Raw genomic sequence first — 144,179 nt, 5'->3', positions numbered from 1 at the left:
CACTGTTACTACTGGTTGAAAAGTTTTTCACATGTAAGAAGAATTTGATAGATAAACAGTGTTATAAAATGATGGAATGATGGACAGGCAGATTTTGAAGTGTCCACAAAGTAAAATAAACTTTAGTCCATGTAATGTTTTGATGAAAAATCTATACGTTGGGAAAATTTTAATATTTAGACACCATATTTCTCAAACAGTAAATGGGATGTTATAAAAGAGAAATCTTAAAAAAAAAAAAAATCACCCTGATATACTTTCTACCCATTGGCTTACGAGTTTGAGGGGCCAAGGCAAAAACATTTGCCTGGACATTTGCTTACCTTTTAAAATATTTTTAAAGATGGAGATGAAGATGATGAAGAGGAAGAGGAAGATGAAGCTGGTCCACCTGAAGGATATGAGGAAGAGGAAGAGGAGGAGGAGGACGAGGATGAGGATGAGGATGAAGATGAAGCAGGCTCAGAACTGGGAGAGGGAGAAGAGGAAGTGGGCCTCTCATACTTAATGAAAGAAGAAATTCAGGTGAATAGACCTTCTTATGTGCACTGAAAATTAACTGTTTAGGCATAGGGTTAAGTAATATAAAAAGTAAGCTGTGTAGAAATCTGAGAGTTGTTTCTAACTTGTGTGTGTGCCTATCTTTTTTCCCACTGCCCCTCAGTTCATATTATATCCAGATAATCATAAACCCTATGATTTTACCTCCTAGATAGCTTTCAAATCGGTTCTTCCCTCAGCAGCATGGGACAGGGGAAACATTTTACAAATGTTTCTGAGCCTCAGTTTCTGCATTTATAAAACTGAGATTATACCAACTTCATAGGGTCGTTAAGGATTTAACAAACTAATATGTGTAAAGTATCTAGTTGCTGGCACGTTATAGGCACTCATGAAAACTTTCCCCTAATTATTTCTTGCTTATGCTTTTCTAGTAGTTTTCTGAATGGTCTCTTTGAGAACAGCATCACCACTTTGTTGTATCCTCCATAGTGCTTGCCTGTGTAGTCTGCATGCAAATGTGATCATATCACTGGCCTGCTTGAAACCCTTTAATGTTTCCCTGTTGCCACCAAGACATACAAGGCCCTTCATTATCTAGCCTCTGCTACCTTCTCTAGCTTCATCTCCCTCAATACCACATTAAATCATCACACGAAGCTATTATTGCCTTTCTGTCTGTATACACATTGTTTACTCTATCTGAAATGACTTTCTACCCATGCCTTCTGATGAACTTTACTTTCTTTTTTCTCAGGTAAACATAAATATACTAAAGCATGTAAAGTGGACTGATTTTATGTACAACTCCGTGAAATTTTATATATGTACATACTTGTGTAACTACCACTCAAATCATGCCTCGTGATTCTTATCTTTAAACACTCAACTCTGGCGTTGCCTCATTATTGAAGCTTTCTGTAATTTTTAAGAGACAGTCACTCCTTCCTCTGTTACCTTTGAACCTTGATTAGGTGTCTGTTGCCTGTAGACACTTCTGTAAAAACTTGTTTATTTGGCCACTTTCTACTAGATAGCTCCTTCAGGGGAGGGCTGTTCATTTTTCTATCTCAGCATCCAGTACATTGAATGGGACATAGTAGGTTCACAGGAAATCAGTTGACTTGAACAAATGATCTTTAGTCCCTGGGAGTTTAGATAAGTTATTTTCTCCTAATGTTAAATTATTGAGTTTTGTTTTCATAATTCATAATTTAAAGTAATATTTATTATTAAAAATAACATTTCTTATTTACACTAGAAATTGTATTTTTATTTGTTCTCCTAATGACTTTTACACTAGTTAGATAGACAGTATCACTAATTAATGATGATGTTTCTCTGATACCATTTTTTAAAAAAATTTTATTATTTATTTTATTTATTTATTTTTGGCAGTGTTGGGTCTTTGCTGTGCGCAGGCTTTCTCTAGTTGTGGTGAGCGGGGGCTGCTCTTTGTTGCTGTGCACGGGCTTCTCACTGTGGTGGCTTCTCTCGTTGTGGAGCACGGGTTCTAGGCGTGTGGGCTTCAGAAGTTGCGGCATGCGGGCTCAGTAGTTGCGGCTCACGGGCTCTAGAGCACAGGCTCAGTAGTTGTGGCGCACCGGCTTAGTTGCTCCACGGCATGTGGGATCTTCCCAGACCAGGGATTGAACCCATGTCCCTGCATTGGCAGGCGGATTCTCAACCACTGCGCCACCAGGGAAGCCTTCTGATACCATTTTAAATATGAAACTAGGGTAGAAAAAAAGGGACTTAAACTTGTTTGGGGCTTTCGTGAGTTAGCTTTACAATAATGAAGAACAGAACTTTTTAAGTATTTTAAGTATTCAGGGAGAAAGGCAACCTATTCAGTTTACATCAGCATACAACTTGAATATTTTTCCCCTAAGTTTTAATTTACTTAGTAAAATAATGGACTTGTTATTTTGCAGTTTGACTTTGTTTTGTTTTGTTTGTTTGTTTGGCTGTGCTGTACTGCTTGCGGGATCTTAGTTCCCTGACCGGGGATCGAACCCATGCCCCCTGCAGTGGAAGCACGGAGTCCTAACCACTGGACCACCAGGGAATTCCCTGCAATTGACTTTTTATTTTCTCTGCCAGTAATTCTTCTTTAAATAGTATTAAGTCATTTAAAAATGACCTTCAGCTAACTGCAAATGTTTATGTTTATCATTCCATTGAGTACTGGGAAATATTAACTAAAAATGATGTGGAGTATAGAGCAAACATCTCTAAGATAATACATACAACATTAAGTCAATGTGGTAGCTGGGGCCAGAAGTTTTCAATCATGAGGAGATAATTTGGATGTTTTTTAAAATGAAGTCTTGTTTTTATTTTTAAAAATAAATTTATTTATTTTATTTTTATGTATTCTGGCTGCACTGGGTCTTTGTTGCTGCACACCGACTTTCTCTAGTTGCGGCGAGCAGGGGCTACTCTTCGTTGCGGAGCACAGGCTCAAGAGTGCAGGCTCAGTAGTTGTGGCACATGGGCTTAGTTGCTCCGTGGCATGTGGGATCTTCCCGGACCAGGGCTCAAACCTGTGTCCCCTGCATTAGCAGGTGGATTCTTAACCACTGCGCCACCAGGGAAGCCCGAAGCCTTGTTTTTAGAAACTAAGAGCCAGAGAAACTTCAGAGACTATAAGATTTAAAAAAGAAATTAGAAGGAAATAGAAATGGTATTTGATTAGCTCTGTTTTGTTTGAGTCTTGTTTCTATTTCAGCTGCTCTTCAGAGGTAAGGAATTAGTATGTATAAAGAAGGACTTATGTATGTGTAGTATACTTCATTAAAAATGGAGATGGGGGCTTTAGAAGAATTGGGAATTATGGTGTTCTTGCACTATTCATAGTACAAATGAGGAAACATTTTATTACCCACTAGTTAGGAACTAAGACCATAATCTTTACAGAGCAAGTCTCTGGTAATCTAATAGATGATATATTTTTTAAAAAGGCATAAAAACATGAATTGATTAATCATGTTTTGTTTAAAACAAAATCCAGAGAAGTAATTTGCTTTTTAGACTTGGGCTTTTCTAAATTATCATGAATAAATGTGATTAGTATTTCAAGTGGCTTTTTAAAAATTATAAATATTTAAATACCCTCATTTATCATTCCTTGCAGATTTGAAATGTTTAAAATGTCCTTTTCTTTCTCCTTCTTTTCCTCTCTCTTTCCCCACTCTTCCATCCCCTCTCTCCTCTACCCCCCTTCTCTTCCATCCCCTCTCTCCTCTACCCCCCTTCTCTTCCTTTCTTTTCTTCTTTAAATGTAAGCCCACACATTCTCCTGATTTTTACTATAGTTCCTTAGTTTATTTGCTACCCCATCTATTGCTTATGCTCCTGGCAGCTTGGGTGTTCTGGTATGGAATGTTTTCATGTTTGAATTGACTGTATAAGAATGATTTCTAATATAAGTGTCATGCAGTTTAGTTTCTCAGGGGCTTTAAGCTAAATGCTGGAAAAATAGGTTCTGTTTAATATTTCTAGACACAAATAGAGCTGTGGATACTTTGAAAAGTGTGGGTTGTCCAAGTTTTTCCTAACTACCCAGCAGTTCTTAACATTTGCCATTTAAACTATTTTTAAGGAGGGGTAAACTATTTTGAGGTTGGAGGGGGGACCCTCCAATCAACCCCTAGCTTGATTCCATTTTTCAAACATATATTAGAACTTAACCATTTGGAACACAACCAAGCACAAGGCGGTAACTGTAAAAGGTATACGTAACAAAAGACATTTTCTTTGTAGGAGAGTATTCAAGCCATTATTCTAATCCTGTTTTCTCTTTTATATTCAGTTCTGGTAAGCTTGTTGATCTATTTCCTGAATCCATAGCAGATTAAAATTGAAATAGTAACTAACTGCAAAAGAGAAGGCATAAAAACTAGGGAAAGATACAACTCAAAGTAGAGGCCAGGGTCATTTTACAAAGGAGAAAACCATCTTATATATATTAATAGGCTTTGAGAGAATTGGCATATACTAATTAGTGTACTGCTCATGGTCACAACGGTGACTATGACAATTCAAGAAAAAGATTTGTTACGTTTAGCATAAAATGGTAGAAGTGTGCAATGTACTTTAGAGATTTTATCCCAGTTGGCTAAATTAAAAAATAAATGGTTATGATGTTTCAAGGCTATGTTTAAATCTTAGCTATCCAGAACAACTCATTCCACAGGGGTTGTAGATCAAGTTTTATTGTGATATTTATTGACATTTGCTATTTTGATGTGTAGATTTTTAGATGTAGAAGGAACTTAGAGATCTTTCTAGATGAATACTTTCTTCATTGATTGGAAAACTAAGGTCCAGGGAGATTAAGTGACTTATTCAACACGTGTAGCTATGTTCAGGCTAAGATTCAGGTGATCCTTCCTCAGTCTATAAAACAGAAGACTGTGTCTTTGAAATAGTCAAAAGTTACTCTGTCCATTAGCCACCGGGCACATTTGTTTATTTAGTTAAAGTAAAATAAAATTAAAACTCAGTTCCTCATTTGCACTGGTCACATTTCAAATGCTCAGGAGCCACCTGTGGCTAGTGGTTACTGTATTGGACAGCACAGGTACAGAACATTTCCATTGTTGCAGAAAGTTCTTTTGAACATTGCTGGTCTCAAACATAACTTGTTTTCATGAAGAAACTAGATTTAGTTGGGTTTTTAAAAAAGACCTCTGTAAGTGAGGCAGAGGTTGTCAGAACACAGGATGACCATAGTTTTTGCTCCTATTGGAATGTATTATTATCAAACAGTGAATAGCCCATGTCATGGCTTATTTATTCTCAAACTGAATTTTTTTCTTTTAACTGAAGTATAGTTGATTTACAGTGTTGTGTTAGTTTCTGGTATATAGCAAAGTGATTCAGTTATACATATATATGTATACATATACATATTCTTTTTCATTGTGGTTTATTGCGGGATATTGAATATAGTTTCCTGTGCTATACAGTAAGACCTTGTTGTTTATCTATTTTATATATAGTAGTTTGTACCTGCTAATCCCAAACTCCTCATTTATCCCTCCTCCACCCCCTCTCCCCTTTGGTAACCGTAAGTTTGTTTTCTATGTCTGTGAGTCTATTTCTGTTTCGAAAATAAGTTCATTTGCATCATATTCAAACTGAATATTTGAATCTCAAGGATGAAGAAGATGATGATGACTATGTTGAAGAAGGGGAAGAAGAAGAAGAAGAGGGTGAGTTACATTAGCCATTCAAAGGTCCTAAAAAGTTATTATTCATGGATTTTAAAGAATGAGTCTATAATTCAAATTATCACTGATCTCTTTGATGTTGGTAACATATAATAGAATTCCTTGAAAGGTGTAAAACCTTTTTTTTTTTTTTTTTGGTGTAAAACCTTTTTTAAAGAGGAGTTTTCTCAGGGTATTCATTAATTCCATTTAAAAGAAAAAAAACAGCTTGTAACATTTATTTTCTAAACAGGAATGAAGAGATAATGGAACCATAAGCTCAATTTATTATTTTCTTAGGGCCTTTCATTTTGGAGGGGGTGAAACCTTATTTATAAGAGAAGAACAGTTGAACTCCAGATAATGCCCGTTTTAGATTTGCTCTCTGCCTCTCTTTACCTAGGCCTTTCAAGAAATTTAAAAATTCACTAACAATTCCAATGATGTCAAGCCCTTGGTTTCTTGATCTGTACTTCATGATTCGGCCACAAGGGTGCATAGCAAGCTGTCATTATTTATGGATTTCTAAGTCTATTAAGGCTGTTTCAATACTGAAATTGAAAGTAATGCAGAGGAGAAACTTAACCTGTAATTTTCATATGCCATTAACTTTTCACTAAGATTCAAAATTCTGTAGCTTAACAAATATTCATTTGTTAAAATTAAGTATTTTACAGTTTTCCTTTTACTCTTTCAGAAGAAGAAGGTCTTCGAGGGGAAAAGAGGAAACGAGATGCTGAAGATGATGGAGAGGAAGAAGATGACTAGATCATTCTAAGACCAGATTCCCTAATGTTCCTGGGTGTGCAATAGAGTGATCACATCTTCTTTGTTTCTTCATGTACGATAGCTATCCCTACAGAAGATAATGTGTAACTTTTTATAGGAAAAGTGTGGTTTTACTATTTTTGCCTTACCATTCCAAATAAGATTAACTAGTCTGTTAATGATCATATTGTATGTAGAGACAAATTTTCATTGACCCCATTGTGAAATTCCCTAGCAATTTATTTAGAATCTTAATTTTTCTAATTAAAGTTCACTGTATTAGTCATTTTTAGTATAATTAAAACATGATTGCTTTTACACAGGCATAATATGGTGCATTTCATTCATAGGATTTTAAAGTTATTTATAAATTAACTGAAATCACAGTTGGCTGGAATCTGGAATGAAAATAGTCTCTTGAATTATAAGTTGGTTATTTTTTTAGAGGCAACCCAGAGATCTTTAGTTTGAAGGCAGTGACTTTTTTTTTTTTGGTTGAGGGTATTTGGGTGCTTTTTTGTCACATGAGTAGCTTGGAAAGTAGGAGCAGAATAGTAAAGGTTCTATTCAACAATATAGTTCATGGCTTTTGTGAAGGCTTCTAAAACCTTTTAAGCCAGGTGACTAAGAAGATTTTAGTTTCCAAGGAAAAATTGCTTATACTGATTTCAGAGACATGTAGGAGAGCCCTTTCTTCAAGTCGAAGATCATGACCTGCCAACGGTTGTTATTTGGTTTTAAGTGTGCATTCTTTGTTTTCCTCTCAGTGATTCTTTTATGATCACCTTCCTTTCTTGTTTCACTCCCCTCTTCTCAAAAGAGAGTTGGGAAACTTATGGATACCCAAGATGACTTTGTCTTATACCTCAACCACCTTTTCAGACCTGTCTTAGCTTTAAACAAGCTAAGTGAAAGAAATTGAGTATTTTCTGAAATAGGAATATTATTATCAATACAGTTTTATGCAACAGACTCTGCTTACTGTAAATCTCTTTCTTGACAAGATGTACAGACTGTATTAGGAGGATGAAGAAAGAAAAGAAGCAGAGGAGGCTCTTGGAAGCAGCATGTGTGTTCCTCAAAAGTCAGAACAATTGCCTGTTGATGATTAATGAGACATTCAAATCAGATTAGCTTCCCAAGTGATTTAGATACCACTCTGCAAAGTATTTCTAATTTTCCTGAGTAGAAACTTTAATTATTCTTTCTATAGTTTTAAAGCATTACCAGACATAGCATTTAATTGAAATATACTGGACAGTTGGAAAAATATTTGAAACTAAATCAATATTAAAATTAAGATTTGGTTTCAGGTGGATGTCCTTTAAAAATAGAAAAATATTTGGGATAACTGTGAGTGTGTGTTTCCTTATACAGCTACTAAATATAATATTATGAGTAGGCAAGTACATCTCCTTTTTTTGTTGTGGAGGCTCCATGTTCAAGGCAATTGCTGTCTTAATCTTGGCTATCTAAAAATTTTTTCCCCTTTGTTTTGAATATTTGTAAGTTTTTAAAAAGTTACTAGCAGCAAATTAATTGAAGTTACACTTTCGTACTGGGACACATTTAAATTACCGAATATAGTATTGCTTCTTTTTTGGTTTAAAATGTATGACTTGGGGATTTAAAGTAAAAAATGATGAAGTTATTTGTGGATAAACTAAAAAATTTGCATAACTGACTGAAATAAAACTGTTGGGATAAGTTTAGTGGGGGGATTGGAATCTCCAAAAGGCTAACATTTTACTCCTTTTTAACAATTATAATGTCCTGTTTTAGTCCGTTAAGGGTTCTCATTGCATAGTATGCCAGATTATAAAATACTTATTTTAAAAGTTAAATCTATATATTGACTTTCTTATCAATCATCTTATTGTGCAATCAACATGAGAGTTCTTTGGTTTGAAAACAACACTTAGAGCCTCCAAAAAACTTTTTAAGACTTACTTAGCTTTGTGGGTGGTATTTTCATGCAAATAAGTAAGGGTGGGTTTTATATTTTGTAGAAGTTTTTGGTCCTATTTTAATGCTCTTTGTATGGCAGTATGTATATAGTGTGTTGAATTCCTCAAAACCCTCCTTAAAAACTTTGAAGTTAATACTTTTGTGCAACTGTGTTTTGAATAAAGCCATGACAGTGTTAAAAACAAAAAAATGCAGTACTCCTGATTATTCTTTTATTATTTCTGACTGTTCCGTGTTTTTTTTTTCTGTGACTGCTGTAACTTAAAGTTTTTGAAACCGAATTGCTTCAAATAAATTGAAGATTTGTTGTTAATGATTAGTTTCACTGTATGACATTCATTTTTTGAACACCACCATTGGGGGCTTTGAAGGTTTTTTTAGAAACAGAATCAGCTTGAAAGTTAACATTCAAACGCTTGGATGTGATATGAGGTACTACAATGTAATAGTTTAACTCATCAGCTTACTAACTTTTGTTCCAAAGAGCAGAAAAAATTGATTTTCCTTTTTGAGTTGCAGATTGAGCCAGTACTTTTTGTATTTTGATTTGAAGTAATAACTTATTACCTACAGTTGAAGTAACTATATATATAGTTAACTAAAGTGATTATAAACCTCTTGTACACCAAATAGTTTTCTAAAATGAGTGCAAAGTCTCCATTAATACTGTATAATGTTTACCTTCAGAGTCCTTAGGTAATGTAAGTATAAATAATTCTTGCATGTTAACCTTGAGTAAATCCAACCTGACTCAAACATTTTTTTCTGCTCTCATTTTGGCTTTCCTGTGATAAGTGATTTTTAAAATGTTTCATTTGTAGACAACTCTGGAATCTATTTTATAAAGTCAAGGCATAAGTGTAATGTTAAGTAATGTTTTCATGATTGCTTTACAGTTTAATATCGAAAGGGTATTTTAATTATGGAATTCTGCTTCCTGACAGATGGAAAATATTGAAGTATATTTCAACTGCAGGAATTATTTATTGAAATTAGTATGGTATTTTTTGGTTTTATGGCTTAAAATATTCAAAGCCTTTCCCCTCTTGGTTAAAGAAGATGGTAGAAATACACTAAAAGTTTTTGGTGGAGGTGTTAGGCAAAGAAGCAATTCTGTGACAGATTGTGAAGGTAAAGAAGCAATTCTGTGACAGATTGTGATTCAAAAATACTTTTAAGTATTGTTTATTCCTTGTTCTATATTTTAAAGAGAGGCTTTGGAACACGTGACATTTATTCTCCCTGTTGCTGAAAATTTCCCCTCTGTTGTTCCTAGTACTGGATGCAATGATATTCTGCAGCTGTTGCTTAATAATAGCATTCTACTACTGTATTCCTTCTTCATGTACTAATCAGCCTAAGATTTGAGAACCAGGCTTGGGTAATTTGGCCTGAGGCAGCTACTTGTGTTACTACTAGTCTAATGAAGAGCCCTAACTTGAAGGAGAACAGGTTCTACCACAAAAAGGAAATTACAAAATGATTTCCAGGAGAATCTTTAAAAAGGCTTTATATATTGGTAAAATACTTTTATACAAATCTAGCCACTTTTTTGGGTGGTAAGACCCTGAAGCAGGGTTATCCCATGACAGCAGTTCTGCCTGAGTAGGAATCAGAAGCAAGTATGACTTTCAATGTTATGAATATTTACAAATAATTTAGATTTTTGTTGAGGCATCATTTGTACCTGGTTACTTATAAAATGGACACATCCACATTACTTGTCAATACTGACGCCACCAAATAGGCACACAACACTGGTGAAAACAACTCATTCTAGCTGTTCAAGAAGTGACTTTGTAAACAGTTCCCTATTTTCTCTGATTCTCCTATTAAATACTCAGACGGCACCATCTTGCAGATGAAGGCCATGACCTGTGCCCTCCACTTTAGTTGTAACTTTTCCTGGTTAGACTCACTCCACAGCTCCAGAATTAACTCACAGAGGCTACTGGGTTTCTCCACTGGAAGGCATTTTCTCCCACAGTCATCTCTTGGCACCAAGAAGCCAGTAGCAGTGTACTCAATGGAGCTCAATGTCATTCATATAGACAGCTGTGTCTGAGGAATACTAGGATTGGTAGAAGAATCTGTAAGTATCATGGAAGGAACTGAAGTTGGAGCAACTATATTTCTTAAGAACCAATGGCAGCAGCAACAGAGGAAGCTAGTGTCTGCAAGGGAAGCAGCAATTACCATCACGCTGCAACTCTAGCAGAAAAGCCAGTGCAGGTTCAGAGCTTTTAGCTGTGCACCCCGCCCCCGTTTTCTGAGAATATTCTGAGTTATGAACAAACTCATTTCTGCAGTGTTGAGGATTTATTATTTGTAGGAAATGAGTGAACTCTTCCTGAACAGGATTCCAGGTGAGGGGTCTTATTTTTACCAAGCTATCCATATTGCGATATGTGGAGGGAAATTTCCTTTTTTTATTGTTTCGACATATTTGGCATCTTATCCTTTTGCAGTACTGCTTGATTTCCCAATGCCAAGGTTCCTGGGCTGTAAAAGTCAGTTCATGATGGATCAGAACCCTAGAAATCAGCCCCATCTATCTTGCTTTTACTCCATGCCCTTCTCACTTCAAGGACTCCAGCTTTAAGACTGAATTTCTCTAAAACCTGTTTCTCGTAACACTCCTCTGGGGCGAACCAACCACATCTTGCAGGTAATCTTATCCCAGTATCATTGCTTCAGATTCTTGATAGCAGCCTGGAATAAACAGAGCGGGAGATTTTACTTAAATGCTTATATTGAAATAAAATAGTCTTTTAGGGTTTGTCTTTGAGGCTATCTGTGGTAGTCCTATGGGACACTTGCCTCTTTAAATTTTTACCTTAATTTCCCTAATCCTCTACCACTGAGATATAAAGCAGTTTTTCTCTTCCTAGGGGATTGATTTTACAGAAAGGCGCCCTCCAGCGATTCTGGAGTCTCACGCAGTAGGAAGAGGACCTGAGCGTGCTGGGGAGAGAGCAACAGGACTTGAAATTACAGAAATACACTCTAGTTATAGAGAAAAATAAATAAAAAGCGCCAGTCACTTTAGAGTGTGCCACTAATTTCATTCACGGAACACACGGAAGAAAGTTCTGACAAACTAAATTCTTAGATTCAAGAGCGGAGTCAAAAAGCCAGGAAATTACGGACGAACAGGGGCCACCCGAATTGCTCTGCAAGGGCGCTTTCCGGGACGCCTCGGATTGGGCCAGAAATGCCGCAACCCGGTCACGTGTTTTCGCCCCGCCCTCCCCGCCTCTAGATAAACGAGGGCCGGGGCGCCCCCTCGTCTTTAGGTCAGGGAGTTGCGCATGCGTTAGTGAGTTGCTCCAAGTCGCGCCGGGAGCTTGGGCGCCAAGGGTCCCGCTGAAGTGTTCCCTCCTCTTCTTCCTTCTCTTCCTGAGTCCGCCAGCTAACGCGGACTGGAAACTCTCCCGGAAGGTGGGGTCCTTACGACCTTCCTTTTCTTTACTCAGGTTTTACAGCCCTCGCTTAACGGTTTACAGAACTTCTGTTTCGTTTCTAGTTTTCAAATATTGCATGAGTCTTAGTCCCACATTCACGAATATCATCCGATTTAACGACTATAAACTGAGATGTGTTATGTCTGTTTTCTAGATCTCTAAATGCGATTCGAGCTGAGGGCACTTTGTTTCTCCCTCTCCTTGTGCCTTTCTGCTTCAAGTTTGCACTTGAGTGACCTTCGTTTGGTGGTTAACTTTGCTTCTTGTCCCTAGGAGTTAGCCTGCTCTGCGGTTCCTATTCCCATTTTCCCTATCTTAAAGCCAGAATTTCTGGATTGATGTGAGCCTTAATAGTTCAGTCAAGTCGGTACCTAAGGACGAATCAATTCTGGAAAATATTAGAGCAACCAACTATCTGGAGGGAAGTCACTAAAAAATGACGCTCAGCCCATATGTAAAATGATAAAGAGCTGTAACATATGTACGATCTTTTCTCTCTCCTAGAATGAAAGAACGCTTCTACTGGGAAAATTTTGTAAAGGTCAGTTTGCAGGCTTTTAGTTAAGGCAACTGAATTGTAGTTTGTTAGAAGTGTCTCAAACTATTGAAGAGAAATTGTCATCAAATTACGCTTTTTATTGGAATCGGTAAGTCACCTTTCAGAGATTATTTGATTCAGTTTGTCTTGTACACCAGAAAGGTTTCTTTGGAGGTATGGAAAATGAAGGCAAACGAATTCTTGTATACACAATTTTTATGAAAATATTAAAGGATGGGGAATTCGCTGGCAGTCCACTGGTTGGGACACCACCCTTTCATTGCAGAGGGCACGGGTTCCATCCCAGGTGAGGGAATTAGGAGCCCACAAGCCGCGTGGTGAAGAAGAAAGAAAGAAAAAGGGTTCATGATTTTACAGAATTAGCAACTATAAATATTAAACCTCAGTAAAACTGATGCCAATCATTTCTCAGGCATTTTCAATGGCTTTTGCAAAACAGCCAAAAAATTGGGTAAAATAAAGGCCATCTTCTTCATTTAAAATAAAAGATGAGAACATACCTGGCTTTTTAGAAGCCAAGATGTGTTGAGTAACAGCATTTCTCAGAAGAGGATTTTCCTTTTGTCAGAAGTAAATATTTAGAAGTTTATTTATTTAGTTCTCCTTGTGTTGAGGGATTGTGTGTGTTTTCAGCATGGTTTTGTTACTGCCACAGTACTCAGAAATAATTATTAGCAGAGGAGGTTGATAGTGAATTTGTTTTTTACAACCCACAGGACATTGAGAAGCCACCTGCTGAGAAAGGGGCTATTGCCATCTGGTCTATGTTATGAAGCCAAATCATTACACTGATCCCATAATAAACCTCCTTTTCTTTTTGTGTCATCTGTTTTCCCTTCCACCACTGTTTTATATTAGCCTCAGGTTGCTGTTGGAGTTCAGGGACAAATAAGAGGTCATATAATGTAGGTCATTGCATAATGATGAAATATCAATTCTGTAGTCTGTCTCTAAGGCTCTGTCCTTGATAATATAGTGTGCTGTGATGCTTAAGAAGCTTTCACTCCACATTAGATATTATTATTTTTAGCTCACGTGACTGTATAACTTCACTTTCAGGTTTTTATGTGTTCAATCTTTATAAGTGGCAATTAACGGATGAAGAAGTGAGGAGGTTATGCACAGTATTTCGAGGCAAGGAGGCCTGTAGCTATGATCAAAGGCAAAGGATGTAGAAAAATGTTCATTTAACAAACTTTTTAATATCTTTGTTTAAAGCACCTAAGTGCTAGGAAAACAAAGATAAATAATACACAACCCTATCCTTTGAAAAACACAGTCTAAACACAAGATTATGAACTGAGAGAGAAAATGATGGAAGGTAGAGAAATGACTGAGCTGACAGCTTGTGCCCAGGAAGCTCAGAGGATGCCAGAACCTTGACTTGCTCACTTCAGTGAAGGTCTCATCTTCCATTTAGCATGGCTTAATTTTGTCAACGCAAAGTTGATCAGCCTGTGAGGGACAGGCTTGTGCCATGAAAACTCACAAGAGGCTAATGTCTAAACCAGAGGGTCAATTTATCGCTTTATAGGGAGATGGTATAATTCCATTGACTGCAGTGTTCTTTTATTTTTTTTTAGATTTTTTTTGATGTGGACCATTTTTAAAGTCTTTATTGAATTTGTTACTGTATGGCTTCTGTTTTATGTTTTGTTTTTTTGGCCGCAAGGCATGTGGGATTTAGCTCCCCAACCAGGGATTGAATCCACACCCCCTGCATTGGAAGGTGAAGTCTTAACCACTGGACCGCCAGGGAAGTCCCAACTGCAGTATTCTTGTTCAGTGTTCTTGTTCAATAGGAATATAATAATATATATGTGAGCCCCAAAAGTAATTTAAAAATTTTCTTTTTAGCCATATTAAAAAAATAAAAAGAAACAGGTAAAATTAATTTTAACAGCATATTTTATTTAACCCAACTTATCCAAAATGTTATAATTTCAACAGGTAATCAAGAAAATTATTACTGAGCTAGTTTATTTATTTGTTTTTTCATACAGAGTCTTCAAAATCAGGGCTGGATTTTATACCTACAGCACATGTCAATTCAGATTAGCCCTATTTCAAGTACTCATGTGGCTATGTGAAGGTCTAGGATATGCCTTTCCTAGAAGAAGTTAACTGGGAGGCCAAGATAATAATCAGAAGACTCTCTGGTGAGCATGGAATCAGAATGGGGCGTGCTGGATAGTCTTGAAGGATATTTTATTGGCCTGACAAGCATGCTGAACCTACCCTGATCCAGTAGAGTGTACCTTTTCGGTGGTTTTAGAGTTTGTTGCATTTAACATGTCTTGCATCAGCAGTAATACACTGATACTGCCAAATTTTTCTTTTGAGTTTATGTAAATCACTTTTTTCTATTAACATTTTATTCAAACAGGTTTAAAATTTTTTTACCTCTTTTATATTTAGTCATATTTGAATGCAGACTAGTCAATATTTGGTTTGTATGTTCCTAATCTCTTCAGCCAAACAGTTATTCTTTCATGGGGTTAATACTCTCTACATCTAGCTGATTTCATCCATGATGTGTTTTCTAAAAATAAATATAAATTTATTATAGATGTATTTTAAGAATGTGAATTACAACCATATTACCAACAATTTGGAAAATAGAGAAGAACAAAATTTGCTCCAATACAATAATTGCTTATTAAAGTGCATATTTTTATTTAGTTGGACTAATAGACTGTAAATTTATATTCTGTTTGTTTTTTCCCTTCATGTAATAATACATTAAAAAAAAGCAGTTTCCCGCATTATTAGAATTTCAAATGAAATGAAATTTCAAAACAAATGGAATTTCAAATGAAATAGAATTTTTTTAATGTGTTTAATTCCATATCTGTACTCATACACAGATTGGCATGATAGATTTTTTAAAACATCCTTTACATGTAGTTATATATATTTTATAGCCTTTTTCTTATTGTGATAAAAAACCAACATGAGATCTACCCTCTTAACAAAATTTTAACTAAAATTTAACTACATTGTTAACTATAAACACAATGTTGTACAGCAGGTCTCTAGAACTTTTTCATCTTGCATAATTGGAACTTTATACCTATAGCCTTATTTTAAATTAATATATTAATTAATTGTTTTTTCTTTTACACCTGGGTGCCCCAGTGTTGGAGGCCCCTTGTCCCAGACTCCTCCGTGAGGAGTGTGGCTCATCCCACCTATTAAGCAAACCCCAGTCCTCCTCAGTGCCTTCCCTCCTACTCAGAGTCACAGTGCAGCGCCGCCTCGGCTCAGGGCCTGTGGCCAGGTGTCCGGGACAGGGCTCTGGCTCCGACGCTGTGCAGGGGCAGGACAGCCGGAGGCCAGAACGGGGGAGTGAAGTGAACATGCAAGGGGCGCAAGTCTCTTCTGGGGCAGTGACGTGAGCCCCTGGCCAGGAACCACGGGGCCCCAAGGTCCAAGGCCAAAGCAACCCGAACGCACATTGTTGGGGCCGGTTGTTCCTCCCAGCAGTAGTGAGGTGTCTAGAATTCGTCTCAGGAGACCGTCGCTGCCTGTACCTGGAGCCTCTCCCCTGAAGAACAGACTCAGGGCACCGGTCTCTCGGACCCAGCCCAACTGCCAGCACCCTGCGATGGGGAAACTGGCCCATTTACCCAAGCCCCTCCATCCGGAAATGTTCTCTTTTCAACAGCATAGGGGACGGCTGCAGGCTGGGACGTGGGCCAGGGCCTGGTCCAGGTGGGTGGAGTGTGGGGTTTCCCAGGAAGGTAAAAACAGAGTGCAGTTGGAGCGCGCAGGGTATACTTTGTGGCTTCGGGTGTGTGTGGAGGTGTAAATGTGGGTACAGATGGAGGGGCATGGAGGGAATGCGCTGGGACGCCCTGACTGCAAGAGGTGGCTCAGAGGATGGCAGGATTTGAAATAGAATTTTAATCTGTGGGTATGGCATACTTTATCCAATGCTTTTTGAATATTTATCTCTCTCTCTCCTTTATTATTTTTTTTCACTCTAGTGAATACCTTGACATTGTGATTACTTCCCCATATTTTAGGATAGTTCCTTAGAATAAATTCCCAGAAGTGGAATTTATAGGTTAAAGGATATTAATATTTTTATGACTTTCAATTCCAAAAGGATTTTTAACAAACTATCATTGATGATGAGAGTAACAGTTTTATTTCACCCGTCCTTGTAATGGTTATATCTTTCTTCAAACATACATTTATTCATTATTTGTTGAGCACTTGCTGTGTTCCAGCAATGTTCTAAGCACTCATGACACAGCAGTGAATAAAACAGACAAAAATTCCTGCCCTCATAGATCCTCCTGGGTGAAACAGTCAACTAGATAAATAAATGAAATGTGTGTGCTAAAGGGGAAAACTAAAGCAGGAAGGAGAACGTGAAGTGTCATTGGGGTGAGCATTTTAGAGTGGCTAGTAAAGGTCTCATTGAATAAGTGACAAAATTCTAAAAAATGTTTTAAATTTAAATCACAAACCTACAGAAAACTTGCAAGCATAGTAGCAAAACCTTTTTTTTCCTGAACCATTTGAAAGTCAGTTACTTACCTATATAATGTTCCACCTTCCCCAAATATTTCAGGGTGTCTTTCCTATAAACAAAGACTTTTTTTTTTTTTTTTTTTTTGTGGTACGCGGGCCTCTCCCTGTTATGGCCTCTCCCGTTGCAGAGCACAGGCTCTGGACGCGTAGGCTCAGTGGCCATGGCTCACGGGCCCAGCCGCTCTGCGGCATGTGGGATCCTCCCGGACCAGGGCACGAACCCGTGTCCCCTGCATCGGCAGGTGGACTCTCAACCACTGCGCCACCAGGGAAGCCCAAGACATTTTTTTACTTAACCAAAATGTAACCATCAAAATAAGGATATTAACCCTGATACATTATTACTGTCTTATCCTCATCCCTACCCCCCCCATCAAATTTTGTCAGTTGTCTCAATAATGCCCTTCATAGCAAAAAGATCCAGTTCTCCGTTATGACTTGTTACATTTAGTTATCTTGTCTCTTTAGTCTCCTTCAGTTTGAAACAGTTTCTCAGTGTTTCTTCAACTTTTATGACTTTGACACTGTTGAAAATTTCAGGCCACTTATTTTGTAGAATAGCCCTTAATTTAGGTTGTCTGCTGTTTCCTTATGATTAGACTTAAGGTTATACATTTTTGGCAGGAATATCACAGAAGCAATGCTGTATTCTTGTTGTATCTTATCAGATGACACATAATTCCTATTTGGCCCATTACTGATACTGTTTACTTTGATCACTTGATTTAAATGGTGTCTTCCAAACTTCGCCACTTTAAAGTTAGTCTTCTTCTCTTTGTAATTAAGTGTTTTGTGGGGAGATACTTGATGACATTTCTCATCAAATTTTCAGTTTATTTGTCTATGTCTATATGACCTCATAGTTTCCTGTTTTAATCAGTGAGCTAGTATCATTATTTTGGTGGTAAAACTATTTTCACATTTTCCTGTTGGAACATTTCAGGCTAAGCTTCTGTGTCTTTTCATCATGTCCCGATCATTCTTTGAACATGTCCTTGCTTTCTGGCATACCAAGATGTTCCAGACTTATCTTGTACTTTCCTGCCCCAACCCTGGAATCAGGCATTTCTCCAAGGAGCCCTTGAGAATGCTATCTTGAAGCCACACTCTGTGCGCTAGGTATGCTCATTGCTATTGGCATTTTGCTCCTTCCAGGTACTTTCAGTGGACCGAGAATATTTTTGTATGTATACATATACATATATATAAACAATATACACATATATTTATCTATACTATGTTTATTATTTATACTATATTTATACTATAACTATATTGAAAACCATGAGTTCACTTCAATTTCAATCCAACACTTCAGTTTTCATTCTGGTTTTATCCCTTTCCATCTTTGTACCTCTATACTCTATTAGTGGGAAATTAGCTGTCTTTATCCTCAACGTATTTACTTATTTGATCAAACCCTCTGTGTATAAACAATCTCTTCCTCTGCTGCCACCCTTTCCCCTGCCTCGATGCCCTTCTGACTGAATATGGGCTCAATATGGGCTCCACCACTCCATGTAAGCACGTCTTCACCCTGCTCAGGTCTGACACCCCATATGCCAGACCACCCCTCTGCATGGGTGCCCTCTTGGTCCTGCTTGGCTCTGACACAGCACTATGAGCCAGTGTACCTTGTTCTGCCTCCACTGAATATCTTTAAGACTGAATTGCCAGGAAATGAAGGAAAGGGGAGGAGGAAAAGAAAGGCAAATTTTTAGTAAAGACCCAAAGGAAATTAGAAAGTGAGTGATTTGATATCTTGGTAAGAGCATTCCAGATAAAGAATAGCAAATGCAAAGGCTCTGTGGTAGGAGCATGGCTTGTATGGTTAGAGGGAAACCAAAGCCACGTGGCTAGAAGAAGGTAAGCAAGAGGGATAGCAATATTAGATGGAGTCACGGCGATAAGGGATGAGGTAGGGTAAGAAGGGAATAGATCATGTAGGGCTTGTAAAGTCTTTGGATTTTACTTTGAATGGGAATGGGCAACTATTGGAGAGTTGAGCAAAGGAGTGAGAGCATCTGCCTTAGGTTTTAACAGATTCACTATGGCTACTCTTCTGAGAACAGAGGAAGAGGGGCAAGGACAGAAGCCAGCATACCAGTTAAGAGGTTATTGCAATAATCCAGTGAAAGATGATGGTGGCTTGGATCCTGGTGGGGGTGGGGGAAGTGAATTGAATTCCGGGTGTATTTTGGAGGTGGAGCTGACAGAAATTGCTGACTGTTGAGATGTGGCATATGAGAGAGAGGAGTCAAGATGGTACCAAGATTTGTGGTCTGAGCAACAGGAAGAATGGAGTTGCCATCAACTGAGAAGGAGAAGACTGCAGGAGGAGCTGGTTTGGGAGAGAGAGGCATTATCAGTAGTACAGAATGAGATATATTTGCATTAAGTTTGAGTCTGTTGTTAAAAATTCAAGTGGAAATGGCAAGTAGGCAGCTGGATATTCCAGTCTGAGTTGGAGATATAAATTTTGGGAATCAGTGATAAATAGGTGCTATGTAAAGCCATGAGACTGGTTGAGGTCATTAGGTAATGAGTCTAAATACTGTTGAATTCCTAGAGCACTTCAACATACAGAGGTTAGGGAGATGAAGAGCAAAAGAGCCTAAGAAGGAGCTGTCAGAAAAGTAGGAGGAAAAGTAGGTTAAAATGGTACCTTGTTGTTGCTTTCATTTGCATTTCTTTGGTTACTGGTTGCGTGGTCCTTTGTAGATTGTTTATAACCTTTATCAATTAGGCTTCAATGATTTGATTTAAAAAAATCAATTGTATTAATTTTTTATGTAATAGGGATTTTAACCTTTTGCCATATTAGATGAAATATTTCTTCTCTTTGTCTTTTTGTTGTTATATGAATGTTTAAAATATTTATGCAGTAAGTAGTAAATCAATTAGTGTTTTTATTTGTGATTTATCTTCTTATGAAGCCTAGAAATTTGTCTCACCCTCCAGAGGTTTGAAAATCATTTAATTCTACTTTATTCTAGCTTTTCATTGTCTTGATTTATTTTTATTAACCTTTGTTGTTGTTGTTGTTAACTTTATTTTACTGACTTTATTTTGTTTACCTTCCAGAATTAGTTTTGGTGCATAATGTGAGGTCAGGGTTTAAACCCACTTCCTCAAGCAAAGGGCTCAGGCAATCAACACCAAGTATTATTTGGTTCAAGCAGGAATTCATAAATAGAAGGGTCAGGAGGATGCAAGGGGCCATGCACTCACTCTCCAGTAGAGTGGTGTACTTGCTTGAGTGCACCAGGTGTGCTGTGGTCAAACATGGGAGTGGGCTGAGAGTGGAGCTGAATTTGGGTGTCAAATAGCCTGAGCTTGGGTGCCAGCTCTTTAGGGAGCTGCTGGAAACACTAGCTGTCCAGCACTTGGAGACTTTGGAGGAAGGTGAGATCAGGCACCTCCAGATACCAGCCAGCTCATTGTCAGGCAACCCTGGGGGAGCCCCTGGGCCCATTCTTTGGACACTCTTTTTTGCCTCTCCATGCTCCCAAATTGTTAGTTTTTCCAGCACTATTTATTATTGAATCATCTATCCCTTTGCCAATGATTTTTGATATCTCCTTTTTAGCATATATTAAATTTTTATGGTTATATTTTACTTATGTCTAATTATTTAAAAATATTAATATCATTAACAGCAGGATAGTAAACTTCATGAAGTCAGATTTTAAGCATATATTAATTTTTTAAAAAATTTATTTTATTTTATTTATTTAGTTTTGGCTGTGTTGGGTCCTGTTGCTGTGCACAGGCTTTCTCTAGTTGTGGCGAGCGGGGGCTACTCTTCGTTGCAGTGCGTGGGCTTCTCATTGTGGTGGCTTCTCTCATTGCGGAGCACGGGCTCTAGGCATGCGGGCTTCAGTAGTTGTGGCTCACGGGCTCTAGAGCGCAGGCTCAGTAGTTGTGGCGCACAGGCTTAGTTGCTCTGCGGCACGTGGGATCTTCCTGGACCAGGGCTTGAACCCGTGTCCCCTGAATTGGCAGGTGGATTCTTAACCACTGCACCACCAGGGAAGCCCAAACATATATTAATTTGATATGCAAAACATATACTCTCATTTAATACCGGAACAGATTAGCGTTAAAAGAAAGCATTATTTTATGTATTTACTATTCTTATTTCTGAGAAGTCTTAAGTTCTGTCCCTAATATCAATAGACTTTTCTCTCTAGCTTGAGTGCTATGATTCTCTACAGTAGAGAATTTTCCAATAAAGACAATGCTTAAAATAATGGTTTTCTATTTAATTAAAGCAGATATTTGCAAGTAGGTTTATTTTCACCTCATTTTTGAATACATTTGAATTGTGGTTATACTCTTTTTTTTTTTTTTTGGCCATGCCGCTTGGCCTGTGGGATCAAACCCAATTCCCGTGCAGTGGAAGCATGGAGTCTTAACCACTGGACTGCCAGGGAAGCCCCCTGTTATTATACTCTTGAAGGTGAGGCATTTGTTTATTATTCCTTTATAATTATAGGTGGCTGCTAACATTCTGGTTCATCTTTTTTAAGTACCTAAAAGATGACCTCTCAGTCTGAAAATAAAATTATCCATTGGAAAATAAAACTAGTAAGATTAGTACTGAATACTAAAAATGAGCCTTGCCTATAAATATAGACTTTGAATCTTAAATAAAAAGACAAAAAAAAAAAGACAAGCCAATGAATATTAAAATATATTGAAAGAATAATTAATCACAACTGAGAAATGCTTATCTCAGAAATTTGAGGATGGCTTAATAATAAGAAATCTAATCTTAAAACATAGAAAATGAAAAATCCAAGATCTTTTCAGATGCTGAAAAGATAATCTGATAAAAAGTAAACATTCTATTTTAAGTACTTATTAGGAATGGAATAGAAGGATACCTCAACATGATACAAATATTTTTCAAAATAACAGTATTCTTCTTTCTTTCTTTCTTTTTTAAATTGAAGTATAGTTGACTTACAATGCTGTGTTAATTTCTGCTGTAGAGCGAAGTGACTCAGTTATACATATACATACGTTCTTTTTTATATTCTTTTCCATTATGGTTTATCACAGGAAATTGAATATATTTCCCTGTGCTATGCAATAGGGCCTGGTTGTTTATCCATTCTTAAAATAACAGTATTATTCTTAATGGCAAAAAAAATTAAGGATGTTTCCATTAAGATGAGGAGCAAAATTAAGGAAGCCCGCTATTGCCTGTGCAAATAAATGAAGACCAACCAAATGAGAAAAGCAAAGGCTATTTATTCTGAGCTTGCTATAGCAAAGGAATCAGCCTCTGTTACCTGAGTTTTGTCAATGACTCAAAATCAGGTGCAGAAATGGGAAAGCTTCATAGTGGAAAAAGGGAAGGCTTCAGGTGTGCGCTGATTGGAGGCTGCTGGCGTGGAGAAGCTTGTAGGCAGGGTAACTAGAAATGGGGCATCCTGTGTGATTGGTTAGGGGTGCATACTTGACTTTCTATGGTTGGTCCCACATTGGAAGTGGGGACCAAAATTAGGGAAGCTGTCAGTTATTAATGAAGTCCTGGCCATTTTGAGCCATTTGTTAGAGAAGTTATTGTTTAGCTACTTGGATTGTCACTATAGATAGCAGCCTGGCTTCCTGCAAGTCTGACATAGCAGGCTGGCTTCCTGGGTTGTTTATTGTAGATAAGGGGTTGGTTTCCTGGGCAGGTGGGTGCAGCTGGTGGGTCAGGTTTCTATTTTCTATATGGTCTGGCCATTATCCATTTTTATATTTAGTCTCTCACTCACTATAATTTAAAATTGTTTTGAAATTTCTGACTCATGCAATAAGATAGTAAATAAATAAGTGGTTTAAATCCTAGGGGGAAATAGATGATAGAATTTTTATGTTAAACTGAACATTTGAATTAATAAAGTAGTTCAGGAAAAAAAATCTACTATTCTGGCAATAATTAGGTAAAAAATGTAATGAAAAATATCTCATTCACTGTATCAACAAATAAAACTCACAGGCATGCTTTTATTGAGGAATGTGTTTGACCTGTATAATCCAAACTATCAAATTATTACCAGAGAGAAAAAATATTGGAAACACCCTTTAATAGAAACACCCTTAGTTTTTCACCGCTGAATGAAAGGAGAGGCATGCTAAGTTTTGGATGGAAACCCTAAACATTTTGAAGATTTCACACCATCTTAAATCAACTTAAAAATTCAATACAATTCCCATTTAAATTCCTTATGGAGGTTTTTTAGGGGGGAACTGAAAATTTTTTATAAAGTTAGTCTAAAAGAATAAACAAAAAGACCAAGACAAGTTTATCCATTCAATAAGTACTTATTGATTTCTGTGTTCTAAGCCCTAGGGATACATCTGTGAATAAGATGTTACAATTTAAAAGTAATCAGGTGTAAGTATAATGTGTTATCTTCTCTTCTTATGAATTGTTATTATCATTGACAAATGTAATTTTATGAAGATAAGAAGACGTAGACCTGATATTAAAAAATTAGTGATAAAAATTTTTAAAGAAATCAAGTTAAAATAAAATGTGTTATTTTTTCCCCTAAATTCCTATTATAGCATAATATTGCTTTTTAAAAGCAGGTATATTAAAATGATAATTTAAAATTCTCATTAGATTAACAAAATTTTTAAAAAATCCTTATTACTGAAATATATTTAGATAGGATTATTTCTAATAATTTATTCTAAGGAAATAATCTGTAAAGCAGATAGTGAGTGCACTGGGATGTTCACTGCAGGGTTAATTATATTAAGGAAAAACTGGAAGCAGCCTAAATGTCCAACAACAGAGTAATAGTAAATTATTCTTTACTCATAAGTAGGATATTATGGTGTTTTGAAATAATTTAAATGAAAAAGGGAAACACTGGAGTTGAAAGGAGCATTGGTAATCATAGCCTCTTCATTTTACTAGATAGTCTGGAGAGGTAAAGTGATTTGCCCAAGGGTACACAGTAAGGAAGTATGCATTGTGGTTACCAGCATGGGCTCTGGAGTAAACTGAACTGACTTCGAATTTTTACCATCTACTAGTGTTATGAAGTTGGGGCTCATATGATCCCTGAGACTTAATTTCCTAATTTGTAAAATGGAGATGATAATAATAAGGCTTTGTGAGAGTTAAATGTACCTGTTGCAGATCAAGTCCTTAATAAATATTTGTTATTAATATGCATGTAATATAATAAAGAATATATCTAGTCTTTGTCGCCATTCCTGGCACAAGCTTCAAAAACTTGGAATTTCCTGAGTATCTTTTGTTATTCATTACAAGCCCCTTTCTACCGTACCTGAATTTATGCTAATGAAATGACTCTTGGTGGGACCTTAGATAGTTTCAAGTGAGGGACTGGCCATACCAGAAAGACCTAGCACATGATTAAAGGATTGGAACTTTCAACCCCACTCCCCTAACCCCCACTCCCAACCTCCTGGGAGGGGAGAGGGACTGGAAATTGGACTCAGTCATGTGGCCAGTGATTTAGTCAATCATACCTATGCAGTGAAACCCCAATAAATATTCTGGATCTGAGGCTCAGTGGAGCTTCCTGATTCATAGACACATTAATGTTCCAGGATGGTGATGCACTGGGTTGCATAAGGAGAGGGCATGTGTCCCCCTCCTCCCGTCCCCCACCCCAGACCTTGTCCTATGTTTCTCTTCCATTTAGCTATTCCTGAATGGTATTTTTTATAATAAAATTTTAATTGTAACTACAGTGCTTTCAGTGAATTCAGTGAGTTGTTCTGGCAAATCATCAAACCTGAGGGGTTGTAAGAAACCTGAGAATTTGTAGTCAGCAGATGTGCAGGTGGCTGGTGTCTGAAATGGAGGCAATCTTGTGAAGGACTTTGCCCTTAACTTGTGGGGTCTGCACTAACTCTCAGTAGATAGTGTCAAAGTCGAATTGTAGGACACCCAGTTAGTGTCAGAGAACTGGTGTTAAAATGCAATACAACTAACATACTAATGATAATAATCGTACCACTATTCTCCGAGTCCTCCAATTCTGTCTTACCTCATCTCTTATCTCCTATAACCAGTCTCTCTTGTATGTCCTATTCTTTATAAACCTTATGAGACCATTTTATTTGAGGCATGACAAACATGTTCTATTCCTAAAGTAACTCTCCGCATGTTATTGTGTCTTTTTCTCACATGAGTTTTACATAATAATGACAACTTAATTTTCCCAAATGGATAGTTTCATTAGTAATACTCTTTTACCTAAAAATATTCTGCAGGGGAATTCCCTGGTGGTCCAGTGGTTAAGATACTGGGCTTTCATTGCCGGGGCCTGGGTTCAATCCCTGGTTGGCGAACTAAGATCCTGCAAGCTGCACGGCGTGGCCAAAAAACTAAAAAATAAAAAAATAAAAAAATAAATTTACGAAAAAACAATTCTGTGGCATAACCCATTGCTTATTCATCAAGGTCTTCTACAACTCTTTCCTGTGTTATTTTCATTCTTCCCCAAGATGTAGTCTACTTTCTAGCCACATTGAACTTCTCATTACCATATGTTGTGGGTTGAATTGTGTCCCCCCAAAACACATGTCCAAGTCCTAACCCCCAGTACCTGTGAATGTGATCTTATTCGGTAATAGAGTCTCTGTAGATGTAATCTTTGTAGATGTAGTTAAGACGAGGTCATCCTGGATTAGGGTGGGCCCTAATCCCATATGACTGGTATGCTTATAAGAATAGGAGAAGAGACACAGACACACATGGAAGACAGTCATGTGAAGAGAGACACACACAGGAGAATGTGATGCTGGAGGCAGAGATTGGACTGATGTGTCTATAAGCCAAGGAACACCAAGGATTTCAGGCAACCATGAGACGCTAGGAAGAGGCAAGGAAAATTCTCCTCTAAAGCCTTTAGAGACAGCATGGCCTTGATAACACCTTGATTTTTTATATTTATCGTTCAGAGCTATGGGAGAATAGATTTTTGTTATGTCAAGCCACTTAATTTGTGGTACTTTGTTACAGCACCCCTTGGAAAACAGTATACCATATCTCTCTGGTTTTGGTCACACTTTCCCCTTTGCCTGGAATGTCCCCCATCTCTATTCACTAAGATCCTATCCATTGTCAGGGCAGTTTCTTTTATGGATCCCTCTGGATTCAGTCTTTCTCTAACGTGTCCTTGGATTGCTTGTCTAGAGGTCCCACATGATGTGGCTGTTAGTCTCTTATCATCATTCTTCTGGTCCCCACCAAAATGAAAACTCCTGGAGGGCAGGAATTGTCTTTGCAACTTCCACCTTTTGCAGCAGTGCCTTGTTTATAATGCTTGTTTAGATTTTTAGAATTCCTTAGTTATCAGTTGCCTCATTACAGAAGTAGAAGAAGGGAAAAATTTCAAGTATAGGTTAAAAATAGCTAGAGTTTACTTTACGTGAACTATTTTTCCTTAAACTCATACTTTACTTGTTGCACTTTTATGTAATTTTATGTTACATAAACCATAAAGTTCTCTAGAGGCATTTTACCATATCACAGAAGGAGAAAAAATAAATTGTATAAAGCATTCCATAAGAGAAATACAGTAAAATCTCCAAATTACTATATATATACATAATCCATATATTGCCAATTCAGATTAAACCGCTTAGTACAAAGGACACCTTGATGCCCAAAGTGATGCCAGGTGAAAATAAAGAAGATGTTCTGTAACGAATTAATTTACTCTGTAGACACTATTTTAAAAGTTTAAATCACCAGATGATATTGAAACCTGACAGGAGGAGATGAAGCAAGAGAATTTCTGAAGCTTACTTTCTTAAACAACAAGTGCTAAGCTAAAATAATTTCTTCCATTTCAAATCAAGGAATACACCTTTTGGCCAGTTTAGGAAAGAGCATCTGGATTAAAAATTCTTGTTTTTCATAAGTACTTTGGAAAAGATGAGAAAATAATCTGTATACAGAGTTTTCTTCATAAAGTTTCAAGAGTCAAAATCATAAGCAGTAATGAACGTTGTTTGGAATTGTATCTTTTCCAAATTTGTCAGTGGGTTGGCAAAGGTAGGAAAGTTGTTTTCTTCTGGGAGTATATGCCATTGTTTAGTTATTTGAAGGTATTGTAACCCTTAAAGATGGTAACTATAATTCCTTAAAGAGCGTCTGAATAATACTTCTCCATGAAAAGGAAGAGTTTATGGATGCTCGCCATCAAAAGGATTATTGGGAATTACTGTATCAAAATGAGGCACCACAGGTGCTGTGTGATGAGCCTTCACAGTGACAGCTTTCACTGTTAAAATACTAGTGAAATGAGATGAGAATAAAATTTCAGCCAGTTCTCTCTACCTACATGAAAGGGATAGGCCTATTTTTCATAATATATCAAGCTCAGTTCTCTCCTACAATGACTTAACTTGTTTATAACAACTGCTACAAAGGTCAGCTTTCTGCTAAAGGGTCACATCAAAGTAGCATGGTTAACTTTGCCATTTTTGTCTTTTGAAGTCAGATTGTATTTTATGAATCAAATTTCAACTTGTTTAACAGCCAGTATAGTTGGGCTACTGGACTTTTTTTGTCTCTTGAGATTCGATAGGTAGCTATTGCCACATATTTAAATGCGTGTTTCATGTCCACTAAATTTGTCTTGCAGTGCTAGAGTAGATTCTCCTCATTGTATGTGTACTAGCCTCCAGGTTTTAATCTTGAGATTCATGTTATTAAAGGTGAATAGCAAGTATGTTTTAGTAAAATGTGATAGTTATTAGCAACCAGAGAAAGAGAGCACCTGTACCTTTAAAAATTATGAACATGGTGATAGTATGAGAGGTAATTACTCAAATGCTGAAATTCTGAATGAACAGGATATTACAAGTACTAAAAGAGTAATGAAATGTTCCTGTATTAGTTTCTTAGTGCCGCTACAACAAATTACCACAAACTTAGTCACTTTAAATAATACAAATTACTTTTTGTATAGTTCTGGAGGTCAGAAGCCTGAAATGGGTATTATGGGAACAAAATCAAGGTGTCGGCAGAGCTGTGTTCCTTCTGGAGGCTCTAGTGGGGAATTCATTCCTTGCCTTTTCCAGCTTCTAGACATGGCCCACATTCCTCAGCACGTAACCTCTTCATCTTCAAAGCCAGCTATTGCATCACTGAGACCTCCACTTCCATCATTCTGTCTCCTCTGACTTTCCTGTCTCCCTCTTTCACTTATAAGGACCCTGTGATTGCATTTGGCTCAGCGAGATAATCTAGGATATGCTTCCCATCTCAAAATTGTTAATGTAATCATACCAGCAAAATCCTTTTTGCCATGTAAGGTCGCATATTCACAGGTTCTGGGGATTAGGACATGGACTTCGGAGGAGAGGTGGGGCGATTATTCTGCCCACAGTGCACAGGCTTCTAATTGCGGTGGCTTCTCTTGTTGCAGAGCACCGGCTCTAGGTATGCAGGCTTCAGTAGTTGTGGCACGCGGGCTCAGTAGTTTGGTGCACGGGCTTAGTTGCTCCACGGCATGTGGGATCTTTCTGGACCAGGGCTCGAACCCATATCCCTTGCATTGGCAGGCAGATTCTTAACCACTGTGCCAGCGGGGAAATCCCTTCCTTTAGCTTTTTATTTTGATCCATGTCATGTAACTTTTCTATGTTGTTGTTTTTAACTTTTCTATGTACATTGTATTTAAACAATATGCATTCTAAATCATTTGGTTGTCCTTTAAAAGATCAGAGCCTAAAACCTCTTTGTCCATGGCTTTATTATATGACTAGAAGACTTTCTAACTGAATTTAATTAGAGAGTATAGAATGAAGCCGATATGAACGTTCAGCAAAGCAACAGCCTCTAAGAGGTCAGGAGTGATCACAAACTGCTCTGTGCAACTAAAATAGATTTCCATTCCAAGGTTCTGCTAATAAGAGCTTGACAGTTGTTGACCTTTACTACTTTCAGTTTCACTAAGCAATAAATAAAATATTAGATCTGCATGTATTAATAAAAATGATATGTTTTTAATTATATAAGTGACTTAAAATTGTTTATTGATTCTTATTTTTTGTTTATTTCTCCAGGAAAACCAATTGGGCCAGTGAGAAATTTGATGAGGGGAGGAAGTTTCATTCAATGTCAGTCCAAACTACGTTTTATTTTTAAAATATCTCGTCCTCAGTCATTTGTAGGCTTTAAAATTCATAGAATCAGGACTTACACACATAAAGCACCTACATGAGGAAAAAGTCATTCATAGCAGATCTGAATAAACCCTCCTAATTAAATTTCCTAAGTCCAGATTTGAAACATCCTCTGGTGTTTTATAAGAATTTTCATATTATGTTTACGACCAATACAGATTTTCTGTTGCCTGACCCTCTAAATTTTGCTAGAACACAGTACAGACACGCATACCTCCCCCGACCCTTTCCCGATCATGTTCCCTATATTCAGCTAGAAGTGTAAGTTTTATTTTCTAAGCACTGTGAAAGGAAGTGAATAGATCTAAGAAGTGAAGCTGGAACATAACGGAGTAAAGAGTTTCCCACCAGCCAAGATTTTGGGGGTGGGGAGAAGAACTGAAAATCTTAATTCTCTATTTTTTTGTTTTTCATGCAGAAATGAAAGTTTCTTTTATTTCACTCAAATGAATGAATCTAGAGAGACTTTTTTTGTTTATAACTTTCAGGACGAATATGAATGTTTTGGACAGCCTTTAGCAGTTCTCAACCAGGGACGATTTTGCTCCCCAAGGGACATTTAGCAATGCCTGGAGACATTTTTGTTTGCCACAATTGAGGTAGGGGTGCTACTGCATCTAGTGGGTAGAGAGGCTGGGGATGCTGTTCAACATCCAGCATTGCACAGGGCTGCCCCCACAGCAAAGACTTATTGGCCTCAAGTGTCAATAGTGTGAAGTTGAAAAATCTTTGGTCAAGAGGACGCTATCTAATTTTTGACAGACTTTGATATGTCAGTATTTAAAATTTTTATTCTAAATGTGTAAGCACTAGAGGGCAGTACCTGCCCAACAGTTGTGACTGATATTACTTTACTTTTGGGGGTCTTTCTTTGAAGTTAAAGAGGAGCTCGTGATTTAGGTTACTTGAAGATAAGTGACTTTAGGAGACCCTTAAAGAACTATTTAAGTAATTCTAGGCCAAAAGGCAGTTTTAATGACTACTCTTTCTGAAATCAGTAAAAGCAGAGCAAGCATTTTCTTTTTTCTTCTTTTTATAAATGATGCCCTGTGAACTTTTGCCAGAGAAAGGGGGAAATTCACGCTACGTTTTTCACACACAGAAACACTAATGTCATTGCCACCTACACTCTATTTGCTCTGTCAAAGAAGGTGATGGAAAGTCGCTATTCCTAGGGCATGTGGATCATTGTAATGCTGTGGAGGATGTGTCTGGGACGGGGGGACTAACAGCAGAAAGGCAGAGCTGATTGAACCCATTAAATGAGGTAGAGTCTGACTCAGCTCTTTGAATCTTCAAAACAGGTAAATAATAACCAGTTTGTTTGAAGGTATGTACATTAGTTAACTATGGAAGAATGCAATACCATTTTCTGTTTTTTTCTTAAGGATCAGTCCACTTTTTAAGAATGAAACAATATTTTCTCTTTTCAGTGTGAGATATCCAGGCTGAAGCCTAAGATTTTAGGTATTTTAATAAAAATTGAACCTCCCTCCCCTAAACGGGACAAACCATTTGCTAAACTCACATTAAACCTACACATTCCTTTTTATTTATTATTAAACATTCAAGGTATACAACACAGTATAAAGAATGGACATTTATGAACCAGTCCAATTGAAACCTTCTGTGCACCCTTCTCCAATTGCATCCTTCTCTTCCTGTCTCTCACCCTGCCATCATGCTCAGGTGCCCAGGTAAATGACTTTGATGTTAAACAATCCCATCTATTTCTTCATAGTTTTATTATATATGCTAAATACGCACAGTAATATATAGTTTTTGCATATTTAAAAACTTTCTATAAATGGCATGTAACTAAACTGTAATTTGTGTTTCCCTTTCAACGTTATGTTCATAAGATTTATCCATGTTGATACAAGTATCTCCAGTTATACCAATATTATTTATCATCCTCCTATTTTAGTTATTTAGGTTATTTCCAATTATTTGCTAATCCACATAATGATGTTATGTACGTTCTCATATGTAGCTGTTTTTGTGCATGTGTGAGAGTTCTCTAAGGCAGGAGTCAGCAAACTATGAACTGGTCCATAGGGCTTTCCACCTGTGTTTGTATGATCCAGAAGCTAAGAATGGTTTTTACATTATTGAATGGCTTTTAAAAGTTTAAAAAGAAACACTGATATTTTATGACACATGAAAATTCAAGTTTCAGTGTCCATAAATAAAATTTTATTGGAACAGCCATGCTTGTTTGTTTATATATTGTCTACGGCTGTTTTCAGGCCCAGTGAGTAGTTGCAACAGAGATTAGATGGCCTGCAAAGACTGAAATATTTACTTTCTGACCCATTATAGAAAAAGGTTGCTGCTTTCTGCTCTAGTGTATACACATAGGATGGAATTGCTAGGTGGTGCATTAAATCTAAGTTTAAAAATGCAAAATCCTATAATCTGTTGCATCAGATTGTATATTTTCTCAAACTCTGAAACCGATATGAAAAGAATTCTCTGAATCTTACGCTTTCATTTGGTTTAAGTAATGAGCTTAAACACATCTTTGTTGTAGCTTCTTTCCCCTTAGCTCTGGGTAGGTACTAATTGGTGCAGTGGTACAGAATACTAATTAGGTTTATCATTCTTTTGAAAGGGTGCTGGGAATGGGAAAAAAACTAGGAAAATTTTTATAATTTTTGAGCTTACTTTTAAGGCCTTTTAAAAAAAATAAATTTATTTATTTTATTTATTTTTGTCTGCGCTGGCTCTTCGTTGCTGTGGGCGGGCTTTCTCTAGTTGCGGCGAGTGGGGACCACTCCTCGCTGCAGTGCGTGGGCTCCTCACTGCGGTGGCTTCTCCTGCTGCAGAGCACGGGCTCTAGGCGAGCGGGCCTCAGTAGTTGTGGCTCGCGGGCTCAGTAGTTGTGGTGCACGGGCCTAGTTTCTCCATGGCATGTGGGACCTTCCCGGGCCATGGCTCGAACCCGTGTCCCCTGCATTGGCAGGCTGATTCTTAACCGCTGCGCCACCAGGGAAGTCCCTTAAGGCCTCTTTTAAATATCCAAGAATATGTGATCTTAAAAAAACCCAAGTAGTTCAGATTGACTTTATTGGTCATTGGCTTTACTGCCCTCTACTAGAATGTAAACCCAATGAAGACAGCAATTTTTCTCTAGTTTTGTTTATACTTGTAAAAATGCCTAGCACATAGTAGATGTCCAAGGAATACTTAGTAGTTGAATGAATGGATATATAGAACATAATCCATCGGAATTAAAGCTTGAAATTCATTGAACTACCTGGATATTTATAATACATCCCTTAATATTAAGCAACACTATATTTGGAATTATACAAGATATTTCCTGTTTTCATCTAGGTATTTTAAACAGTAAGGGCATAGTTTGTGACTTTGCTCTCCTTGGTGAATAATAATGATGATGAAAATAGCTAACACTAGTCTGTAAGTGCTAGGCACAGTTCTAAGTGCATTACATGTGTACAGTCATTTAATCCATATATTGATAAGAGCTCTAGGGCTTCCCTGGTGGCGCAGTGGTTGAGAGTCCGCCTGCCGATGCAGGGGACGCGGGTTCGTGCCCCGGTCTGGGAGGATCCCACATGCCGTGGAGCGGCTGGGCCCGTGAGCCATGGCCGCTGAGCCTGCGCGTCTGGAGCCTGTGCTCCGCGACAGGAGAGGCCACAACAGTGAGAGGCCCGCGTACCACAAAATAAAAAAAAAAAAAAAAAAAAAAAAAAGAGCTCTAGGAGCTAGGTACTATCATTATCATCATCTCCATTTTTACCAATGAGGAAACTAAACACAGAGAGTTTAAATAACTGCCTAGGGTTATAAAGCTACTAAGTGGTAAAACAGAGATTTGAAGCCAAACAAATTTTGGAAGAATATATATATATATATCTTTTGCCAAGCCACGTGGCTTGAGGATCTTAGTTCCCCCACCAAGGATTGAACCCGTGCCCTCTGCAGTGAAAGCGTGGAGTCCTAACCACTGGACCGCCAGGGAATTCCCTGGAAGACTGTTTAAATCCAGGAGGAGGGGTCTTTGAAGTCCTGTAGTCCCTCAGGGCAAGCCATATAATAGGAATATAATGTGAGCCAATTTTTAAAAAATGAATTAATTAGTTTTGGCTATGTTGGGTCTTCATTGCTGTGTGCGGGCTTTCTCTAGTTGAGGAGACCGGGTGCTACTCTTCATTGTGGTGCAAGGACTTCTCATTGCAGTGGCTTCTCTTGTTGCAGGGCACGGGCTCTAAGCGCACAGGCTTCAGTAGTTGTAGCACACGGGCTCAGTAGTTGTGGCTCGCAGGCTCTAGAGCACAGGCTCAGTAGTTGTGGTGAACAGGCTTAGTTGCCCCGCAGTATGTGGGTTCTTCTCGGACCAGGGCTTGAACCCGTGTCCCCTGCATTGGTGGACAGATTCTTAACCACTGCTCCACCAGGGAAGCCCCTGAGTCACGTTATTTACTTTAAAATTTTCTAGTAGCCATGTTTAAAAAGTTTTTTAAAAATTGGTGAAATTAATAATATATTTTATTTAACCTAATTAACAAAATATTATCATTTAAATATATAATCAATATAAAGATGGTTAAGATATTTTACATTATTTTTTCATACCAAGTCTATAAAATGTGATATGTATTTTACACTTACAGCATATCTGAGTTTGCAGGAGGCACATTTCAAGTGCTCGATAGCCACATGTAGCTAATAGCTACTTTAACTGAACAGTGTAGCTCTAAGTTATAGAAGAGGGAATGTAAACCTTGAAAGCACATAAGTTGTCCAAAGTCATGCAATTAGTTGGGTGACTCACAGGTAAAGGTAAAAATTTTATGATTTTGGAGGTTGTGGGAGCAGTGCCAGGGATGATGGCCAATGGGAGTTTCTAAAACTCTGAGAAATGGACCGGAACCAGGGCAGGCCTGTAGAAATACAGGGGTAATGTGAAGTCCTCTAGAACCACTAAGTAGGTCTCAAATGGATTGATTTTAATGGCCAAGAGGTTATTTGTTCACATTCTGAATTGAGGTTCATCTGGCACTTACTTGTCTGCCTAATATGGCGAGGGTAGTATTAATATACTGCATTTTTAGTAACTACCTGTCAATTATAGTAACTGGTCTCAATTATATTTGATCATTTCGCTAGCTGAACTCTACTTACTAGCTCTTTAACCAATTAGAGAAACAGTCGTCATCATGAAGTTCTGATTATATGCTGAAGAGCTGGGGAGTGGGTGGTAGGTTCACTATGTAAAAACCATATGATCTTGGCTCTCATTAAGCTTGAAATCGAGTGGGAAAGTAATATTAGTATAGAGATTTAGTTAAATTTTAAACTATAGTCCTAAAGTGCTAAACTCCCAAAGTACTACATTCATGGTTCCAGAAATGCAGAAGGAGAGAGAGTTCATCATGGATTCTGAGTTAAAATGAAATAACTAGTTATTTCAAAAACAGCTTCATATTCATCCTAGCAGTCACACTGGCATTATTTACACATTATAGAGACAGTATGTTTTAAAGTTAAGCTTAATCTGTTTTGTTCCATTATGAAAAGGACCCTTTGAAAATTTTGAAAATATGAAAAAAAGAAAAACATGAATCCATAATTCTAAAGACAACGATTTCTGTATATTTCCTTCTAAGTCTTTTAAAAACATTAAAAAGACTTGTGATCATGAAATAGAATTGTTTATTTTGGTTTTTTCCTTAAAATTATATCACAAGCATTAAAAATATTCATATATTTCATTTAAAATACCTACTTGACAATAGTGAGATGTGTCATCATTTGTTCAGCCATGCCCATTTTATGCTTCAGTGACCATCTTTGTAAACCAACTCTTTTTTGTATTTAGGTTTTTTTCCTTAGGTCCAATTCCTGGAAGTTGAGCTGCCAAGCTAAAGAGTATCCATTTTTAAGGTTCCTGATATATTTTGACACATTGCTTACTGGAAGTATTGTCCCCATCAGTGTGAGGCCCATTTCATGGCAGTCAACAGCACTGAAGTAGTCTCATTTGTTTTTCATTTGCTAAGTTGGGAGACAAAAAATGTTATTTTATTGTTTTAGTATCAATTCTTTGATGACTACTATTAAGTACAAACAATTCCTCATATTTATGGTTATTTCTTTGTTTTTTTTTTTTTTTTTTTTGCGGTACGTGGGCCTCTCACTCTTGTGGCCTCTCCTGTTGCGGAGCACAGGCTCCGGACATGCAGGCTCAGCAGCCATGGTTCACAGGCCCAGCCGCTCCACGGCATGTGGGATCCTCCCGGACTGGGGCACGAACCCGTGTCCCCCACATTGGCAGGCAGACTCTCAACCACTGCGCCACCAAGGAAGCCCGGTTATTTCTTATTTATTTATATTATTATATACTTTGTAATTTTCTCAGGTTTTATCAGTTTGTTTCAGTTCTTGATGTGTTAAGACATTGCCAGTTTTTTTTCTAAATGGATAGTGTTGATAGTTCTTTTAAAATAATATTCCTTTAAACACCAGTTTTCAACATGTAGGGTTTTTGGGCTCTAAAAAATATATTATTTGGGGAAAACATTTAGTTTCCATTCTTTTTAGGCACTCTTTGAACTGCTTTCTTATGCTGTCAATGGGTGTGGGCTCAAGTGGTGTAAACTACTTATACTAAGCAATTACTTTAAGAAAAATAAAACTACAAAGATACATTTTCTGTACAACATACATTGGGTATACAAAAGTGTGGTAAAAAAATGTTTTGGGGGGCTTCCCGGGTGGCGCAGTGGTTGAGAGTCTGCCTGCCGATGCAGGGGACGCGGGTTCGTGCCCCGGTCCGGGAAGATCCCACATGCCGCGGAGCGGCTGGGCCCGTGAGCCATGGCCGCTGGGCCTGCGCGTCCGGAGCCTGTGCTCCGCGGCGGGAGAGGCCACAGCATTGAGAGGCCCGCGTAACGCAAAAAAAAAAAAAAAAAAAATGTTTTGGGGAAAAAAATGCTTTGGGGAATATTTACTACTTTGAATTATCTGCACTATTTTCCTATGGTAGTGCCAATAGAGTAGATTGTGTGTGAAAAGATTTTCTGAGTTTATTTTTTTAAGTTTATCTTTTGAGATAAAATTCACATGTGAAAAGATTTTTACCTTCACATTTTGGAAGACTATATTGTTTAATTTAGAAAGGAGGCATGGACTGTGTACCTCTTCTTATGTACCCCAAAACCTGAAGTATGCCTTATTGTTAATTCCTAGTGCTCAGGACTGAATTTTTTTTGTTATTTTAAATTAGTGCTCGTTTCTATGGGCTGCAAACTTTTCCCAATAGCTGAAGCAGAGACTTCTGGGCACTGTTTTATTTCTTCTTTCTTCACAGTTTTAAAAGAGCCCCTTGCCTCCTCTGTTTGTCATTACGTGTACTGAAGTACAGAATAGAAAATGCAAAACAAGACAGCTGTACAGGAGGTTTTTCTTTTTAAAGAAGTTGATAGACAAATGGCACAGGGTTCACTGTTCTCGCCAGCTGAGAGTTTAGCTTCCAGAAACCGCTACTTTAGGGGAACAAGTGAAGTAGTGTGGAAGGCCTGAAAGGCTTCATTGACACAACAGCCGGGAGGCTCTTGTACTACTTTGTCTGGTATGCAGTGCCCTTCGGAAACCAGCTCTTCAGAACTCTACACCCCCAACATCCCCGAAAGCTTAAAATATTAGGCTTTTTTATTTTTGGTGGGTTTTTTTTTTTTTTGCCACTATACTTGGTTTTCTAAGTGAAATTACTGAAAAGGAGTTTGTTTTTGTTTATCTTTTTCCTTTGAGTGTCAGTCAGTGATTCACATAATCTCTTGGCTTGCTTAGTGGTAACACTGGGGGTCTGGGCAGTAGGGCCAAATAGTTGAACCTAACAAATTAGTGGCCCAGCTTTAGTATTTGCTTTCTGAACTAGAATCTAAGTGCTGCAGCAAAAAGGAGTCCTTGGGTGGGGGAAATAAGACAAATTTGAAGCTGATGATTCTCAGCTGTCTTGAAGGTTGATCTGGAGAGATTTAAGTTTATGCTAAGGAATAACTTTCCAGTAGAACAAGGTATTAAAAGTTGTCAGATTTGTATCAGTGAAGTTGTAGACTCACTTGTAGACTTTGAGAGAGTGCTTCAAGGAAGACACAATCATCTGTGGCATGTTGGTTTGGTATAGAAGGGCTGAGGCCAGGCAACCTTTTCATCAATGGTTTTCATTCAAGTATTAATAGAGCTCCTATTATGTGTCTAGCCCTGAGAAAGGATGTGGCCTGTGCTCCCGAACTTTGAGGAGCTCAGAGTCGTTGACGGAAGATCCTTAGAGATAAGCAGTTCAGCCTTATTCTGCAGGGAGCATTGAGGCCCGGAAAGTTGACTTGCTCGAGATTACATGGAGTTGGTGGCAGATTTTTGACTGGAAGCTAGATCATTTTACTCCCAGTTCGGTATTTTTCCATTCGACTATTGTTGAAAGTGCCTATTGCTGTCAGAGACAATTCAAGACAAGATATGCTGAAGTGTAAATTGAATAAACAATTGCCATTGCACATGGGGAGAGTTCATTGTTACCTGGTGTTAACTGGAAGTGTGACAGATTTTGAAGAATGGGTATGGTGTGGACATTACCAAGGAACCAGAAAAATCTGGTCTCTGTTCTGTGTTGTTGGGGGATATTTGCATCCTTCAGTTCAAGTACGAGCCTTTAAATGTTATCTCTGTTGGAGCACGTGTACACAGAAAGTTCCCTTATTAAACATCAAAATGGAAGCTGGGTGAGGGTTGGGAGGTTGGAGGTGGGAGGGGAAGTGGAGTCCAAGTGATTCACAGATTTCTGAGTAAACTTGGCCATCACACATTGGAGGATGAACTTTGAGTTCATTGCTAGAACTTTGAGTCTATGACGAGAGGGGCCCTTGTGGAGCTCTTGTGGAGGTCTTGACGTAAAGAACTTGAGCGACCCCCCTGGAACTTCTGCCTGGCTGCTAGGAATTAGTTCTTGGCCTTAATATTTGATCTCTTCTCACTCTATGCCTATGCCTATAGGTTTCCTTTCCCATTTAAGAGCATTGCTAAAAGCAAAAGCAACAAACTTAACCATCTGCTCCTTAAACAAGAGGAGATTTATTACTTTTAATCGAAAGGATACTTGTTCCAACAGGAGAAGTGTATGCCTCAGAGAGGAAAGCCTGTGACAGCACATATATTTTGGTTGCTGCTCTGCAGTCAAGTTGTGTGTATGTGGGGTGCTCCCCAAAGTGCAAGCAGCAGATACAAGAGTTTAAGGCCAGAGAGAGCACTGCTGGTTCAGGGAACAGAAAATTTAGTGCACATGCAATATGGCTGGAGTATAGAGCAGGGGGCGGGGCCCTGAGGCATCTAGCAAAGGGAGTGGGGAGAGGGAGATTGAGGCTGAAGAATCCAGATCTGGAGGGCCTTGTAAACTGTGTTAAAGAAAGTAGACTTTAACTCAAGGGCAATAGGGCTATGACTATGAGATTTAAATTTTAGATCACTCTGATTGCTGTATTGGATTGGATTATAGGAGAGGGAGAATGAGAAAGAGTAGAATCAGTGAGACTAATTAGAAGAATGTTGCATTAGTTGAAGAGAGAAGGGTTGGTGGCCTGAACCTGCAGGGACAGAACTGTGAAAAGCAATTTTGGCACTCAAGGCAAACAGCTAAAAATTGACCTTCAAACAGTTCTGTAATTCAAGATATGACTTGTAAGTGGGTGTGACTGTGATGTGCCTTCCAATAGCTTTCAATTTAACGAAATATTGTGGATAACCAGGTGCTATTCTTTTAAAATAATTGTGTAAAAAAAAAACAAAACAAAACCCCAAAACAAAAAAACTTCCCTCTCTGCTTTTTTGTCTCCAAGGGAAAAGCACCGTCAATCCCTAGCAGTTAGTCTGGGGCAGAGGCAGCGGGAGGGAGGGAGGTGATCAGATTTAGGAGATAGTTGAGAAGTAGGATGGACAAGGAAATCTTTTGAGGGAAAAAATTTTGAGTTCTTTTTTTTTGTTTTGTTTTCGGTACGCGGGCCTCTCACTGTTGTGGCCTCTCCCATTGCAGAGCACAGGCTCCAGACGCACAGGCTCAGCGGCCACAGCTCACGGGCCCAGCCGCTCCGTGGCATGTGGGATCTTCCCGTACCGGGGCACGAACCCGTGTTCCTTGCATCGGCAGGCGGACTACTCAACCACTGCGCCACCAGGGAAGCCCCTGAGTTCATTTTTAAAGTTGTTTTTTAATTGAAAGAGTAACACATGCCGCGGCAAAATTCAAACCGTACTAAAGCTGTACAATGAAAAGTATGTCTCCCTAACCAGAGTCAACCACTGTTACTAGTTCTTGTGTATTCTCAAAGAGTTTGGTTTTTTTTTTTTTTTGCGGTACGTGGGCCTCTCACCGTTGCGGCCTCTCCCGCTGCAGAGCACAGGCTCCGGACGCGCAGGCTCAGCGGCCATGGCTCACGGGCCCAGCCGCTCCGCGGCATGTGGGATCTTCCCAGACCGGGTCACGAACCCGTGTCCCCTGCATCGGCAGGCGGACTCTCAACCACTGCGCCACCAGGGAAGCCCAGTTCTTGTGTATTCTTCTAGAAGTTTTCTGTACCACTGTAAGCTTAAATTTTTAGTATTTTCATTAAAAATATTTCTTTTTATTAAAACATTTAATATTTTTCTTTTTATAAAAATGGGAGCATACCATACACCCTGCTCTTCCCTTTACTAATTCACTTAACATTATACTGTGGCAGTCTTGCCACATTTGCTTCATTCTTTTTAACGACTGTTTAATAGTCCATTGAAAGGGGACTTCCCTGGTTGCGCAGTGGTTAAGAATCCATCTGCCAGTGCAGGGGACATGGGTTTGAGCCCTGGTCCGGGAAGATCCCATATGCCACGGAGCAACTAAGCCCGTGCGCCACAACTACTGAGCCTGCGCTCTAGAGCCCACGTGCCACAACTACTGAGCCTGTGTGCCACAACTACTGAGCCCACGTGCCACAAATACTGAAGCCTGTGAGCCTAGAGCCCGTGCTCTGCAACAAGAGAAGCCACCGCAAAGAGAAGCTCGCACGCCACAACAAAGAGTAGCCCCCACTCACCGCAACTAGAGAAAGCCCGCACGCAGCAAGGAAGACCCAACGCAGCCAAAAATAAATAAAAAGTAAAATAAATTTATAAAAAAAAGAATGATGCATTTAAAAAAAATAGTCCACTGAATGAATGTGTTATCATAATTTATTTAAATTGGTCTCCAAACTGATGGACATTGGGGCTATTTCCAATTTTTGGTATTTGAATTAGATTTTTACATAAGAGATATGAATTAATAAAGGAAGAATTTTAGGTCATGAAAAAAGGTTTATATATAAACAGGGACCCTGGCATTTTTGTGACTGAGGAACTGCTCTTGACTTGCCTAAGCCTTAGGGTGAATGTAGTTATGAGGGTGGAGGTGGGAGAGTAGTGAGTGTTTATGCAGACCTTTGAGTCTATGTGACTTAAGAACTGGGCATGTCTAACAGGGATGGATTGAAGCTGGCATAGACACTTCTTCACCAATTAAAGATCTTTCAGGGGAGGAGGCTGCCACAGCTGTGAACACTGACCATATTCCCCTCCAGTAGAAATGCCCTCTTGTCCACCCATGGCTGTCAGTCACTGTATTGTATCCTAAATCTACCTGCTGTCACAGTTGTTTATCTGGGCCCCCTAGCCATTGTAAGAAACAGGAAGTATTTGTAAAAGACAGAGAGTAGGTCTGATAGCTTGGGAGGAATGAGAAATGGGCCATTTTGTAAGGCTACCACCCACTTGTTCTTCCCTTTGGAGCACACTTTGTCCTCTCCCACTGATGTTGGAAGAGTTAGTTTCAGAGGCAACCATTTACCAGTTGCATGATCTTGGGAAAGTATCAATATCTCCAAACTTCAGTTCTCCCATCAGCAAAATGGGTATAATAATTCCTGGTTGGCACAGTGTTGGTAAGATTTAATAAGCCAATGGATGTGAAAGGGCCTGTGTTTCATTTTACTTTCTTCCAAGACCTTGCCAGAATGGAGTTTGTAAAGCAATATGTAATCCAACCCAAGACAGTGAAGCATATTCTGTTCTTTCCTGGGATGTGCCTCCCAGTGTAAGCCTCCCATACTCTCAGCTTTTATGCTTTATTGAAGCTATTCCTGAAAGTTCATCACCTTTAGGAAAATATTACCAGATTTCTTTACATTTCTATAGCACTTTATGGCTGGCAAAGAGACCTTAGCAACAATGATCTAATTTGAGCCTCCCATCAAACCATCTGGGGTAAATAGGGCATGTTTTATTCCCATGTAAAAGATGGCATAACTGAGGCTCAGAGAAATTGATATAAAGAAACTGAGACTCACAGAAGACACATTGATAGAGAGCAGGAAGAGGTCCCTCTAGACTACTACAGGACTGATGAGGTGAGAGGTAGCTTCCCTGCTCTCAATCTGCTTAGGCTTGGAATTCTTGAGTCTGTTTCCCCAATCATATTTTACATCCTAGTAAAATACATGTCACTGTAAATATTTGTTTATTTATTTGGCTGCGCTGGGATCTTAGTTGCGGCATGCAGGCTCTTAGTTGCAGCATGTGGGATCTGGTTCCCCCACCAGAGATCGAACCCAGGCCCCCTGCATTGGGAGTGCGAAGTCTTTAACCACTGGGCCACCAGGGAAGTCCCCATGTCACTTTATTTATTTATTTAAAAAGATTTTTTTGATGTGGACCATTGTTAAAGTCTTTATTGAATTTGTTACAGTACTGCTTCTGTTTTATGTTTTGGTTTTTTGGCCACAAGGCATGTGGGATCTCAGCTCCCCAACCAGGGATCGAACCAGCACCTCCTACATTGGAAGGTGAAGTATTAACCACTGGATCGCCAGGGAAGTCCCCCCCATGTCACTTTAAAAATAATTTCTAACTGGAAAAAAATGTTGTATTAGTAAGACATTTCACAGTTTGCAAAATACCTTAAAATCCACGTATGCATTTGATTCTTACAATAACCCTATGAAGTAAGTAGAGCAAATGTGAGTAATTCCATTTTGCAGATGCAGAAATAGATTTAGGAATTGAGACCTGCCCAGGGTCAAACAATCAATAAGGAGAAGAGCCAGAATGGGAACCTGGCCTTCTGGCCACAATTTCAATGCCTTTAAAAAAAATTATTTATTTAATTTATTTTTATTCTTGGCTGCATTGGGTCTTCGTTGCTGCATGTGGGCTTTCTCTAGTTGCGGCGAGCAGGGGCTACTCTTTATTGTGGTGTGTGGGCTTCTCATTGCGGTGGCTTCTCTTGTTGCAGAGCACGGGCTCTAGGCACGCGGGCTCTAGAGCGCAGGCTCAGTAGTTGTGGCACACGGGCTTAGTTGCTCCGCGGCATATGGGGTCTTCTCGGACCAGGGCTCAAACCCGCGTCTCCTGCATTAGCAGGCAGATTCTTAACCACCGCACCACCAGGGAAGTCCCTTAAAAATATTTATTGAATACCTTTGTGAACTGCTCACCATCTAGTTGGGAGAACGGAAAATAAACAAATGGTTACAATCAAAGACAAAATATACTTTGCATTTTGGAGACTTGATAAGTGGTTTTTAATGACAGTGTGATGACACCTTTTCCTCAAAAGTTAATGATCACTATTGACTTTTGTAAAGAGTGGGAGAAAGAAGCCACACATACACATACCCATAACGAGCCCCCACTCCCTGACATCAGTGAAAATCATCTGAATTTTACATTCCAATAAGTAACTGGCATTTTCTTGGCATGTTAATCTGTAGGGAATTACAGGCTGCAGGGTAGTAGTATATCATCAGAGAATGTCAACTAGATTACAGTATTATGTTACTTTGATGTCACTGCCCAGCATTGTTTTAGTCTTTTTCTTACTAACAGCTACATTTGCTAGATCTTATTTCAGCAACATCATGTAAAAAAAAAAAAGAGAATTTGTAATAATTTTCTTTATAAACAGCATATTTCTTGTTTGATAATAAAGACTTTGCTTACTTCTGTCCTCTTGCTTTCTCGGGGCCATAATTGGTTGTAGGTCTGATCATCCTTCTCAGTTCTCCAGGGCAACATGTGACCTGAAGCAGACTCTAAAAGAGGAAAGATAGGTCAGACTTAGAGATTCAAGATTAAACAGAGCAGTGTGTTTAGAGCACTAGACTTAGAATTAAAAAAAAAAAAAAAAAGAAGGAAGAGTAAATCTCCCTTGTATAATGAAGAATTAACTTTACCCAAAGAGAGGCCTGGCCTTTGCCCTCAGCTACTGGGAGGTAATATCTAGGCCCCCTAAAATGTCCTACCTGATAGGAGTGTCTGTCTGCCTGGGGGGGTTGGCCACTGACCAGTCTAACAATGTGATTTATGATGGTGGCTTTGAAAGATGCTGTATCAGTTCTGACCTCCAGAGGAACAGGAGACTACAGGTCAGAGGTGTGGGCAGTGTGTGACTGAGCCTCAATAAAAACTCTGAACACCAGAGACTTGGGTAAGCATCTCTGCTTGGCAACACTCTTTTTTTTTTTTTTTTTTTTTTGCGGTACGCGGGCCTCTCACTGTTATGGCCTCTCCCGCTGCGGAGCACAGGCTCCGGACGCACAGGCTCAGCGGCCAAGGCTCATGGGCCCAGGCGCTCCGCGGCATGTGGGATCTTCCCAGACCGGGGCACGAACCTGCGTCCCCTGCATCGGTAGGCGGACTCTCAACCACTGCACCACCAGGGAAGCCCTGGTTGGCAACACTCTTGAATGTTGGCACATGGTGTAACCGGGAGGAGGTAATGCTATCCAGGACTCCATGAGAGATGACCTGAAGCTTCATGTTTGGGTCTCGCCCACATTTCACCCCACCTGTCTCTTCTTTCAGCTCGTCCTGATTTGTATCCTTTTGTACTAATACTTTAATAGTAAGTACAATGCTTTCCTGAGTTCTGTGAGTAGTTCTAGCAAATTCTCAAACTTGATGGAATAGTGGGACTCCTGCTCTTGTGACTGGTATCTGAAGTGAGGGCAGCCTTGTGGAGGACTGGGCCCATAACCTGTGAAGTTTGGCCTAAACCTGGTAGTTGGTGCTGGACATCACTGTGTTTTCCCAATACCTGATTTTAGATTTAGATTTTGGCACTTTCTAGCTTGGTTACTTCTCTCAGCTTCAATTTTTTTTTTTAATCCTTAATTTGGTGTCATCTCTGCCCTACTTTCCTCACAGGGTTAATTCTTAAGATCAAAATAAGTAATGTATGTAAAAGCTATTAATAGCAAACAAGAATATGCTATTTAAAAACTGTAATGGGGGGCTTCCCTGGTGGTGCAGTGGTTGAGAGTCCGCCTGCCGATGCAGGGGACACACGCTTGTGCCCCAGTCCCGGAAGATCCCACGTGCTGCAGAGCAGCTGGGCCCGTGAGCCATGGCTGCTGAGCCTGTGCGCGTCCGGAGCCTGTGCTCCGCAACGGGAGAGGCCACAACAGTGAGAGGCCCGCGTACCGCAAAACAAAACAAAACAAACAAAAACTGTAATGGGTCATCAAAATATATTAATATTATTACAATGGAACTAAATGGTTGCGATGAATTTGGCAGATGTGTGCATGGGTTAGGCACCATTTTATTCAGTCATTCATTATGCAAACAATTTTTGCATTTATATTGTGTGCAGAGTGCTAGGGAGATAACAGTGAACAAGTCAAGGCCCTGCCCCTATGGAGCTTATATTCTACTCAGGGAGAGAGATAATAACACAGTAAATGAGGCAAATAATGAGACTGTGCTAATTGTTGTGAAAGAAGCAAATAGAGGGACATGATAGGGAGCAGTTCCATTGGAAGGGGTGCTTCTTGAGACAGAGTGGCCAGTAAAAAGCTCTCAGAGGAGCTGACATTTGAAAAAAGATTTTAAGGAAGAGAACTAGTGGTTTTTTAGGCAGAAGGACTAGGAAGGGCAAAGGTCTTGAGGTAGGAAAGAGGTTGGTGTGTTTGAAGAACAGAAATGAGTCTGTGTGGCTGCTTCTGGGCAACATAAAGTGGGAGATGTGCATGGGTCAGACGATGAAGGGGAAGAAGTTTGGATTTTTATTTTGAGAGTGACGAGAAGCTTGGATGGCTTTATGTGTGTGTGTGCATGTGTGTGTGTGTGTGTGTGTGTGTGTGTGTGTATGTGTGTAAAATTTTTAAATTTATTTGGCTGTGCCGGGTCTTAGTTGCAACACGTGGGATCTTCATTGCCGCATGCGGGATCTTAGTTGCCGCATGCAGGATCTAGTTCCCTGACTAGGGATCGAACCCACACCCCCTGCATTGGCAGCTCAGAGTCTTAACCACTGGATCACCAGGGAAGTCCCTTGGATGGTTTTAAGTAGGCAAGTAACGTGAAGTGCTCTAAGGATTCCAGCTGCTGAGTGGGGAAGAGGAGAAGCAGGGGGAGCTCTCCAGGGTCCTAAGGGACTTCGAAAAGGGAGGTCTGTGGGACAACCACTGGCTGTTGCTGTGGTTGGTCTTGGGGCTACAGCTGGTAACTTACTGTCTCCCTGCTCCGTTATCTACTCTAAATTCCACTCTCCCTCTCTTCTGGATATCAGTCCACTGTCACCTCTGCTGGTCTTGATGGCTTACTGGGTGGTGTAACCCACACCCTTATTCTTGAGGAGGTCTGAGCCCTGATACCCTCACCCTTCACAGGCTGGGCTGTGCTTGTCATTCACGTCACAGTTAGGCCACAGAGTGCCAAGAGGTGCCCAAGTGGATACCTGAGTTCCACACATATTCCTGTCCCACGTAGTAGCAGTTCTACCTCCTTTTGCTAATGAGGCTCAGTATCCCTGAGGCCCCACTCAAAGCTGCAGCCTTGGGGCTTCCCTGGTGGCGCAGTGGTTGAGAGTCCGCCTGCCGATGCAGGGGACAGGGGTTTGTGCCCCGGTCCGGGAAGATCCCACATGCCGCGGAGCGGCTGGGCCCATGAGCCATGGCCGCTGGGCCTGCGCGTCCGGACCCTGTGCTCTGCAATGGAAGAGGCCACAACAGTGAGAGGCCCGCGTACCGCAAAAAAAAAAAAAAAAAAAAAAAAAAAAAAAGCTGCAGCCTTGGGGAGTGACATGCATGATATAACTTATATATGTATGTATTATGTATATGTATTTTTAAATATTTATTTATTTATTTATCTGGCCGCGACGGGTCTTAGTTGCGGCATGTGGAATCTTTGGCTGCGGCATGTGGGATCTTTTTTTTTTTTTTTTTTTCAGTTGCGGCATGCGGGATCTAATTCCCTGACCAGGGATCGAACCCGGGCCCCCTGCTTTAGAAGCGTGGAGTCTTAACTACTGGACCACCAGGGAAGTCCCCAACGTATTTTTAAAATGTCACTCTGGCTGTTGTGTGGAACCTGGATGGAAAGGGAGTGAGAGTGGAAGCAGGGAGACAAGCAGGGGTTCCTGTGGTGGTTCAGGTGAGAGATGGTGGTTGGGGCCAAGGAGGTGGCCATGGAAATACTTCTTTTTGCTAGACTACAAACTCCAGGAAGGCTCGGAGCTGTCTCTTTTGTGTAACTTATATTCCAAGCTTCTAGAACAGTGCCTGGCACATAGGAGGTCCTCAAAAAATATTAGCTGAATCAATGAGTGAATAGTTACTTTCTGGAGTCAGACTGGAATCAGGTTGAGGATAAATAAAAGTGTAAGCTCTTCTAAAAAAAAAAAAAGCTGCAACTTTGTGTGTCTCCCAGTATATGGGCTACAGCAGTATTCCTAGGGGGTGGAGCATATTGTCTCCAGAACAAAGAGGTCCACCAGGGATTGTGTTTCCTTCTTTGTGGATGCAAGATGCAGCAATTTGCCTTTTCTTTAGATGGGTGTCCTAGCTTACCCCTACCACTGGGCCCCAAATGACTTTACTGAAGCGGCAGTTCCCTGAATGTTCCTAGAGTTTATATCTCACCCTCTTGAGTGCTTGTGTCTTACCAAGGCTTTAAGGTGCTAGCCACCTTTTGCTCAGTCTCCTGAAACAGCATAATGTCATTGATGCAATGGATCGATGTGATATTCTGCGGGATGTCGAGATGGTCTAGATCTTTTCTGAATATATCACAACATAGATTTGGAGAGTTACCACAGCCTGGGGAGAAAACTAAATGAATGTTGTTCAGTCCACATGAATGCTGTTTCTGATCCTCTTTCCTGATGGGGATAAAGAGGAATGCATTTGCTAAATCAGTGGCCACATATCATGTACTTGAAGTCATATTTATATGCTCTAGCAATGAGACCACATCCAGCATGGTGGCTGCAGTCGGGGTGGAGTTGAACTGGCAACAGTCTATAGTCGTTCTCCAGGATCTATCTGTTTTCTTCAGGGCCCAGACTGGTGAATTAGACAGAGGTATGGTAGCGACCACCATCCCTGCATCCTTAAGATCCTAAAGAGTGGCACTGATTTCTATCTTCCCTCCCAAATGGGGTATTGTTTTTTATTTACCATCTTGTCTGGGGAGCAGAGGAGTGGGGAGAGGTGCACAGTTTTGGACGTTTCCATTTGTCCTTCTCCACTGTGAAAGCTCTTATCACATAAACCAATAACCCAATGTGGCGGCTTCGCCAACTGCCAAATATGGCAATCCCAGCTACACGGTCAGGGACTGGGGCAACGACCACTAGGTGGGGCCATGGACCCAGTGGACCCCCTTTAAGCTGACTTCAGCCAGGACTCCATTTTGACCTGGCCCATGTCCCATCACTCTAATGGGGGTCCACAATGACATTTTAGGTCTCTGAATATCGGTATCATTTCAGAGCCTGTGTCCTGCCGGATATTCCCCCCAACCTCCTAGTTTACAGTCACCCAAGTAAAATGGCTGTGAGTCCCTTTGCAAGAAGGACTGGTAGAGTTATTACACTGTATACTTGCTGTGACATTGCAGGCTCCTTTCTCCTGGGGACTTGGACACTTTTTCATTCAATAGATTTCAAGTCTGAAAGCAGTTTCAGGTCTTTGAACTGGACAAGGGATTATGACTTTTTTATAAAGTGTTTTTTTTTTTTTTTTGGCCGTACGCGGGCCTCTCACTGCTGTGGCCTCTCCCGTTGCGGAGCACAGGCTCTGGACGCGCAGGCTCAGCAGCCATGGCTCACGGGCCCAGGTGCTTCGCGGCACGTGGGATCCTCCCGGACCGCGGCACGAACCCACGTCCCCTGCATCGGCAGGCGGATTCTCAACCACTGCGCCACCAGGGAAGCCCTATAAAGTGTTTTAAAAAAAATATATTTAGCTGTGGTAAAAAAACATAAAATTTATCATCTTAACCATTTTTAACGGTACAGCTGAGTAGTGATAAGCACATTCACAATGTTGTACAACCCAGCTCCAGAAATGTCTCATTTTGCAATATTGAAACTGCATCCATTAAAAAACAACCCATTTCCCCCTCCCCGCAGCCCCTGGAAACCACCATTCTACTTCCTGTTTATATGACTTTGACTATTTTAGATACTTCATATAAGCGGGAGCATACAGTATTTGTCTTTTTGTGACTGGCTTTCTTAGCAGTCCTCAAGGTTCATCCATGGTGTAGTATATGACAGGATTTCCTTCCTTTTGTAAGGTTGAATAATACTCCATTGTATGTATATACTACATTTTGTTTATCCATTCATCCTTTGGTGAACACTTGAGTTACTTCCACCTCTGGCCCACTGTTAGTAATGCTGCTATGAACATGGATGTGCAAATATCTCTTTAAGATCCTGCTTTCATTCTTTTGGATATATACCAGGAGTGGGATTGCTGGATCATATGGTAATTCTATTTTTATTTTTTTGAGGAACTACCATATTGTTTTCTATAGTGGCTGCACCATTTTACACTCCCACCAACAGTGCACAAGGGTTCCAATTTCTCCACATCAAGGGATCATGATTTTTTTTTATTGGGGCAACAGTGTTCAGCTCCCTGTTCACCTAGTCTTGCATTCTTTTTATATGTTAAACAATGCCCATCTGTTTTGTCCCTAGGGATACCGTGTTCTATTAACCAACTCAGATCTCTGTGGGTTAAGCCCCCTTGGTTGGCCCTTCAATCTTGCTGTTCATTAAGATAATTGTGACCCCTGGTTCCTACTGTTGCCACTTGGCCTCAGCTGGTGGAGATGGGGAGGGGGGTTTGATTATCTCCATTGCTATCAATGATCCCAGCTCTGTGATTGCCTCTCCTGCTCTGCAGAGACGAGCCACCACTGAACTTAGTGATGCTGGTGCCCCTCTAGCGGCTGTGGTGAATGGTTTGTCTTCTGAACCTTCCATGAAATATAATCCTTTGGTGGGTCTTCAGGCCTCAAATAATAGATCCATTCCACTATGTCCACTCCCTAAGCTTTTTAATCCTTTCCTCCACCGTCTGATGTGGCAATTCCAGCATTCCAACTTTGCTCAGTGTGGGACATCACTTTTTCCAGGCTTCTAGGAGCACTCTAAGAACACATTGGAAACAACTCTGGTGTCCTTGCTGAAATGTAAACCCTATATCCCAAGAGAGTGCCCCTAAATTAATAAACTCTTTCTCATCCAGTTTTATATTCTGGTACCCTTGATCAAGCACACTCAAAATCTAATCCATGGGGCTTCCCTGGTGGCGCAGTGGTTGAGAGTCCGCCTGCCGATGCAGGGGACACGGGTTCGTGCCCTGGTCTGGGAAGATCCCATATGCCGCAGAGCGGCTGGGCCCATGAGCCGTGGCCGCTGAGCCTGCGCATCCGGAGCCTGTGCTCCGCAATGGGAGAGGCCACAGTGGTGAGGGGCCCCGCGTACCGCAAAAAAAAAAAAAAAAAAAATCTAATCCATGGCATCCTCTCCTGCTCCTGCTGTTACATGCTAGGTGTTAATTCCTTTTCTTCCTTCTGAGGTCCAACATGTTCTCAGCTGAATTGTGCTGTGACTTAGCACCAGTTATCATCCCGTCAGGCAGAAAAGGAGATGGGGTCAGATCCTGACCTCTGCCACCTTCTAGGGAGGGGCCTTTACTGGGGATAGGTGGTGCTAGCTCTTAACGGAGAGGGGTGGATCACTTTTGTATGGGAAACCAAAATCTTCAGGGACATCTACCATCCGAGGATACCAGATGTCCCCACTCCATGTGTCAGGGTTCCAGTACAGGTTTTCTCAACTAGGGCCCTGGCCCTGGCACAACAGATCTACCCTGTCCGAAGGTTCTAGTTTCCTGCCTCAGGTGAAAGTTTGTCTTAGAAGTTCTGCATCTCTACTAGTTTCTGAGTTGGGTCTTCATTCTTTACTGCTCTCTTAACAGCAAGAGAGAAGAACCTCTTTGTAAGCTACCAAAGAAGCCTCAGGCTTTCACACTTAATTTCAATTGGTTGGTAATTGCTTTTCCTTGTCTCCCCATAAGATACCAAAGCAGTTTAGTAACCATCAGCCAATTTTCATGTCCTTGTATGAGTCATTTCCCTATACTTTTCAAATACCTGAATCATTTCACTGGCAGGAGGGTCTCCTCCATCAGATCATTCTCCTGAATTACCACTGGTGAAAGTTTTTCTGGCTGGAGACTGTTCCTGTCTCTCTAGTATTTTTCCAATAAATTTTGCTTGCAAACTGAATGGTTCCTTCTTTGGTTCCTTCCTCTTGCAAAAATACCTTATCATTTACAGCTAAGAAAAGCTTACTGGTACTTTCAACATTCTGCCTGGAAATCTCCTTAGCTACCTCCAATAAGCTCATTAGGTACATTTTCTATCTTCCAAAGTACCATAGGTGACAGTTTCATAAATTATTCCACCAGTATTTAACACAAGGTAACCCTTTCTCCAGCATCCAATGGTAATTTCCTCCCCGATCATCCAGCCTCTACTAATAGTCTCTTGGCTGCCCTTCTAGCCTCTGTTTACTGCCTGGTCCCAATGCCAATGTCCTGTGTTTTGGGTTTTAAGTATTGCAGTTTCCTACTTTAGCATTTCAGTTTCTACTGCTAAATAACAAACCACCCTCAGACTTAGTGGCTTAAGACAACAATGATTTATTAATTTCTCACAATTCTGTGGGCTGACTGGATGGTTGGTCTTTGGTCTTGCATGTTGTGCTGCATTTAGCTTGCGTTTGCCCAGAGGCTCGGATGTTTGGGATGGTTTCGCGCGGTTTCAATGCCTCTTTCTCCACATGGTCTCATATCCCAAAGATGCTCGGCCAGGTTTCTTACTTGCAGCTAAATTTTAAGAGGGCCAGAGAGGACACTGTGAGACCTCTTAGGGCCTAAACTCTGGAACCTACACAATTGCACGTTCTACTGGTCAAAGCAAGTCACAAGGCAAACCCAGATTCAGACAGCACTTGGAGAAATAGCAATGCCTCTTGAGTGGGAGGAGAAGTAAACTCACAATACAAGAGCATGGATGGAGGTTGATTCATTGAGGGCCATTATTTAAGGATCTACCACACTTAAATTTAAGGTGCCTGTTAAAATGGAATACTATTCAGCCATAAAAAAGAATAAAATTTTGCCATTTGCAGCAACATGGATGGACTTGGAAGGCATTATGCTAAGTGAAATAAGTCAGACAGAGAAAGATAAATACTGTATGATATCACTTATATGTGGAATCTGAAAAAATATAACAAACTAGAGAATATAACAAACAAAGCAGCAGACTCACAGATATAGAGAACAAAGTAGTGGTTACCAGTGGAGGGGGGGATATAGGAGTGGGGGAGTGGGAGGTACAAACTATTGGGTGTAAGACAGCTCAAGGATGTATTGTACAACATGGGAAATATAGCCAATATTTTGTTATAACTGTGAATGGAGTATAACCTTTAAAATTGTATTAAAAGAAGTTAATAGATCCTAAGAGTTCTCATCACAAGAAAAGAAAAAAAAAAGATGCCCGTTAGACACCCAAGTAAAGATGCCAAATAGGTACTTAGCTGTAAGCGCCTTGATCCCAGAGCCGGGTTAGGCCAGGGAAGGAAATTGGGAATCATCAACATACAGACATGATGCTATGTGAATCATCCTGCCCTGCAGGTTCCTGGTTGCTGCGGCAGTGGACTGTGGAGGAGTCAGGGTGCCAGCAGGGTGCAGCGCTCTGAACGAGGCTGGATAAAGGCTGGGGGATGAAGGACATTCTGCTCTTGCAGTGGCTCCAAGTCCACTCCCCCACTGGGGTGTAGAGGATTCCACTAGCCCTCTCCTTCCACCTCCCTCCTTGATAGAGCCACAGGCGTTAGGGATGAGGTTAGGACAACTGGTCTGCACGCAGAGGATACAGGACAGGCAACCATTCCACTGCCTTGTTTTGCCACCTAAAGAAAGGAACCCAGTAAAGCGGGGAACGAGCCACATTGCCCTGCTCAATCTTCTTTTTGTTGCGCTGCATTTGCTGCCAGGTAGGACAAATTTGCAAAAGCAACTGCATTCCCATTGTTACCACTTGTGGCCGTTTTCTCTCATTCTTCATCTAGAAGACAGTTTAGGCATCATCCCCAAATGTCCGACAACACTTTGTCAACCCAAAACTGGTTACCCTTATTTTAGATTTTTCTGTGTTTCTTAGGAGGAAGGGGCTGTTTGCTGTCATGGTTTTACTATATGGAAGAGGAAAAGCAAGAATGAGGTTGAGTCTAGTATTTTTGAAAGAAAGAGGTGATTTCAGAGCTATTCCAAACCAGCAGGAAAGACAGGGGAGATAAATCCAACTTGTCCAAAGGAGAAAGCAAAGAGGAGGAGGGAATAAGTCGGAGGCTGTGATGCAGATCAAGAGTTCTATGTTACCTGCTCTTCTCTAAGTTACTCTTCTCCGTATTGTCTTTACGAAAATGAAAACTGCCTATGTCCCTCCTTTCTGTAGCTGCATCAGCCTCTCCCTCCTGATAACTTAGGAAAAGCAGGGAATCTGTATTCTCCAATTCTCCCCAACCTTAACGCAGTTCTCTCCATGCTCGTTAACTCTCCAAGATCTTATTTTTAAGCTGGTTTTGCTAATTTTTGCATTCTCCTCAAGCCTGCTTTCAAGCCCAGGCTGGGGTTGGGGCCTGAGCCGGGGTGAGGCAAGTACAAGAGTTTCTGGCTCCATCTCCCATTTCCTGAGCTGAGCTGGGCTGTACTAATTGACCTCGAGGGTCTCAGCTGTGCTAAGTTGTATGTTTGTTAGATCTCGTTAGGATTGTAATTAGTGCAGAGAATCTAGGTCAGAGGCAACTGGTTGGATTGATGGTCTCAGGGGGCATGAATAAAGGCCGGGAACAGCAAACAGGTTCCTCGTTCTTGGGTGGGGTGAGCCAGGGGCAGGGAATGGTGGGACTTGTGTCAAACACACAGACAAATAGACACAGGGTCACGTGCAGAGAGGCGCTCAAAAACTGTTAGCGTGTGTGTGTTATTGTGTGTGTGTGTGTGTGTGTGTGTGTGTGTGTGTGTGTGTGGTGTGTTCGCTCCCACATTTACTCGGGTTTCTTTTCAACCTCTCCATATATGGTGTGGCTCTAGAGCAGCCTGGGGATTGGCTGCTGTTGTTGGGAGACTCGGAGGTAGGAAGAAAGCAGAAAAAAGAACGAACCCAGCAAGGGGAGGGAGTGTCAAGGGGAGGGGCTGTAGCTGAGCTTTGAGAGTTGCAGAATGGGGCTGGGTCCTCTTGCCTGTAAGGTTTAGAAAGGGGAGAGATTCTTCGGGGCTGCTTTTTGTGTGCAATGAGGTAGAGCTTACTGTTGGCAGAGGGTCTGGGAGAGGGCAAGGAAGGAGGCAAAGCTATTTCCCTAGGGTCGGCACGGCATGGTTTGTGAAGGCTGGAGCGGGAGTTAGAAAAACTTGTTTTTTTCCCCCTTTTTCACCCTAAACAGCCTACAGTTATGCTGTGGAAATAGCATGCAAATTAATTCATCAGCTTTCCAGGTCAGCACCTCAGATATTCTTCCTAATGGAGGCCAGTCAGGACTGTACTGCACTCTGTTCCCCAAACCTCTACAAGTTAATGGGGGAAGAACAGGAAAAGTTGAGGAAAATGTCATTGAAAGAGGAAATGGCACTTAGTTCTTTACCTGTCTCTACCCCTCGCCCCATTTCAACTCTGTGTGTACTGGCTTTCCTCATCTCCCTTGCCTGGGGCCTCCCAAAAGATTCTCCCTTTTCCAGTTCATTTGTGTAAGAAAAGAATATAGCAAAGATGTTGGAAGAGAGGAAAGAAGAAAGAAAAATACACATCCTGAAATACGTCTATCGGCAACTGTGTAGTAAGCAGGTTGCCCCGCACCCCTACTCAGTCCACCCATTTGCCCCAGAACACGTGACTGGGAGGAAGTAAGGGAAATATTTCAGGTAAAGAAACTGGAGTGATGCAGTGAGGGAAGACAGATCTGGGAGGAGGGAAAAGCTAGAGTTCCAGCATCATTATCCTCCAGCCACAGTGCCGGTGCTCATGCTTCCTTAACAGAGATCACGCTGGCAGCCCACCACCAGCGTACACTCTAAGCTGTTTTTCTAGCGGGGAGCCTGGCTTTGTGCTAAGCTCTGAAATTCTTGAAGACAGAAGATCAAGCTTTCCCCCTTCTTCCTATCTCTGGCCTTTAGCCCAGTACCTGGTATTCTCTCTCCTTGAAGAAAGGCCTATGGGCACAGTCCATGGACTGGATCAGCTCGTGTACCAGAACACAGTGACAGTAACCCCATCCCCTAAGCCTCATTCTAACCGTACTCCTACCGCCTGAGCTACTGTTAATAGCCCACTGAGTCAAACTAAAGCTGCCACAGCAGCTACTTACCAGCTGGCAGGCATTTTCCATACATTGTCTTTACACTTCCACTTTGCAGATGAGAAAACTGACACTTGGAAAGCTTGTGCCTTGCCCAGGGTCTCATAACTAAAAAGTCAGAATTTGAACCCAGATCTGTCTGGTTCCAAAGCTGGCCTCATCTTACCACCTTGTGGCCTGGTTTTGGTGCCTTAAGACTGCAGGAGCCCAGTGCCCAACTCTTAGTCTCCCGGGGTCCCTGATCTTTCTTTTCTGCTTCCCCTCACCTTTCTCCTCTCCGCTGTCTCCCTCCATCCTCTAGCTCCCCTGGGAGCCACAGATAATTGGCATGTTGGGATATACATGTCATTCTTGCTTTTGTCTTTTTCTTCATTATGTGGGAGCGACAAGGAAAAGAAAGAGAGAAAAAGGAAAATGCTGGTAAAATAAATTAATACAAAAATGCAGACTTACATATAGAAAGTAAATATTTTAACCTAGACTTTCAATATTTGTGACAACGGGTAGCTCTGCCGACCATGCTTAGAGTTTAGGTGAGCAAAACTTGTTTGGAGGATAGGAAGTCTGGAGACCCAGGCTCCCTCCCCTCCTACCCCAGGAGACTCTGGGAATGACATGTAGGTGGCACTCTGGTGTACTCTCCTCACTCAAGGATACATGTGATTTAGTTAACTACAGGATAAATCTAGGGGAAATCGGCATGACTGTGAGTGGTGGGGACCGAAAGAGCATGAGAATCTCTCTTCCCTACAGATGTTCAACTTGGACAGATTCCCCCATCTTGCTTACGGGGTTATGGAGTAATGTCAGAGCAGAAGAGTGGCAATTGAGGGTCTGTGTTTTGCCCAAAGGATTTTCCTTGTTTCCCTCCTACCCCACCTTCCTGAATGTCACACGAGGGCAGCTTCGTGGCCAGGACGTACACACAGTTTGTCCCCATTTTCTCCTCTTCTCCCCTCTCACCCTTAGGTGAACTCTAGGTTTTGGCTCTTGGAGGCGAGAGGGGACCTAGGGAAGGGGATCAGGAAGCAAGGGGTCTACAGTTGACCCTTGAACAACGTAAGTTTGAACTTACATGCAGATATTTTTCAATAAACCCTACAGTACTACACAGCCTGCGGTTGGTTGAGCCCTCAGGTGCAGAGGAACCATGGATATGGAGGGCTGACTGTTAATTTACAGGTGGATTAACCCTCGCACTTTTCAAGGGTCAACTGTACTTCAAAGTGTTTTTTTTAACCCTTCATTACTTGATTCACGGGACTGTCCCCTTCTTTCCAAAAATCATTCATATGTTGCCTTCTTCTTCTCTGGACACTATCACTGTTATTAAACCTGATCTTAGAAACTTCAGAGGGAAGAAGCAATCAAAATGAGCTGTGTAGTCTCTACCACAGACAAGAATGTCGGGGAGTCTGGCAGCTGCAGAGGTGGTCAGGAGGGTGGTGGTGTGAGCATAAAGATGTTTTTCTAAAGCTGGGGCTTGATTAGTGTTGGAAGTAAGGTTCGAGGAAGGAGAGGGAGAGGCTACAGGAAACCCTAGCTTGGCCGAAAGAGGAACCTGGGCATATATTTGGCTTTCCCCTTCATACTACCCAGCTTGCATCACAAATCAGTTTCCGTTTTAGTTTGGTTCTTCTGTGGGGTTGACTGTCCCCGGTTCCCCTGTGCTAGGCGACCCTAGCCAAATGACCAGATCCATCCCATCTGTCCAGGGCTGTATCTCTGAATCAGTGTTGGGAAGGGTGTGAGAGAGGAAGGGAAGAAACACCTCATACAAGAAAGCCAGGCAGCGTGATTGCAATCAGAGGCTGCTAGGCGTGAGAAGCCAGTGCCCGGCGGCGGGGCTGGGGGTGTTTTAATCGCACAAACCCTCCTCGGGGCTGGGATAAATTTCACTTCTGTGTGCGTGGACAGGTGGCACTGGCTCCCACATCTCTTGAGCTAGGGCTGAGTGGCTGAAATTTCACCCTCAGATTGAAAACTTGGAATGGGACACAAGAGACGCCCCACACCTCCCCCTCTAAACGTAGGAGCCCAGATACATCTTTGGGGGCAGCAGGGTATTCCTCACCACACCTCAGAGGGGTGGTGTGTGTAACACAGTCAGACTGTGCCTTCGTCACCCTCTCCCTCTTCATCCAGGTGAAAGCTTCTTAATACTGCTGTAGGGGTCACCTCCTCCCCAGATCTGAGGCAATTTAGGTCTCAGAGAGATAGATGGGGGGAAAGGAGTTTGGGAAATAAGGGCTGTAGGAGGGTCGGGCAGCAGCAAGAGCAACGAATTTGATCGTGTTTTTGTTTTCTTTTTTGACTGAGGTAAATAAAAAAGCTGTATCCTGCAACACCTGGAGATAAGAGTCTGTCCACCCCACACGTTCCAGACTCTGTCACCTTCCTCTACATCAGGCTCTTCCGGTACTGGCTATGCTGGCTGGGCTGTCTGAGGTGGGAGTCGGGGGTCTGCAGGTCCATCTGTCTGTACAGGTCCCTCAGCTCCCTGACTTCCTGGAGCACCCTCTTTGCCTGGCTCCAATTTGATGACGCCTCTCCCAGCAGCCGCTCTGTCTCCAGCAGCAGCTGTTCTGACTCAGAATCGGGAGGAGACCGAGGGGGGTCCTTGGCCTTTCGCTTCCCGTCTCCCAGTCCCTGAACCTCTGCCAGCAGCTCCTGAGTCTTCTCCAGTTTCCTTGCTACCAGGTCCTGGATCCGGGACAGCTGCCCCGGGTGGGGTGGGATGGGGGTCGGGGGGTCCTGGGCCTGCAGTTGGAGGGTGCGGGCTGCGGCAGTGTCCCGCTGAGACAGGATCTCCTCCAGGGAGGCACAGCGGCCTTTTTCTGCGGGGCTCAACTTCTTGGGTGCCTGGGGGGTGTAGGTGGCCCCTCTGTCTGGCTTTTCCCAAAGTCGGGGAAGGCCGCTTGCCCGGTCCGAGGAGGGCTGGATGCGGTCTGAGTCTGCTCTCCGCCGGCTGCCTGCCAGCTGGGCCACAGACTTGTCCAGGTCGACTCGAAAGCTCTCAGCACAGGAGGTTGGTTCCTCAGGGGAAGGGTCTTCCTCCTGGATCAGGTCCAAGGTCAGCATGCCATCCGAGGTAGAGGTTGAAGCCTGCAGAGGGAGAAGGAGGGAATGAAGGGGGTAGATTGTTGTCAGTGAGCATTTCAGGACTGACTGCCTGAAAGAGAAGCAAGCTGTGGTCATTTCCCTCCTCAACGTGCCTTCCCTGAATGAGAAGCCCCCACTCCTGACACAGCCCTCTGACTTTGTTTCCTATTTCTTATTCCTTTGATAGTGACTTAAACTTCTTTCTTTTATTTTTCTGTGATTTAAAGTAATTTCTCCTGGGGGACTTCCGTGGTGGTCCAGTGGGTAAGATTCCGCGCTCCCAATGCAGGGGGTCTGGGTTCGATCCCTGGTCAGGGAACTAGATCCTGCATGCATGCTGCAACTACGAGGCAGCATGCCGCAACTAAGAGGCAGCATGCCGCAACTAAAGACCCTGCGTGCCGTAACTAAGACCCAGCAAGCCAAAGTAAGTTAGCAAATAAATATTTTAAAAAAATACCAATTTATTAAAAAAATAATTTCTCCTGCGTGTTTCCCATATTTTCCACTTTACTACGAGCTTCCTGAAGAGTGTCTTTTTCCTCTGTATTGTGGACTCTAAGCATCAGTTGGGTTTGACACATACAGGATGCCTGGCATGGCAGGGTAACTGTCCTTTTCCATCTGTATCCTCTGAGCCGCACACCTCAACCCCCTCTGCTATTTGGACCTCAGAACTTCTTGCCTTAAAATAAAACTTGTTCTATTTCCAGAATACTGTAATTAAAAAAAAAGTGATAATGGTATTCAGCACCTTATATGTATTGATACATATGTTGTTTCAATCATTCCTCACAGCAACCGTTCAAGTGGGCATGATTACTGCCCCACTTTACAGTTGGAGGCGGGCAGCTTCAGAGTACACTGCAAAGCTAGGTTCCAGTCCAGTTCTGTCTGATTCCAAAGCCCATGTTCTTTCTTTCTTTTTTTTAAAAATTAATTTATTTTATTTATTTTGTTTTTGGCTGTGTTGGGTCTTTGTTGCTGTGTGCGGGCTTTCTCTAGTTGCGGCGAGCGGAGCCTGCTCTTCATTGTGGTGCACAGGTTTCTACTGTGGTGGCTTCTCTTGTTGGAAGCATGGGCTCTAGGTGCACGGGCTTCAGTAGTTGTGGCATGCGGCTCAGTAGTTGTGGCTCGCGGGCTCTAGAGCGCAGGCTCAGTAGTTGTGGCGCATGGGCGTAGCTGCTCCGCAGCATGTGGGATCTTCCCAGACCAGGGCTTGGACCCATGTCTTCTGCATTGGCAGGCGGATTCCTAACCACTGCGCCACCAGGGAGGCCCCCATGCTCTTTCTACTATACCTGAGTGCCTCTTTCCCTAGACACTTAGCGCTCAGATAAATGAAAGAAAATCCTTGCTCCTCTAAGTGCCTGTGATACATAATGCTGTTATCCGTCAGGATAGCTAGCCACCAGACAGTAGCTTGTGTTGCCTTGTACTGTATTCACCTCTTCTACTTTTCACTTCCCTTGTGGGTATATCTCATTTTCCCCAAAGGATGATACATTTATTGAGGGCAGGACTTTCAAATTCACAGTAGGTGCTGACTAAATATTTTTGGTTTGGAGGAATCAAGAAAGGGAACAGGGTGGAGGGACTTCCCTAGCCTTTGACCTTGGTACACAAATGCCTCTGGTGGGCTGTCTGAGATACAGTCCTGTCTGAGATGAACTGACATGGAGTTGGCCCTTCAGCAATTTTTACTTTCTTTCTTTTTTTTTTTTTTTTTGCGGTACACGGGCCTCTCACTGCTGTGGCCTCTCCCGTTGCAGAGCACAGGCTCCGGACGCGCAGGCTCAGCGGCCATGGCTCACGGGCCCAGCCGCTCCACGGCATGTGGGATCCTCCCGGACCGGGGCATGAACCCGTGTCCCCTGCATCGGCAGGTGGACTCTCAACCACTGCACCACCAGGGAAGCCCAATTTTTACTTTCTTATAGTCTTACATACCACAGCCATTAGGTGTCCCCGAGTTGGGGGGCGGCGGGAGTGCTGGATTTTTGCCCTGTCTCGAGTTGGGTGTGCGAGATAGCTGTCCTCCTCAACGGTGACCTGAAGAGATGCACTGTGAGTCATGGGTGCTATTTGGAGACTCTGTCCCAACCCAGCTTCCCCTGAGGCCTGAACATGCCTGGACTGGGAAATAATCCCACCTCATGAACCGTTTCTGGGCAAATCCAAGGGCAAGGGATGTATTGGACATGAAGGGGCTCCTTAAGCTGGCCCAGGGCTGGCCCATGCATCAGAAAGTGGGGAAAGAGGAGGTGGCAGAAAAGACTTAGAAGTTAGAAGGAGAATAGAGTTTCAAAAGGGAAATAAAGAAGCAGAGCTGGCAGGGAGCTAGTAAATGGGGCCCACAGCATCCTCTTCCCTCTTCAGTGAGTCATTCTGCTCCCTCTGCCTCAGCGTCCCCTTCCCCACAATAAACCTCCTGACCTCATCCAAGATGCGGTTCTTGGCGCGAGTGATGGCGGAGTTGAGGGCGTTGATCCATGATTCCTTCTCTTCCGGACTCACTGCCAGGAAGATCAAGTTGGGTGCCTGTGAGGAGAAGATTCTTGTTTCAGTCAGGGTTTTACATTTGGCCTCACCTTGACAGTGAAGAAGTAAGAAATTATAATCTCATTCTCTTAGACCCAGCTCTTGGAAGGAGAGAGATTCTACTTCTGGAGTCATCCGTAACTTAAGGAAATCAGCCTCTATTCCTGCAAAATGCCATTGCTTGGAGGCTGTTTTAGAAATGACCAATGAGGAGCTTAGAAGGGTACCAGATATTAATACGGCACTGGAGATAATTAGAGGAGGTTTGGGAAAGGACAGGTACTAAAATAAAGATCTTTAAATGTTCGAAGAAATAGAATGTGACAGGAATGGCTTCCCTGGGTTTCCTCAGACAAGAGAAATTAGATTCAGAATTTCAACCGCCTATCACAGTACAGGGAAAAGTGGCTGTCTCCCAAGAGGGGTGTGTTTGTGTATTTGTGTGTGTGTGTGTGTGTTAGACAGAGAGAGACAGAGAGAGGGAGAGAGATATGATCTTTGTGGCTGGACAGTTTAAAGGCTGGCTTGCCTGGAAGGAAGGAAATGGCCATGATATTCTCAGGTTAAATAATAAAAGCTGGCAGGAGAGCAATAATTCAGGGCCTCTGAGCCAAGAGAGCTGAGAGAGAGAGATCCTGAAGGGGCAGGTGCTCTCCTCTGCTCCCCACACCCCTGACCTGGTCGATGTTCTGGTGGCCCAGACGGCAGGCGGAGCGTACCGTGTTCCCAGGCTGTTTGGAGTGGGCAAGAGTGAACTTGCTATGATTCTTCTTGCTCCTGCTCTTGGATTTCCGGAGCTCTTCACACTTCTCATAGTCACTCAGGTCAAACACCTCTTGAACATTTTTCTCATCTTTTACCTAGGGGAGGGTTGGAGGTGAGGTGCTGAGGATAAAATTACTTAGTCCCTTCTCCCAAATTGTTAGTTACTGACCAGTCTTGGGAACCAGAAGAAGCCTGAGAGGGGAGGGATGACAGGTTACGGAAAGGCTGTCCTACCCAAGGCCCACAGAGGCCCGACAGTCGGGGGCAGCCCCCCATGTCCTGATTCCTCAGGTGGGTTTCCATTTAAACCCCTTGTCCCCACTCCCCTCAGCCAAGCTACCATTTCCAGAGCCCCAGTAGGTCTCTCTTCACTGTGACTCCCACTTTGTCCTTCAAAGGACATGGTTACAGGGCTAACAGTTTAATCCTATCATCCTGAAGTAAGCAAGACCCAGATGGCCCTTGATTGTCCAGAGGGAGGAGGTAAAGGCAGGGTCAATATCAGGGGATGTCTGGAGGGAACGAAGGGCTGCCTCCGCCCTCCGCTGTCCTATGTTTATGCTGTTGCCTTCTTATCCATCCCATTATCCCCTGGCTCCTTCCTTAAATATATACTATTATGAAGAGACTGATCTATCTCCTTCTCAGAAGCTTCAGCACCATAGGAACAGCAGCCCCGGTGTTCAGTTTGTTGAGTTTGTTCAGACAGGGTGAAAAACACACCTGTAGTTCCTACCCCTCCTTCTTCCTCCCAAGGTACCGTGACAACCCAACCCAGCTCCTGTGGGCTTGAGAAGCCACTTAATCATCCACTGCTCTCTAGGCAAAGATGCATTTATACTCTCCCTGGAGGACTACTTGGAAAAAAGTGTTCTGCTACCTGTTTCCATGATTCCAGTTTGAGCCCTTACTGCCAGGAAGTTCTTCCTTGTGTCTAAACTGAGCCCTTCCTGCTTGTAGAATCCATCTTGCACCCGGTTCCACTCTCAGCATTTCTATCCATCATTTGGCTCTTAACTCTCTTGTTGAATGTCTAATCAGAGACCACAGTTCCGTCTACATCCTCCAACCCCAACCAGCCTTTTATGAGTGCCACAAAGCAAATTCTACTAACATTTCTGCCAAGGTCCGTTTTAAACTTCTCAGGGTTTTTTCTCCTCTCCCCTAAGGTATTCCCATAGCCCCAATCCTCTGAAGCTGTGATTTGGCTTGCAAGAGGAAAGAAGTCTTCATCACTGGCCTGGACGGAGCAGCCTGTGATTAGAAAACCCTTTCACCCTCTGCTACTTGCGCCTGGGATTGGAAGACCCTGTGGAATGAGCTGTTCAGGTTTTCCTGGGATGAGAGATGAAAACCACCAGCACTTGTCTTGTTAAAACTAAACAGTCAAAAGTAGCCTCATATGTTCCTTGGACGACATCTACCCTCTCTGACTGGAAGTATTTCACAAAAGAGTCCCCACGTCTCAAGGTCTGAAATAGGAATTGTGTGCCTGGAGGTGACTTCATTTATCCGCCTGGTTCTCTCTTCCATCCCCCAGCCGATCTCTGCTCTTGCATCTGCCTATCCTTCTGACTTGGCGCTGGACCCAGGGGGCTGACACAGACTCATTCAGGTGAATGGCTGCTCATACACCCACCTTTTTCCTCCAGGGCTCTCCCCTATCCTGGGCTCCTGGGTTTTGGACTAGGAAGTGACCAGAAGCCTTGAAGGCTTGTAGGTGAAAGTGGACAAGATGCTGGCAAGGGGTGTCCCAGAACAATTCCCAGAAACATGGAAGCAGGGATGCTGGGTGATGCATCACTCCTCTTCCCCTCCTTCCTCAGAGCTGAGACTATCAGCAGAGGCCAGAAATCTTGGAGAGGAAAGTGCTGGGTGTGTGTATGTAGCCAGGGGAAAAGAGTTACTTGTTCTGTTTTCCTTAGGGGAGGGGAGGAGAGGGGAACGGAAGGGGAGGGGAACAGAGGGGAAGGGAAGGGAAAGGGAGATATTCTGGCTTGGACATGACTGATAAGGAGCTCTGGGGAGCAGAAGACATTGACAGAGGTTAGCCCCTCATAAGGCAGGGGTAGCAGATGGGGTAAAGCAGTGAAACAAGCATACTCCAGTGCCCAGGGAAGATGGACAACTCCAAGACCCTAGTTCTCCACTGTATTGTTTTTGCCCATCTAATTCCCACAGTCTCATTTATAATTACCACCCACAAAAGTCAACCCTTTCCCCTGATTCTTTCTCCTTAGCCCACAGAAAGGAATTTTTCCCATGCTTGCCAAAAAAAAGATGCCTTGAACTCAATTTCCTCTACCATGAGGTCTCCCTAAGGTCTAGTTTCTGTTCCTATACATCAGCTCCATGATCATAAGGTGCCCTTTGACTAAGAATGAAGAAAATGATTATTAACAACAAATACAGAAGGATTTCTTTGGTGGGGGCAGTTGCAAAAAAAATACTGGTGCAAATCCTAGGGGAGAGGGTTAGGGATTTCCTGCATTAACATATAAATTACTGGGACTTCCCTGGTGGTCCAGAGGGTAAGACTCCTAGCTTCCCAATGCAGGCACTGGGGTTCAATGCCTGGTCAGGGAACTAGATCCCGTGTGCATGCTGCAACTAAGAGTCTGCATGCCACAACTAAAGATCCCACAGGACACAACAAAGATCCTGCGTGCCGCAACCAAGACCCAGTGCAGCCAAAATAAATAAATAAATAAAATTTAAAAAGCCCATGTAAATTACAAACATCATACTATATTTAAAAAAATCTTGACTCTGTTGGCTCTGGAGCTTTTGGGAAGTGGACAGAATAAGGCCTATAGTCCTTGATCAGTTTCACCTTTAACCTAGGCCTTTGTAGCGTGGAAACTGGCCCCAAAGAAGAGTACTACCAATAGGCTTGTTCCCTATTTTCCTATGCCTTTCTCAGCAGTGGGCAGTTGGCCCCATGATCGGTCAGATGCTCCTGACTCACAGGATAGCAGACATCCTAAGCTGCAGTCATTCCATCCTTTCCCCTGTCTCAGTACCCCTTCCTCCACAAACAAGGGTCAACTACGCTCTTTTGCCCCCTGACTCTGTTCTTTGAACAAATACAAACAAGAAAAAGATGTCTTGTTCCTTCTACCATTTCCCTGATCACATGTTTTCCCCACTGACGTGTGGGAAGTTCTCCCTGATTGCTACTAGAGTTTTCTGCCATTATGGAGTTCAGGGAAGACAGGAGATACACTTTGACACTTGCCTAAGAAAAAAAAAAAGCCAAACCCCCTCCCCCCCCCCGGAAAGCCCACACATTGTGGAAAAACCTTGGGTAGGATTTGGGGTTGGGTAGAGGTGACCATTAAAAATAAATTCTCCTGTCAAAGTGTTTTCTCACCTCACTCCATCACCAAGTTCTCAGTGTAAACAGCAAGGTTTAAATACCCTTATGAGGGATCTCTTTGGCCCTGGCACAGCTTAGTTCTTTCTTAGCTGCCTCAGTAGATGTCCTGTTCAGATGAATACTTTCTCTAGGACTGCGCATGTGTCTATTTCAATACCATAAAAGGATTTATTTACCTAAATATAGTCTATGCAGAAAGCAGAAGAGGTTAGAACTCAGGGAGGACTTCGCCGTTAGCCCTGGGTGAGGGGGCGGGTGGAGGGTCATCCTACCAGGGGAACTCAGGACAGTCTCCTAGGCAATGCTGACACAGTCGCAGAGGTAGGGACTGGAATGACTTCTAACCTACGGAAGGGCAATTTCAGTTTCTCAATATTACTATGTGTCATTTATCCCATGAATTAGATATAACAGAGAGAGTAATCTGGATTCAATATGTGGGCTCAGGTTCTGACCCAATGTGGACTGTGGTTTTCATTTTAACTATAGCCCCAAAGACACAGACACACAGGGATTCGTAACTCCATTCTCCCTTCTGCTATAACTGGTGGGGGGCAGCTGGGCAGGAAGGAATGGAGAATGAGTTCCCTGCTTCTTTTTTTTTCAGTGGAGTGGGGATGGGGAACAGAGAACATGTTGGTTAGGGACACTGGCTTCAACAGAAATCACTGCCACTTACAAATACTCTCCCTGAGGCCATGCGAGACTGATCCTGGGTTGTATGTGTGTTTTCTGTGATTCAGGGCAGCTGCACTACTGATATGACTTGTATATGTCCCTGTGAGAGACAGGAAAGGGGAGGCTAGCTGGGTTGGGGTGGGGAGGGCAGGAAGGAGTGGAGAATAAGCTGAACAGTGTTTCAGCAGCAACAGCAAAGAAAAAATAATCCTACGGTCAGCTAGAGGCCAGGATAGGGTGGGGGCCAGCAGGGGACACTTAAAACTTTTGGGACATTCTTGGGAGGGTGTTATCATGGTTGTCAGAAAGGTATTTCCAAAGAAAAATTTTTAAATAAGATGCAAACCCAACTTCTAATTCTAACTCCAGTCTCCTCATTAAAGGGTGACCTTTCTCTGCAGATAAGATGGGGGTAGAGACCAACCAGACCGCTGAAGTAGCTTTTGGAACAAAATGAGGAATGAGGTAAGGGGGAGATGAGAAGTAGATAAGACCCCTGCGGAGAGACAAAGTGGGGACTATGAGAAAACAGGGATAGTTAGCGGCAAAGGGCACCTACCTCTTTTTCGGAGATGTAGAGCTGGTCCCCTTTCAGCACCACGTAGCGGTTTTTCCAAATCTCCCTGAAAATCCCTTTCCCGCAGAATTTCCGGACCCAGCCGACCTTCTCAGGCGGTGCAGACTGATGATTTCCATCCTGAGGCCCCTGCCCCCCGAGCCAGATAAGAACCAGACGATTAGGTGATTACAGCTTTTTCCTCCTCCCGTTTCGTCCCCAGCGCCCTCCTCAGTCCCCGGTCCCCTCCTTCCCGCGTCCGCCCCGCCGCAGCTGGAGTCTGGGAGACCCGCGTTCGCTCCCCACTTCTTCAAAGCCTTTCACTCCAAGGAACTCGCTTCCCCATCGCTCCCCTCCCCCTTCTCCCAAATAAACAACTGGAACTGCCAGTGGAAGGGGTGAGGGCCGGGCTGGAGCCGAGGGGTGGCCTTCGGGTCTCCGCCGAGCCCCCCGCCCCCTCCCCCAGCCTCCCTCCTCGCCGCGCCGGGATTAACGGCATTTTATTTTATTTCTCATTGTCTTCTCGCCGCTGCAGAGCGCGATGCCGGCGGCCGCCAGCCGCCCGAGGAAGGGGAGGCCGGGGGTCGGTCAGAAACTCAGCCAAGTTAACCCCCAGCCCAAGTAAACAAACAAAAGCCCCCGCCGGTGCCTCGCCGTGGGGCCCAGCGCGCCGAGGCCGAGGCTAAGGGGACCGGCGATCGGGCCACGGGCCGGAAGGAGGGGGCTGGCGCGGGGCGTCCCCGGCCCCCAACCCGGCCGCCCGCGGCCCCGACGGGGCTGGGGTCCTCGGGGCACAAAGTCAGCGGCGGGCACGGGGCGGGCGGGCGCACTCACCCGCTTGGTGGAATTGTTCTTCTTCATCATTCCGGGCGGGCGGGCGGACGCGGGCGCCGAGGGGCGGCCCCGCGTCGGGGGCCGAGGCCGCTTCGAGGGGGCTCCTGCCCAGGGGGAGGGTGCGGAGAGGCCCCCGGCGCCGCCGCCGCCGCTCCTCCCTCCCTCCCTCTCCCCTTCTTTGTAGCTCCGGTTACACTAAAGGCCGGCCTCCCTCGCGCTCGCACACACACGCACGCCCGCTCCCCGCCCCTCGGCGCCCTCCATCCCGGCGCCCACGCGGCCCGGGCCCCCGAAAGCTCCCCCGCCGCCCGCCCGCCCGGCCCGGCCCGGCCGCTCCCCCGGCCCGGCGCGCTGTGGGCGGCCCAGCCCGCGCCCCGCAGCTCCATCCACCCGCCCGCTGACGTTGCGAGTTCAGAATAAAGGGCGAATCGCCGAGCCGGAGAGAGTGCGCTCCCTCCACCCCCCTCCTTTGTTTCTGACTCACTGAGGGTGAAGAAGACAGACCTAAACCCCGCCGGAGAACGGCGTCTGGAGGGGCAGGGAGTCCGAGACTCCCACAGACCGCCGGAGCGAGAGGTGGAGCCAGAAAAGACAGCCCGGGCCGACCTGCCGAGAGAGACGGCAGGGGCGGATGGAGCGGATGATAGAGAGACAGGGAGGTTTATGAAGACCGGCGATAACCTAGATCGGGATCCTCTCCCTCTCAAAGCCAAAACAAAAACAAGAACGTGAGCTGGGAGGGCGCGTTACCCAGGACTGGCAACTGGAATTCACACTCCCTAGGTGGTACAGATAGTGGTCTGGGCAGGTCAACCGTTGGGGAAAAGTTTCATGGAGGGTACCGATGTGTAGGGCGACTCCGTGGAAGAGAAGTTAATATTAATACACATTTCTTCCAGTTTACAAAGCCTCAGGCCTTATTTGAGCCTCAGGAGAATAACCCTAAGTACGAGGTACATATTATGATCTCCATTGCACAGAGAGAAAAGTGAGATTCAGAATGGCTGAGGGATTTGCAGACACACTGTAAGTGCTGGCAGGAATAGAACTGTCTGCCTCCAGAGCCCTGGTCTGTTGGACCAAGTGGCTTTACAGACAAGCTCCAGGTGAGGCTTAAACTTCCTACTACCTGGTATCTCTCCCTGATGCACTGACACGTAAAAATTCCATCCTGTCTACCGCAATGCCCAGAGGATGCCCTAGCTGGGGAAGGCTCTGCTGATCACCCCTAAGCCAGATCTGCCTCAGAGCCCACACACCAGCATCTTGGTAACTTCATTTTTCTCCCAGTACCCATTTAACAGGAAGAGGAAAGTCAGGAAACCTAGGTTTGGGTACTAGTTTCATCACTGCCCCGTGGTCTTTGGTCAAGTCACTGAATTTCTTTGGGCCTCAGTTCCTCTACATATTAAGTAGTGACCGCCAGTTCCATCAACAAGGAAAGATAGGGCAATATATGAGATAACCCATGAAAGTCCTTTAAAAATACAGTATTGCCCTCTAGGGCTAATTACTAAATAATAATGAGCTAACGAACACATTGCCTGGCATATGGTAGGCAGCCAGTAACTTCAAAATGAATACAAATCCCTGGCACAGAGAAGCAGGAAAAAGAAAGAACCCCTTTTTTCAGAGATGTCTCAAGATAAAAGAAAATGTTGGCCAAATTAAGGAGTGGAGTGGTCTTGGCTTTTTCTGGTATCTGTCAAATAAAGGAGGGGGCTTCTCTCTTTTCCGAGGCCCCCTTTTCCCCTAATCCAATAATATTCCTCTTAACGTCTTTTCATTTACCATACTAATTAATTCCTGTATTTTAGACTCATATAGAAATGTATCCTTTCAAAATGCTCTCATATATCATTTCTTTAACTCTTTAGTGCCATCTTGTGAGGTATATATCAATAGAATAAATATTACTCCCACTTGGAAAATGAGGAAACAGGGCATGGCAAATCAACGGACTAGCCCAAGTTTACACAGCAAGTTTCTGGCTAAATAGATTAGAATCCAGGTTTTCTGACTCCAGTCTGTTTAGATTTCATACAAACACACACACACACACACACACACACACACACACACACACACACACTCCCCTTCCCACCATCTCTATTTCCCACCCTCTCTATTTAAAAAGTGATTTAAAAAGAATGAGAAAATCCAGGGTATCTTCATAAGTAAGGAAGCAAAATGTCCCATCGTACTGGTAAGAACACTACCCTGTTTGGTCTTTTGAGGGCTTGCTTGCCAGGTAGATAGGAGTGGTTTGGACTTTTAGTTTAAATAGATTCTGGTTTATGGGGAAAGAAGTAATTCATGACTTGCCCCATCTTCCTTTAGTCAGCAAATATTTGAGTATGTCCTGTATGCAAGGTACTAGGGTCCTATGTGCTATATCAGGCAGGAGCTGGAGCTTTGTGGAATATCAGGCAGAGGGACTCCTAAAAAATCAAAACCCTCCAAAGTAATTTTCAGATTCCAGAACAGATGCATGTGGGCTGGAGAACCTTCCCTGCCTATTTGCTCCTGGAGATGTTACATAAATCTCTGGTCTTCTCTCTCATTAACCTGCACCGCTGCACTGCCTCATCTTATCATCCTGCCCCTACCTTCCCTTACTTTGTCTCCCTTTGTCTTGCTACTCATCCCTCTTCCCATAAGCCATACTCCTCCCCTGTCCTGTTCTTCAAGCTTTACTTCTCTCTACCAGGTGAACCTTTTGTGGCACCTGACTTGGGTTCTATGAACTGAGACTATTTCTGAAGACCAACTTGAAAGTGAGAAATCTCAGAGTAACAACTTATGGGTTCCTTTTCTCATTTTCACAGCACTGTCTCCTCAGTGAGCTTGACATTACCGCACACACAAACCACAAAAATAGATAACTCAATGTCCTTCTTTGGTGGAGATAAGATACTGGTGGGGGGAGCTTCCCTGGTGGTGCAGTGGTTGAGAGACCGCCTGCCGATGCAGGGGACACGGGTTTGTGCCCTGGTCCGGGAGGATCCCACATGCCGCGGAGCGGCTGGGCCCATGAGCCATGGCCGCTGAGCCTGCGCGTCCAGAGCCTGTGCTCCGCAACGGGAGAGGCCACAACAGTGAGAGGCCCGCGTACCGCAAAAAAATGGAAAAAAAGCATGAGACCTTAATTAAAATGACGTTTTTAGGGACTTCCCTAGTGGTCCAGTGGTTAAGGGTCCACGCTGCCACGGGAGGGGGGCCCCGGTCAGGGAACTAAGATCCCACATGCCGCGTGGTGTGGCCAAAAGATTGAAAAAAAAAATGATGCTTTTAAAGGGAAAAAATAAAGGACCAGTAATAATGTAATCAGCTCCGTAAATCTTAAATAAAAATATGAATCTTTGATCCTTAATAAAGAAATGCCAACTTCTGGCATAAAACATCCTGAAGGCTCATTTCTTAGACTTAAAAAAATTTTTTTTTTTGGCTGCACTGCACGGCATGCGGGATCTTAGTTCCCTGACCAGGGTCCCCTGCAGTGGAAGCAAGAAGTCATAACCACTGGACCACCAGGGAAGTCCCTAGACTTCTTGATATTGTTAGCTGAGTAGGCACAATGGAAGCAGGTGAATAATGAGGAGAATGATATTAGAAAAATCTCTGTTCTTATTCTTATTCCAGAGCTCTCTTGCCAAGAGAAAGGCAAGCACAGGTAATCCTGCTTGGAGGAAGGAGGTTTCTGTTTATTTGAAAAGACTATGTAACTTGTAAAACGCTGCATTTAAAACTTGTCTCCCCTAGCCTTAAAAGTAAGGCTGCCTTACTTTTTTTATTATTAAAAAAAACAACAAACAACCAAAACAGAACAGAACTTCTTAGATCTTAGCTCTTAGCTGTAATATAGACAAAAGGCTTAGGGCTTCGCATGAGTGTAAGGTGAAGAAACAATGGTGGAGAGCTGAGAGGAATGGGGAAAAGGGAGATGGATCAGATGACCCTTCACCTCTTCCCTCTACTTCTTGAACTGCTGATTAATGTAGTGGATGACAGGAATCCAACCATTTTGTGTAGTGATTTTGTATCCCCAACTTGGAGACAGCAGTCAATCTTATTTACTATTATTAGTCAAATTTCCTTGGGTGGTTTACTATATACCTAAGTTCTGAGTGTTTTAAATGTATTCTCTCATTTCATTTAGTCCTTATGCTCCTATGAGGAGGTACTTTATTACTCTCTTTTTTTGTTGTTGCGGTACATGGGCCTCTCACTGTTGTGGCCTCTCCCGTTGCGGAGCACAGGCTCTGGACGCGCAGGCTCAGTGGCCATGGCTCACGGGCCCAGCCGCTCCTCTTTTTATAGATGAGGAACCTGAGCCACAAAGAGACTTAATAACATTTCCAAAGCCACATAACTTGACACAGATTTCAGCCTAGGCTATCTGATGCTAGAGAATGTTAATCAACATAAAAGGTCTAAAAAATTTATTACAAAGCACCAAAGAGGGACTGTGATATGATTTGAGCACACGATAATTTCCTGGTATTAATGACATTATCAGTTTCCACTGCTTTCAAGAGAAGTGAAATTGACACCAGTGGTTAAGAGTCCACGCTTCCACTGCAGGGGGCCCTGGTCAGGGAACTAAGATCCCACATGCCGCGTGGCGCAGCCAAAAGATTGAAAAAAAAATGATGACTCGTTTTTAAATGAGTCATTTAAAATAAATAGATAAATAAAAAACCAAATAAATAAATTTATTTATTTATGGCTGCATTAGGTCTTCGTTGCTGCACGCGGGCTCTCTCCAGTTGCAGTGAGCGGGGGCGACTCTTCGTTGCAGTGTGTGGGCTTCTCATTGCAGTGGCTTCTCTTGTTGCAGAGCACAGCTTCTAGATGCATGGGCTTCAGTAGTTGTGGCACGTGGGCTCTAGAGCCCAGGCTCAGTAGTTGTGGCGCACGGGCTTAGTTGCTCTGCGGCATGTGGGATCTTCCCAGCCCAGGGATTGAACCCGAGTCCCCTACATCGGCAGGTGGATTCTTAACCACCGTGCCACTAGGGAAGTCCCATTGACATCAGAATTTATTACTTGTCTTGACATACTTTAAATATCCTTTGGGTAGAGGCAATGCCTTCTCTAAGTTTGGTGTAAAGCCAGCTCATACCTCATCACATAAATTCCCATAAATAGTTATTAACCCCAAAGAAACAAAAACAAATCACTTGTGTCTTTTCACAAAATGGATTTTTATTGTAGTCATACATGGTTTCTCAGTACCACAGAAAATTGCAATTTAGGGACAATTTTTGGATGGTTCTTACAGAAATATGATGGGTTTTCAGAAATGAGTTGTTCAGGAATGTGGTTAATGAAAAATAAAAGGGGTCAAGAGAAGAGTCTATAGTATGTGCATCTAATTTTTACTTTTTAAAATTCCTTTAAGCTCTGATAACCCTTTTCTCAAGTAAGATCCCAACAAAATTCGCCAGAAACTGAAGTGATTGTGCTATCAAACACAAGGAATACATTTAGTTATTTTTTAAAGAAAACATGAGAGAAGTGTGTTGGAATGGGCTCAGACTTATTCTCAACTCACCACTGGAGTCTTGGTGTCTGTGCCAACAGTTCAGGAATCAGCAGGCTACCTGGAGATGGGTTATAACAAGAAGCACAAAACCCAAGGCTCTTCTCCAACACCCCTCTGGTCAGTGGAGAAAGCCTGCAGCGAGGCAAGAGGGGAAGTTGCGCCATTCTTCTCACCTCTCCATCACCATTTCATCTTCTGCTTGCTAACCTTGATGTAACTTGAGAGCTGTCCTTGCTTCGGCTGTGCAGTCCAGAAGCCAGAACTTCCTCTAGGAAACTGACCAGTAGACTTGAGGTTACTCAAGGGAAAAAAAAAAACCATCTCCAAAACAGAATGTCTTGCTCATGACATTTAACCAGATGAAAGGTTATCATGAATGGAAGAAGCACTGGTCTGATATTTGGGTGCAGAATAGAAGCATCAGTTGAGCACTAAAACATCCAGACTAGAAGGAGAACCCCTTTGTGCGCTTCCCCAGGGTTCTCACTGTCTTTTAGCGTTAAACTTGTAAGATCTGTTAAGACTAATATTTCAAGTTTGAAATTTCTAGTCAGGAACCCAGAAGTTTTAAGGGCAAGGCTACTATTGTACATCAACTCAGAATCATGTTCTATCAGCACCTCTTATCTAAACTCTTGAAACTGCCTCAGAACTTGTATTGTGCCTCTAGTCTTTTCTTTATCCAGTCTACTCTCCAAAGTGGCACCAACTTTCTAAGATACAGATTATATCCTGTTGCATACTCTCCCCTTGTCTGCTTTAAAACCTTTCTTTTGCTTACAGAATAATACAGATTAAAATTCAAGGCCCTTCATAATGTGGTCTCCTAATAATACTTGTATTTCTTTTGTTCTGAGAACTGGTTTGAGCTGTGTGTGTGTATACATATAAACGTAGTATATATATATATGCTACTATCCTCATTTAAAAAATGAAGAAACCAAGCTACAGAGAAGTTAAGTGACTTGCTAAGATCACAAAGGCTAGTTAGTGTCTTAGCTGGGATTCAAACCCAGCTCTAGAATCTGTGCCCTTCAGTACCACACAATACTCTCACTTGTCTGGTTCTATCTCCCACCAACCATGCAGCCTATGTGCCTTCCATGCCCAGCCACTCACTGTTCCCTAAACATGTCCTGAGCTTCCATACCTTTATGCTTTTGCTCTTATTATGTCCTTTGTCTGAAATGATAGACTACCCCTTCTTTGTCTGATGAAATCCCTTTTATCCTTTAAGGCTGAGGATTAAAAGCCACCTTTTCTGTGAAGCTTTCCCAAACTCTCCTCCATGCTGAACTAATCACCCCATCATTATTATCACTTTGTCCTAGTGCTATTTTAGCACCATATTATTATTAATTAGATACTCTATACATTATTGATGCCAAAATAGACTGTGAGTTACTTAGGGTCGGACTAACACTTATTCATCTTGGATCTCCAGGGTTTACCACAGAGGCTGACACCTAGTAGGTACCCGATAAAGGTATACGGAATAAATGAAGTAATTAAAATAGCTACCCATTGGCAAGAAAGCCTTCTCTATAACACAGGAGTTTTGGGGGCATTACTTATAAGCATGCTGGACTCGTTCTCAGGATACAGATTTATAGCAGATTGAGGGTTGGAGAAATGACCAGGTACCTTATTATTACCACAGCTGTGCAGTCTCAGACCTGGAAGATTCTAGGTTTAGAAAATTTAAATTCCAAACTCCTTTGCAAAAGAAGAAAATGGTGAAGTAGAGGGAGAGGAGCAGAAGCTAAATTCATCTATTCCTCTACTGAACACCTCTGTTAATACTGGCACCTCTGTCTAGCCTGGCTCTTTGGCCAGTTGGACAGGAGACACTTTGAGGCCAGAAAACAAGTGTCAGGAAATGAAGCAGCATTGCCTTTCTTTTTTGAAAGATAACACAGAAGTTATTGATTAGGGACTTTTAGTAAGAATGAAACAAATATGCTGGGAAACCCTATAGGAATTTATGAGGTGATCTTTGCTTCACATGAGACTCGTACATGTGCAAAGGAAAGGAGTAACTTTCCTGAAATTATACTTAAAGATCCTCCTCTGTGTATCAACAAGACCCCACATTCTTTTTTTAATTTTAGGTATCTATTCTTTTTTTTTTTAAATTAATTTTGTTTATAATAGTTTTGGCTGCATTGGGTCTTCGTTGCTGTGCACAGGCTTTCTCTAGTTGCAGCGAGCAGGACTACTCTTTGTTGCAGTGTGTGGGCTTCTCACTGGGGTGGCTTCCTTGTTGCGGAGCATGGGCTCAAGGTGCACAGGCTTCAGTAGTTGTGGCTGGCGGGCTCTAGAGCGCAGGCTCAGTAGTTGTGGCGCACAGGCTTAGCTGTTCTGCAGCATGTGGGATCTTCCCGGACCAGGGCTTGAACCCGTGTCCCCTGCACTGGCAGGCGGATTCTTAACCACGGCGCCACCAGGGAAGCCCAAGACCCCACATTCTTGACTGCAAAGAGAAAACACTATTTATATTTGCCAGGCCTAATTTTGTTCCCCAGGGCCGTTGTGGCTTTTAAAAAAGTATCTATTTGGGGACTCTGATGAGTCACTGCAGAATGCTTTAAACATTATAGGTGATGAACATATTGGTATCTGTACCCCAAACTTTAGACTATGTTTAAAAACAACAAAAAAGAATGATTTTTCTTTTCTAGATTTGTTTTGAATCAGTCTTACTTAAAAAGCAAACTCAAAAATCCCCTTCCCCTGTGGTACTATAATCTAATTCAATTCAGCTCAGTTCAATTAAATTTAACCAGTATTTACTGAGCATCCATTACGCGGTAGGCACTGAACTAGGTGTTCATATGAACACTTGTTATGACTCCTAACTTTAAGGGGCTCTCAGAGAGATACACAATCACAATGCAACATGAGAGATGGTATAAACAGTGATGGTACCAGGAGCTAATCTAGTGGATTAGCACTATTGCTTGCCTTAGTTTGTGCTGTCATCAAGGGTGCTTTCCCAGCTCTATGTAGAGAAGGAAGGTGGGCAGAAAAAATCCCTGATTTTAAAAAGTCAACCTCAAAAAGTCTTGCATCACACATTGAAAAACAAGTTTTTTCACTTTTAAGTCTTTGGTAAGGGACTAGACACTAACATTTATAGGATTTAAAATTTTAATTACTAAAATAATTGAGCTAAACAACTGTGTTCCTAAACAAAGCTACATATTATAACAAAACTCTATCTATCTATTTCCTCTTTTTTTTTTTTTTTTACTATACTCCACAGATAGAAATTACATGTGAGTTTCTTATTATAACAAAGACATTGCGGGAATTTAGAATCAAATCTGAAGAGTGGTATGATGAAAAACATGAATGGACATTCTGGGGGGCAGGAAAATAGAAAAAGACTTACAGGAAAATAATGAGAAAAAAACCCAAGATATTTGCCTTAATGGAGTAATAAGCTTCTAATTATAGCCAGATACTTAGCTGGAACATAGGAATTAGTGAGAGAGAGGGATAAGATGGAACTTTTATTTTTTTTTTAAGACTTATTATTATTTATTTTATTTTTGGCCTTGTTGGGTCTTAGTTGCGGCACATGGGATCTTTTGTTGCAGCACACGGGATCTTTTGTTGCAGCACATGGGATCTTTTGTTGCGGTGCGTGGGCTTCTCTCTAGTTGTGGCGTGTGGGTTTTCTCTTCTCTAGTTGTGGCCCAAGGGCTCCAGAGCACGCAGGCTCTAGCTGGGGCGTGCGAGCTCAGTAGTTGTGGTGCGTGGGCTTAGTTGCCCCGCAGCATGTGGGATCTTGGTTCCCCGACGAGGGATGGAACCCATGTCCCCTGCATTGTAAGGCAGATTCTTTACTACTGGACCACCAGGGAAGTCCCAAGATGGAACTTTTTTTTTAACATCTTTATTGGAGTATAATTGCTTTACAATGTTGTGTTAGTTTCTGCTGTATAACAAAGTGAATCAACTGTATGTATACATATATCCCCATATCCCCTCCCTCTTGCGTCTCCCTCCCACCCTCCCTATCCCACCCCTCTAGGTGGTTACAAAGCACCGAGCTGATCTCCCTGTGCTATGCAGCTTCTTCCCACTAGCTACCTATTTTACATTTGGTAGTGTATATATGTCAGTGTTACTCTCTCACTTCATCCCAGCTTACCCTTGCCCCTCCCCGTGTCCTCAAGTCCATTCTTTACATCTGTGTCTTTATTCCTGTCCTGCCCCTAGGTTCATTGGAAGCTTTTTTTTTTTTTAAGATTCCATATATATATGTCAGCATACAGTATTTGTTTTTCTCTTTCTGACTGACTTCACTTTGTATGACAGACTCTAGGTCCACCCACCTCACTACAAATAACTCAGTTTCATTTCTTTTTATGGCTGAGTAATATTTCATTGTATATATGTGCCACATCTTCTTTATCCATTCACCAAGATGGAAATTTTAATACCTCAAAATACTTATTACAGTTGTCAGAGCTACCGCTGTGTTTTATACCTCTTTGCTTTTTGCACATACTATTCCCTGTCTAGAAAGCTGTCTCATCCCTCTCACATTTTATCTAGTGGAACGATGCATCTTTTAAAACCCAACTCGCTCTCACAATATTCCTCTAGGAATTTATTTGTTTACATGTCTATTTTCCATGTAAGCCTATGAGTTTTTTGAGGGTACAAGTAATACATGAATACATTCCTTCTGTAAAAGTTTTAAATAGTATACATAAAGCTCAAGTCTTCCGTGACTCTTCTTCTCCCCATTAGTCTCTCTAGAGATAACAATTTGATCAACAGACATTTATTAAGCACCCTATGTGCCAGGCACTGTTCCAGAAGCTGTGAATATAGCAGTAAGTGAAGTAAAAAAATTCTGCTCTCATGGAATTTATATTCCACTGGGGGAGGAGGGAAGATAAGCAAAATTGATAAGTAAAATATAATAATAATGGTGAAAACATATCACTTACTATATGCGAGGTACTATTCTAATGAGATAGAAACTATCCTATTTTACAAAGAAATTGAGGCACAGGAATCAAGTCTTATATCTTGAAAGTGACCAGATTGGGATGCAAACCCAGACAATCTTGTTCTCTTATTCAAGAGAACTCTCTCTAGTATGTTAGATGAAGAAAATGCTATGGAGAAAAATAAAGCAGGTTTGAAGGAGACTTGGAGGTGATAGTGGTGGTGTGAGATTTTAAATCTAGTGGTTAAGGAAGACCTCACTGAGAAACTGACATTTGAGCCAAGACTTGAATAAGGCAATGGAAGACATATCTGGGAGAGGAGCAAGTGCAAGGGGTCCAAGGCCTGGTATGTTCAGGGAACAGGAAGGAGGCTGGTGTGGCTGGAGTGAAGTTGGGTAGTAAGAGATGAGATTAGAGAGATTAAGGGAAGGGGATGGAGGGGAGTGTGAAGATGAGATCATGTAAGGCCTGGTAAGGATTGTAAGGATTTTGCTTTTTACTTTAAGTAAGATGGGAAACATCTGGAGGGTTTTGTGCAGAGATGTGACATGCCCTGAATTACATATTTTCTCAGGATCGCTCTACTGCTGCACTGAGAACAGACTATAGGGGTTAAGGGTAAGGCAGCTGTAATGATCCCGATGGGAAGTGATGGTGGCATGAACCAGGGTGGTAGTGGTGAGGGGGCATCAGATTCTGGACACACTTTGAAGGGAAGGATCACAAGATTTACTGGTAAATCAGGATGTAGGTGAGAGAAAGAGGGGAGTCACGAAGACAACAAGGTTTTTGGCCTAAGAAATTAGAAGAATGGATAAGTCTGAGGGGTACTATATTTAAGAAGAAATATCAGAAGCTTGGTTTGATCATTGTTAAATATGGATGTTTATTAGACATTCAAGTGGAAGTGTCAAATAGTTAGATACATAAATCTGGAGTCTGGGGGAGAAACTCAGACTAAAAATAGAGGTTCTCAATGGGGAAGGGTGTGATTTTATGCCCAGAAGACATCCGGCAATGTCTGGAAACATTTCTGGTTGCCATAACTGCTGGGGTGCTACTGGCATCTGGTGTGTAGAGGTCAGGGATGTTGCTGACCATCCTATAATGCACAGGACAGTTCCCCACAACAAAGAATTGTCTGTCCTCAAATACTAACAGTGCTGAAGTTGAAAAACTCTAGACTAGAGATGTAAATCTGGGAGTCATTAGAGGATAAAATTTAAAGCCACGAGACTACATGGGAGTGAGGTGCAGATAAGAAGAGAGGCAGTCCAAGGACAGAGTTCCAGGGATTCCAAAAACAGGAGAAATGAACAAAAGAGACAGAGAAGGAATGGCAAGTGAGGGAGGAGGACTCGGCGAGTACAGTCTCGGGAAGCTAAGTGACAAAAGTCTTTCAAAGTGAAGGAACTGATCAACCGTGTCAAATGCTGCTGCAAGTAAAATGAGTACTAAAAGTTGACTCTGACTTTAGCCATGTGGAGATCCCTGGAACCACAACAGAAGCAATTGTGGGGATTGATGGGCATGAAAGCCTGAATGGAGTGGCTTAAGAGAAGAGGTAAGGTTTAAAAGAAGGTGGAGGTTTAAGAGAATATATAAGGAGAGGAATCAGAGGCAGTGAGTAAAAACAACTCTTGAAGAATTTTGCTATAAAAGAGAACAGAGAAATAGTATAGAATGTGGAAAGAGATAGGAGGTTAATAGAAGGTTTCTAAAGATGGGGAAAAATCCTAGCATGTTTCTATGCTTCTGTGAATGATCCAATAGAGTGGGAAAAACCCATTCGGGATTGAGAGAGGAGCAGGTTTGGAGTGATGCCCTGGGGTAGGTGAGGGGATGGAATCTGGCACCCCAGTAGGAGGGCTGGGCTTAGCCAGGAGCATTCTCCACTGTGATGTGAAGGCAGAGGATAGCAGTGGTAGTGGGAGCTGTGCAAGTTCTCTTCTAATGACTTCTCTTACCAGTTAATGTACACCTCGAGTAATATCTTCTTGATGTGTGTATCCTTAGTATAAAGTAGATGTTGAATTAAGTATTTGCTGAAGGAATACATGAATCAGATTCATATTTTTTAAAGAAGTTAAGACCTCAGCTTAAATGTCACCTATCACACTATACTTTTGCTAAAGATTCAACAGCAATTTTGTCAGGAGTAAGGAAAAAGTCTGGCTTTCAACATTTATGTTGGAAAATATTAGGAATCTCACACACACACATCATCTTGCTCCTCACTGGATGTATATACTTTACCCAGAAAGAACTCATTATTTCTCAAATGGGCTGTACCTTTCCCCACCACCTCCTGTCCTCAATTATGCTGTTTTCTCAGTCCTGAATGCTCTTTCTTCCTATGGAAATCCAACTTACTCTTTAAGGTCTAGCACAAATGCTCTCTCCACTGTGAAGCATTTCCTGATTACTCTGCCAGAGTTAATTATATCTATTTTGGATGCATTTTATTTAACTTACATACATTAACACTTCTCAAATTTCTGTTCCTAAGAACCCCTAACAACAGAAGACAATGAATCTATTAGTCCTGAGGGTACAGTCCAAACTGGTTTACCAGCTTACATCTTTCTTTGAGGTCTGGTATTTTGTTTTAAAAATACATAACAATTTTGTTATTTTTCACAAAAGGACCTTTTAAATTTCAACATAAACATATTTTTGACAAGGAATTTAAATTAAATTCCAGTTAAATTATTTAATTCTACCCCTGAACATCCCCTCTCCCCGGCAATTCTAAGAAAACAGACACTCCAAAAGATGTGTCATGTTTATTTGGTGCCTTTGTGTGTCTCTGGTACTAATCATATCCTAATTTGAGAAATACAGATTTGTTTAAGTCCCCTATCTGGACATAAGATCATCAAAGATAGGGACATCTTATTTTCTTTGTATTTTAGGCCCTGCTTTGGAAGTGTACTTTATATAAAGCAGCTACTTAATAAATATCTTCCCTCTTGCTCCCAAACAGTATAATCATAACATTCTGTCAATATCCTTGGCTCACATTTTTTTCTTGCTGCTCTCTGACTGAAGCAATAGTAATCGCAATAGTAAACAAAACAAAACAAAAAACCAACAACTCAAATATCTGTGGACAGGTGAATGGAGAAGCAAGCTGTGGTATGTTCACACAGTGGAATGGTACACAGCACCGACAAAGGAATGAACAAGGTTACATGGAACAACACAGATGAATCTTAGAAGCATGTTGAGTGAAAAAGTATGATACAATTTTTTTATTAAGCTCAAAAATAAGTAAAACTAAACAATGCATTGTTTAGAATTAGTGATAAAAATACAACTCTCCCCATCAAAGCAAGGGAATTAAATACAAAATTTAGGATAGTCCTTGTTGTAGGGAGATAAAGGATGTAATTTCAGCAGATCACACAGATAGATCCATGTTATTGGCAATTTTCTAGTCCTTAGGTGAAGGATCCAAGGGTATTCATTATATTTTCTAACTTATATTTACACATACTCTTTAATAAAAACATTATATTAAGATAGAATTAAGAAAAAAAGTTATATCTATAGGGTTTCTATACTCTGAAGTTTCTCACAATCTTTAGCATGCTAATGTGAATATCTCTCCTTTCCAGGAGGATACAGTGATTTTTCCAAACTTAGCTGGCTAAGAATCTTTTTAAATGGAATATCTATCGATATCTCCCCAAACAAATTTTCTATAGAACAGACCTTGGGAAACACTGAATTAAGATATAAAATATTTCCTTGATTATAACCAATTCCATTGAGGTTACTTTCCCCTATGATACTTTCTTACAAACACTGTAACTGCCTATTAAAAACTGTAGCTACTCCTTCCCAGTTCCCACCTTAGTACTGGACACCTGATTTATGAAAAAACAAAAAGCAAAGCAAAGCAAAACAAATAAATAGGAGCCCTTGGTCCTACTTCCTCTCCCCCTGTGAAGATACAGAACAAAAAAGCAACCAATGGGATTCTGCATGTTTCCAGCACTGTGCCTGTGTCATTCATTGGAGTATCACGCGAGGAGAAAGGACTATCCTCATAGTCCACAGGGCAAGAGATGGACTCCTCAAAGACTGAACTGCCTGTCGTATCAGTTACGTAAAGATAGGAAAGGAGGTTATCATCTGAGAATGAAGAGAGCTACAGATGTACTCTCTCACCACTGGGAACATTCAAGACCACGTCAATTTGTCAGAGCAACCACAACTAGAGGAGTAGAATGGTGACCGCCATACCAAAACAAACAAACAAATAAACAAACAACCCCCCCAAACCCAACAGGAAACAAAGCTCCAAATTACCTATCTGTAGCAAACATGGATGTTGAAGACTCTCTGCAAGTCTATTAATTATACAGGTACTGAGTCTGGAGGTTTCAAAGGGGAAATTTGTGTGAGCACAAATGGAAATCAAGTTACTAAAGCTTTTTCTCCAAAGACCACAAAAGTCACCTGGCAATTGGACTACCGTCAGAGTAAATTTTACCACTGCCCCAGTATATTCCTACCTGGCATAATAATATAATTCTGCTCTCGAATTACGTTAAAGTAGTTTTCAAAACAAGTGATTTGGAAGTATGGGTGACAATAGAGGTGGTGACAATGAGTATCCAAAGTCTTTTTTTTTTTTTGCAGTACGCGGGCCTCTCACTGTTGTGGCCTCTCCCGTTGCGGAGCACACGCTCTGGACGAGCTGGCTCAGTGGCCATGGCTCACGGGCCCAGCCGCTCCGCGGCATGTGGGATCTTCCCAGACCGAGGCACGAACTCGTGTCCCCTGCATCGGCAGGCGGACTCTCAACCACTGCGCCACCAGGGAAGCCCCCAAAGTCTTTTTTGCTTTATTTTCCCCAAATGTAATAGTAATAACAACAGCAGCAGCAAGCAACACATATTAAGTAAGTGCTTACCCTGCACCAGATTCTCCTCTAATATTTTATATATATCACCCAATCATCATAACAGTGATATAAGGAGCTATTATTACCTCCATTTTACAGTTGAGAAAACTGAGGCCCAAAAAAGTTAAATAATTTGCCTAAGGTCATACAAGTGGACATATGGCAAAACTAGGATTTAAAAAAGGTAGTCAGTCTGTCACTAGAGGCCTTGCTCTTAATTGCTGTGCTACACTGCCTCTTAGACCAAAGAGTACAATAAGGTGATTTATAAATAACAGGTCTCATTCGAGCCCAGAAGTTCTAATGATAATCCTAGTGAAAGAACTTATGTCCTAAAGGACACATCATTCAATTGGGGAAGGTAATACAGTTTTGCAGGAGTGTGTAGAGGATAATCAACTACATACTTTACTACTTAATAATCCCAAGGGACATCAATTGACCTTTAAAAATTTGTACAACATCTTTCTCATCATTAAAAAACATTAAAATGTAGATAACATAGGAAATGAAGAAGTAAACGAGTCTCTCGTGTGTCACTACACAGGATTAGCATTTTTGAGCTTTTCATTTCATTTAAAGTTTTTTATTGTCTAACCCAACAAATCCTGAAACAAATATGCAAACACTGGATAGGGTCTTACATACCACACAAAAAGGCACATCCTATAAACTTGTAAAAGATAATATCATTTTCCTAAACTGCAACCTTCTGGCTGCAAGAGACAGAAACCCATTCAAACTCGCTTAAGCAAAAGAAAAAAAGTGTACTCAACGACATGGGGGTGGGGGTCTATCACTGAACCAGTGTACGTTCAGTGCCTCATAAGGGGCTGGAATCTGGAAGTGGAAGCTGCTTTGAAACCAGACAGTACATACCTCTCTGAATCTGTCTCTATTGCTGACTTTTTCATTTATTGGTCTCTTCTTTTAGCTTTGCATTATTCATCTGCTTCTTTCTTTTGAATTGAAGTAAAATGTTTTTAAACTAATTTTCTCCATACAAATTGATGATTTTTTCTTTTCTTTAATCTATTTTAAAAAAATTATTAGCTTTATTTATTTTTTGGCTGCGTTGGGTCTTTGTTGTTGCGTGCAGGCTTTCTCTAGTTGTGGCGACTGGGGGCCACTCTTCATTGCAGTGCACAGGCTTCTCATTGCGGTGGCTTCTCTCATTGCAGAGCACGGGCTCTAGGTGCGTGGGCTTCTGTAGTTGTGGCTCACAGGCTCTAGAGCACAGGCTCAGTGGTTGTGGCGCTTGGGCTTAGTTGCTCCGGGCTTAGTCGCTCTGTGGCATGTGGGATCTTCCTGGACCAGGGCTCAAACCTGTGTCCCCTGCATTGGCAGGCAGATTCTTAACCGCTGCACCACCAGGAAGTCCCAAATGGATGATTTTTAAAATTTGTTTATTTTTAAGAATCAGGAACAGTTAACTTCAGGGTTGGAAGGGCATGGTGTGAAGCTATAAACGTAAAATTTTTCTGGCTGGCAAATTAGTATTTAAGCATCTTAAAAATGTTAATATTCTCTGATGCAGTAAGTTCATCTCAACATCGCTAGTAGTGCATTGAATCTAGGATCACAAAAATCTGAACCTGAATTCTAGTTTTGCACTTCCTTGCTATATGACCTAAGGCAAACTACTTAATTGTCTTCTCTTAATGTTTCAGTTTCTTCACTTGAAACCACAAGAATATTACCTTTCGGATCATGAAGATTAAATGAGATAATATATGAAATGAAGTCAGAAGATTGTCTGGCATATAGTACATGCCCAATTACTATTATCCCAAGTGAACAAATGGACAAGTGTGTAAAGATGTATATAAAATGTTTGTTATAGCACTGTTTATAAGAGTAAAAAAATTATAAACAATGAATATCAAAAAATATTTGTTTTGTTCACTGCCATATATCTAGTCTCAAGATAGCTCTTGGAATACATAGGTGCTCAGTAAGTACTTGTTGAGTGAACAAAAAACTGAGGATTGGTTAAATAAGTTGTGGCACAATCGGACAATAGAATGCTATTCAGTTATTAAAAATGACATATATAAGTATTTTCATTGAAAGTACACGTATAGTATATTCCACTTTATTTAAACATACATGTGTATACATTAATAGGAAAAAACCTAAAAGGGCATATATCAAGATGGTTGATATTTCCAATGGTGTGATGGTGGTAGTATGAATATTTTTATTATCTTATTTTTGCTTAACTGTATTACATTTTTTTCCTATAAGGATTACGTATTGATTTTGTAACAAAACGCTATTTTTAATTAAAAAATATGTTTCAATGTACAAATAAATTGGAATCAGGGGACACAGATTTGAATCTTGGGTTAAATTTAGTTTTTTAAAAGAGCATCATATTTATTAAATACAAGAGTTATTCATTTATATGCCTATTTTTCCATTAGACATTGAGATCTTTAACGACATAGAATATGTCTTCATCTTTCTAACACCTTGCACAGTACTTTACACATAACAGCGCTCAATAAATGCTTGTCAGTGACAGGTGATACACTCCATCACAGCTCTTGGCAATGGTGTTTTAACACTTTGGTTACAGGAGAAAAGTAAACTCTCCCAAAAATCTCTACCAAGAGATGGTAGATGGTGATGGTTCCAACAGTTTCAAAACTGATTCTGAAATACCTACAAGTAAAGAAGTGTCCTCTGAATTCCTCTTCCTTTGAAATGTAAATTCTGTCACAGGATCCTAATTTTTCAGTAAATAATTCAGAGATCAAACCAACTCGTGGTTATAGGAGAAGGTCCAAGTCTCTAGTGTTACTTGTTTAGGTAGAAATCTATAAAGAACCTGTTGATAATATGAATCGGCATCCTCCCAGCTTCAAATCTATCTACAGAAATTCAAAATGCCAACTGTTTTCTAAGCTCTAAACTGTACTCTCTACAAAAAAACACTAACGTCCTGACTTTGTCAGAATTATATTATTACCAAAGCTCAGGCATCATCTCGGGTAGTAATGAAACTAACAGCTGCCACTAGTTAATCAAGTTAGTCATTTTTATCCAAAGGGCAACACTGTCTTAAATCTCATTCTTAATTATCTCTGGATGACAGAAATCTTTAAACAAAACGAAATGATTCCTTACTTTTATACCGTTTTTTCTCTGCTTTGGTTTACAATATTTTTTAGTAGGCAGAAAGCTTCACATATTTTCCATTTGATAAAAACATATTTTGCTATCTTGTGACATTTATAAGCAAGGGATTTAAAAAAATTATAGCTAGGGCTTCCCTGGTGGCGCAGTGGTTGAGAGTCTGCCTCCCGATGCAGGGGACGCGGGTTCGTGCCCCGGTCTGGGAAGATCCCACATGCCGCAGAGCGGCTGGGCCCGTGAGCCATGGCCGCTGAGCCTGCGCGTCCGGAACCTGTGCTCCGCAACAGGAGAGGCCCGCGTACCGCAAAAAAAAAATTATAGCTAGATAAATCTTCCTAAAATATTATTTCAACTGAGTGCCCAGATTGGAAACAAACTGAGTTCAATTCCAGCTTTGCCACTTACTAGCTCTATGACTTTGGACAAAGTACTTAACTACTCTAAGTCTCATCTGAAAAATAAGGTTGATGATAATAATAAAAATACCTACCTCACTGGGTTGTTATGAGAATTAAATAAAAATTTAATGAATAAAGCAGCACTATCCAATAGAAATGCAAAGCAAGTCACAAATGTGAGTGGCTATGTAATTTTAAATGTTCTAGTAAGCACATTAAAAAGGTAAAAAGAAATAAGTAACGTCAATTTTAATAGCATATTTGACTTAATCCATATATCTAAAGCATTATCAACTTAAAAAATTATTAATGAGATATTTTACACTTTTTGTGTACTAAGTGTTTGAAATCCAATATGTATTTTATACTTGTGGCACACCTCAAACTAGACTAGCCACATTTCAAGTGTTCAATAGTTACAAAGGCTAGTGGCTACATTTTGGATAGCACGGGTATAAAGTATTAAAACAGTGTCTAACACATAGTATATGCTAAATAAATTTTACTTCTTAGTGTCATCATAATCCCCTCTTAGGAGTTGCTATGGATCAGTGTTTTTCAAATCATGTGCTCATAACACCAGCTAATATCTGGTGGTTCTAGGGCATGTCACTAAATAACACTGAAATACATAGTAAGAAAACGATTTCTTTTTATCTTTCTATCTTTCTAACCATATCAAGGAAAAAATGTCAGTTTGGTACTACAGTGCTTTGTTTTTTAAAATTTTAATTTTTTAATTGAGATATAATTCATAGGCAATAAAATGTACCACTTTTAAGGATATCATTTGATGACTCTGACAAATGTATACAGTCATGTAACCATCTTCTTGATCAAGATATAGAACACTTCCAACACCTGAGTTAGGGCTTCTAAAAAATCAAGAAACTAAAAAAAACCCTCAATAACAACAAGAGCCATGAAGTCAACCCCATGCCCCTGAATATATAATGTCAAACTGCTTTCCAGAAAAGTTATGGATTTACACTTCTACTAGCAATATTTGAGACTGCCTCACTGTACATTTATCTAGAGGAAATATTCAGAGATAGGACAAGGGTTTATCAATATACAAGATGTTTACTGCAGTATTTATATCAAGCAAAAAATTGTAAACAATCTAAATGTCAAACGGTAATGGTTAAACAGAGATACGTCCTTAAAATTGAAACTATAGAGCCATTAGGATAATTTTAAGTAATTTTAATAACATGGTAAAATGTTCTCAGTATAATTAAAAGTGGGCAAAACAAGTACAAAACTTTATAGACAATGTAATGTGATCCTTATTATGTCAAAAACAAACATAACACACACAAAACTCAAAAACCTTCAGGTAAAGAAAAAAACACTAGAAGAAAATATACCAAAATATTAACAGTGGTTAGCTCTGAGTTGTGTGGTAGTATGAATGATTTTGACTTTTATGTTTACTTTTTTTTATTACAATGAGCATGAATTACTTGCGGGGGCGGGGGGAGCCTATTTTTCTTCATCTGTCTTTGCTAGTTAGAGAGAAAATAACTGAAAAATGAGACCATTAATTATTGTGCAGGCTTGTTAACGAGGGTTTATTTGAACCCAGTAGTGTTATAGAGAACCTACTATGTGTAGTCATTATTATTGGTTTGAAAGGGAATCTGGCAGTAAGAGGATTGTTGACCTAGGTTTACTTTTCCTCCTTGTCGAAAGTCTTAAGAAAGTACTGAACTGACTGACAGCACTGGGGAAGACTAAAGAGCTCTCTTCATCCACAGTTCAGGCAGGTCTCAGGTAATGTTGGCAGCACTACTAATACATTCACCTCACCTCCCTTTTCTACTCTACTTCTATCCTGTTTCTGAGAAGACAGAGGGATTTCTTCTATTGGGAGAACAATTCCATCCGTACTGATCTGGTTCTTGGCCTCTCGGCTCACACAGCTAACCTAACATGTCAACTGCTACCAGCAAGGACCAGAACTCTTTAACACTGATTGACTTGTGAAGAGAGAAGGCAAGCCAGCTCAAAACCCAAACCAAGATGCTCATTTATTTGCAAGGTACGATCATGTGCTTCAGAAACACAACAAGAATAATGACTCAGTAGATGAATGCATAATGGGTAGAGTTCATTTATATATGTCTAGGAAACTTGCATTTTTATAATAACCCATATTCATTCTGAATATTTTAAGATAAATAATACTTCTCAATTCATATTAACTTGATCGCCAGGGTGATCCTGCTAAAATATAAGTCAGATGCCATGGTTCTACTCAAAACTCTACAATACACACAAAAACTTGTACACAAATGTATATAGCAGCATTATTCATAATAGCCAAAAGGTGGAAATGACTCAAATGTCCATCACTGACATATGGATAAACAAAATATGGTATTTCATTTCACACAATGAAATATCATTCATCCGTAGAAAGGAAAGAAGTATTGATCTAGGCTACAACATGGGTGAACCTTGAAAACATTATACTAAGTAAAAGAAGCCACTCACAAAAGACTATATATTGTATGATTCCATTTATATGAAATGTCCAGAACAGGGAAATCTATAGAGACAGAAAGTAGATTAGTGGTTCCTTAAGGCTGGGGGATTCTTTCTGAGATGATGAAAATGTTCTAAAATTGACTGTGGCGGTAGTTGCACATATCTGTGAATATACCAAAAACCAATGAATTGTATACTTTAAAGGGGTGAATTGTATGGTATATGAATTTTACTTCAATAAAGCTGTTAAAAAACCCCCAATGTCCTACAATGCTCTCTAACTCATAGTGAAAACCAGTCCTCAAAATAGTCTACAAGGCCGTCCACGATCAGGTGCCTGATACTTCCCTGACTGCAACCCCAGACTCTACAGTCTCCTTGAATACACTGCATGATCCTGCCTTAGGACACAGCGCTGCTGTGCCTGAGATTCTTTTCCCCGCATCTGTTTTTGGCTCATTCCCTCAGCTCCTCCAAGTCTTTGCTCAAATCTCTTCTTAATGAGGCCTTTCCTGATACCATACTGAGCAGTGTGACTGAACCCTACTGCCTCTATGTATTACTGATTTCCCTTCGCCTTGCTCTGCTTTTTTCCCCCATAGAATTTATCATCTTCTGATTTACTATAAAATATACTTATTTATTAAGTTATTGTTTATTTCTGTCTCTCTCTGCATTAAAATGTAAGCTTCTTGAGGATTAGGATCTTTGCTTTTATTCACAGAGGTATTTCAATATTCAGTAAATATTTGCTGAAAGAGTGAATGAACTATTGACTATGCTCTTCTCATTTGTTCAATAAATGTTTATCTATTCTAGAACTCATAACTAGGGCAATATTACTTCTGTTTCACAAAGACTTTGGTGAAAGTATTTGTGGTGAGTAGAACAACCCATGTCATATATAATTTCAGAAGTTGAAATTTGACTTATTCCCCACTAACTGAGGATCTATTAGGCCAGTATGACTAATGAGACAAATGAAGAGGGAAGTAGTAAGGGCCAGGGGGAAGTATATCCGTAAGATGTGCAAATACTGACACAGGAGATGACAGTCTGCACACTGCAAACTTGCATGGACCCCAGAGACATAACAGACTAACTGCTTAAGGCAAGCACTTGCATGTGTTCAGGTCACTGCTGAATCTATTTACCTAGATCCTTTTTCAGGGCAGGTTCTCTGCTTTGAAAAAGGCATGAAAATTATGCCTGTATAGAGGCCCCTGTGATCAGTTACTATCTTTTATTTCTTTGATTTCATTATGTATAAAAGGAGAAGGGAAAGCAATACAAAATTCATATTAAACTTCATATGGCTACAGAGAGAGAAGAAAATATTGACTACCTCTCTTCATTCAGAAGGCAGTTTTATTAAGAATGTTGCTAAGGAGATAATTAGTTTCTGCAAAGTTCCTTGGTGCCTTAGCAGCAAACACACACCATCTATTTTAAATAGTGTTTAAAGCTAAACAAAGATAATTACAATTACACATCATCAGAGCAGGTCCTATAGAAACAACTCATATAACTACAAAAGGCCTGTAGAACTCTGTTTCACTGTGATCAGTGCTTGAAGCACTGAATAATATTGTCACAAAAGAACTATTTTAAAGAAATAAGGTACTTAAGAGAGAGCAGCTGAAATTAGAACTCTAAATGGCAAGTTGAATTTCAGATTCAACTAATGTATATTTCCTTTTAAAATCTAAGGGACATTTTAAGTAGAACAAAAAACTTAAGAAATAAAAAATGTTAGAATTTTCAGTGCTTTCACAGAGAATGGCAACCACATTTAACATGGAATAACAGTCCTTTATTCTTAAAAATAAAGCAGATATTTTATAATCAAAACAAACCCTCTAAGTGACATTTATCTTCAGGTACCTTCTGGCTTAAAACTTAGCTTACTTATACACAGGCCCTATTCTCTCACCAAAAGTTACTTTCATTTCTGGAAATATGTCAGGGAGGGAAGGAAAGAATTGCTTTTTTTTTACGATACGTGGGCCTCTCACTGTTGTGGCCTCTCCCGTTGCGGAGCACAGGCTCCGGACGCGCAGGCTCAGCGGCCATGGCTCACAGGCCCACCCGCTCCGCGGCACGTGGGATCTTCCCGGACCAGGGCATGAACCCGTGTCCCCTGCATCGGCAGGCGGACTCTCAACCACTGTGCCACCAGGGAAGCCCAGGAATTGCTTTTTATTTTTTTGTTTTGTTTAAAACTAAGATTTTGTTTCAATTCACAGTGAAGGCAATCTCAATGTATTTTAGAAACAGAAGGTATCCCAGGATGAAGGTTGTTCAAATTGCTACATGTGAGGTTCATGTGATTTTCTAGGATGCAAGAGACGAGTTTTGACCCATCTACCTATTACATTAAGTATCTTGCTCCAAATCATAAACTAGTAAGTGGTAGTGCTGGGATCTGACTTCAAAATAAATCTGTCATAATCTCAGATTTTATTTAATACATCAGGGAAATCAAGTGACCTGTATCACAGAAATATCTTGCAATTGGCATTTCCCACTCTGGAAGGATAGTAGCTTCTATATCAGCATATAACACTCTGAGCTGCAAGATATGATTTCTTTTTTCTTTTTTTTTTTCAGTTGCACCCCAGGGCTTGTGGGATCTTAGTTCCCCAACCAGGGACTGAATCCGGGCCATGGCAGTGAAAGCGTGGAGTCCTAACCACTGGACCGCCAGGGAATTCCCAAGATATGATTTCTTTTCTGCTTATTACAATGCTCACCAATCCAGATCTTCGTGGGGCATATCATATTTTACATAATTCCAAGTATAAAAAGAGGGCACAGAGCTTCCCTAGTGGTGCAGTGGTTAAGAATCCACCTGCCAATGCAGGGGACACAGCTTCGAGCCCTGGTCCAGGAAGATCCCATATGACATGGAGCAACTAAGCCCACGAGCCACAACGACTGAACCTGCATGCCACACCTACTGAAGCCCGCGTGCCTAGAGACTGTGCTCTGCAACAAGAGAAGCCACCGCAACGAGAAGCCTGCGCACTGCAACAAAGAGTAGCCCCCACTCGCTGCAACTAGAGAAAGCCCGCGCACAGCGGCAAAGACCCAACGCAGCCAAAAATAAATAAATAAAATAAATTTTTTTAAAAAAAGAAAAGCTTAAAAAGAGGGCACCTATCATGGCATATCTAAAAGTATACTCTGTTTCCTGGTTGCCATAGTCTCTCAAAATAATACTTCTGCACGGTAGAGTTTTGAGGTTAAGGCTGTGTCTTTGTCACTTATTCCTTTGGACTTTTAAGAAATAATCCATGTATTACATAGGAAATTGCACAGACTCCCACAAAAATTAAACCCTAACAATTCACAGAAACAAATTGTTCAACTTCTCCCCCCATATTTTATTGCTGCTTACAGCAGCCTTTCTATATCCAGGTATAAAACTGAGTTTTGAAAAATATTAACCTTCCCATTTACTGAGGGTCTGGGATTTCAATATGTATTAAGAGTTGTGAACTCTTAATTACTTAACAGTCTAGTAATACCCAAGGTAATCCACATTCATCATGAAAATTGAGCCTTTCCTCTAAAAGCTGAAACTGTTGCTTTCAATTACTTAAGCCTTTACAATAACTGGACTCTGAAATACAAATTGCACTATCTTCTTACTGATAGTGAAAAATTTCACTATTTACTTATTGCTGGAGGCTATATATTTATGAAAGTAAATTTAAAAAACCAGATTTTGGAACATTTATGTATCGCAAACATTAAATTTTTCTCAGGTTGTTAATTACCAGAGCAACACCCTCTTCCTAAGAATTTCATTGATCGGGGACCACTGAACAATCCCATTCAAGATTTTATTGACCCTTCTATTGCTTCAGGATATCTGCTCGAATGTAACTTAGTGTACTGCTTAGCGTATTGTTAAGTCAGACAAAGGAATACGGAGCTGGCTAGCTGGGAGAATCTAGTATAAAGCTTTTACAAAGCTGCCTTACTTTTTTTTTTTTCCTGCCTTTCTTAATTTTATATTAAAGATTATTTTCTCAGGACCTGGGACACTAATTTAAGGAAAAACCTAGATGTTTAGGTTCCTCCCCCATTTTTAATAGTAAAATGCAGTTTTATTCACAGTACTATTAATTAGCCAAACACATCTGAAAATATATGCATTTTTATTTCTAATATGACTAAATTACAAAGAAATATATAAAAATCTTTGCCAATCTATCTTTCCATCTAAATCCAAAGTATTTTCAAAATTGAGATACAGATGTTTAGTTTTAAATGTCTAATGTTTCAAGTTAAAGAGAAAATGCTATAGTTCTTAAGTATGGGCCATGGGGCTACAAATACTCAATGGGAAATACTAACTCTCAGAAAGATCATTTAAAAGTGAATTAGTCTTTCTGAATTCTGCTATTAAAGCCTATTTAAAAGCAGATAATTATATATACAATCATGAGAGAACTCATTTAGATTAAGAAAATAAAATCCATTATGGCTATCTAGTAATAAAACATTTTGAACACTAAATTATTAAATATTATTTAGAGAACAATACAGTGTCAGGCATTCAAGTAATACTTATGAAGGAAATACACAGTGATTAAAAGCATGGACTCTGGTTTTGAGTCTTGGTTCTATCTCTTAGTAGCCATGTTTACTTGGGCAAGTTATTTAATCTCTCTGCCTCAGTTTCCATATACAGAGTGGAGATAATAGTACATACCTTATATGAGGATTAAATGACTTAATATATGTAAAGTACTTAGTAAAGTTCCTAGCACATAGTAGATGCTCAATAAGTATTTATTATTATTATTATTATTATTTTTGCGGTACGCAGGCCTCTCACTGTTGTGGCCTCTCCCGTTGCGGAGCACAGGCTCCGGACGCACAGGCTCAGCGGCTATGGCTCACGGGCCCCGCCACTCCGCGGCATGTGGGATCTTCCTGGACCGGGGCACGAACCCGCGTCCCCTGCATCTCAACCACTGCGCCACCAGGGAAGCCCTATTATGATTATTTTTATTAGCAGCAGCAGGAACAAAGGGAGGAACTTGCATAAAATAGTAGTGATAGTATTGTGTCACTCTGTGCTCAAAATTATTCAATGGTACCCCCACAGACTACTGAATTAGGTACAAAATCCTCAGTCGGACATTTTAGGATGCACGGTTAAGCTTCCAAATACTACCTAAGAGTTTTCAAATTAGAGTAAACTTCGCATAATGTCACTACCATTTTAAACTTTTCCAAGATCATAACCACACTTATACTTCGATTTCTGAAATCAAGGCCAACTAGATAAGGCGAAATTAAATAAAACACATAGAAATGCTGGATAAAAAATGACATACATACTTTTAAATGAATAGCTTAACCTCTTAAGAAATTAAGGGAAATCTCCAAGAGTCATCACAAAAAGGGAACCAAAATTTAGGTTGATAAGTATAAACCAATGCTTGTGACTACCCAATAGATATATGCCAATGTTCATAATATGCCAATGTTCATAAACAAGGGCACTGTATTTTAACAGCTGCAGAGGGTCAGGAGACAGGGCTTAGGCCTCAGTAAGAAAGGGAATTAGAATTAAGACTCTCGCATAATGTAGAGGCCCTCACTGAAAAGAGAATAGAAAAAACAAAAATCTTCTATTTGCACAGGAAGATCACAAGGAAACTTGAAAATAAACCAGTATAAAGCTCTGCATGGTTCAGGAACCCTTTAGTACAGAAATTAACATTAAAAAAAGTTCTGAACTGATAATACTCTTTGGGTACCTGGCCTAAATGAAAGACAAACTACACAGAAGAGATATATCTTCAACTTAGGCTCCTCTTGAGTCCTGTGAGTCTTCTTTAAGATAACTCGTAATACAAAATTACATGCAGAAATGAGCCATCAGGAGCTAATGTCAGCAGACACAACAGCAGAATTAGACCTCCAAGTACTTCAGATTATAGAATTAATGTGGTTAAAGAAAAATTTGAAAAGGATTTGAACACATGAGAAGAAGAAATTAATGAAAAATCAGGCAAGTTTGAAAAAGAAGCAAATAGAAATTACAGGCATAAAGATACTACCTTTGAAATTAAAAACTCAATGTACAAATTAAACACAGATTATACATAGCTGAAGAGAGAATTACTGAACTGAAATACTAATGTGAAAAAAAGTACACAGAAGGCAGCACAGAGAGATAACAGGTGAATAATATAAATAAGAGGTTAAGAGACATGAAAATAGATAAATGCCTAACATATAGCTCCCAGGAATTCCAGAAGGAGAGAAAAGAATAATTGGGGAAAAAATGCAATATTCAAAGAAATAACGATTGGAAAATTGCCAGAAATTATGCCAAACATGTATTTTCATACTAAGTAACATTAATAAAAATAAATCCACATTTAGATATGTAATACTGAAACAAGAATACCAAAGACAAAAAGATAATCTTAAAAAGAGCCAGAGAAGAAAATATTGCCTACAGATGAAAAACAATTGTATCGAGAGTAGACTTCGTTAAGAAGTCCACTAAGAAGCAACAACTGAAAATAGTATTCCCTTGTCTTCTTTTTTTGGGGGGTGGGGCCACACGGTACTGGCATTCGGGATCTTGGCTCCCCAGGGATCGAACCCACGCCCCCTTGCAGTGGAAGCACAGAGTCTTAACCACTGGACTGCCAGGGAAGTACCAGTATGCCACTGTCTTCTGATTTTTAGTGCTGAAAAAAACTATCAACCTGAAATTCTAAACTTAGCTAAACTAAGATATTTTTAGACAAAAACGTCAAGTTGACCAGAACCTGAAAGAACTACTAAAAGAGGTTCTTTAGTAAGAAGAATACTGGATCAGAAAGAAGGGCCAGGAGGAAGAGGGGGGAGAGGCAAATATGTAGGTAAATCTAAACAAATATTGACTATTGAAAATAATAATGATTCATTTGGGGATTATAAAAACAAAGTAGAACCAATATGCTGGACAATGATAGCTTGTAAGTTGGGAGTAAGGTGATTAGAGATTTTTCTAAGGATCTGTTTGTGAGAAAGGCAGAAGTAGATTAATTTTAACCACTGTTTCTTCATTCATTCAACAATTATCTTTTACGGACAGGTAAAACTAATATATAATAACAGAAGTCATAATAGTTATTATTTTGTGTGGAGTTGTGCAAAGGAGGGGACATGAGGAATAAGGGAGGCTTCTAGAGATACTGGTAACATTCTATTATTTGATCTGTGTGGTGGTTACATAGATGTAATCAATTTGTGCTATTTCATTGCTTATCATTTGTATACTTTTCTGTATGTAATGAAGTATGTACATGTAATATTTCTGTAAAGTTTATAAAATGAAACTACTGCACAGTTTACATCAAAATAAAATTTTGATAGATTATAAATATATAACTTTAAATACAAGTCCTAAAAATAATGGAAAAAATAGAGGTTAGTATTTATATAATCTTGACTGGGAAAGAACTTTCTAAGCATGACATCAAAGGCAGTAATCACTGGTAACTTTGACTACATAAAAGTAAAAAAAAAAAAAGTTTTATACAACAAAACACTGTGAATAATATAAAACAAAAATATCAAATAGAGGAAAATATATTTGCAAATATATTAGAAAATGGTCAATATCCTTAATTACACAGATATAATTCTTGCAAAGAATATGAACTGGCAATTCACAAACAGAAATATATAAATGGCCAGTGAGCTCTGGAAACTGACAAAGAGGGTAACTAATCTGCCTAAATTCATAAAAACAGTAAGAGGGAAATATTCAAATCCAGCCAATCTTACCTTTCAATTAATATTTGTTTAATGAATGAATGATTATATATTTAAGACTATAAGATGTTTTTATCATAGACTACAAAATGCAGGTTATAAAACAGAATGTACAATGAGGCAAATAATAATACAAAGTGAAAAAGTACACAAACACCTCTAATGCCTCCCTGTGTATCTATATATACATGGCTCAGCATGGATCTCTCAGGGTCCCCAATCATTAAATTCAATTATCTGTCTTTCCTACTCTTAGTTTCCAAATGAATCTTCCTAAAATACTATGACCTTCTTGTAATTTTATTGCTTAAAACTTTCAATGATTCCTCATTTTCTACACAAGAAAGTAGGAAAAAATTCCTTAGCATGGAATTCAAGACCTTCTACAATTATGGCATTCAATCAACCTTTTCACGTATTACACACATTCCAGCTAATTGACTACTTGCTGTTCTTTTTCTATGTATGTCGCCTATAGTTTTCTGTAACTTGTTCATGTGGTTAAATCTGCCTAGAATGTACTCTCCCTCCATATGTCCATTTTTTATCCAAGGCTCAGGTTATACACTATCTTCTCCATGAAACATTTGCTAGTTTCTCTTAGCCACTCTGAGAATCCATGGCTCTTTTACATCTCTCTCCAGGCACTTATTTTCTTATTTTTTATGTTCTATCTTTCCTAATAGACAATCACTTACTTGAGGCAGGATCTTTATCTTCTTCATCTTTGTATTCTTCTTACTAAATATTTACTGAATGAATGTACTTAATCAACAAAACAGAAAAACTCACAGAATTCAATAGTATTATGTTTGGGTATCTTTAAAATGCCAGTCTGTTCCTTGAACATAAGAAACAAAACTGTTAACAGTGAAGATTGGTCATTACTCTCCAGGTCTTTGACCCAATTAAGTGATTTATGAACTTAATAGAGTATACATGCTTCATCTCACACAAACTCTAAATTATTCTATGAACTGATGCATTTTGGTCTACAGCAGTTTGGTCAGCACTGACCTTACTTTTCCTACATAAAGGGAATTTAAGCCTTCCTCTCTGGGAAAGCGGAAAGAGTTACAGGACTGAATGTTCTCCCTTACCTTTTCGTGTTATGCACAGTGGTTCCCCCCAGGACAATCCTCACTCCAGGAGTGGTACGGTTCAGGTTATAAACTGTTAGAGCCTCTTCATAGGTGGCTCCTCCAATTATAAACACAATGATATCCTGAGGTCTACAATAATGAAGGAAGTTAATATCATAGGATAAGGGGGAAAAAAGGCAAAATTTGCTGTTACTATCATATACACAGTTTTAATTTCTGAATCTTTCTTCTTTGGTAAAGGAAGCAGAATTAAAGCAGAATAGAATAAAAGGTTTAAAAAAAGTTTTAATTATCTGAAATTGGCAGGAAACAGAGCAGGAAATGCTGAATAGTGATTTGCTTTCTGTTTATGAGCGGATGTCATAATTTCTGTGCTGTGGATTTCAGAATAGCACAATAGTGTTTGCTGGAACCAAATGTAGGAATATTCTTTTATATTCAAGAGGCTGAAGAGTACTTCACTGTGATATGGTATCAATATAGCAGTAATTTATGCTTGTACTACACATCTCCTTTCACGTATAAGCCCTTCGTCAAATACTTAGTACAGTGTCATTAACAATGGCTTCTGTCCAAGGACCTCAAAGTATTTTGGAAAGTACTGGTATATTTGGATGTCCCCATAACACGGGAACAAGAAACATTTAGTATTTTGAGTGCAAGAAAAGAATGGGATACATAAATTAATGGCGCTTCTAGAAATCCACCTCTTCTTAAAATCTTTGTTCCTCAATCCTTTGATAAACCAAGAAAAAGAAACCATGGAAACAAAAAACCGGTGGGTGTAGTTTTGACACTGGACATGCTGACGCATCAGCTCAGTCACTAGCCTCATTTAGGTTGCACTGCATAGTTTTATGGTGCTTCAATCTTTATCAAAATAGCTTTATAACAAAAGTGAGTGGTCCTCCTATTAGATCCTTCTGAAGATATGAACAAGAAGGAGATCACATTATTTTCAAAACTGTTAAAGTCTGCCTTGCTTTTCTTTTCTCATGCCACCAAGAGAAGATAAAATTATTTAATCTTAGTAGGCAAATAATTTTGTTAAATCACTTACCAGCCATTATTTAAAATGACATCAAGCAGAAGCAACCATTTTGGAGGTTATAGCAAAAAACTAAATAGAAATACCTTTAGTCAAAGGATGTACATGCTTATGTATAAATCATGGAAAGAAACCCAACAACCAACCCTACATTTCCTTTCTGTTTGTCTCTCTGTCTCTTTCTAAAACACCTTGAAGGAATCACTAACTGAGAGAGTATTTGTTCTTGTGGGACTTCATGAAAACAGAATCAGATGTTGTGGCTATTTAAAAATGTTCTGGTGCAGCCACTATGGAAAACAGTATGGAGGTTCCTCAAAAAACTAAAAATAGAGTTGCCATATGATACAGCAACCCCACTCCTGGGCATATATCCAGACAAAACTATAATTCAAAAAGATACATGCACCCCTATGTTCACAGCAGCATTATTCACAATAGCCAAGACATGGAAACAACCTAAATGTCCACTGACAGATGAATGGATAAAGAAGATGTGGTACATATACACAATGGAATACTATTCAGCCATAAAAATGAATGAACTAATGCCACTTGCAGCAACATGGATGGACCTAGAGATTATCACTTACTAAGTGAAGTAAGTCAGAAAGAGAAAGACAAATACCATATGATATCACTTATATGTGGAATCTAAAATGCGACAGAAATGAACTTATCTATGAAATAGAAACAGACTCACAGACATAGAGAACAGACTTGTGGTTGCCAAGGGAGGGATGGGGGATGGGGGAGGGATGGACTGGGAAGTTGGGATTAGTAGATGCAAACTATTACATATAGAATGGATAAACAACCAGGTGCACAAGGAACTATGTTCAGTATCCTGTGATAAACCATAATGGAAAAGAATGTATATATTTGTATAACTGAATCACTTTGCTGTACAGCAGAAATTAACACAACATTGAAAATCAACTATACTTCAATAAAAAAAAACTTAAAAAAATAAATGTAAGAATGTTCAGATAATCTCTGAATTGCAGAGATACCCAACAAAGGCTCCCAAAAATGAAGGGGTGGTTATTTTGCAATTGATCTAGCAGAGTCAATTATGACATTTCTATGTGAACTTGGGACTTAAAATCATGCCTTTGAAATGCTACATTTTAAGACAAGGTAAGCTTCATTTGAATCTACCCACCTGAAACAATGTATTTAGCATCATGATGCTTTAAGTGTTCCATAGTGTTATATATTCTACAATCATTTTTTGTTACTTTAAAATACACTGTTTTGGGGAATTCCCTGGCAGTCTCGTGGGTGGGACTCTGTGCCTCCACTGCAGGGGGCCCTGGTTCCATCCGTGGTCACGGAACTAAGATCTTGAAAGCCATGCGGCATGGCCAAAAAAAAAATAAAAAATTATAAAGTAAAATATCTGTTTTTGACTAGATAAATGTTTGCACATGGTATAATATAAAAAAAGGGCATATTGTTAAAAAAAAAAGTAAGTTTCCTTCTCACCTCAGTCCTCTTACACCCCAGTTTCTCTCTAGAGGCAAACACTATTACTCATCTCTTATGAATATCCTTTCAGAGAGACTATCTATGTGTATATACATATATTTACAAATTTACATATTCATATTATAAGATACATGCATATGTATGTATATATTTAATATATATTTTATATACAGTCTATAAACTGCATTTTATATATAGTTGTGTGGACATACTGTGCATTTTAAATTTTGGTAGGTATCTCCAAGGTGTTCTACAGATGTCATTCTATTAGCAATTCAGGAAAGTGCCTATTTTTCCACATCCTGTCAGTACTGTGTATTATCAAGGCTTTTGGTCCTTTTAAACTAAGTTGATCACTTGCTCCTCCTCAATACTTTCTTTACTTGGTTTCCAGGACATCACATTCTTTTGGTTTTCTTCTTACTTCATTAGTTGACATTTTTCAGTGTCTCTTCATGGTCTCATCTCATCTCCCTGATCTCTTTATTTCTTTTCTTTTCTTTTCTTTTTTTTTCTTTGGCTGTGTGGGGTCTTAGTTGCGGCACACAGGATCTTTCGTTGTGGCACGCTGGCCCTTTGTTGTGGTGTGCAGGCTTCTGTCTAGTTGCAGCGCACGGGATTCTCTCTAGTTGTGGCATGCAGGTTTTCTCTCCCTAGTTGTGGTGCGAGGGCTCCAGAGCGTGGGATCTGTAGTTTGTGGCACGCGAGCTCAGTAGTTGTGGCACGTGGTCTTAGTTGCCCCGCGGCGTGTGGGATCTTAGTTCCCTGACCAGGGATCAAACCCACGTCCACTGCATTGGAAGGCAGATTCTTTACCACTGGACCACCAGGGAAGTCCCTCATTGAACCTCTTAATGGTAGAGTGTCCAGAACCCATTCATCGGTCCTCCTTTCTTCTTGAGCTACACTTACTCCCTATATCTGTGTAATGTAGTAGCTACTAGCTACGTATGGCTATTTAAATTTAAATTAATTAAAATAAAATAAAAAATTCAGTTCCTCAGTGGAACCAGCCATATTTCAAGTGCTCAATAGTCACATGTAGCTAGTAGCTACCTTATTAGATAGCATGGATATAGTACATTTCCATCATTGTAGAAAGTTCTATTGAAATGCACTTCCCTAGATGATCTCACCCAGTTTTGTGGTTTTTAAATACATTTATCTGCTGATGACTCCCAAATCTCTATCTCCAGCCCAGACTGCTCTCCTAAATGCTAGACTTAAGCATCTGTCTAATCGACATTTCTACTTGGCTGTTTAGTTTATTTCTGAATTCGGCATGTCCAAATCCCTAATCCTCTCCCCCAGGCTTGTTCCACATATAGCTCTCCCCATCTTAGTGGATGGCCAACCTATCTTTTCACTTGCTTAGGACAAAACTTTGGAGCCATCCTAACTTCTCCTTTATGGCTGCAGATATAGTGAGAGGAAGAGAGGGAGAATCTTGAATCTTATAGGCCATGGGGGTATCACCGAAGGGTTTTAACAGGTTACTATGATCAAACTTGCTTTTCTGAAGGAAAATCTTGGCAGCTATGTGAGAACGAATTGGGGGTTGCTGGTGGGAAAACCTGGAGAACAAAAGTCTACTGTAAGACTTTTGGGAAGATGTGATAAAAGTTGGAACTAAAGAAATACCAGAAGTGGAGGGGAAGGACTGGATATAGAAGACACAAAAAATGTAGACTCTTCATTCAGTAGTTGGTCAATGATTAAATGTGAAGGATGAGGATAAAGGAAGAATCTGTGATAACTTCAAGTATTCTGGTTTTGGTGACTAGGTATAGTGGTTTAAGTTTGAGAACAAAGAAAGCAAGACTGACTGAATTAAGACAAAAACATGCTGTTTTTGAGATACCTGTGGAACATCCCAATGGAGATGTCCACCAGACATCTGGACATTGAGACCTGATGATGTCCCTGAATACAGGTGGCAGCTGAAGCTGTGGGAATAGACGAGTTCTACCTAGGGGGATCATGTAGAATGAGAAGAGAACCAAAAGACAGAGTTTGGGAGGAGTCTTTAACATCTACAGGATAAGCAAGAACAGTAGCTAGCAAAGGCAGTTGAGAAGGAAACTGTCAGAAAGGTAGGAGGAGAACCAGAGGGAGAGGCCAAGGGACAAGTGAGTTTGAAGAACAGAATGGTTAAGTGTTAAATGCAGTAGTGAGGTAAATAAGTGAGGACTGAAAGAGACCACTGTGCACATTCCTGCAATGTGATTTTGCAAGAAGAGTTTCAGTGTATTATAGTGGAGCAAGAAGCCAGGATACATGGATTGAAGAGGTGAGAAGTGAAGATAGCGACTTTATCCAAGAAGCTTGACTGAAGAGAAGACAGGTTAGAGGAGAATCCAGGCTCAGGGGCTTTAAATACATTACTTAACAGGAGAAACTTGAGTATGCGTGTAGTCTGTGGAAAAGTAATTAGAGGAAGACAAGCTGAAAATACAGAAGAAGGAAGGAGGGAGAGGGAGAAGAAGGGGGAAAGAAAGAGAGAGAGGAGAGAAAGTGAAAATAATTACAGAAAGTGCAAGTAATTACAGAGAAAGGCTTCCTTCAATGATGGTAGGAGTCTAAAACGAGTGTTGGCAGAGAGGTTAGTTCTGAATTGGAAAAGAGGATGTATTTCCTTTACAATGAAGGAAGGAGATTAGGTAGATATATGTAACTAAGTTTACAAACATGGGGGCTAGACACTGAGGGAGCTAATGTCTGACAGACTCAATTTTTTCCACTGTGAAGCAGGAAACACTGGTGTGGGTCAGGTGACTTAGACATTATGGAAAACATTCTAAAGTGATGTAGTGAATGAGACAAAGAGAGAGAACTACTAAGTTTGACTGAGTATCCCTGAACGCCCAAGTGAAGTGAGAAACAGTGAATTTGTAGTGGCCCTAATCTATAATTTGTATGATTTCCTCTAGTAGCACAGAAAAGAGATACAAGCCTTAAGCCTAAATTATTAATCCAATATTAATCTGGTGCTTTAGGCTGCAGGGAAAGAGGTTCTTTATAAACTTATAGGAAAGCATTACCACTGTTCACGAACGACTAAAATTTTCTATACTATCAAGGTTTTTTTCCTTCAAGTATTTGCCTCCAGTTACTGGCCAGCTTTTTCTTGCTGAAAAAGGTCATTTGCTTAGGACGAGTTGTATAATTGTGATAGCAGTAGTTTTCTACCAAGTATGATAAACTCTCAATTATTTGGGGACTGAATATTCAGGCAAAATACAGGTTCTTGTCTTTTTCTACATCTGGTATGTGTTGTTTCAATTCTTACTAATATTTCTACAGAAGGGGAAGGGGAATATGAACATCTAAAACTCAAGTTCAGCTCTTGTCAGGATCTTTAGGGGTGTATTTCATAAGAAAGAGATCAAATAAACTACAATTGGTTGTAATTTTAAAAACTGATATGAGTCCCTGCAACTTTTACCATAGTACTACCCTCAAGAATATACACTAAATTTCTAAGGATATATATTTTTAAATCTTCCCACTATATTGGTTCTAGAGGTACCAATGATCTGGGATAATAGTGGCTTCTGAAGTGCAGTCCCAACTGGTTTAATATTCATTAAAGAATGAGTTCTTTGGGAAAAAAAATTCCAGTGTTATAAGAATGTGCCATCAAGGAGACTGAGGACACTCTACCAACAGTTTGGTCTGTGTTGTAACTATCTAGGGTCAGCCTAGGTGGAAAACAGGAGGAAAAAAAAGGCTGTTATGGTATTCAGAAACAATAAAATCCTCAAACCTGAAATGAGTTTTTTTGCCAGAAAATGAGTATTTTTTACAGTAACATTCCATAAGCAGTGCTCTTGATGTTGAGGGACAAATCTAGCTTGAGACCCTTTATGCAGCTTATCTTGAGTAAATACTCATGAATTACACAGAATACTCCATTAAGAAGAAGGGAAGCAGGTTTCTCCCTTACAGGGGTACAGTGACTGATGAGAAGAATTAGACAGTAACACTTTTGTTTTGAGCTCTTGATCTGGTAAGTCAATTTAAAAAGCAGCTAAGGGACTTCTCTCTGGTCCAGTGGGAAAGAATCCGCCTTCCAATGCAGGGGACGCGGGTTTGACCCCTGGTCAGGGAACTAAGACCCCACATGCCACAGGGCAACTAAGCCCATGCGCCACAACTACTGAGCTTGCGTGTCTCAACAAGAGAGCCCACGTGCCGCAACTAAGACCCAACGCAGCCAAAAATAAATAAAATAAAATAAATAATAAATAAATCTTAAAAAAAAAAGAAAAGCAGCTGAGTGGAGTAATAAGGATCACCCTGGAAAATTATGTCGCTTTTCCATAGCTGCCCTCTGCCTATCACCTGCCTCTAGAGTATATATCTTCCTTATGGAAAAAAAAGGCAAGAACTGGGAAGGAATAAATTCAAGCAGGTTTCTAACATAGCCAGAGAACACTATTCTTTAGTCTGATAATTTCAGGGTGCCAGAGTATTTTCATATTGATGGAGAGGGAAGAAGATGCCACGGGTGGTAACTGTGGGTGTAGGTTGTATCAGTGTAACGACAAAACTTACATGTAGGGATAGGCTCTTAGAGCTTGACTCAGTTGTGTACCTAACAAAGATGACTATGTCACATTTGGTTATGAAAACATTAATAAATGTTTTCCTGAGCCTCCTACTACTTAGTCAGGCTGGCTTAAGGAGGAACATTGGTGAAAAAAAAAATTAAAAAAACATCCCTGACATTTTTCCTTTTAATTCCTTCCCCTGGTGAATTTTAAAAGTAGATGTTCTGATGAGGCCAACAGTAAAACATACAGTAAATCATTTTTATATGATGGTTGAAGCTAAGTGGAATACACAAGTTCAATTCTTTGTACACATCTTCCTGTGCTCTGTAATTCACCATAGCAACCAAAAGCATTAATTAATGCAGACAGCAAACATTAGAAAACAGCAGTCTGTTCATGCTGTGTATATATATATACACACATACATACAAGGGCACCTTGAGAACCCAACCAATTTATATCCTATTGTATTAGAAAAATAAAAAAATTTTCACACATAGTGTCTCTGGAAATCATTACTTTAATCGTTAATCATTCAGTTAAGCAGAAAAACAAACTTTTAAGAGGCAGTATTTTACCTACTTTGTGGGCTGTTACACTTATGGCTAAAATTCAAATTTTTGAATCTAGTACTTACAGGTAGTAAAGATCATATGAGCATTGACGGTAGGAAAAAAGGCCAATGAGAAAGGACTGCTAATTTCATAGAAACTAAAACAACAAGATTCTACTAAATTTGTATAAATGTGAAAGAGTACTTCCTTTTTGAATTGACTAATTCTGGAATGCATGACCAGATAGCTCCCTTTTCTCACCAAATGTTTAAGTTGCTTGTTTTTATCAGGGGTAAGAAGCAATTCTGGAGCGAGAAAAAAAAAACCTAGCCTGATAAATAGGATATGTGGGAGTCCCATCTGCCGAGAAAGAGCAAACCTAATTTGTGGATATAGCTATACTGCCAAACAGGTTAACCACTAACTTAAAGCTAAGGGCTAAAACATCCCTACAACTGTTCCTGGTTTTGCAAAGTTGTGTTCTTGCCAGATCTCCTTTGATATCTTCTAATATGACAATAACAAAAAAACGAAGAAGTTCTATCATGATGAGACTTAAGTTAACCATAAAGATGACTAAAATCAATGACTCTTTTAAATGTGATAACCCAGTGTGAAGACGGTGCCTAGAGCTGAGGGTGGGTCTAAGTGAATACAGAGCCAAAATACTGTACAGGCAAACTGTGAAAGTCGAAATTGTCTGGTAACATCAACCAAATTTACTCTCTAGTTTACATTTCCCAACTGTAAATCTTGTCGTATCAACTACTACAGATGCCTACATAAGAAATCTGACAATATCTATTGAACATCTATATGCAAGGCACTGTGTTAAATATTGTGAAAAACCCAAATATTAATAAAACATAGTTCTTACTTCAAGATTACAATACCTAGTGGGAAGGATAGATATGTATACAACTAACCACTGTCTCAGTATCCAGAGGTAACCATTATTAACAATTTCTTTCTTCTTTCTGTTAAACAGGGCCAGGAGGTGGCATAGGTATCCTCTGTGCCCCCTACTATGGTTTCATAACCATTTCTCTGCCTTCTTCAAAATTTCCACTATCTTAGAAGCTTATGATATAGTTGCACTGTTTTCTCCCGACCTCCTTTCCTGGTCACTTTCTTATTCCCTGAAGACTTCAGCTCTGGTTTACTGTCCTCCTTTTCATTCCTGCTCCTTTCAAGATTTTTAGTGACTTTAACACCAACATGGATTACTCATCTCACATCCTGGTCTCCTCACCCACAATGATTCGTTCTTTCATCCCTCACAGTCACCAATATCCATGATTATAACATAAACTTTTGCATTACAAGTATCCACAATATGAAATCTTGAATTGAAGACCTCTTTCTCTAATAACCACTCCCTCAACTTTTAATTCACTTACGCTAATGCTGCTACTGTAATATTTCTTTGACCTCATCGATACCTCCAATTCATTCAACAATATTTTTTTCACTATCCAATACCCTCCTTCTTTTTTTGTTTCCTAAAATCCTGGTTGGACCCAGCTATCAGCCTTCTCCTCATTTAATCTAGTGCAGCTAAAAGTTGCTAGAGAAAACCACACAACTAGGTTCATGGGCTGTATTTTAAATTAATGACCACAGAACTCCAGTGGGCACTCAGTCGTGCCCAGAAGTCCTACTACATTTCCCTAGTAAATCTGATTACAAGCCTACAAGACAACAATTTTACAATGTTTTCTCTTTTTATCCTGTACTTTACCTGATAACTTGATGTCATATTTTACTGAGAAAATAGAAGTAATCAAACAAGATGGCCCCATGTTCTCAACATCAAAGCTGTTACAGTGGGGACTTCCCTGGTGGCGCAGTGGTTAAGCATCCACCTGCCAATGCAGGGGACGTGGGTTCGAACCCTGGTCCAGGAAGATCCCACATGCTGCAGAGCAACTAAGCCCATGAGCCACAACTACCGAGCCTGTGCTCTAGAGCCCGTGAGCTACAACTACTGAGCCCGTATGCCACAACTACTGAAGCCCATGCGCCTAGAGCCTGTGCTCTGTAACAAGAGAAGCCACCGCAATTGAGAAGCCCGTGCACCACAACAAAGAGTAGCCCCTGCTCGCCGCAACTAGAGAAAGCCCACGCGCAGTAGTGAAGACCCAATGTGGCCAAAAATAAATAAATAAATTTTTAAAAAAAGCTGTTACAGTGAAAGAAGTACCTCTGCTCCTATCAAAATCTTCTCTGCTTGTGTTCTAGATCTCCTAAAGACTTCACTTCTGCAAGTCTTGTCCTTTCTCTTCTGCATTACCTATTTCTCCTTCTTTAGGATAATTCTCATCAGGTTATAAGTATGCTTTAGAATCTCTCATTCCCCTGAGCCTACAATCTCTTCTAGCTACAATCCCATTCTCTGACCCCTTCAAGCAAAACTTCTTAAAAAGTGTTACATACTGTTTGTTATCTCCATTTTGTCTTATCTCTTGTAACCCTCTCTAATTTGGCTTCCAAACTCACTGAACCTGGGGAATAGTCTGATGGATTTTTCACTGTCCTGACCTTTTTTTTTTTGCGGTATGCGGGACTCTCACTGTTTTGGCCTCTCCCATTGCGGAGCACAGGCTCCGGACGCGCAAGCTCAGCGGCCATGGCTCATGGGCCCAGCCGCTCCGCGGCATGTGGGATCTTCCCGGACAGGGGCATGAACCCGTGTCCCCTGCATCGGCAGGCAGACTCTCAACCACTGCGCCACCAGGGAAGCCCTGTCCTCACCTTTTTTATGTCTCAGAAGACTGGTCTCAGGTAACCACTCACTCCTTGATATTTATGACACCAAGTTTTTCTGGTTTTCCTCCTATCTTTCTGTCTCTTCTTCAGTCTCCATTGCTGACTCCAATTCTCTATTCAGTGCTTAGTCCCGCGTCCTCTTCTTTTCCCCTAAGTGATCTAGTCTAGTCCCATGGCTTTAAATCACCAAAATCTTGTTGACTCCCAATTTAGCATCGAACATTTCCATTTGATTATCTACCAGGCATCTGCAATTTAACAACAAAACTCTTGATTTCCCCCCAAAACCTGAGAGTTATTCCTGGTTTCTCCCTTACCCTTGTCCCATTACTCTACTCCATTAAATAAGTCTATTGATTCTACCTTCTCTCCTAGGTTCCTTATCCAAAGCACTTTCATTTCTTACCTGGACTATTGCAGCCACCTCCTAAGTAGTTTTTCTGCTTCTAACTTTGTCTTCAATAATCCATTCTCCCCACAAGGTGATCTCTTAATACATAATTCAGTTTATGTCACTTGAATGCTTAAAGCTCTTCAGTGGGTTCCTATGACATTTAAAAATTTTAAAAACCTCTTTACCAGAGCCTGTAAGACCCTATATGATCCAGCCCTACTTATCTTCTCAACTTCTTATTTTCTTACTTGTTATGGTCCAACCACACTGGACTTCTTTCTGTTCCATGAACTTGCCAAGTTCTCTTTCTTCAAGGACTTTGTTCTGGTGTTCCCTCTATTTGTGTTGCTTTTCCTCCTAATCATTATGAGATTGGTTCTTTCTTGTAATTCAAAGCTCATTCTAAGTATCACTTCTTCAGAGAGGTTCTCTCCATCTAAAGTAGCCTTCCCCACCTCTACAAAGTTACTTTGTAGGTTATTACCCTATTTATTTCCTCAATAGCACTTATCTCATTCAAATTATATTCAAATTTCTTTACTAGTTTACTGTCTGTCTCCTTCATGTAAGTTCCTTGAAGGCAGGTACCTTGTCTTTCCTGTCACTTCTATTTCCCCAGCAGTTCTTGACATATTGAAGGCATTCAAATATTTGTTATATAAAAGGATGAAGTAACTGAATAATTAACTATATATATATTTAGGTAATAGTGACAAATGCCCACAGATGCTGACAACTGATGAATGTGTGTTTTGTTGGAAGAGCCTCATTTTGAACTTTGTTTGGAAATGAATTCCCCAAATTAGAAAGGTTTGCTCTCATAACTAATCATCCACAATATTCTTCTGGTGGTCTATTATGTCCCTTTAGCAATAAGTGGCTAATTTCTTATTCAATAATTCTTATATGAAATTCATAAGAAAATTAATATTTTTACTTTTATCATGTTAATTAGAAGGCTATTTAATAGAGTTATACTGTTTTTCAAAAAGCATCTCAGATAGGTGAATAGCTTTGGGCTGGTTTTCATTCTTACCCACTTAGCTGACATTTCTAAATTTTGATGCCAAATGAGTATACTCTCTGAATTTAACCCCAGATGTTCTGCTTCTCAACCTTGGATTTTTAAAAAGATTTATTTATTTATTTTTCTTTCTGTTCTGTTACCAAATTACAGAGTTTTTTTTTTTTAAAGGAAAAACGTGAAAAAATATATTTTATCATACAAGAGTTATTTATGTACCTCAAAATATTTTTCTCCTTTCAGAAATTCATTACATTTATAAAACACTATTCTTCCAAGGCCTTAGATTATGATTAGCTAAAATATAAGAATTATACCAACAGTAACAATTCTCACATTAATCTATCCAATAGGATTCAGCTACATATATTAGGCTCTTTATAATATGTGGTCCCAATAAAAAATACACAAGAATATAATTTATAACTAGGTAGAATTTGTGTATATTTAAAATTTCAGGTTGGCCTATGTAAGCTGTTCTGGATAACTTTTGTTTTTATTAAAACTAACAAACCACTGGATTAAAATGACAATTAATTGCTTCCTTCAGTTAATACCCAAAAAGAAAGCCATCCTTTTCTCCTGTGTGACAAAAAGCCTTTGTCAATTAGGTCTCAGTGTATATACTGGCCACATTTGGCAAAGTCCAGTCCTCACCAAAAATAGTAACAACCTGCTCTGGATGGTAATCAAGCAGCAAATCTATTTTCAGCCTTAATGTTTGAAACTCCAAGTGCTAGATGCCATGGAACTGAACCTTAAATGGCATAAGTAAACTGGTCTGAGACTAAAGGACAGGACATAGTATTTGGGGCTCTCCAAAACATCAGTTTCTTTATTCTAAAAGAAACAATGTTTCAGGCTTAGTAGGGGAAGTTAAATCTAACTTTGACACATGTAAAACCAAAAGAATCTTAGAACTGAAACAACTGGGGAAGGAAGATTAGAATGATATAACCTTTGTTGTAGTCTTTTACATTACCCTAAATTTCCTATTTTCTTAGTGTCTCTGGTTTTTACTATTAATATCTTTGTTATCTTACCTGTCTCTGAGTGTGCTGGGGCCTAGATAAGGATACAGGTTTTCCTTGAGCTTTCCTTTGATGAGATGGTCCAGGGTCTCATGTAAGAAAGGCTGATGCTGAGTATATACATTTTCTACTCCCTAAGACAGGGGGAAATGGTTCTTACGTCATTTTTTTTGGAAATTGCAATATAACAGTTAATGATACTCACATCAGAAAAGGACATGTACTCAATAGAGATTTCACGGGACAAGAGTCAAGCAGGAATTTTAGGAGAATTTTATAGTTAATTATTTTCATCAATTAGAAATGTTCTAATCTTATGAAAAAACTCTGTAATTTAAGGTTAGCTATTATAAAGGAATTTTTTAAATGCAGTTGCTTAAATCCTTTATTATCTCTTCACTGACACCCTTCCTTTTGTGGAAATATTATATGACATGTAGAGCAAATAAAAGGACTATGTAGCAAAGGAGACTAGAAACACTCAGGAAAATGGAAAAATTTCAGGAAACATAAGAAAGGCTAGCAGATTAAAACTAATTTTTAACCATTTTAAGAAAATAGGTTAGTATTTTTAAAAGATCTACAATTGTTTGCTTCATCTTTAATTTCCATCAGAGAAAAACAACCTAACAAATCTTAAACAAATGGAGTAAAATAGCTATGACTAACAGAACTGTCTGCCTTTTTACTCTTGGGTATTTCCTGGAAATATCTCATTATTCCCTTCTCAGCTATTTGGGCCAATGATGATGCATTCCAATACAGAAAGTATTTAAAGAAAAAGTTTTCAAGAGGATGTCTGCTTTAATTTCATTTAACTGACATAGTACTAGATCAGCAGCAATCCTGAAGTTACTTTGAAGATCATATTCATTCACTCTCAGCTTCAGGGACTTCAACTGTTTCTCATTTAGGAAAGCATAGAGATATCATACCTTCAATCCTTTGAGGAACTGTTTGGTAATAGCCACAGCATCTTTGGGGCTGAAGAGGTCACTTCCTCTGATCCGTTTACCACCATATTCAACAACTGTAGACACAAGCTTTTTTTTTTAAAAAAAAAAAAAGAGAAACAACCTCTTATTGCTTGTGGAACAGGAAGAAAATAACTTTATTAAGGAAATGAAAACATGAGAGGACAGAATTATACATTTCTGTGAATAAAAACAGTATGACATCATTTGTCAGAGTTAAGGCTATAATACTAGAATTTGGTTCCTGTTTGATGGGATTAATATGTAAATCTGGTTACCTTTCGATACTTCTCAGAAACACCTTTATTTCTAAGGTCCATCATTAATCCTGGTAGGCTGTTGCTGCTGTGTCGCTCATAATGTAGAGCATAAAGCATCACCAGGCGCGCGGCATCAAACTCTGTCACTTTGGGGTTCTGCAGGAGCCTCTTTACATTCTGAAAAAAGAGAGAGCTAATATTTATCCTCCCGTCACTTGCGTGATGTATAATATCTTAGTTCTAATAATTATGGAATGGTAGTGATACATCTGACTAAACTACATATGACTAAGATCACTACTATGGCAATGTACAAGTCATAGGTTTAGCAACCATTTCAACTACAGAAAATTAAATGCCTTTTGCCTAAGATAAGAATTAAATAAGGACATAAATTCTCACTGTAACTGCTTTAAGACAAATATGAAGTTAACTATCGTTATTTCCCCTTTTCTTTCCTTTGATTGAGATGGTCCAGGGTCTCATGTAGGAAAGGTTGCAATTTCCTCACTGAAATAAGGAACACATACTATTTCCACCACTATTTCTACCACTTCAATCAATACAGCACAGAAGAGAACTGACCAGTTGACTTGTAAAACTCTACTGCCTTTTTTAGTGTCAGTGACCGACCAGTGAAATGGAGACAATTTGGTAGAATTTTACATAGGAGGACTGGGCTTAATCTCCAAGAAGCATCATATATAACAATATGTCTCAACATGGCTTACAGAGATATGAATATGTAACAGCATATAATCTCTAAACTGAATACGTAAGATCTAAGAGGGCAGGTACTGATAGCAAAGGAAGCTAGACAAAATCATGTTTAGGTTGTATCAGTCCTCACATTAAGGGACTTCCCTATACTATAGATTTATATTTATTACGCAGAACAAATTAATTAGAGCCAACAAATACTTTTTTTTTTTTTTTTGCGGTACGCGGGCCTCTCACTGCTGTAGCCTCTCCCGTTGCGGAGCACAGGCTCCGGACACGCAGGCCCAGCGGCCACGGCTCACGGGCCCAGCCGCCCTGCGGCACATGGGATCCTCCCAGACCAGGGCACGAACCCGTGTCCCCTGCATCGGCAGGCAGACTCTCAACTACTGCGCCACCAGGGAAGCCCCAAATACTTTTTGATCACCCTCTAAGCAAAAGGCACTATGCCAGGCACTGGAGGGGACACAGAGATGAGCTGGAGACAGTTTCTGTCCTCAGTGAGTTCATAGACAATGGGGTAAAGGGGGATAAAACAAGTATGTTCCATTCTGCTATAAAGTATGTTTCTTAATGCACTTAGCTCTACGAGATTGGTAACTATGGGAATAACACAGAAGGCATATTGGTTTACATGTAAAATTTTCAGCAAGTTAATATTTAGAAAAGATCAGGCACAAGTTTCCTCTTTAAAGAGGAAGCTTTACCAATATGTTAAGGAAGAAAGATGAAAATCCTACAGAAGTGTTTTTTTTAGAAGTAACTGGTTTTGTAGCTTTAAGAACTGCTGTGCTTTCCACAATGTTAAGCTACGTGGGGAAAGGGCAAGTACAAATGAAAAGGATGCAAAGATATTTCTGTGTTAAAAAGCAAAACAAAACAACCCCAAACTGACTGATATCCCCATATCGTATTTTTAATTTTGATGACACAAGTCTCTATGAGAAGCAAATACTTTTGAGACCTTATATGCTGAAGAATAAAACATGAGCCCCAGGAGTAACCACAAAGGATGGTCTGAGTGCATTTCTAGGTGCAAATGCCGGCGAAATTTAACTCTGTTAGCATTTTAATTAGGATTATTATTTTATCAGGGCTCTGATTACAAAGTTATATAGATTTTTCTTTCTCTTTTTTAGTTATATAAATTTTAAGTGATCTGCTTATAACCCTATTTTCCCGTAACCTTTGTTTATTTTTAGTGCATGATTTTGCAGAATGTGAAGCTTTTTCAGGAACACATATGTGGTATTATAACAGAAACATATGCATGCAAAAACCAAAAACTTAAAATCAGTGCAATGGGGGACAGGGGACACAAAGTGAAGAGAAGCTCATCTGGTTACTGAGGGATCAATTATAAAAGGTCTTAAAAACTAAATTTTGGAATTAGTTTGAGAGACTGAAAGAGATGCTATTAATAGGAATATGGAAATCAGAGAAAGAAATGAGTTGGGCTGAAAGACTAGTAAGAGCCTTGGAGGGCACTGGATTCTGAGGACATAACAACTAACATCTGTATAGTACTCTACAACTTACAAGATTCATTTACATACATTGTCTTTTTAGTACTTCACAACAACCAGGTCTCATGACTAAGAACTCTTTTCTTCACACTAAAGAGGGACTATGATGAAATGGGGAACCTGCCAGGTAGCTTTCAAGTACAAAGTTCTCTGGGTAGGATTCTTATTGTTGCTTTTTAGGTGAACATTGCACTACCATCATCCTTACAGGATCAAAAAGGAATAAATTTCTCTTCTACAGATTTAAACCCTGCAGTCATAAAATTTTCCTTACCTCTTTTTCCTTTTGTGGTAACGTTTCCACACAGCAGTGACTAAATACAGACTATTTAGAATATTTGTTTAAATGTTCCACTAATTTCTACTATAATATGGAAAAAGTTCAGGACACAAATTAATTATCAAGTAAAAATACACAATTTCATATGTATCTCAGTCAACCTGGCATAAGTTTAAAACATCCATCTGGGATCTCTGTTGTTGCTTTTCTTATAGGCACAATGTTTCATTTTCTGCCCTTGCAAGTCACTCTCTTTTTACCTCAAATCTACTCAATTTCTGACTGACCTGTTCCTTTACTTCTAAGCAAATCTGAGATACTCAAGTAACTGTAAACCCACAAAAACTGGTATGGGGACAGTCAAAGACTATTTGCAGTAATCAGTTTATACCCTTCCTATTTGCTCCTTTCTAATTACCTTTCCTTGAATCTTGACTCTTGGCTCTATTTCCCATTTAAAAAATCCACTTCTAATCCTTGAGATTTGGTACTGGTATTTAGAGTCCCCGGCTTGACTCTTAGCTCTCCCTCAATGGGAGGCCTTCTGATCCAATAGCCCAGATCTGGCCCAAGACTACACTGAGTAGAGTACTTTGCTTACTTTTGAGCCCTTAGGACCCAACCCATAGCTCAGGTCAGTGTTCCAGTTAGACTTATCTATTCCCTCATGAAAAGAAACCTGTAGATACAAGCTGAATTCTTTCTTCTTTTTCAGCTATATAAGTCCTTGAAGAAGCAGGGCCTTTTTGTCTGCCTGGATCCCATGTTATCCTTTGACTTAATTTTGAACTATTTCCCTCATGGCTACTTGACTCATCAACTTGACTGACAGTGACATACATTATATTGAGATTCCAGGGTACTAACCAGAGAAGAGGAGAAAAAGAATCTGAAAGACTTTAATTACATAGGAGGTATGTGTTACACAGTGGTATTTATATGTTGGAAATATGACTGAATTATATAATGAACTTTTTGGTATCTCTTTTCTTATTAAATTTCCCATAAACCTTGAGATAATCAAGGGAGAAAAGTACTCTTACATAATAACAATGGCTGAATAAAGAGTGAAACAGAAAACTATTGTCCACTTAAGAAGATGGGATTTGGGCTTCCCTGGTGGCGCAGTTGTTGAGAGTCCGCCTGCCGATGCAGGGGACGCGGGTTTGTGCCCGGTCCGGGAGGATCCCACATGCCGCGAAGCGGCTGGGCCTGTGAGCCATGGCCGCTGAAACTGCGCGTCCAGAGCCTGCGCTCCGCAGCGCGAGAGGCCACAACAGTGAGAGGCCCGCGTACTGCAAAAAAAAAAAAAAAAAAAAAAAAAATGGGATTCAAAAATCTTCCACTGAATTCTAACATTAGTGTAGGCCCAATGAAAAATAGGAAAAGAAATGCAAAAACACTATCTTTGAAGGTCAAGTTTCAAAAAGGAGCTAATGTTCATTCGAAAGACATTGATTAAAAAACATTCTTCTCTTCTGATATTTAGAGATTCTTCCATTATTTTGGGCTGACTACTTTTATACTTTTCTGTTTTCTTCTACCAAAACTATGATATAGCAGTACAAGAAAAAACTTTCGTAACGACATGCCTATACTTTAAACCATTGTACAAATTACAGTTGAAGTCTACAATTAAAGATAGTCCCCATTTTTTTTTTGCTTTAATTTAACCTAAAGAACAGGATCTGTACCTTGTTATCAACTATCACAGTAATGTAGTAAAACACTCAATGAATAGCATTATAAGCCAATAGATTAGAACAGCAAGATGAAATTGGTAGAAGCCTTCAACATGCTGATATGATTAAATAATGAGTCTAATCTAACCGTTTGAGAGAACAGTGTTATGGGACTATAAAGAGCTTATCTAGGAAAAATGATAGAAAGTAGGCAGGACCCAATTCCACTAACTGGTAAATACATGAGTCAGTATTCTTTTACTTAATGACTAGTCAAATTTAGCTTTGGTGTAGGTCTTCGGCTGGTCAACACTGTTTCTGAAATACTAGTCAAATGATAGTTTAGAGAGAAAAGGATCATTTTTACTCTTAGTTGGTAAAAATAAAATTGTCAGCTCAATGTGTCCAAAACAATTTTCTTACAATTTTAACGAGAAGCAAAAAAACCCTTCTAAAATCAGGGAGAGTTCCAAGATCATGAGTGAATTAAAAAACATGTCTCATATGCCATAAAGAAAAGAGAACGTACCATCAAACAATAATACTGAAAATAGCGATAGTTAATATTCATTGAATGTTGTAAGTACCAGGTACCGTATTAAGTGCTTTACATGTATTAGCTCATTACACCCTCACAAAAATCTTTGAAGTAAGTACTGATATTTCCCCCTATTTTACAGACAAAGAGACTAAGACTTGGAGTGGTTAAGAATCATTTTCAAACCCAAGCCATCAAAGATTCAAGCTATCAGCCACTATTCGATACTGCTTCAAACAGAACTCTTTTTCTTCATTTCTCTAATGAATATTTGTTGTCCTTACTACGTGTTATTAATGGAATTTGAGATCTTTTACTCAAGGTCAGGAAAGAAGGATATAAAAAGACTAGATCCTCCTTCCAAATGAAAAGCTGTAATACGACAACAAAAGGGGGAGAAATTATTTACTTTCTGAAGATTTTTCCCTTTATGGTATGAAAAAAAATCTTCCTTACTAATCAAATGAGTCTTTTCCAAGGCTATGCATATATCTCAATGATAGTACATTGCAGTTTGGTTCTAGTGAAATTCTTCTGAATCAAATTTTTTGTTACCCTGTAGGGTAACTGGCTAGAAGTGGCAGCAATTCATAGGTTAAATTTTAGCAGTGATGAGCTTTTTTTGCCTCACCATGATACAGTTACTATTCAATAAAGCAAACCTCATCTTTACTCAGAAGTCAGTTCATCGCTTATTATCACCTAAGGTCAAGCCAAGGAATGCTGTAACCCATCTAGGGGTCAGGCCCCTGGCATCTACTCATTATTAAAAGTTCTCTTTATTGACTATTTCTATCATGTTGTCAAAGAAATCCTTTATGACGGGGGAGTCCAAATCAACTGCTCACTGTAAAACCCTAATACCCTGGGCAAGAAAACCTTCAAAAGATAATTTTTAAAAATATAAAGTGGATCACAAATGGAATTCATATTTTAAAGTATCTGTTTTTCTTTTAAAATGAACAAAAAATAAGATTTCAGGCAAGGAATTACAGTAGCCTTTTCTAACTGCTTTCCATATGGTGAGATACAAATAAAGATACTAAAATTGGCTAGTGATTAAGTTTGGTTCTATTGTTTTAAAGGGAAAAATAAAATGATAAAGAAACATAAGGAAATTTAAATTTAGTTACAGGACACAATTCTGTTTTTACTTAATAAGAGAAAAATATTCATTTTATTGAGAAAAATAAAAAGTTTTCATAGGAATGCTTCTATTAGGCCTACAAACCAACTATAAACTCTTATTAATAGTGTTGTTTAAAGTAAGCTGGCCAAGTTAAATAGATTGTGATGTACCTTTACAAAGGAATACTATTTAGTGATTTAACAGAATGAGCGTTTAGGTTCTGGTCTGGAACAATCTCTGAGATACACAGGTAAGTGAAAAAGCAAAATGCAGAGCTATGTGTACAGTATGGTATCATCTGAATTTTAAAAAGATAGAGAAGGAAATATACACACTCATAGAGGCTTGCACACACACAGAATAACTGTAAGAATGCAAGTGAAACTAACAGACTCAGTTTTTACTATGTATCTCTTTCATCAAGTACTTATATTATCTATTTAAGAATTAGAATTTGATAAACCATAATGGTATATCATAACAATGATATAAAGAATATAAAACAATGTTGATATATGTATAACTGAATCACTTTGCTGTACAGCAGAAATTAATACAACAGTGTAAATCAACTATACTTCAATAAAAAAATAGATTAAAAAAAATTCATATTTAATACAACTAAAAATATAAAGTCAGCCTAAAAGTTCTTTGTGAAGATTTAAGAACACAGAGATAAAATTAAGTGTTGACAGAAGTACTTTTCATAAATATAAAGCCAATAGCATCTTTATGATTTTCAAAATGATGGTGTTTTCAGAGGAACTCTTGATAAACATTTTTTTTTTTTTAATTTTTTTTTTTTTCTTTTGTGGTACTCGGGCCTCTCACTGTTGTGGTCTCTCCCGTTGCGGAGCACAGGCTCCGGACGCACAGGCTCAGCGGCCATGGGTCACGGGCCCAGCTGCTCCGCGGCATGTGGGATCTTCCCAGACCGGGGCACGAACCCGTGTCCCCTGCATCGGCAGGAAGACTCTCAACCACTGCGCCACCAGGGAAGCCCAATAAACATTTTTAAAAATTAAAAACCAACAACTATCAACATAAATCACAGTGAAGACTTTGGTATAACTAGAGCAAAGTCACAGGTGGGTGAATTTCTTTCTTTTGATTGTACCATATCTTTAAAAAATTGTACTTAGAGGAAGGAAACTAACCTTTACAAAGTACCTACCACATGGAAAGCATTTTATATCTCATTAAATCCTGATAACAACCTAAAAGTTTGAAATCATTATCCCTGAGGCTTGGGCAAAATAAGTAATTTTCCCAGAGAAACTTTGATATATAGAGATAGGACATAAGCCAGGATAGTCTGTGTTGTTTCCATCATACCATGCTGGCTTTATTTTATAAAGCAGAATTGCAGCAAGGAAAGAAGACTGAGTTTTAGAATATAGGGTCCTATTAATAAGGAAATGTGCTTCTTATAATAAGTGGCTTAGAAACAGCTATTTCCCAAAGGACTCTCATTCTCAAGTTACTTACTCTCAGTGATACCACATTTTGCCACTTCTCAGGAATTTTGGAATTATCTCTGATTTGTTCTGCCTTGTTATCCTTATATCTAATCTGTCACTAAATAGTTATTTTCTCCCTTTGAAATGTCTTTTATATTTGCCCTTCTGTACATTTTTACTACTACCACTATGAGTCTTCTAGCCTCTCTGACTTTAATTTTTTTCATCTCCAAAGCATCCTTACTAGATTAAATTTCCTAAAATACTGCTTTCATCATATCAACTTCTACGTAAGACTCTACACTGGATCTCTTTGCCTATCTCAGCAAGTACAAATCCCCCTTACAAGCGTCTTCATAAACTAGTTCCTGTTTACCAATTCAATTTTATCTCCTATGTCTCTTGCACACCCACTCTCAACAGGTCATGCTGTTTATTATTTTCTGCATAGTTCTACATCTTTTCTTTGCAGAAATCCTCCTCCAGATTCTATTCATTATTTACGGTCCATCTTAATATCACCTCTCTAAGAAACTGTCCCTAGTAACCTCAAATCTTTAATTATAGTCAGTACCACAATTTTGACTTAATTAAATATTAACTTGAAACACTGCCTAATTGTTACTCATGCTTTAGTTTTGTCTGTTCAACTTATACTGTAAATTTCATGAGGCTAGGGTTTGATTATGTCACTTTTTTCTAAAATCCTCTGATAGCTCTCATCATTTTAAGATTAAAGTCCAACCTCCTTTCAATGGCCATAACCAGGCCTCAATCTGTCCTTCTGGCTTATCTAAGACCACTCCTCATCTTATATCCAGCACTGGCTACACTGAATTAGTCTCTGTTCCCTTAAAAAAAATTTTTTTTTTTTTTTTTTTCACATCTCCATGCCTGCATTCCCTCTGCTGAGAATTTCCTTCCTTTTCTCTGGTTGGTGCACTTCTACTTAATTACTTGTCCAGAACCAGACCTAATGTCATTGTCTCTAAGAAGCTCTAAGAAGATTCATCCTTAGGGAAAACAGTTGTCCGTCCTCTGTATTCCCATATCCCTTTGTAATACCTCTAGTATAGCACTTATTGCATATATTATAATTCCTGGTTTAAATTTCTTTCTTCCCTACTAAAATGTGAACTTTTTGAGGAAAAGGATGGTATCTTATTCATTTTTGTACCACTAGATCCTCACAGCACCATGAACATGGAGCAGGCATTCACATGTTTGTGGAATAAACAGCAGATGTTCAATAATAAAAACCTAGATAATGCATTTTAATATATTATACCTTTAAAATCTTCCTAACAACACTGTGAGATAAATATCATTATACTTATTTAACAAATGAGGAAAATGGCTCAGAGATTAAGCCAACGGCTCCAGGTCACAAAGCCAGCAGTGGCAAATCAAACACTGAAATTCAGATCTTCTGATTTTAGTCTAGCATTCTTTCTAGTTGACTAGGCTGCCCTCCTAAACACTCAATTAATTGCCTGAACCCTTTGAGATTGCACATTTTTCTTCTACTGTCCCTCTTATAATACATCTATCTTAAATAATACTAATTTGTGTTCTTGTCTCAACTGCCTGTTACACTGTAAATTCCATGTTGGTTAAGAAGGATTACTTGCCTTTGTATCTCTTGCTCTGCCTGGCACAGTGCCTTACACATAGTAGGCGCCCATCAAATTGGATTGAATAGATACCTGGAGAGCACTAGAATGGTCATTTTGACAGGCCAGTTCTTGCTCAACCTCCGAAACCTCCAGCAGATTCCGCTCACTGACCAACCGAGACAGCTCTCCAACCACTGTCACGTGCTTTGATACAGTCCCAGACATCTTCTTGAATTGTGGGTAATTCTCCACAAAGGCCTGCCATGGGAAAAACATCAATTGGGGGTTCTGTTATTTCTTGATGAGGATAGGCATGTATGAAGAAGGAAAAAAAAAAAGGCAGGGATTATTCTTCTGCCCAGACTAAGGCATCTAATACTTTCAATCACATGGCATTTTGTTATGCTTAAGAAGAGAAGAACTAGTGTATGTCAGTAGACTGAGTCTTTATAGTCCAAATATGACTGATGAATGGAAAGAAGTACATGGCTTATTATGAAGTTTTCACTATATTTTTTCCTAAAGAGAAGTATTACAGAAAATAATCTCAAACCAAACAAAAGGAATCAAGGCAGAAATCAGACCCAGAATATTCCAGAAATGCTGCTTACATGAATAGTTCCAAAGTCTTGCATGTTAATCATCCATGTACATGTTCAATTTACCTTCATGTCTGCTATTGATTCTAGTTTTTGCTGTTCTTTTGGTTTCTTCTTCTGAAAGTCTTCCATGAGATTCTTTATGTTGCTACCAATCTCAGCAAAGTTCAGGTACATATTCTGTGAAAAAGGAAGTTGGAAACACAGTTCTATCAACAAGTCTGATTTTCAGACAATTTAAAAGAAGTAAAAAAGAACACTGAATACAGTGAGAACTGAAGGGCAAGAAAATTTCATTATCATTACCAAATCTGGATATTGGCCAGGACACTGGTGATGAATACCATTACCATTTTCACAAAGGGCTAAGGACAGGAGGGAAGTAAATAAATTGGGTTCTAATTTTAAAAGTACAAAACTAAGTATGTGATTTTTGTGAAAAAAATATTGTTAAAGGGTCAGAAAAAAGTGTGCCTTCCCTTGAGATGCAGTTTATCTACAGGACGCTTCTATTATCCTTCTACATGAAATCCCCAACCTGCTCTCATTCTAACAAATCAATATTAACCTTCTTACATAAAAACAACTAAAAAAATTTAAAAGAATTTTAAACCACTTACATTAGCGTAGAATTCATCATTTTCAGCAGATAGGACCACCTCTCTCAAGTCTTTACTGATCCCTGGCACTCTGGAAAGATCAATCCGATTGTTGTTTATGCCCAGTAGTTCATGGACCATGGCCTGATATGTCCACTAAATAAAGAATTATGAGAAAAAAAAAATTGGTAACTGACAAAACATGGAAATAGTACACGTTCAGGAAAACAAATAAAAACTGATAACATTCTTAGTAACTAGTCTTGTTTACATGGAGGTTCTCTATTTAGCTCAAATTTTATTAATACTTTGTGCTATACTAAGCATGAAGATTGTCATTTTAATTGGTTAAACATCCGACAGTCAAAATGCTTTTAGATCTCACACTTTTGGAAGAAGGGCAGCCAGATTAATATTCCTGATAGAAAGAAAACAAATTAGATCTATCATTAGCTCCAATTTTTGCCTGTGAATTAAGAGTATATTTTTGGCTTCATAGATAGGGCTATATTGGTACTGCAGTTACAAGCTGTACCATTTCCTGTACACTTCTGTGGTTTTCTGCAGCATGAGAAGTGTGTTCTTGCAGATCTGAGTGGTGCTATATTTATCCTGGGAACACTAATATTACCAGAAAAAAACCTTGTGAGTTGATCAAAACACACGTATTCAGAAGCTTGCCTCTGAATCCATTTTACTTTATATTTTTACTTAATATGTATTGTGAAGAAGGACCGGTTTCCAGTCTTACTTATTTCGTAAAACTGGAAAGGAGAAACCCCCAAATTTGCCTTCTCACCTTTTATGGAGAACAGGTTACTTTTAGTCACAGGCCCATTAGAGAAAACTAAGTATTTTCCAGCAAATTACCCTCTAAATCTAGAGTCTAAACACTAGATTTGTTAAAATAACTTCAGAGGTTATAAAAGTAGGTGCTTTATTTCCTAAAATATTTGCCAATGAGTCCTTGAAAAAGCAAGTTTCATTACAGCATTTAAAATAAGTACAACAAAATGCTTTATGCTTCCATAGACAGCATCCTGTGCATGCTTTCACCATTAGCACATACTTCATAATTAAAATGATGTTTACAGAAATCCTCACTGGATCATGAATTCTTTGAGAGCAGAGACTGTTATCTTTTAACCTTTTATCTCTAGTACTTAATACAGTACCTGGCACATAATAGGTCCTCAGTGAAATCTGTTGAAGGAATGATTGCTTTTCTTTGGGAAACTAAATTATAAGCAATTATTTTTCTTTCTACTTTTTTATATCATCAAAATTTCTTTAGTTATATTATTAAAATGTATATAAAATATGTAACACATAATATGTAATATATAGAATATATAAAGTTATATTACTTTGAATTTTAGGAATATAAGCTATCTATCATATCATAGAGAAGTTGCATTCCACAGCACAGATTTCCCCTAGCATTAACATTATTATTATAAGCTGGGATGGAACTGAAATATAGACTGTGCCTTTTCCTATAAATTTAAAGTCGCTATTAATAAAGTATCTACAAAGTGTAAGGCACTGTGCTTGTATTCACAGAAGAACAAACATTAGTAAGACACAGTCTGCCTTGAAGGAATGTATAACCTAGGAGACTGTGAAAACAATCAAAGGTACAACATAGAAAGTGCAGCATGAGATATAAGATGCTTCAAAAACACATAAAAGATGTTTCAAGTGGTTTTAAAGGATAAGAATTTTGAGAGGTGAAAATGGGAAGAGAATGTATTCCAAACATGCCAGAGTTCAAAGAGAGGTCACAACATGAATAAAATGATGGCAGGAAATCATGAGGTATATCTACACAGTAGTGGGCTGCAGGTTTTCTATAACGTTGAGCCTACATTGTGAAGGCTCATGGATGCCAAGTTCAGGAGTCTGTATTTCATCCAGTAGGCAAATGGGAAACAATTAAGATTTTTAAGCCAGAGTAATAGGATCAGAACTTACTTTAGTAAAAGTAATTTAACAACATTGTATCCTTGAGATACATTAGAGTGGAGAGAAATTAAAAGTGGGGAATCAAGAAGATGACTATTTGAGGATTCCTATAAGAGATTAGACACACCAAGATAATGGCAATATGAATGGAAAAGAGCAGACACTGGAAAAGTAGAATCTACAGACCCAGAAGTTGCCTTAATTAGGGATGGTGGCAGAAAGGGACAGGAAGGATGAGGCAGAAGAAAGAGCTGAAGATGACTGTGGCTGGAAGAACACTGATACCAGAATGCTAGGAAACACAAGGCAAAAACAAGAATAGCTGAAAATAAGGAGGCAAATAAATGGACCATGTTGTTCATTTCCACATCTGCATTTTGATGAATACCACTTGAAATCATCTTTTCATTATGCTAACAAAGGGCTCTGCACCTGGTTTAGCAATGGGGTGATGGCATCATCGCAGCGATCTAAAATAAGTAGCAATGGAGGAACCTCAGTCCGCCGGAATTCAAACAGTTCATATTCTTTAGTTATCACCTGCTGTGGGTAAGAGAAAAAGACGGTTTGGTGAACCAATTAGTAGCAGATAGAGATGATATAAATAGAAAATTAATACACAAAAACCACATTTAACAATAGTTTCTTGCACTTTCATAGGCCTTCCATAAAAGGATTCAAAAGCTTGACAAAGTTTAGTAGCATTCTGTTTAAGGGGTTAGGATTTGAAACTCTATTTTACAAGCGGTTTAATAGGATCAAAAGAAGTTAAGTAGCTTGCAAATGTTTCTTGGGTTAAACCTAAGAATCTTAGCTCTAATTTGTTGCTTTTGGTCTTGAATTACAAATGCCTACCTCTTTGCCAGTAAACCTAACACATCATCTCCTTAGTTTTAGATAAAACATTCCTTTAATTTCTGAAATATGAAAAAGAAATGAATGGTCTTGATGTTTTGGAACTGGAGATAGGGAATGCCATACCTTAACACATTCTGCAAGTCTCTTTGCTGTCTCTGATGAAAGCTGGTAACGAATCATGGGACATTTCTTCAGAGATAAAAGGAGAGCTGTCAGGCCTTGAGTTGCTCTGGATAGTTGGACTGGATCCCAATTTCGACCCTTTTTGTTAAAACATATATTCAGAGAAAATATTTGAATTTTATCTTACAAGTCCAATTACTTACTGAATTAACTCCTACCTGATAAATAAACTTAAAAAAAATCCTTTCTTTCCATACCTGGCAGCAACCCAGAATATTGAGGGAAAACAAATGTGGATTCACAGCAATGTAATCACCATAAAATTCCTGCAAACAAAGCACCAAGATGAGTCAGTCATTCCATAAACTCCTAACTGTATCATGCAATAATATTTTTCATATGTGATATAATACTATGTGATACAATCAAATTTGAGGAAATGTAGGTATAAAAGAGAAAAATTGATCATTTAACAATTGAGTAACAATAGTCAATGTGAGAGATTAATAAGATAATCATAAAATAGTAGCAATAAATCTTTAACAAAAAAAACCCAAAAAACAAAGTTGTATAAATATACATATCATACTTAAGGAGACTTATCAATTAGTAAAAATACAACACTGCTAAAGATATACAATGTTACACTCAGTTAGATGAATAAGAGCTTTGCTGTCCAGTGTATTCTCATGAGGGAGAATATGATTTAAAATAGGTCATTTTTTTTCATTCATTTATCACCTAGCGCATCCTCCTGAAAATCCAAAACTTGTTTATTTGCTTCCCTGAGGACGATATTCTTCACTTAGGTGATAAATGTATTCAAACATCTGTGATAAATGTATTCAAGAACACTAAAGGGTTTAAGAAGGAAAAGGTAACATGAAATGTTCTAATGTGAAATATTACATAGCATGCAGAATAAACATTTAGGAGTTGCAAGTTTTAACCTAATGACAAATCTGCTTACTACTTCCCAAAGCAAGATAATCACAAACAGAACTTTAATAAACCTCATTCACATCCTTTACTTCCTATTCTCTCCCAATCAGACATAAACTATAACTGTGTAGATGAATATTCTTATAGTATAGCTCATAAAACTAGCATAAGACATATCTGGCTCTGTCCCCAACCCTGTGAAACCAACCCTACCAATCCAGTACCTTTCCAATCTCCTCATTCCCACTGCCTCCTTTAATTCTATTCCCACTCAATTTGATACCTCTTCCAGACTTTCTAAATATGAGTATAGTCTGGTGCAATGCACATTTATGGTGTCTGATCAATAGCTTCCTTTCTTATGAGACAACACCTTCCATATTTTTAGACTCAAATCTTTAGAAAGGGCCAATATAAGATATGTATTAGAGGACCAATATGTTTACCTGAACCTCAGCCACCACTTCCTGTTCATCAGCTTCAGCTAATGACTTCACATCACTCTTGCTGATCACATTACTGAAATCTGAAACAGACATATAGGTTGTGGTTGACTCAGAGGAGATCACCTCTGCTGCAATTAGACATAAATGGGCCTGACAGTTAAAGTCTAATGACGAAGTGAAATTTAGTATACATTGTGGCATACGTCAAACACCTTCACATTGGAATGAACAGCACAAATATGTTTAAATCTGTAAATTCATAATACTTAAAAAAAAGGGAACCACCACTGTAGGCATTGGAGGATGCTAGGGAACCAAATCATTATATTGAAAATAGCAAATACTGGGAAAGAAGTGAGCTTTTATCCTTTTATATGCAAACTGTACCACCAGATAACCAATCGGTAGATGAGGGGAAACTCCTCTTTAAAGAAATTTTCCAGCTAAAAAGCAAAGGAATGATAATGATAGAATTAAAACACCATCATGTTTTTCAAACCCCAAATGAATCAATGGATGGAACTAGGCATTGGGCATTAACCTCTGCTAGTATCACAGTCAGAGACAATCAGTGGAAGCACACAACACTACCTACGAAATATTCTCGTCAAAAAGAAATCAAATCTGAATCTAATTAAGCCTCTGTATCCAAGTACCAATTTACAAGAACTAGAGGACAGAGGGAACATTTTAAATTGCAAAGAACATGTTAAAGTACCCCATGCAGACGCAATCAGCAAGATCCAGGCTGTGGGAAACTTTAACAGAACAATGTAGTTTCTTCAATAAATAGACTGCATGGGGGTTGGGGTAGAGAGAGGACTTATAGAAGATTAAAGAAACTTAAACAACGTATCAACCAATAGCAATGTGGGGACCTTACTATGATCCTGATTCAAACAAACAGTGGTTAAAAAAAAAGGCATGAAAGAATTTGAAATTTGAACACTGAATGAATACTTGAATAAATAGGAATTTTCTTCATTATTTGGATATAATAATGGTACTCTTTAAAACAAGTCCTTATCATTTAGAGATGCACATGGAAATATTTATGGCTGAAATCATGTGATGTCTTAGGTTATCTTCAATATAATATTGATGGGGGAGTAGACAGCAGTATAGCTAAAACAAGATTGGCCATGGTACGATAATTGTAGAAACTGGGTGATAGGTACATTGGGATTTATCAGACTATTCTACTTTTTACATATTTGAAAACTTCTATAATAAAAAGGTTTTGTTTTTTTTTTGCGGTACGCGGGCCTCTCACTGTTGTGGCCTCTTCCGTTGCGGAGCACAGGCTCCGGACGCGCAGGCTCAGCGGCCATGGCTCACGGGCCCAGCCGCTCCGCGGAATGTGGGATTTTCCCGGACCAAGGCACGAACCTGTGTCCCCTGCATCGGCAGGCGGACTCTCAACCACTGCGCCACCAGGGAAGCCCAAAAGTTTTTTTTTAAATAAAGGAAGGGAGGAGCCTGTTATACAAGATGTTTAGTAGACATAAGAATATACAAAATAAAATTATTAAAAAATGACATGAGCAGAAGGCCAGTTTTGTGCTAATTAATATAAATTGTGCTGAAAGTCTGTAAAGAATAAAATCACTATAGATAAACTCATTTTAGTTTATTTCAATCAAATAAAATTGTGAAATTGATTGCTCCACCCAAGACATTTCAACAGTCAATTTTTCCTAGGCTTTAGTGCTAACTACTTTAACATATATAATTTTTTTTCAACTTCATAGATTTACAGCCCAAATCAAACAAACTTTACAACCAGAAGAGTAAATATTAGACTTATTTTTGGTTATTAATCCCAACCACTGCATCAAATAACTTTTCAGAGGAAAAGGGAGTCTTTCATCTCATGATCTATTCAATTTTTAGCTAAGAGACTCAGCAAAACAGTAATTCTGTTACATGTCCAGATAAATTTGACAGTATGGGAAATCAATCTCTCTCTATATATAAATATATGTGTGTGTGTGTGTGTGTGTGTCTATGTGTGTCATTGAATACAAAAGTTTTTATACTTTCCTATCCTCAGTACCTAGCTTGTAATCAGACTTAAAAAATACTGGAATGACTGCACACCTATCAGGATAGCTAAAATGAAAAACAGGGACAACACTAAACGCTTGTGAGGATACAAAGAAATTAGATCACCTGTACACTGCTAATGGAAATGTAAAATGGCATAGTCATGCCAGAAAACATTTAGCAGTTTCTTAAAACACTAAACAGGCAACTACCATATGACCCAGCAATTGCTCCCTGGGTATTATTTATTACAGAGAAATAAAGACTTATGTTCACACAAAAACCTATACACAAATATTTATAACAACTTTATTTGTATTAGCCCAAACTAGAAACAACTGAGATGTCCTTCAACAGGTGAACAGTTAAACAAACTGTGGTACATCCATACCATGGAATACTACTCAGTAATTAAATAAATAAATAAATAAATAAAAATGAGGACTTCCCTGGTGGTGCAGTGGTTAAGAATCTGCCTGCCACTATATTACAAAGCAACAGTAATCAAGACAGTATGGTACTGGCACAAAAACAGAAAGATAGATCAGTGGAACAGGATAGAAAGCCCAGAGATAAACCCACGCACATATGGACACCTCATCTTTGATAAAGGAGGCAGGAATGTACAGTGGAGAAAGGACAGCCTCTTCAATAAATGGTGCTGGGAAAACTGGACAGGTACATGTAAAAGTATGAGATTAGATCACTCCCTAACACCATACACAAAAATAAGCTCAAAATGGATTAAAGACCTAAATGTAAGGCCAGAAACTATCAAACTCTTAGAAGAAAACATAGGAAGAACACTCTATGACATAAATCACAGCAAGATCCTTTCTGACCCACCTCCTAGAGTAATGGAAATAAAAACAAAAATAAACAAATGGGACCTAATGAAACTTCAAAGCTTTTGCACAGCAAAGGAAACGATAACCAAGACCAAAAGACAACCCTCAGAATGGGAGAAAACATTTGCAAATGAAGCAACTGACAAAGGATTAATCTCCAAAATTTACAAGCAGCTCATGCAGCTCAATAACAAAAAAACAAACAACCCCATCCAAAAATGGGCAGAAGACCTAAATAGACATTTCTCCAAAGAAGATATACAGAATGCCAACAAACACATGAAAGAATGCTCAACATCATTAATCATTAGAGAAATGCAAATCAAAACTACAATGAGATATCATCTCACACCAGTCAGAATGGCCATCATCAAAAAATCAAGAAACAATAAATGCTGGAGAGGGTGTGGAGAAAAGGGGACACTCTTGCACTGCTGGTGGGAATGTGAATTGGTTCAGCCACTGTGGAGAACAGTATGGAGGTTCCTTAAAAAACTACAAATAGAATTACCATATGACCCAGCAATCCCACTACTTGGCATATACCCTGAGAAAACCAAAATTCAAAGAGAGTCATGTACCAAAATGTTCATTGCAGCTCTATTTACAATAGCCAGGACATGGAAACAACCTAAGCGCCCATCATCGGATGAATGGATAAAGAAGATGTGGCACATATACACAATGGAATATTACTCAGCCTTAAAAAGAAATGAAATTGAGCTATTTGTAATGAGATGGATAGACCTAGAATCTGTCATACAGAGTGAAGTAAGTCAGAAAGAAAAAGACAAATACCGTATGCTAACACATATATATGGAATTTAAGGGAAAAAAATGTCATGAAGAACCTAGGGGTAAGATAGGAATAAAGACGCAGACCTACTGGAGAACGGACTTAAGGATATGGGGAGGGGGAAGGGTGAGTTTTGACAGGGCGAGAGAGAGTCATGGACATATACACACTAACAAACGTAGTAAGGTAGATAGCTGGGGGGAAGCAGCCGCAAGGCACAGGGATATTAGCTCGGTGCTTTGGAACAGCCTGGAAGGGTGGGATGGGGAGAGTGGGAGGAAAGGAGACGCAAGAGGGAAGACATATGGGAACATATGTATATGTATAACTGATTCACTTTGTTATAAAGCAGAAACTAACACACCATTGTAAAGCAATTATACCCCAATAAAGATGTTTAAAAAAAAAAAAAAATAAATATTCCTTTTTATATGACAAAAAAAAAAAAAAAAAAAGAATCTGCCTGCCAATGCAGGGGACACAGGTTCGAGCCCTGGTCCGGGAAGATCCCACATGCCGCGGAGCAACTAAGCCTGTGCACCACAACTACTGAGCCTGTGCTCTAGAGCCCGTGAGCCACAACTACTGAGCCCACATGCCACAACTACTTAAGCCCACGCACCTAGAGCCCATGCTCTGCAACAAGAGAAGCCACCGCAATGAAGCCTGCGCACGGCAATGAAGAGTAGCCCCTGCTTGCAGCAACTAGAGAAAGCCCATGCGCAGCAACAAAGACCCAATGCAGCCAAAGATAAAAACAAATAAATTTAAAAAAAGAAAATAAAATAAAAAAAGAAAAAAAAAGCTTAATTGAAAAAGAAAACCCATGATTATTAGCCAAAAATATAACAAAAACAAAAGTAGTATGACAGAAAAGAATAAAATTGCCTGTTTTTACCTCCTGGGGTTGTTTTAAGGGCTGAATAAAATATGAGAGAGTTCTTATAAACTACAGTGTCTTATCACAAATGTTAATTTTTTGTACCATTATTAAATTGTAGTCTATGCGGAAGAAAGTATATATCTTAGACTATAGTTTAAACCCTAAAACTCCAAAGCCTTCAAGTAAACAATACAAATGCTATGAAGATCAATAAGGACATCTAGAGGAGAAAAGATGTAACTTCCAAAGCAGAATGTATTACATTAAAAAAATCCATATAAATTATATAGTAACCCACAAACCCAGTTTATTTCCAAGCCTTCACCCCCTTTCCCCTCTCCAAAAGTTATGCAAATAGGAGATACCTACCTGATGGCTTGTACTTTCAAGTATTACATAAAGTTGCAAAGAGAAGTAGACTGTTTTCATCTGGTATGTAAAGTAAATCTCTGCTTTTCCAACAAATTCAAGTATATCCTCCCTCCAAATAAATAAATCAGCTTCTATGCCTCCATTCATAAAAGTGTAAAATAGAAATAAGTATACATACTTTTTTGGCAAACGTAGAATGTGAAAGTTGACTACTTACAACTTTTGACTTATAAAGAAACTTGAAGGGCAAAGTAAAACTTAACAAAAAATTTGTTTTTAACCTAAGCAGTCTATGATGAGTGGAAGTAACATTTAGCTCTCAGAAACAGAATGTTGGTCCAACACTTTTAATACTTTGAAATGACAAAAAAACTCACCAGACTCTTTCAGTGATGGATTCAATTAACTTACTGATGATATGAAGTACCCAAGAACATATTAGCTAGGATTTAGTTACATGATTGAACAGGTGAAATAACATACTTACAAATAAAATATATACTGTATTTGGGTCTTCGGAGCTCCTGAATCAGATAATCCACATTCTCCTAGAAAAGAAAAGAACAAACAAATAAAATATGAGAACTGCTTAAGTGAAAAAGTAATAAATACGTATCATCCACTGATTTATTTAAGTATTTACTGAGTGCCTACTGTGTGCTGAGGTCTAGATTAAGTGTGTGTATGTTGGGAGGGGTGAGGGCTGGGGATAAAAAAGAGCCACAATGAATACAATGATCAGGAATCATATGTAACATTAACTAGCTGCATTGCCTTGGCCAAATTAAGATTAAAAAATATAAAGGACATAGATGCTGAAATACAACATAAAATAGATAATAATTCTGCAAATTTGCCTTAAGCTGTTTGTTTATAAATTTTATTCATCTGATCAAAATTCTTATGAGGAACATCAAAATGTGTCTAGTCCTTTAAAAACCAACATTCAAGAGAAAATATAGTTAAATATATTCAGTTGGGCTTTTAACTAATTGGGACCAGAGGCTGCAGAACTGCAATATTTGTGAAGTATTTGCAAACAGTAGGCTAAGACCTTTTGTATAATTACATTATTTAAAAATAAAACATGAAATTTAGAACTAAAAGTTGATTTTCAAATGGTCAAAACATAGTAATTCCAATTACATACGGTCATAATGCAGACCTTATCTACATTTGATACTATAACATATGGTTAAATTTCAGTATAAAGTTGATCCCCAAATTATACAAGATATAAAATATCATTTTTGAATGTTAAAAAAACCATACATTTCCTTACAAAATTAAAAGTAACGTAAGCAATACATATTGCTTGTTAAATGGGAAAAAGACTTTAAAAACTGTCATTTAAATTTAAAAAACACATTAAAATTAACTTTATAATGTAATCTTAAGGAAAAATTGTTTTTGACAACACATTTTGAGTTTGGGAGAACATACATATGGCACTGAAAGAGCTTCTCCAATAAAAAATGTTAGGAAATGATAGACTGATAATCTCTAAGATCCCTCCCAGAGCCAAAATTTCATGACTAATATGAAACAATTGGAAACTACTGTATCAAAGAATTAATTGATGTATTAATTAATTCAGGAACTATTTATTGAGTATCCATTATGTGGCAGGCTTTGGGGACAAAACAGTGTGAAAATATGCTCTCCTGGAGCTTACTGCTGGTAGGTGAGACATATTAATTAATCACACAAACCATATGAGACTTCAACCATGACAAGTAATAGGGAGAAGAAGATGGTGCTATAAGTGTTTATGAGAGGGGAGTTTGAACTGGTCAGCAAAGCCAGGAAAGATTTTCTTGAGGGAGTGAAAACGTTCCAGGCAAAGAGAAGAACCTGTGCAAAGGTCCTGCGGCATGACGGAATACAGTGGACTGAAAGGTTAGTGTGGCTAAGAGCAAAAGGGGAATGGTTTGAAATGAGGCTATAGAAATAGTAGGAACTAGACCACACAGGGCCTTGCAGGCCACACTTAATGGAGTTTTGTCTTTATCATAAAAGCAACGAGCAAACATTCAAGGATTTCAAGCGTGGTGACAAAGGTCAGATTTGTATATTGGAGAGTAGATAATGTACAAGCACTGGAGTTAAGAACATGAATATAAAACAAGAGAACATACAAAATAAGATTGAAATAGTAAAGGATTTTTAAAGGAGGACTCAAGTTAGATTTAGAAGATGATGGCTGAAAACTGACAGAAGGCTAAAGAATCTTTAATCAGGGGAAGAGAACAAACAGAGGACAGGAATGAGCATGTAAAGGGATCATAAAAAGGCCAATCTGGCTGCAGTGGAGGAGCAGAGGTAGGACATAGGAGGTTGAATACATAAGGACCAGATCAGCTACAGGAGGGCTCTGAGGGCTACTAAATATAAATTTAATCATGGAAGTAAAATTGAGCCATTAAAGGTTCCTGAGCACAGATGTGAATAAAATGATAAAGACTCAAAACACTGATATAAGTATGTAAGATCAAATGGCAATGGTGGCCCTGAACCAAGATGGTGGAGTAGAAGGACGTGCTCTCACTCCCTCTTGCGAGAACACCAAAATCACAACTAGCTGCTGGACAATCATCGACAGGAAGACACTGGAACTCACCAAAAAAGATACCCCACGTGTAAAGACAAAGGAGAAGCCACAATGAGATGGTAGGAGGAGCACAATCACAGTAAAATCAAATCTCATAACTGCTGGGTGGGTGACTCACAGACTGGAGAACACTTATACCATAGATGTCCACCCACTGGAATGAAGGTTCTAAGCCCCACATCAGGCTTCCCAACCTGGGGGTCTGGCAACGGGAGGAGGAATTCCTAGAGAATCAGATTTTGAAGCCTAGTGGGATTTGATTGCAGGGCTTTGACAGGACTGGGGGAAACAGAGACTCCACTCTTGGAGGGCACACACAAAGTAGTATGTGCATCAGGACCCAGGGGAAGGAGCAGTGACCCCAGGGGAGACTGAACCAGACCTACCTGCTAGTGTGGGAGGGTCTCCTGCAGAGGCAGAGGGTAGCTGTGGCTCACCATGGGGGCAAGGACACTGGCAGCAGAAGTTCTGGGAAGTACTCCTTAGTGTGAGCCCTCCCAGAGTCTGTCATTAGCCCCACCAAAGAGCCCAGGTAGGCATCAGTGTTGGGTTGCCTCAGGCCAAACAACCAACAGGGAGGGAACCCAGCCCCACCCATCAGCAGTCAAGCAGATTAAAGTTTTACTGAGCTCTGCCCACCAGAGCAATGGTCAGCTCTACCCACCACCAGTCCCTCCCATCAGGAAACTTGCACAAGCCTCTTAGCCTCATCCACCAGAGGGCAGACAGCAGAAGCAAGAACTACAGTCCTGCAGCCTGTGGAACAAAAACCACATTCACAGAAAGAAAGACAAGATGAAAAGGTAGAGGGCTATGTACCAAATGAAGGAACAAGATAAAAGCCCAGAAAAACAACTAAATGAAGTGGAGACAGGCAACCTTCCAGAAAAAGAATTCAGAGTAATGATCGTGAAGATGATCCAGGACCTCGGAAAAGAATGGAGGCAAAGATCAAGAAGATGCAAGAAATGTTTAAAAAAGACCTAGAAGAATTAAAGAACAAACAAACAGAGATGAACAATACAATAACTGAAATGAAAACTATACTAGAAGGAATCAATAGCCCAATAATTGAGGCAGAAGAACGGGTAAGTGACCTGGAAGACAGAATGTTGGAATTCACTGCTGCAGAACAGAAGAAAAAAGAATAAAAAGAAATGAAGACAGCCTAAGAGATCTCTGGGACAACATTAAACACAACATTCGCATTATAGGGGTCCCAGAAGGAGAAGAGAGAGAGAAAGGACCCAAGAAAATATTTGAAGAGATTATTGTTGAAAACTTCCCTAACATGGGAAAGGAAATAGCCACCCAAGTCCAGGAAGTGCAGCGAGTCCCGTACAGGATAAACCCAAGGAGAAACACGCCGAGACATATAGTAAACAAATTGGCAAAAATTAAAGACAAAGAAAAATTATTGAAAGCAGCAAGGGAAAAACTACAAATAACATACAAGGAAACTCCCATAAGGTTAACAGCTGATTTCTCAGCAGAAACTCTACAAGCCAGAAGGGAGTGGCATTATATACTTAAAGTGATGAAAGGGAAGAACCTACAACCAAGATTACTCTACCCAGCAAGGATCTAATTCAGATTCGATGGAGAAATCAAAAGCGTTACAGACAAGCAAAAGCTAAGAGAACTCAGCACCACCAAACCAGCTCTACAACATATACAAAAGGAAATTCTCTAAGTGGGAAACACAAAAGAAAAGGACCTACAAAAACAAACCCGAAACAATTAAGAAAATGGTCATAGGAACATACATATCAATAATTACCTTAAAAGTGAATGGATTAAACGCTCCAACCGAAAGACACAAGCTTGCTGAATGGATACAAAAACAAGACCCATATATATGCTGTCTACAAGAGACCCACTTCAGACCTAGGGACACATACAGATTGAAAGTGAGGGGATGAAAAAAGATATTCCATGCAAATGGAAATCAAAAGAAAGCTGGAGTAGCAATACTCATACCAGATAAAATAGACTTTAAAATAAAGAATGTTACAAGAGACAAGGAAGGACACTACATAATGATCAAGGGATCAATCCAAGAAGAAGATATACCAATTATAAATATATATGCACCCAACATAGGAGCACCTCAATACATAAGGCAACTGTTAACAGCTCTAAAAGAGGAAATCAACAGTAACACAATAATAGTGGGGAACTTTAACACCTCACTTACACCAATGGACAGATCATCCAAAATGAAAATAAATAAGGAAACACAAGCTTTAAATGACACAATAGACCAGATAGATTTAATTGATATTTATAGGACATTCCATCCAAAAACAGCAGATTACACTTTCTTCTCAAGTGCGCACAGAACATTCTCCAGGATAGATCACATCTTGGGTCACAAATCAAGCCTCAGTAAACTTAAGTAAACTGAAATCATATCAAGCATCTTTTCTGACCCCAATGCTATGAGATTAGAAATGAATTACAGGGAAAAAAAAGTAAAAAAACACAAACACATGGAGGCTAAACAATACGTTACTAAATAACCAAGAGATCACTGAAGAAATCAAAGAGGAAATCAAAAAATACCTAGAGACAAATGACAATGAAAACACGATGATCCAAAACGTATGCGATGCAGCAGAAGCAGTTCTAACAGGGAAGTTTATAGCTATACAAGCCTACCTCAAGAAACAGGAAAAATCTCAAATAAACAATCTAACCTTACATCTAAAGGAACTAGAGAAAGAAGAACAAACAAAACCCAAAGTTAGCAGAAGGAAAGAAATCATAAAGATCAGAGCAGAAATAAATGAAATAGAAACAAAGAAAACAATAGCAAAGATCAATAAAACTAAAAGCTGGTTCTTTGAGAAGATAAACAAAATTGATAAACCATTAGCCAGACTCATCAAGAAAAAGAGGGAGAGGACTCAAATCAATAAACTTAGAAATGAAAAAGGAGAAGTTACAACAGACACCACAGAAATACAAAGCATCCTAAGAGACTACTACAAGCAACTCTATGCCAATAAAATGGACAACCTGGAAGAAATGGACAAATTCTTAGAAAGGTATAACCTTCCAAGACTGAACCAGGAAGAAATAGAAAATATGAACAGACTAATCATAAGTAGTGAAATTGAAACTGTGATTAAAAATCTTCCAACAAACAAAAGTCCAGGATCAGATGGCTTCACAGGTGAATTCTATCAAACATTTAGAGATGAGCTAACAACCATCCTTCTCAAACTCTTCCAAAAACTTGCAGAGGAAGGAACACTCCCAAACTCATTCTATGAGGTCACCATCACCCTGATACCAAAACCAGACAAAGATACTACAAAAAAAGAAAATTATAGATCAATATCACTGATGAATATAGATGCAAAAATCCTCAACAAAATACTAGCAAACAGAATCCAACAACACATTAAAAGGATCATATACCATGATCAAGTGGGATTTATCCCAGGGATGCAAGGATTCTTCAATATATGCAAATCAATCAATGTGATACACCATATTAACAAATTGAAGAATAAAAACCATATGATCATCTCAATAGAGGCAGAAAAAGCTTTTGACAAAATTCAACACCCATTTATGTTAAAAACTCTCCAGAAAGTGGGTATAGAGGGAACCTAACTCAACATAATAAAGGCCATATATGACAAACCCACAGCAAACATCGTTCTCAATGGTCAAAAACTGAAAGCATTTCCTCTAAAATCAGGAACAAGACAAGGAACACCACTATCATTCAACATAGTTTTGGAAGTCCTAGCCATGGCAATCAGAGAAGAAAAAGAAATACAAATTGGAAAAGAAGAAGTAAAACTGTCACTGTTTCCAGATGACATGATACTATACATAGAGAATCCTAAAGATGCCACCAGAAAACTAGTAGAGCTAATCAATGAATTTGGTAAAGTTGCAGGATACAAAATTAATGCACAGAAATCTCTTGCATTCCTATACACTGATGATGCAAAATCTGAAAGAGAAATTAAGGAAACACTCCCATTTACCACTGCAACAAAAAGAATAAAATACCTAGGAATAAACCTACCTAGGGAGACAAAAGACCTGTATGCAGAAAACTATAAGACACTGATGAAAGAAATTAAACATGATACCAACAGATGGAGAGATATACCATGTTCTTGGATTGGAAGAATCAATACTGTGAAAATTACTCTACTACCCAAAGCAATCTACAGATTCAATCCCTATCAAATTACCAATGGCATTTTTTATGGAACTAGAACAAAAAAATCTTAAAATTTGTATGGAGATACAAAAGACCCCAAATAGACAAAGCAGTCTTGAGGGAAAAAAATGGAGCTGGAGGAATCACACTCCCTGACTTCAGACCATACTACAAAGCTACAGTAATCAAGACAATATGGTACTGGCACAAAAACAGAAACATATATCAATGGAACAAGATAGAAAGCCCAGAGATAAACCCACGCACATATGGTCAACAAATCTATGACAAAGGAGGCAAGGATATACAATGGAGAAAAGACAGTCTCTTCAATAAGTGGTGCTGGGAAAACTGGACAGCTACATGTAAAAGAATGAAATTAGAACACTCCCGAAGACCATACACAAAAATAAACTCAAAATGGATTAGAGACCTAAATGTAAGACTGGACACTATAAAACTCTTAGAGGAAAATATAGGAAGAACACTCTTTGACATAAATCACAGCAAGATCTTTTTTGATCCACCTCCTAGAGTAATGGAAATAAAAACAAAAATAAACAAATGGGACCTAATGAAACTTCAAAGCTTTTGCACGGCAAAGGAAACCATAAAGAAGATGAAAAGACAACCCTCAGAATGGGAGAAAATATTTGCAAACGAATCAATGGACAAAGGATTAATTTCCAAAATATATTAACAGCTCATGCAGCTCAATATTAAAAAAACAAACAACCCAATCCAAAAATGGGCAAAAGATCTAAATAGACATTTCTCCAAAGAAGACATACAGATGGCCAAGAAGCACGTGAAAAGCTGCTCAACATCACTAATCATTAGAGAAATGCAAATCAAAAGTACAATGAGGTATCACCTCACACCAGTTAGAATGGGCATCATCAGAAAATCTACAAACAACAAATGCTGGAGAGGGTGTGGAGAAAAAGGAACCCTCTTGCACTGTTGGTGGGAATGTAAACTGATACAGCCACTATGGAGAACAGTATGGAGGTTCCTTAAAAAACTACAAATAGAATTACCATATGATCCAGCAATCCCACTACTGGGCATATACCCAGAGAAAACCATAGTTCAAAAAGACACATGCACCCCAATGTTCATTGCAGCACTATTTACAATAGCCAGGTCACAGAAGCAACCTAAATGCCCACCAACAGACAAATGGATAAAGATGTGGTACATATATACAATGGCATATTACTCAGCCATGAAAAGCAATGAAATTGGGTCATTTGTTGAGACATGGATGGATCTAGAGACTGTCATACAGAGTGAAGTAAGTCAGAAAGAGAAAAACAAATTGCGTATATTAATGCATATATGTGGAGCCTAGAAAAATGGTACAGATGAACCAGTTTGCAGGGCAAAAATAGAGACACAGATGTAGAGAACAAATGTATGGACACCAAGGGGGGAAAGCCGTGGGGGGTGGGGGTGTGATGAATTGGGCGATTGGGACTGACATGTATACACTGATGTGTATAAAACTGATGACTAATAAGAACCTGCTGTATAAAAAAATACAATTCAAATTTTAAAATAAATAAATAAATGGCAATGGTGTTCAGTGTGACAGGTATGGAGGTTAATCCAGGAATAAAGTGATGTGGGTCTCTGCTGGGATAGTTAGTGGCTTTGGAAGTAGCTGAGAACCTTAAAGACACCTTGAAGGAAAAACTGGCTGTAAGCAGTGACTGAGATGTGGAAAGGAGGGGAGTCATGGTTATAACTCTGATAAACCAGGATAATTATGATGCCACAAATGATGATAATATAAATTTATTTTGCCTTAATAATACTTCCAGATCATAGTGTGCTGTATTTGCCTAAGCAGACGGCAGCTGTTTATGTAGTACCTTTGTAGGTCGAAGAAAACAAATTGCTTTCAGGTGTTTCATGATCTCTCGATTTTGAGAATCAATGCGTTCAAAAAGGTACACTTCCTTCTGGAGAATTTCCGATTGTGTGTATACCATACTCACTATGCCGGTCTGTAAAGAAAAAGAATTAACTAATATTATGCTAGTCCAGAATAATGAAAACAAGCAGCCATACCTAAGCCTTAAAAGCCTTTTTTTTCATTAACACTACTTAGTTGGATAACTTAAATACTAACATATGTAATAACATTTACTGAGCATCTAAAATAATAAGTAATGTACCAAAATGAAACGTTCTCTCTGAACACGAACAACCTATAAATTTCCCATCACCTTAAAGAGTTCTTTTTTAAAATTTTGTGACCAATAAATTATAACCTGTCACCTCAGTTTGAGCCCTGACAGCTTTCCTTTAAAAACATAACGCTGAGTCGAAATAACAGGACCATCCCAAAGTCCTCCGAGTGCGCTGTCTTATATATTATTTCTTGGCAGAGGCATTTAAAGAACGATTTCTGATTTCAATAAATTGTTCTGGGTACAAGAACCTCTGGCAGTGGTTAGAGCCATTCAGACTGAAAACCTTCTAGGCAGCTTTACACAACCTTTCAGTTCCACACTGAACTGACCCTCACTTATAAATCTTTAATTAAATACTATATCCTACAGTGGAATGGGACCAGCTATTGCAAGGGAGGAGGGTTCCCTCACAAACACTGAGCAAAAGCAAACTCACCGTCTCTTTATCCATGAGAAGTACTTTCATGCCCGGTCCGCTGTCCTCTATCATTTTGGAAATGTACTGCTTCACAGCAAAAACCACGTTCATGGTGGCGAATTGACAGGTTAGCACTATAGCTCTTCCCGCCCCCCGTTTTTCTTGCTAAATTAACCCCCGGCCTCTTGTCCGGATCTCAGCAGCTTCCTCCCCGCCAGGCTTTGGCTTCCGGAAGTCCGGTCAGCTGTGTCCTGGGAGTTGTAGTTTCGCTACGCGGTTCGGACAACCAGCCTCCCGGCTGCTTGGAAGAATTCGGCTGAGACACCCTAGGCCGCCACGCCCGGACTTGATTCTCGACCCACCTCTAGCCCGGAGGTGTTTGAGGCCCGGACGCTCAGATCTCTCCCGGCCCTTGGCCCGGGCCGCGGCCTGACGCCCCTCCTGCTTCGCTTGGGGAGAGGGTGGCGCCTCGCGGTGTGGAGGAATTTGGCATAATGCTGGCTCGGAGGCAAGAACAGCAGAGCTTGGCCGTGGTCGCTATTTGCCATTAACGCTTTCTCGGGTGGCGGTGAAGGATGGAGGGAAGGGAGATGGCCTTGTGTTCCCGGCAGATGCTAGGGACTCGGAGGGACGGCATTTGGTAAATCTCACGCGGTATTTGCTAAATAGTGGCCGAGATTCGTCTTCCCCGCCTTATTTGTGTCATTAACAAGGCGAGGACACAGTTCGGGCAAAGTGAGGTCCTAATTGCTTTTCCGAAGACTGAGGGGTATCGGAAATTGAACAAATACTTATTGAACGAATAAACAGGGAACGCCCTTTAGGGATGTTCTGGGAGAGGCCTCGGATCTCCCTGGAGGGCCTGGAGGTGGGGTCTGCCGCCGGAACTCGCAGGCCGCGGGTCCAGCGGAGCCCGGAACCACCCAGTTTTCGGCTCCCTGGGCGTTTGGACTCCGTGGGTTTCAACTCTCCCAGGTTGCTGGGGACTTGCGATGCTGAAACAGCGGCAGGAGAAGAGTTAACAGGGTCAAAAATGGGTAGGGGACATGTATTGGGTGGGGCTAAAGCAAAGTAGCGCGGGGATTTTAAGGAAAAGCTCAAAATTTTAATTTAAGAAACGACAAAAACTTAGCAACAAAATGAATCTTAAAGCCATCAACTTCCACATGTCTGCATTTGTGTTTATACCCTGCAGGTCTTCTCTCCATTATGCCATTTCTCGAAAAGGATGATAAATGTTAGTTTTCTGCACCTTTGCGTTGGGGAATTGTAAAATTAGGAAGACAACAAGAAACAACTGCAAGAAATCAGTGACTTTAATTGCTTGTAAATATTTCTACCCCAAAAATGACCAGTGTTTGTTGTGTTCACAGTTTAATCAATAGGTTCAGCATTACCAAATCAATTTTCTTTCATTACATTGTATGAAGTTTACCGTTAAAACTAGACCTAGAGCACGTCAACAGGAATCTGGCTGTTAAGATTACTTAATAAAACTTTGTATACAATTTTCAAATCCTTTAAGGGAGATCAGAAACCACTTGAAATACCATAGGTTTTTGTCACCTCTGAAATTGTGAAGATGTGTTTATTTTTCCTTTTCAATTTTTCTACCACATAAATAAAACTTTCCTTTGGACATTTTTTCTATTTTTGAGATACATTTTGCAAGAAAAGTTATATGAAAATGAATCTTTAAATGGATACAAATGAGAAAAATCTAATGTTATCTGAAAATTCTATTCTTATTTAAAATGTTTTTAAAAATTTTAAATACATTAAATATTTTCTTCAAAGTATATTACAATTTAAAATATAGAAAACAGCAAACCAATGCTAATGAAAAACTAACTGCAAATTCTGTAAGTTACCAATATTTGAAAATTAATTTCCACTCTTGTGTCATTTGGTTTTTGTTTTTTCTTACCTATAATTTGGATTGCAGTATAGTATAAGGTTGTTTTCCATTTTATGCATTTTTTAGAAAGAACAAGGAGAGAGAGGCTTGTCTATGAACTTTGTGCTTTTTTAGACAATTGTCAATCTGTGAGTAATACATGGAAACTGCATCCTTTTAAGTATTTATATTTGGACAATTATAACATTTTAGAGGAGTAAGAAAAATGCCTATTTTGACAAGACTTACTGACTCCTTTGCCCGTGAAATTCCACTAATGTCAGTGGCAGTGTTATTTTACACGTAGGTAAGATACAATGTTTAATAGAATGTAAACATTTTGTACAAAATATTTATTATATATTTAATGGATTCTATGATGGTCCTGAAGTTTGGCAGCCCATTTCCTTTCTGAAGAAAACTAAAAAAGCCATTTTAAATGTCTCCAGATTAAGAACTTCTTTTGTATTTCCATACCTCTAAAAATAGGACTGAAACCAATGATCAAGTCCAAACTTTTGCTTTGTGACTCATCCAGGATAAACCCAGTGACTTGTTTTGTTGTAGGCAAGACAGCAAATCCAGAAGCCAATATGAAGCACCTTACTTATTTTTTAAAAAACCAAGGGTGTAAATAAACCGTAATAATAAATATTTTTAATAATAGAAACTTCAAATTTAAAAAATACTTTAAATATAAATGATTACATTAATTATAAACTTCCTAATGCAGTTACTTGAAAATTTTTTTTACTAGGTTCAAGGAATCAGTGCTTTAAGGGTGAAAAACAGGAAGTTAAAAATTATGGTGTTTATATCTGTACATTTTGTTTAGACTTGTAAAGATGTGTGTAAATGAAGTAATCAAGAATGATTACCTGAATAATGACATGTGCTTCAGCTTCTTACAAAGTGTGTACTATTTAGAGGTTTAACTGTCCATTTTATATTTAATCAAAATCGTTTCTCCTCCATAAGAACTCAAAGTTTGATATAAAACAAAGGATATGTAAATAAGTTTAGTATAATTGTAATAACAATATGGCCAACTCTTAATTATCTTAGATTATTAATTATTTACCATTCTCCTTGTTGCTATGTGTTAACATAGCCCTACATATTTTCTGCTTGTTAGCAATTGGAAAAATACTTAGAAAAAGAATGACAGTATTGCTTGTGTCAGACAACCCATCCTTATGCAGTGTTTTTAACCTTTCTAGCCATTTACTCATCTGAGAAGTGGTGGTAATATAATCTACCTTATGAAATTGTGAGAATTTAATGAAATAATGTGCAAGAAAAAAATGTGCCTGGTACATAGTAAAGGCTCAATAAATATCAGTTTTAATTATTTGAAATCAAAAGGTACCCATAACTTTTATTTTTTTACATATGGCATATTTCATTTTCTTTGTCAATAATATTTATAAAGAGAATGGATTTCAGAATTTGTAAACTATATTCCAAATATAATTTCCATAATAACTGTATCTTGCATTACTATATGATAATAGAAATATTAATGGGAATATTTGGCCTGCTCCATCATAATTTCCTTAAAGCATACAGTTTTCATGAAGACAAAACTTAGGAAAAATGCTTCAAGTGATTTCAGAGACTTAGTGCCTACCCAGTCTCAAATCAAACAGAATTTGTTAAGTTTTTGTCACAGTTGGTAGTTTAGTACCAAACTTTATGGTAGCAAAAACGCTGAAGAGCTTTAAATCATTAAGTAAAAATTATTTGCATGGAGGGTTCTGTCTGTACATTCAGTAATTACAGTGATTCCACCTTTCTGGTGGTGATGTTAGCTTTGACCACTTTATTTAGGTTGTGTCTGCTGGGTTTCTCCACTGTAAATTTACTATTTTTCTCCTTATAATTAATAAATATCATATGGAGAGATGCCTTGGTGAGTTGCAAATATCCTATTCTCATCATACACCTGTTAATTTTAACTGGAATCCGTTGATGGTTCTTCCTTGCAACAGTTGGTGTTTACTGAATGGTAATTATTTTCCTCATTCCTTCTATAGTTATTATTTGGAATTCTTCTGTAAAAAAGTGATCCTTTCCCCCCATTTATTTATACAATCGTTTATGTCAGACTCATGGATATTTAAGAAAATTGTCACTTTTAAATAATAGA

At 39.6% G+C, this 144,179-nt stretch overlaps 3 protein-coding genes across 7 annotated transcripts in view; 1 reads left to right on the top strand and 2 right to left on the bottom strand.

Annotated features, from left to right (window-relative positions):
- Positions 1–7,808, top strand: part of ANP32E (acidic nuclear phosphoprotein 32 family member E) — a 13,954-nt gene extending 6,146 nt beyond the window's left edge. Inside the window, exons 5-7 of one of the 5 annotated variants that reach the window (XM_065875881.1) lie at positions 344–525; positions 5,666–5,720; positions 6,421–7,808. In XM_065875881.1, the coding sequence (XP_065731953.1) occupies positions 344–525; positions 5,666–5,720; positions 6,421–6,485 (302 nt within the window). In that variant the 3' untranslated portion in view covers positions 6,486–7,808. Of the gene's footprint in view, positions 1–343; positions 526–5,665; positions 5,721–6,414 lie in introns of those variants that run through there. The other 4 variants (XM_065875872.1, XM_065875884.1, XM_065875878.1 and 1 more) reach the window with 4 other exon arrangements.
- A 49,446-nt stretch (positions 7,809–57,254) lies between these two features.
- PLEKHO1 (pleckstrin homology domain containing O1) lies at positions 57,255–67,011 on the bottom strand. Its single transcript, XM_065886005.1, has 6 exons — positions 66,822–67,011; positions 65,991–66,137; positions 61,329–61,469; positions 60,505–60,609; positions 60,019–60,120; positions 57,255–58,071 (listed from the first exon to the last, which is right to left on the bottom strand). Exons 1-6 carry the CDS (start codon positions 66,849–66,851, stop codon positions 57,367–57,369), a joined length of 1,230 nt encoding a protein of 409 aa, XP_065742077.1. The 5' UTR covers positions 66,852–67,011; the 3' UTR covers positions 57,255–57,366.
- A 4,997-nt stretch (positions 67,012–72,008) lies between these two features.
- VPS45 (vacuolar protein sorting 45 homolog) lies at positions 72,009–140,339 on the bottom strand. Its single transcript, XM_065875825.1, has 15 exons — positions 140,152–140,339; positions 139,392–139,526; positions 131,202–131,262; positions 125,770–125,849; positions 124,639–124,707; positions 124,382–124,519; positions 123,833–123,943; positions 121,457–121,591; positions 120,903–121,016; positions 120,328–120,495; positions 111,305–111,463; positions 110,988–111,095; positions 110,065–110,186; positions 97,183–97,314; positions 72,009–72,644 (listed from the first exon to the last, which is right to left on the bottom strand). Exons 1-15 carry the CDS (start codon positions 140,242–140,244, stop codon positions 72,557–72,559), a joined length of 1,713 nt encoding a protein of 570 aa, XP_065731897.1. The 5' UTR covers positions 140,245–140,339; the 3' UTR covers positions 72,009–72,556.
- Positions 140,340–144,179: the final 3,840 nt, after the last annotated feature.

This window comes from Phocoena phocoena, chromosome 1 (genome assembly GCF_963924675.1).
Source record: "Phocoena phocoena chromosome 1, mPhoPho1.1, whole genome shotgun sequence".
NCBI classification, from domain to species: domain Eukaryota; kingdom Metazoa; phylum Chordata; class Mammalia; order Artiodactyla; family Phocoenidae; genus Phocoena; species Phocoena phocoena.
Note: the sequence above shows the minus strand (reverse complement) of the source record. Positions and strands in the feature narration are given on the sequence as shown.

Excerpts from the sequence above, each read along its gene's own strand:
- PLEKHO1 (XM_065886005.1), bottom strand. The coding sequence starts at position 66,851 with ATGATGAAGAAGAACAATTCCACCAAGCGG. Across the intron at positions 66,138-66,821 it reads AGAACAATTCCACCAAGCGG|GGGCCTCAGGATGGAAATCA; the intron begins GTGAGTGCGCCC and ends CTCGGGGGGCAG. Across the intron at positions 58,072-60,018 it reads GGGGACACCTAATGGCTGTG|GCTTCAACCTCTACCTCGGA; the intron begins GTATGTAAGACT and ends CTCCCTCTGCAG.
- VPS45 (XM_065875825.1), bottom strand. The coding sequence starts at position 140,244 with ATGAACGTGGTTTTTGCTGTGAAGCAGTACATTTCCAAAATGATAGAG. Across the intron at positions 139,527-140,151 it reads TTCTCATGGATAAAGAGACG|ACCGGCATAGTGAGTATGGT; the intron begins GTGAGTTTGCTT and ends TTTTCTTTACAG. Across the intron at positions 123,944-124,381 it reads GACTTGCAGAATGTGTTAAG|CAGGTGATAACTAAAGAATA; the intron begins GTATGGCATTCC and ends TCTTACCCACAG.